At 43.0% G+C, this 144,179-nt stretch overlaps 5 protein-coding genes across 7 annotated transcripts; 1 reads left to right on the plus strand and 4 right to left on the minus strand.

Moving 5' to 3' along the window:
* Positions 1-16,769: 16,769 nt before the first annotated feature.
* Positions 16,770-39,814, minus strand: LOC129810644 (zinc finger and BTB domain-containing protein 7A-like). Of its 2 annotated transcripts, none has more exons than XM_055861372.1 (4): positions 39,340-39,814; positions 27,219-27,755; positions 25,630-26,546; positions 16,770-19,611 (listed from the first exon to the last, which is right to left on the minus strand). In XM_055861372.1, the coding sequence occupies exons 2-4, from the start codon at positions 27,675-27,677 to the stop codon at positions 19,203-19,205; spliced, it is 1,785 nt and encodes a 594-aa protein (XP_055717347.1). In that variant the 5' UTR covers positions 27,678-27,755; positions 39,340-39,814; the 3' UTR covers positions 16,770-19,202. The 2 variants fall into 2 exon arrangements, with proteins under 2 accessions (XP_055717347.1, XP_055717348.1); XM_055861373.1 differs by lacking the exon at positions 39,340-39,814 and adding an exon at positions 38,209-39,030.
* Positions 39,815-41,206: 1,392 nt separating this feature from the next.
* Positions 41,207-49,100, minus strand: map2k2a (mitogen-activated protein kinase kinase 2a). The gene is made up of 11 exons (XM_055861376.1): positions 48,428-49,100; positions 47,948-48,158; positions 47,573-47,719; positions 47,151-47,228; positions 45,045-45,096; positions 44,115-44,239; positions 43,690-43,909; positions 43,444-43,508; positions 43,266-43,327; positions 42,884-42,929; positions 41,207-42,499 (listed from the first exon to the last, which is right to left on the minus strand). The coding sequence occupies exons 1-11, from the start codon at positions 48,514-48,516 to the stop codon at positions 42,389-42,391; spliced, it is 1,206 nt and encodes a 401-aa protein (XP_055717351.1). The 5' UTR covers positions 48,517-49,100; the 3' UTR covers positions 41,207-42,388.
* A 252-nt stretch (positions 49,101-49,352) lies between these two features.
* On the minus strand, positions 49,353-80,573 carry LOC129810645 (E3 SUMO-protein ligase PIAS4-A). 2 transcript variants are annotated; one of them, XM_055861374.1, is made up of 11 exons: positions 80,442-80,573; positions 73,742-74,120; positions 71,601-71,685; positions 71,454-71,495; positions 67,157-67,247; positions 66,911-67,039; positions 66,544-66,649; positions 66,367-66,440; positions 66,011-66,171; positions 55,334-55,473; positions 49,353-53,190 (listed from the first exon to the last, which is right to left on the minus strand). In XM_055861374.1, the coding sequence occupies exons 1-11, from the start codon at positions 80,466-80,468 to the stop codon at positions 52,943-52,945; spliced, it is 1,482 nt and encodes a 493-aa protein (XP_055717349.1). In that variant the 5' UTR covers positions 80,469-80,573; the 3' UTR covers positions 49,353-52,942. The 2 variants fall into 2 exon arrangements, with proteins under 2 accessions (XP_055717349.1, XP_055717350.1); XM_055861375.1 differs by having other exon boundaries at positions 80,384-80,463.
* Positions 80,574-92,154: 11,581 nt separating this feature from the next.
* On the minus strand, positions 92,155-100,065 carry LOC129810649 (uncharacterized). The gene is made up of 2 exons (XM_055861379.1): positions 92,567-100,065; positions 92,155-92,337 (listed from the first exon to the last, which is right to left on the minus strand). Exon 1 carries the CDS (start codon positions 99,088-99,090, stop codon positions 93,043-93,045), a length of 6,048 nt encoding a protein of 2,015 aa, XP_055717354.1. The 5' UTR covers positions 99,091-100,065; the 3' UTR covers positions 92,155-92,337; positions 92,567-93,042.
* Positions 100,066-104,138: 4,073 nt separating this feature from the next.
* Positions 104,139-106,066, plus strand: LOC129869278 (forkhead box protein unc-130-like). Its single transcript, XM_055943636.1, has 3 exons — positions 104,139-104,322; positions 104,362-104,573; positions 105,531-106,066. The coding sequence occupies exons 1-3, from the start codon at positions 104,139-104,141 to the stop codon at positions 105,885-105,887; spliced, it is 753 nt and encodes a 250-aa protein (XP_055799611.1). The 3' UTR covers positions 105,888-106,066.
* Positions 106,067-144,179: the final 38,113 nt, after the last annotated feature.

Below are 144,179 nucleotides of genomic sequence, written 5' to 3' on the forward strand. Positions count from 1 at the left end.
TGGGAGCGAGTGGGGGAGGGAGACAGAGATTGTTGGTGTCGTGGGAGCACAGGAACAACAATAACAGCAGTGTGTGTGTGTCTGTGTGAGTGCCTATGTGAGTGCCTATGTGTGTGTGTGTGTGTGTGTGTGTGTGTGTGTGTGTGTGTGTGTGTGTGTGTGTGTGTGTGTGTGTGTGTGTGTGTGTGTGTGTGTATGTGTGTGTGTGTGTGTGTGTGTGTTAAAGCGAGAAAGTGGAAGTGGGGGGTATTATTGCTCACAAAAGTGATGAAATGACATCTCCTCTACTCCACAACACAGCTGCTGCAGCAGTAGAACACATTCTGACAAGATACCTGACCTTTTTTTGTTTTCTCCCTGACACACGTCAGGTCATAACTGTGTTTGCCAGTGTATTCGGATCCGCTTAACTATGTCTATTGTTCTCCCATTACAAACACACCATACTGATACTCTATTGTTGAACACAACCTTTTCAGTTCAAAACATGACCTTTGTTTAGGTTAAAATTACATCAGCAAAATATAACAAAAATGCTTAGGGCTATATTTAGTCTATCACTGAAGAGTTACAGATTGCACAATAGAAATGTAAAGGTAATTTTCGATCGAGCCAACATATTCAGCGTTTACTGTGAATCCAGTCTCCGCTAACATGGGAACATTGCCTTTAAATTTCAATTACGCTGTAATGCTGAACTTTTGCGATACGGATTGAATAGAGCCCTTAGTTTATCTTTCTTTGATCAAGTACATTTTGCTATTCTCCCAAAAATGTTGTAACCTCTATGTACCATTTTGTTATTGGATAAAATATCAGAAATAATTCTCAAGTGTATGACCCCAGGTAATAACTGATTTATAAAGTTAAATGAATGTAAGTAATTCAGGTATTGGGCCCTCTTTTCGTTGGTTCATACTTTTTGTATCCCCTCCCCCCTTTCTTTGCAGATTAGAATTAATTAGCAATCAAAGAGCCTCCAGAGAGCTCAGGCTCTTAATTACCTCCTCATTTGCATTTTTGCATATTAATGACTGCAGAGTTTTGGTGGGGTTTTTGCCGCAGTGGTTTAAAGGCACCTCAGTCCTCTCCTCTAGGGAAGGGAATGGCCAGAGGCGAGGCTCCAAGCCTCTCCCGTCCCCCAGAATGCTTCCTGGTGGGAGTTGGGCAGAGTGGGGGTGGACGTGGAGCTGGGCGGCAGGGTGCAGGGGTTAAGGATCAATGTCCCTGATCAACATAAGAAAGAACATATGTCTTCTGCAGCGCCTAATTATTGTTATATTGAGGAGTTAGGCACCTGATCTGAAAAAAGTATACCCTGAGAGGAAAACTGTCTGGGCATGTATATCACAGAGATACATATCTGAAAGAACTTAGAACAGTGCTGACTGTATCATGTTCAACCACATGTAAAGGACGGGGAATTTGTATGGCCACAGAACAAAGTGTCTATGAGGAAAATGAAGATAGCAGGTTTCCCTGTTTCTCTGTAAATGAACAACATTTCTAAGTGTTCATTGTAAAAACACCAGGGAGCCCAACTACCTCGGGTCATAACGAAGACGAAACACAAACGCACACCAGCGCACACACACATATGCACGTACACGTGCGCACACTCAAAGTGGTGTCACCAGAGACGCTAGACATCAGCTCCCAGGCATTTCTTACCCCCCAGTGTTGCTGTGCCTCTTATCCAATATGTTTAGACTATAACACATGGGCCTGAACATGGAAAATAACACCATATCCTTTTGTGTCGGAGATACCTTACTCATTTCTTAATCGTGTCAAGCCTAAAGACATTCTAAACTTCGTTGTAGTCATGAATTGGTTTTAGTATAGTGTACTGTAAGTGTACTCCATTCATTTTTTGTTATTTTAATATAGATTATGTAAGCTTCAAGTATTCCTGAAAAATACTAGATTCATTATGTGGCGGCAGGTAGCCTAGTGGTTAGAGCGTTGGTGTAACGGAAGTCTAAGTCGTCCTCCTCCTCAGACGAGGAGAGGCGAGAAGGATCGGAGGACCAATGTTCAGCGTGGTAAGTTTCCATGATTTAATAACATAAAAACAAATACACAATACAAAATAACAAAAGAACTAACCGTCACAGTCCCGTGTGGCACAAACACTGACACAGAAAACAACCACCCACAAATCCCCAACACAAAACAAGCCACCTATATATGATTCTCAATCAGGGACAACGATTGACAGCTGCCTCTGATTGAGAACCATATTAGGCTGAACACAGAAACAGACAAACAACATAGAATGCCCACCCAGCTCACGTCCTGACCAACACTAAAACAAGCAAAACACATAAGCACTAAGGTCAGGACGTGACAGTTGGACTAGTTACCGGAAGGTTGCAAGATCGAATCCCCGAGCTGACAAGGTAAAGATCTGTCGTTCTGCCCCTGAACAAGGCAGTTAACCCACTGTTCCTAGGCCTTCATTGAAAATAAGAATGTGTTCTTAACTGACTTGCCTAGTTAAATAAAGGTAAAATAAAAAAAATGTAACCTAAAAAATCTCAGATACTGTTGATGTTATCAAAAATCTTTTACAAATCAGAAGAAATTGTTCTTGTCCCCTAAGACCATGAACTTCTACAAATGCACCATTGAGTGCATTCTGTCGGGCTGTATCACCGCCTGGTACGGCAATTGCACCGCCCACAACCGCAGGGCTCTCCACAGATATGAGGTAGAGCTCGGTTTGTGATTTGGAAAGTATTGAAAGTCTCAATAGAACACTCTAAAAGTGTTCCATTGACAATGTTTAGTTACTAGCTAACTTATTAGCTTTTACATTTGGATCCCATGACACGGTTAGCATCAGTTGCTGGGATCGCTACGATCTGTCCAGGGTTCCTGCAACCCAAAAGTCTGAAGATCTGCTTGGCATAGCAGCTAGCCTAGCTGCTAACTAGCTATCAAGCTAGCAAGGTTTTCTTGAAAGCTTGAACACAGCCCACAATGCGATTAGCCCTTGTGACTGGTACTGCTAATTGTCCTGTGCTTGTGACTGTTTAAATCCCTGCTGTTTGTTGCTGTTTCCATCTGCGCTGCGACCTGCCCTGTCTGGAACTGCATGGAGTAAAATGAAATCAAATTCTATTCGTCACATGCTTCATAAACAACAGGTCTGGACTAACAGTGAAATGCTTACTACCAGTGTTAGCCTACATTGCTACCATGTAATCCAAAGCCAAAGCCGGTGGGAGTAATGTGTTTCTCTATCACAGGTGAAGGATCTTTTAAATGAACAAAAAGGGTTGTACAACAAGTTGTTACAACAACAGCTAAATAGCTTCAAGAGCTTTGTCCAAATACCGATGGACTAAACTAATAAAAGAACGGACAATCTGACCAGATCTAATGTGTTATATTCTCCTACATTAATTTCACATTTACACAAACTTCAGTGTTTCCTTTCAAATGGTACCAAGAATATGCATATCCTTGCTTCAGGTCCTGAGCTACAGACAGTTAGATTCGGGTATGTCATTTTAGGCGGAAATGGAAAAAAAGGGGCTGATCCTTAAGAGGTTGTTAAGAACAATTTGCAGTTCTCACAGAGGGAGGTGGATGTCCTGAAAGAGACCTGCAGCAAAATGACAAGAAACTATAAGTCCACGTGAGATGACAGCACTATCTGTGAATTATTATTACAGATTACTGGGAAAACAGACTATCTAGAGGGGCAATGCAGAAGGAATAACATCATTGTGGATTGCATACCAGAGTCCTCACATGAGAACTGAGCAAGTCTGAGTGACAGACTCAGGCTGATAGGGGTCAAGTTCCAAAAGTTTAAGGACAAGATTGCTGTTCTGGAGAGAGCCAAGAACTTCAGAGGAACCATCTTCCTTATTAAAACCTGTTATGGACAGGGGGCAGTGTTTCCACTTTGAACGAATTGCGTACCCAAACGGAATTTCCTCCTACTCTGCACCAGAAGGTAATACATGCATATTATTATTCCTATTGTATAGAAAACACTCTGAAGTTTCTAAAACTGTTTGAATTATGTCTGTAAGTAGAACAGAACTCATTTGGCTCATAGGAGCTATTTTAGTGAGTGGTCATCAGAAATCTCAGTCTCGTTTTGCGCGCGAGAGAGAGTGCTTTCGTTCCAATGCTCTTTCTTCAGACAATGAAATTCTCCGGTTGGATCCTTATTGATGATTAATGTTAAACACATCCTACATATGGATTGCATACATCATTTGACTTGTTTTTACGACCTGTAACGGAACTTTTTGAGTTTTTGTCTGGAGGGATTGCTCGTGCATCATGAAAATGGATTCGTGGGCTGAACATGCTAACAACAAGTGGCTAAATGATGGGCTTTATGGAACTTTTCAGTCATTTCTGTCGAACTGGGAATCCTGGGAGTGCCTTCTGATGAAGTTATTCGAAGGTAAGTGCATATTTATAGTGTTTTTGTAGCTTCTGTTGACGCCAAAATGGCGACTATTTCTTTGGCTGGATTGTGCTCTGAGCGCCGTTCTCAGATAATTATTTTTCCGTTAAGTTTATTTTGAAATCTGACACAGCGGTTGCATAGAGGATAAGTTTATCTTTAATTTTGTGAACAACAGTTGCATCTTTTATCAATGTTTATTATGAGTATTTCTGCAAAATCACCGGATGTTTGGAATCAAAACATTACTGCACGTAACGCGCCAATGTAAACTGAGATTTGTTTTAATATATATATGCACGTTATCGAACAAAACACACAGTACATGTATAACATGATGTCCTATGACTGTCATCTGATGAAGATAATCGAAGGTTAGTGATTCATTTTAACTATATTTCTGCTTTTTCTAACCCCTATTGTTGGCTGAAAAAATGGCTGTGTGTGTTTTTGACTTGGCTCTGACCTAACATAATCATATGTTGTGCTTTCACTGTAAATCATTTTTGAAATCGGACACCATGGGTAGATTAACAAGATGTTTATCTTTCATTTGCTGTATTGGACTTGTTAATGTGTGAAAGTTAAATATTTCAAAAAAAAAATATTTTTGAATTTTGCGCGCTGCCTTTTCAGTGGAATGTTGTGGGTGTTCCGCTAGCGGAACCCCGGGGCTAGAAAGGTTAAAGAAGACTACTGTGAATCAGAAGAGGAAATAACTTATCCCAGCCATAAAGGCTGTCAGAGAGAGTGGGGACATTGCTTACATCCACTAAGACAGGCTCATTGTCCACCCTCCCTCACAAAAGACAGGGAGGAGTGAAGGAGCCTAGCTTCCAGGTCAGTAGCTTCAGCCCCACATCACACACATACACCAACTGACACTCACAAGTGCCTGATTGACTATTACCTGGAAAATGTTCTTGTCATGCTTTGTGTGTTTTTTATTATTTTTTCCCATATTATATTTTTTATTATTTTTTCCCATATTATGTCTATCTCCAATAAGTTACCCAGGAAAGGGCTAAAAATATCCCATATTAATATATGTAACCTCAGAAATTAGGTTTAAGAAATCAGTAACTTCCTAACATCAGATAACATTGATATACTGTATTTGCCATCTCAGAGACTCACTTAGATTGCCAGAGAGAGTGGGGACATGGCCAACAGTATGTGGACATCCCTTCAAATAAGTGGATTCGGATATTTCAGCCACACCCGTTGCTGACAGGTGTATACAATTGAGAACACAGCCATGCAATCTCCATAAACAAATATTGGCAGTAGAATGACCTGTAATGAAGAGCTCAGTGACTTTCAACATGGTACCGTCATAGGATGCCACATTTCCAACAAGTCAGTTCGTCACAGCCCTGCTAGAGCTGTCTCCTGGCATCCGCCAAATCTGGGTTTGGTGGATGCCAGGAGAACGCTACCTGCCCAAATGCATAGTGCCAACTGTAATGTTTGGTGGAGGAGGAATAATGGTCTGGGGCTGTTTTCCATAGTTCGGGCTAGGCCCCTTAGCTCCAGTGAAAGGAAATCTCAAAGCTACAGAATCCAATGACATTCTAAACGATTCTTTGCTTCCAACTTTGTGGCAAAAGTTTGGGGAAGGCCCTTTCCTGTTTCAGCATGACAATGCCCTTGTGCACAAAGCGAGGTCCATACAGAAATGGTTTGTTGAGATTGGTGTGGAAGAACTTGACTGGTCTGCACAGAGCCCTGACCTCAACCCCATCGAACACCTTTGGGATGAATTGTAATGCCTACTGCGAGCCAGGCCTAATCGCCCAACATCAGCGCCCAACCTCACTAATGCTCTTGTGGCTGAAAGAAAGCAAGTCCCCGCACCAATGTTCCAACATCTAGTGGAAAGCCTTCCCAGAAGAGTGGAGGCTGTTATAGCAGCAAAAGGGGTACCAACTCTATATATAACATCTACAGAAGAAACAGGAATGCCTATGGTGGAGGTGTTGCTGTACATGTTCAGAGCCATATTCCTTTACAGTTTAGAGAGAATCTCATGCCTAATGCTGTTGAAGTGTTATGGTTGCAGGTTCACCTACCTCATCTAAAGCCTCTTCTTTGGGGGTGCTGCTATAGGCCACCAAGTGCTAACATTCATTATCTGGATAATATGTATGCAATGCTTGATAATGTGTGTGATGTTAACAGAGAGGTCTATTTTCTAGGTGACTGGTTTTCATCAAGCTGTCCACTCAAGAGGAAGCTGCTCACTGTAACCAGTGCCTGTAATCTGGTTCAGGTTATTAATCAACCTATCAGGGTGCTTACAAACAGTACAGGAAGTATATCATCCACATGTATTGATCACAATTTAACCAATGCTGCAGAATTCTGCTCTGAGTTGTATCCATACCCATTGGATGTACTAACCATAATATAGTTCCAAAGGCTGGGCCTAAAATAGAGTTTAAGAGATAATACAAAACTTTTGGTACTAATTGTTATGTTGAAGATACAAAAAATATTTGTTGGTCTAATGTGAATAATATAGAGCATCCAGACCGTGCACTTGATCAAATCAATTTTTATTTGTCACATGCGCCGAATAAAACAGGTGTAGAACTTACTGTGAAATGCTTAATTACAAGCCCTTAACCAGTAATGCAGTTAAGAAAATAGAGTTAAGAAAATGTTTACTAAATGAACTAAAGTCAAAAAACGTAATAAAAAAAGTATAATATAAAGTAACCACCTTCGAAGGTGGTTTGAATTCTAATACATATCTGATTTCTGGCCATGCGACTTGTGTCTGAACGGTCAAATCTGATTTATTTGCTCTGAAGTGGTTTTTAGACTGTTACTTGGTATATCTTGTTGCTTGCTACTCTGTTGACAGTTTGACAAGAACATGTGGTAGCTAAACTAGCTTGATAATTGTTTACAAACAAATGAGCGAATGTCCTAGAAAGCTGAACAGCTACCTACCCAGTTGACTGCTGAGGCTAGCCAAAAAATGACTCAATTTGAAATTCACCTTATCCTTTAAGGCTTTAAAAGGTGTTCTGACACTTTGATTTTGAACATTCAAAGCAACTGGGAAACATCCATGGCAGGTATTGTTGTCACCTTAGCTTGCTGCATAACTTCTGAGTGATAGGAACCATGAGCATCACCACCAATCAGCCTACACCACTGTCCACCCTTCGTAGCTATGACAACTTGTGAAGCCATGCCAGCAAATGACTGCTGTCTGAACACACACAAATCTGATTTGGTCACTTGTAACTTGCAGTTTGGACAGTCAGTATTCCAAAATGGATTTGAAAAACAAAACTGATTTGAGCAGTAAGGCCTGCAGTGTGAACAAGGTTTTAGTCTGCTTAACTGTCATTAATGGAATATTAGATGTGTGTTAGTGTGTGTGTGTGGTGGGCAGGGCCGGGTTTAGCTGGGCCTGGGGACTGGATTGGGGCTGTTAGGGTGGGGTTAATGAGCTGTCACGTAACCCGCTCACACCACAGGACAGCCTGAGGGAATCAGACACAGACAGACAGACACACAAAGACAGAGGACAGACAGCAGGACTGTGTAAGCGGACATGGCGGAGTCCAAGACATTAGCAAACAGGGAGGAATGAATGTTAAACAAGAGTCAAAGTGCACACACTTCAGAATGTAAGAATACAAAGCATCCAAAAACATAATGGTGGTGTGTTTATGTATTTGCTTAAGTGGGTAAAAATACAGTACTGTATTTGAATGTTCAGCATGGCTGGACCTCCTTCCGTTGTGGTGGATCCAGCAGAATGAAAAGCAGCATGTTCGTTTATGCAGTAGCAAGTACTGGGATCGAGCGAAAGTTTTGGTACTCATGTGTGTCATTATAGAAAGTATACTGCCATCTTGTGGTGGGACTGATGCCCTGAGTACTGCATTTGGAAACTAGTTGAGGTGAGAGCTTTTTTACACCAGAATAAAATATAGTAATAATTTCTCTGATACTACATTGATAGATTAGGTACATGTGTAATTTATAATAATCTGAATTATTTTAAATTCACAAACATGTTGGATGATTCTGTATTTTCTAGTGGGACGATTTTAAAGTGACTAAATTTAAATAACAGAAATATCTTATTTTTTTAAAACCCGGACACCAGACATTTTGGGATATATATATATAAAAAAAGAAAACAGAACAAAAACTGAAACAAATGGAATTATATGGTTTAGACTTTAAATTATTTGGATTTGTAGTGGTCTCATATACAATATATTTTTGTTGCCAAAGGTGCAAATCTCCAAAACCACCTATCCCCTTATAGCTTCTTCCAATAGACACTGACGGCCATTGTTAAGGAAAACAAGTTTTCAGGAATAAGACAGAGTTTTTAGCGTCCAACCTTGATAGACAGATTGAAATACTCGGATGTAAAATGTTGACTGTACCTCTCCCTCCACGTCTCCCTACGCCAAGACTCAAAAGTGGGAATTAGAATCGTGTCAAGCCTAAAGACATTCTGCACTTCATTGTATTCATGCATGGGTTTTAGTGTAATTTACTATGAGTGTTCTCCATTCATCATGTTTTGTTTTAATATAGATTATTTTAGCCTCAAGCATTCCTGAATAACACTATTATCATTATACTCAAAAATCCCAAATAGATGTTATCTCAATGAAGATGAAGAATAAGTGGACATTTGGACATGTTCCTACAGTATTAAATCACGAGCTGAGGCTAGGATGCATACAATGCATTCGCCAAGTATTCAGACCACTTGACTTTTTCCAAATTTTGTTACATTACAGCCTTATTCTAAAAATGGATTAAATAAAAACAATTCCTCATCAATCTACAAATAATACCCCATAATGACGAAGTGAAAACAGTTATATATATATATATATATTTTTGCAAATGTATTAAAAATACACAAGTATTCAGACCCTTTGCTATGAGACTCGAAATTGAGCTCAAGTGCATCCTGTTTCCATTGATCATCCTTGAGATGTTCCTACAACTTGATTGGAGCCCACCTGTGGTACATTCAATTTATTGGACTTTTTTATTTAACTAAACAAGCCAGTTAAGGACACATTCTTATTTACAATGACGGCCTACCCCGGACGATGCTGGGGCAAATTTTTCGCCGCCCTATGGGACTCCCAATCACGACCGGATGTGATACAGCCTGGATATAATTTGGAAAGGCACACACCTGTCTATGTAAGGTCCCACAGTTCACAGTGCATGTCCTAGAGCTGGCCTCCCGGCCAAACTGAGCAATCGGGGGAGAAGGGTATTGGTCAGGGAGGTGACCAAAAACCCAATGGTTGCTCTGACAGAGCTCTAGAGTTCCTCTGTGGAGATGTGAGAATTTTCCAGAAAGACAACCATCTCTGCAGCACTCCACCAATCAGGCCTTTATGGTAGTGGCCAGATCATTTTACATTTACATTTTTAGTCATTTAGCAGACGCTCTTATCCAGAGCGACTTACAGTAGAGTGCATACATTTTATTACATTTTTTTTTACATACTGAGACAAGGATATCCCTACCGACCAAACCGCTCCCTAACCCGGACAACGCAATACCAATTGTGCATCGCCCCACGGACCTCCCGGTTGCTGGGCGCGAACCCAGCCCAGCCTGGGCGCGAACCCAGAGACTCTGGTGGCGCAGCTAGCACTGCGATGCAGTGCCCTAGACCACTGCGCCACCCGGGAGGCCCGGGTAAAAGTAAAAGTCATGACAGCCCGCTTGGAGTTTGCCAAAAGGCACATAAAAAATTATCTGGTCTGATTAAACCAAGATAAAACTCTTTGGCCTGAATGTCAAGCGTCACGTCTGGGGGAATCCTGGGACCATCCCTACAGCATTGGGGCAGGTAGCGTTCTCCTGACATCCACCAAATCCAGATTTGTCTGTCGGAATGCCAGATGGTGAAGCGTGATTCATCACTCCAGAGAACGTGTTTCCACTGCTCCAGAATCCAATGGCGGCGAGCTTTACACCACTTCAGCCGACGCTTGGCATTGAGCATGGTGATCTTCGGCTTGTGTGCAGCTGCTCGGCCATGGAAACCTATTTCATGAAGCTCCCAACAAAGAGTTGTGCTGACGTTGCTTTCAAAGGCATTTTGATACTCAGTAGTGAGTGTTGCAACCAAGGACATACGTTTTTTACGTTCTGCACGCTTCAGCACTCGGCTGTCCCGTTCGGTGAGCTTGTGTGGCCAACCACTTCTCAGCTGAGCTGTTGTTGCTCCTAGAAGTTTCCACTTCACAATAACAGCACTTACAGGTGACCTGGCAGGCTCAAGCGGGTCACAAATTTGCTGAACTGACTTGCTGGAAAGGTGGCGTCCTATAACGGTGACACGTTGAAAGTCACTAAGCTCTTCATTACAGGACATTCTACTGCAAATGCTTGTCTATGGAGATTGCATGGATGTGTGTTCAATTTTATACACGTGTCAGCAACAGGTGTGGCTGAAATAGCCAAATACACTAATTGAAGGGATGTTAACATACTTTTGTATATATAGTGTATATAGCCACATGGGCCTTTAATCTAATACATTGCTCACCTCCGTCATCTCTCCTCGTCCTCAGTCAGCGAGGAGAGTGAACGTGGATGGAAATGCGCTTGCTTGAAATGAGAAGGTCCTTCTCCACTCAAGCGTCATTAGGCAAATTATGTTTACATGGGTGGATTCCAAATAGATGTGTAAAGTACTCAAAACAAAGTTAGTTGTGCAATACATTTTATAGATAAAACAATAAGTTGCATATTGTTTTTAACGTGTGCATGTTTTTCCTCCTCTGACAAAACAAAAGCTGATTCAAAGAGGGTGTGGCAGATTTCAAAACACTTCCGCAGTAGGATAAACAGGAGTATGCTCGATAAAAGGTGGCTATCGAGGTGGGTATCCCTCCGTTTGGATACTAACGAATTGACATACTCTTCGACCACTTAGCCCTTTCCGGGTCACAGAGGAGAGAGGACCGTCTTTTTCCTAACGAGAATTTCCTCAAGTGTACCCTAGCGGGGCCGTTTGGGTCGGGATAACGACCTGTCACGTGACCCCGCTCACTCACCACAGGAAACCCCGAGGGAATCAGGCACGGAAAGACAAGAGAAGTGTTAGTGGACACTGCAGGGTCCAAGACCATAGCAAACAGGGAGGAATTCATGTTAAGAGTCAAAGTACACACTTCACTTAAGAATATGTTAGGAAGTATCAAAAAACGTAATGGTGGTGTGTTTCTTTCTTTGCTTTAAGTAGCTAAATACGGTAAATTATTTGAATGTTCAGCATGGCTGGGTCTGCTTCCGCGGTGGTGGATCCAGCAGAATGAAAAGCAGCAGTTTGTGTGTGTAGTACAGGTGCAGTAGCAAGTTACTAAAGGTATCGAGTTTTAGTACTCGTGTGTCATTTTAGAAAGTATACTGCCATCTTGTGGGGGGACTGATGTCCTAAGTACTGCATGTGGAAAAAAGTTGTGGGAGTCCTTCATACCAGAATAAAATATTGTAATAATTTATCTGATACTACATTGATAGATTAAGTACATGTGTAGTTTATAATATTCTTAATTATTTGAAATTCACAAACAGGTTGGATGATTGTGTATTTGTCAGTAGGACCGTTTTAAAGTGAAGCAGATTTAAACTAAATATTGACATGTAAGACATTGTAAATGTACACATGCATGTAAACTATTACAGTACTTTGAACTGTTTTTAGATCATATATGATGAGAAATTAATAATTATGAAGGCTAATTGATGTGGTTTTAGTGTGTGGGCATAACAAAAGAAACAATTTGCCTGACATTTGACGTGACAATAGCCAGAGACTTGCACTTGAATGCATTCTCTGTCTTTTCTTAGTTAGAAACAAACACGAGCATGCACACAAAGTCGCAACCATTGTTTTTTTTAATAGAAAGATCTTATTTTCTTTAAACCAGGACAACAGACATTTTTGGATATATTAAAAAAGAAAAACAAAAACCGAAACAAATTAAGTTATATGGTTTAGATGGTATGGATTTAGTGGTCTCATATACAACACAATTTATTTTCGTAGCCAAAAGTGCAAATCTCCAAAACCACCTATCCCGCATAACTTCCAACAGACACTAACAGCCAATGTTAAAGGAAAATGACTTTTCTGAAGAGGACAGGGTTTTTAGCATCCAAGCCTGACAGACAGGAAATAATCTGCCTCCCCCAAATGTGCAGCAGCGTTCTAAACTAGTATGGATGATTATTGTCATTTTTTAGTCAGAAATCATTCTACAATGATAACTCTTCTCCCTCACACCTGCTATATGTCTGCATACTATATTTTTGCTGAAACTAATTTTGATTTGACAGAAAACAAATCTAGCAAGGCCAATCAATTAATCGATTCTGTAAAAAACCTTAACTCCAAAGGTGACAAAAATGGCATAATCATTTGGTTGTGTCTATTTTATACCAGATCCAGCAATTTACTTTAACTACACAAGGATCACCAGTGTAGGGCATAGACACCACATATATTAATGAACCAGAAGCAATATGTGGCTACTACAGTATGTGTAAATGATGCGAGGGATACAAAATAAAACAGCTTTAAATCTGCATGTTTGACATTAAGTAGTACAGCACAGTTCGCCTTCTCAGAAAGCTTATGTTATGGATGTTTCTGTGCAATGCAACTCCCAATGAGATTATATGACTTGTTTTCCAAATATATTTGAGATTGTATGTGGAGATAGGGAGACCTTGCCTTTACCCTTCCACTCTGAGTATCTATCTATCAGCTGAGACGGTGTGTGTGCCAGAACTGTATGTATGGCCTAGTGGGGCGGCAGCTCGAATGGACCTAAACCCAAATATTCAAGTTTTCATTTTTTCATGTAGCTTTTGCATTTAAATAATCATCCATAATGAGAACAAAAATATAAACAATAATAATAACAATAGTAATAACCAAAAAACAACAGCACACAATATTCTGGATGGCCTTTTGCAAAGTGCTTTGTTACAATAGCAGAAGCTGAGACAGACAGGCAGTTGGATGGCCAAGTCTGGAGAGGCCCAACTCACTGCCTGTCTGTCAGACTGGGGGTGGTAGAAGGGGGGACGGACAGATTGAAACACTCGGCTGTAAAACGCTGACTGTTCCTCTCCTTCCACCCCCTCCGTCTCCCCACGCCAAGACTCAAAAGTGGAAATTACAGTATGAATTTATGGAATGTATCCTCTATTGGTTGGTGACTTTAAACCACAAGTCTCTCTCCCTCTCCCACCTAACTTCCCCTGCTGAGGGCCTGTGATCTGTAATCAAAGGCCAGTCAGTAGAGAAGTGGACACCAAGGTCTGGAGAGAGAACCCCCCCCCCGTGCTTCTTATACCCAGCTACTTTTATACATTTCAACCTGATTAACACACTTCTCAGCACTCTCCCTCCCACTGACAAGCTATTGAATCAACATTAACAATAGTAACAGGGGGGGGGGGTCACAGTCACATGGCAATGGGGAACCAACCGTTTCCGCACGCCGTGTTTTGAAAACCATTTCTTTAAACATTGGTACAATTTGCCAATTGTACATGGAAGGCAAAGAAAGAGATGTTAACTCTGAATCAAACCACAAACTGAACAGAAACAGGAACACAATGTATTTCAGTGTCGTTTTCCAACTTAGAAGCACAGACAAATAGATCAACATTCCCCATCACCAGTTCTGTGACTCCCCTATGTCATCCACAATTTTGCTACATCATATCATTCCCAGTGAAACACAACAAGATGGGGCAACCTGAACCATTGCACCGCAACCCTGATCTAGTCTCTCCCATGTCGTCGCTGCTGACCAATTTGGTCCCGTCCTGCCCCAATCCTGACACTCCCACGTTGTGCAAACCATTGTAGCCCACTGACATAGAGAGACTCCTAAACTGGCCAACCAACAGCCTCTCTGGCCCCAGGGATGGCTGTGTAAGTGCCAGTGCCACGCTGTGCATTATGCCATACTACATATGTCATCCTCAGCTTGCTGTGCTTCACCAGCCTGGACATTCAGGTGTGCAGCACCACTAACAAAACACACTCCTCCAACCACCACCCACTCCTGTACCATGATTATTACAATTATCATTGTTATCAAATGTTTTGTGTCGTTTTTAATGCTTTCAGACATTTTATTTTGTGTCATAGTGAATTAGGAACAAAACATCTGGTGGATTCTGGATTAACCCCAACGATACGTCTTCTCTTTAAGGAGCTGTGAGACATCTTCTCAGCGTAACGTGTTGGAGTAACAGTGGTCTGGGGCGGAGGCTGGGAGGTCTCAGCAGGAATTGGAGCATAGGGCCACGAAGGAGGAGAGCTACACCACCCAGTTGTACGTTTCTCTCACAGGGACACTTCTCACAATAACCAATTCATTCAAGTAAGTCATAGTAGTTTGGTCAAACACTACAGTGGGAGTTGGATTGAAAGTGTGGCTCACTAGAGATCAGCTTCCAGACAGTTTAGTATATATTGTCTTTTGATTCTGTCCCCCACTTGCCAATCATTCCAATGTTCAGTATGGAAAGGTTTACAGCCACATTTTAAACTCTAACTATGTGGAAGTTAGAGTAAGGCGCTCTAAAATTGGAATGAGGGAGAGAAAGGTTCTTCCATTCCTTCCATTTTAAGTCACGTTCTTGCCCATGACCCATGTCCACCTGGGAGCTAGACGGAGGCCCAGCCTCAGACTTCTACTGGACCCATTAAACAAAGCTTAGTCCTTAGACAAGGCCAGAGAGTCCCAGGGACACTCACTCTAACTGAAGGACACCTGAATACATCTAGACCCTGAACACACTGCTCAGAGGGTTGTCATACCACCTCCCAGAGGCAGCATATATATATATATATATATATATATATATATATATATATATATATAGCCTGAATGTGTACAACAATAGTTTAGTCTCCTCTGTGTGTACCATCCTAAAACTTTCAAAGCACCTTCAGGTTTTGATGTATTCAAATCCCATACATCCAACATGTTGTGACGACTTATCAAAGTCTTTTTCTCTTTTGGTTTGGTTAAGTAATGTTGGTACACTTCTCAGAAGAACCTGTACATGATTAAGTCTGTTGGTTAGGGGAATGGATGGACTGTGTTGGACAGTTGAGTGTATAACACCCTGTGCCCACAGAAACTCAAGGGCCTTGCTGAGGTCTCACGCCCTCCTTCCTTTAGTAGTAGGACAAGGACTTTAGTGCAAACTCTTGCTGTCTCAGCTAAAGCACTATTTCCAGTGCTATCAGGCTTTATATCCCGGACCAAAACACCCCTTTAATCGAACTCAGAAAATATCCTACCCTCCCTCCCTAAACCAAATCCTAAACCCCGACCCACACACAAAACAGCCATAAAGTTGATTAGAAAAAAGTGAAGCTGTAGGGACACCTTTTTAAGAAGATTTGAACATAAAGACATAAAAGAGAAGCTATTCCATCTACACAATTGATTTTAGAGTCCACGGAAATAAAGAGAATGTGAACTGATTCTACACAATTTCCTGCATACATATCGAGGGGGTGGGTTTTGTTGGCGTGTGGCTTGGTCAGAGGTGGTCTCATTCTGGATATGTTTACAATTACTTTCATACCTTTATATCATATACAAGACATGAATAGCAATTCAGGGAGAACTCTATAAGAGTGTACTATGTACAATCAGGGTAACTTTGGCTTAACCAAGATGAAAGAAATAAAATAGGAATACAACTTGAAATCACAATATTAAGGCCCAAGAACATACGTTTTGATGGCTACATATACTTGAGTGATAACTTAGAACCCCTAACAGATCACCTGACTACGGCTTCTTTCATCAGACCTATTCATATACATGACTATACCCTGAGCTCCTAGCTGTCAGGCTATACATATCAACCCCTCTCATCTACCTCCTTGTCTTTTACTTGATCTGTGTATATCAATACTGACAGACTATTGATTTGCATTCTTCTAAGAGAAGGAGTCAACATCCCAGGGAAATAAAGATTTCAACAGAATACAAAGCAGTGAAAAGCTATGGAAAAGATGGTTGAGGGTGTGTGGAAGTTTCAAGTATACTCACACACACACCGTTAGTTAGCCACTACTTGGAAAAGGGACTATCTGTGTATGATTGAACTGCCGTGCAGTTGGTCTGAAAGCGTCTGACTGTCTCTTCTCTGTGATAATATGTGGAGCTATGAAGGGAGCTGGTGAACAGATGGGTGAAGATAGAGTTTGTTTATCCAGGCTTGCCCTGAGACCCTCCAGCCATGCGCACACACTCACACCCCCCCCCCCCCCCCCCCGCTCTGCATTAAGACATGAACATAGACAACTCACTAGAGCTTGTTTTACCAAACCTAACTTCAAGTGCAATCAGTTACATGGGGTTATTTTGTCTTTAAAAAAAATGTTTTTAAGGTCACAAAACATGTTCGTTTTTTGAACCCGCCTGACTTCTCTTAAGAGACCCGAAACACGCATACATCTTTCTTTTTTGGCAGCTTGTCGTCAAAAACTGAACAAAACCAGAGAACAAGCTTAACGGAACCACTTGCGATGGGGATATTAAGCTAATTCGCCTTAGTTTGTTTCAAAGTACCCGTTTCTTTGACAAAAGTGCCTTTCTCAGTAACAAAGTGCATTCAGAACCTGCTTCTTTCCCATTAAGGTGCAAAGGACTGATACTCAGGACACAGCATTGCAGCAATGGCAGGGGAATTCAATCTACAGTCACCGGCACGGCACACTCTCCTTTGCCCCAAAACCAGTGTACAAGTATGGTTAAAAACACAGAGTTGACTAGCCAAGCGACTCAAAACACAAAGACAAACATGTTCAGATCTATGTGAACCAGTGGCCGTTTCCAAACACACGTCATAAGTCTGTGGAGCAACACCTCAAGATCTCTGGTGGCTGCACTCATGTTTTTTACCCACTATAAAGGCTGCCTGGCTTTTAGTGCACTGGCAGTTTGGGGAGCATGTTTCAACGTGTCCACAACTGGAGGAGCTGCTGACACTCCCAGCCCAAGTCTAGTGAGTGAGTCAAAGAAGACCCTGGCTGCCACACACCAACACCTAGCAGCAGTCCGGTCAGCCACCGACCAGACCTCCTCTACCCAGGGCTCTATAATACCCTGCACTCCACAGGCTGGTTTTGGGGCATTGGAGAACTAAAGTGAGAGAGATAAAACGTCTGATTTGAACCCGTTCTGCCTGGAAAAGTGGCTGTGCCGGGGAGATTATATTTTGGAATGCAACAGACATTGTGAAATCCCCCTCCCCTCAACCTGCCTCACCCTGCAGCTGTGTGCTTATTTGGCCTCCCAACTTGGACAGGTATTTATTGCTCTCTTCATCACACAGGTTGCCTCATGGTTTTGTGGTCCCTAGGGCAAAAAAGATTGGAATAAGCACTAATACACACCTTTTCTCAACAACCTCCTTTAAATATACCTCTCTCTGTTGGATATCTTTAGTGAAGCTGTGCAAACGTATATATCTCGGTCTATCCCTGCTTTTCGCCGTACAACCTGCTGTTGGTTAGAGGGCAGATCCTGTCAGAACTGCACAAAGTTAACCACATAGTATCGCTTCTACCTTCAGGCAGGAACTCTATATACATCTCAATCAAGTGTTAAGTTTAGGACAAATGGGTTTCTAAATTCAATATATTCTAACATTCATATAGATTCTTTTCTCTTTTACCCACAAGCTTCACTCTGTGAGAAATCTGACGTCAAGCCGAAGGAAACCCCGATTGGTAAGCTAATATACCTCAGCATTAAATCATCACCACGCATGTATACAAATGTAAAGTGTCAAGTACCCAAAGCAGTCACTCAAAAAGGGACAAACAACAATAAAGACAAATCAAAAATAAAATAGAAATGAAATGTCAGGGTTGTGAGGGCTAAGAGTCAACGACGTGGTCAAGCCGAACGGCACCATGGTAGTGCTTCAGAAACACACCCCTCCTCCCCTCGCGTTCCCTACCCCTGCAATGGAAGAGCCCCCCAAACGTGGATTCGACTCGACATTTAAAAAAGATGATCCATAGATTAAAATATATTTTATCGAGTAAGTAACACTTAAATCAAACCCTTGTCTGATTCTTTCTGAAGCCTTTAGAAAAAAGGATGCTGCATCAGAGGTGTGGGTAAGTTAATCTTGCATATATTGCCATATTCTGACAATACTGTTTTTATGGTAACTGTACATTTTAGAACTGCAAAAGAATAGAAAAAGATTGGTTGCTTTCCATCTGAATATGAGAGATTACACTCAGTTCACCCCTGCAGCAGCCGGTAGGTGTGGGACACCTCATCGTTTGGCTCTGAACTCAAAACCTATTTTAACTGCATAGTTTGCTCAGGGTTTTCTGTTGTTTTGTTATGCATATAAAGCATTTTTGCCAAATGTATAAAAACCCAGATCAGACAGAAATGACCCAGAAAGGAGACATCATGGGTGTGTGATTTGAAGCGTTCCTTGCTCTTTAACAGAACACTGACTCATGTTTGTCTGTTGTGTCTACTGTTTCCTAAAGCAAAGGGATAAAATAAACTGAATATTAGATTTGCGACACCCTGATTTGGTTTAGAGAGAAATAGTTAGTTGTGGTTTTTTTTTTTTTTTTTTTTTCTCCTCTTGTTGTTTCGGCAGCGGCCCCTTCAGGGGCCAAGTATGACTATGGCGTCCAGCGTCCCTCCCTGTCTCCCTGCCTCAGTGCCCCGGCTCCTCTGGGCTCTCCTGGGGTTGGGGACTGTGTGCATGGACCCTGGAGGCCCCCTCTGCCGAGGCTGCCTCCATGCGCCGTCTCTCCCTGCCACTGCGAGGGCCGGGGCCCACCAGCCCCATGGAGGCCTCCAGGAGCCCGGGGTCCCGTACCCGAGGCTTGCGGCCCCGGCGGGAGGGGATACCGTTGCAGCCGTCCTTCTTGAGATGGCGGTGCAGGTGGTCTGAACGCACAAAAGTCTTAAAGCAGCTGGAGCACTGGTAGGGCCGCAGGCCTGTGTGCACGCGCATGTGGTTCTTCAGGTCGTAGTTGTGGGCAAACGCAGCACCACACTGCGTACACAGGTAAGGCTTCTCTCCCGTATGCTTACGCATGTGAACCTTGAGCTTGTCCTGCCTGCGGAGGAAGAACACAGAGGCTCAGTCCAAGACAACAGAGAATTGATTAGTACAGTAGGAACTCTGATAGCAACAAAGGTAGTTAAAGTACTAAGCAAACTACTACTATTAACCAAACAATAAGAATCACAATCTTATACACATTTTCATAGCCATTTCTGTCTATTATATTTCAGAAAAACAACCATTTCAACCATGTCTGTGTTGACATTGATAAAAAAGTATAAAATGTTCCAAAACGTAGCTATTTATCTTTGCAATATATGACACAGTACACATTGTTATATTGAGGAACGTGTGATCCTAAAGTAAGGTGTTTGCCTTGGGCAGGGTTCCCCAACTGGCGGCCCGCGGGTCATTTTATTTCTTTATTTCTGAGTCCATTTAAAAAAAAAAAACTTTGTTTATCGTTGGACATAAAAGACTAAAAACACCAGCAAATCAGCTCCAAATGATTTTCATTTTTGGAAATCTGTTCCAAAGTATTCCAAAGAGAATCTATGTGATCGTATACAAATGTAAGCAAGGTTTGAAATTATTATGTTTTAGTCAAATATTATATCTGTTTGGGCTTCTTGCGGTCAATTTGCAGTCTACAAATGACTTGCCATTATGTTCCGGCCCCCTGACCCTCCGCTCAATAACAAATTGGCCCGTGGCTGAATCTAGTTGATGGTCCCTGGCCTTTGGAGGTAGTTTGTCTCCCTGTGTCTATCTCCTTCACTATAACAGCTGATGGACCACTCCCAGGTATTTATTTTTTACTGCACTAGGGATATTATCGCTTGGATAACCTTACCTACTATTATGCATTGGGCACCCGAGTGGTACAAGGCACTGCATTTCAGTGCTAGAGGCGCCACTACAGACCCTGGTTCGATCCCGGGCTGTATCGCAACCGGCCGTGATCGCGAGTCCCATAGGGACTCCCATAGGGGAGGGTTTGGCCGGGGTAGGCCGTCATTGTAAAATAAGAATTTGTTCTTAACTGAATTTCCTTGTTAAATAAAGGTTAAATAAAAATTGTGATTATTGTTTCTTTTTCATTCTTTATGCAGAGTGCACTGCACAGAACACTGGAATAATTATCACTGTGAAATATGACTGAATTAATGTAATGCTTGTCTGTGTCAATTAATCCCCTAAGGGGTGGGTTGCCAAATGGCGAGATTGACACAGATTTTTGTATTTATTCATTCAGTCATTCATTCCAGGTTGTTTACTCTGCCATGGCAGCCAGGTCATCTGAGGATAGACCATAAACTTCACATCTTTATCTACACCATTTCTCAATGCACACGTAGAGACCCGGCCCAGAGCTCAACGTTCAGTGTGGCTAGGTTCAGGGGAAATCTATTTCTGGAGCAGATACCTTCACACACTAATACCTGGAAAGTGGAAATCCAATAAATAAAAAATGCTGGTGAACGAAGCACGTATAGGCAGATGCACTCACTGACCCTAAACTACACACCACACAGGCCACCCACCCACCCCACCTCAACACACACAGTGACACAAAGTAGCACAATGACAGAGGTGGATTATTTAAAGGGCAGGAGGAGTGATTTATTAGTGCGAGAGCAGCACACTCTTAACCCTGATCAAACAGGATTAAGATTACAATACCACCTTCCCTTCTCAGTGCACTGCCGACCGGCTGAATTTAGACGCCACATTTAGATCAGGCCCGCCCACCCGCCCGCCTGCGCAAAGGGTCCTGGATATATCCAGTGTGCATCTATTTCCAATGCAAGTCCCTTGATTAATTAATTAAGGGGATGGTTTCAAGGAAAAGATGGTGCTCTTAAATACGGGAAAACTACCCTAAACCCCTCCCCTCTATCTCTGAAGACCATCCAGTTTGATTTCTATTTGCCATATATTTTTAACTGTGCTGTTTCACAAAAGGATGGGAATAAAAACAAAAAATAACTATTGAAAAAAAGATATAGTATGTATAAACTGGAAGTAGAAACCTACTTCCTTGTTGTTAAGTAGTTACCTCAAATTAGGGCAGGGGTGAAAGGGTTAGAGGAAAATAGAGGAACATATATTTACAAAAAAATGTATATACAGTTGAGGTCGGAAGTTTACATACACTTAGGTTGGAGTCATTCAAAATCGTTTTTCAACCAAACCACAAATTTCTTGTTAACAAACTAGTTTTGGCAAGTCGGTTAGGACATCTACTTTGCGCATGACAGAAGTCATTTCTCCAACAATTATTTACAGACATATAATTCACTGTATCACAATTCCAGTGGGTCAGAGGTTTACATACACTAAGTTGACTGTGCCTTTAAACAGCTTGGAAAATTCCAGAAAATTATGTCATGGCTTTAGAAGCGTCTGATAGGCTAATTGACATCATTTGAGTCAATTGGAGGTGTACCTGTGGATGGATTTTAAGGCCTACCTTCAAACTCAGTGCCTATTTGCTTGACATCATGGCAAAATCAAAATAAATCAGTCTGGTTCATCCTTGGGAGAAATTTCCAAACGCATGAAGGTACCACGTTCATCTGTACAAACAATAGTACGCAAGTATAAACACCATGGGACCACGAAGCCGTCATACCGCTCAGGAAGGAGACACCTTCTGTCTCCTAGATATGAACATACTTTGGTGCGAAAAGTGCAAATCAATCCCAGAACAACAGCAAAGGACCTTGTGAAGATACTGGAGGAAACAGGTAAACATATCTATATCCACAGTAAAACGAGTCCTATATCGACATAACCTGAAAGGCCGCTCAGCAAGGAAGAAGCCACTGCTCCAAAACCGCCATAAAAAAAAGCCAGACTATGGTTTGCAACTGCACATGAGGACAAAGATCGTACTTTTAGGAGAAATGTCCTCTGGTCTGATGAAAAAATAAATTAAACTGTCTGGCCATAATGACCATTGTTATGTTTGGAGGGAAAAAGGGGGAGGCTTGCAAGCCGAAGAACACCATACCAACCATGAAGCACGGGGGTGGCAGCATCATGTTGTGGGGGTGCTTTGCTGCAGAAGAGACTGGTGCACTTAACAAAATAGATGGGATCATGAGGGGAAAAAATTATGTGGATATATTGAAGCAACATCTCAAGACATCAGTCAGGAAGTTAAAGCTTGGTCGCAAATGGGTCTTCCAAATGGACAATAACCCCAAGCATACTTCCAAAGATGTGGCAAGATGGCTTAAGGAAAACAAAGTCAAGGTATTGGAGTGGCCATCACAAAGCCCTGACCTCAATCCCATAGAAAATGTGTGGGAAGAACTGAAAAAGCGTGTGCGAGCAAGGAGGCCTACAAACCTGACTCAGTTACACCAGCTCTGTCAGGAGGAATAGGCCAAAATTCACCCAACTTATTGTGGGAAGCTTGTGGAAGGCTACCCAAAACGTTTGACCCAAGTTAAACAATTGAAAGGCAATGCTACCAAATACTAATTGAGTCTATGTAAACTTCTGACCCACTGGGAATGTGATGAAAGAAATAAAAGCTGAAATAAATCATTCTCTCTACTATTATTCTGACATTTCACATTCTTAAAATAAAGTGGTAATCCTAACTGACCTAAGACAGGCAATTTTTACTAGGATTGAATGTCAAGAATTGTATTTGTATTTGGCTAAGGTGTATGTAAACTTCCGACTTCAACTGTACATACAGTACCAGTCAAAAGTTTGGACACACCTACTCATTCCAGGGTTTAATTTATTTGTACTATTTTCTACATTGTAAAATAATAGTGAAGACATCAAAACTATGAAATAACATATGGAATCATGTAGTAACCAAAAAAGTGTTAAATCAAAATATATTTTACGTTCTTCAAAGTAGCCACCCTTTGCCTTGATGACAGGTTTGCACACTCTTGGCATTCTTTCAACCAGCTTCACCTGGAATGCTTTTCCAACCGTCTTGAAGGAGTTCCCACATATGCTGAGCACTTGTTGGCTGCTTTTCCTTCACTCTGCGGTCCAACTCATCCCAAACCATCTCAATTGGGTTGAGGTCGGGTGATTTTTGAGGCAAAGTCATCTGATGCAGCACTCCATCACTCTCCTTCTTGGTCAAATAGCCCTTACACAGCCTGGAGGTGTGTTTTGGGTCATTGTCCTGTTGAAAAACAAATGATAGTCCCACTAAGCACAAACCAGATGGGATGGTGTATTGCTGCTGAATGCTGTGGTAGCCATGCTGGTTAAGTGTGCATTGAATTCTAAATGAATCACAGACAGTGTTAACAGCAAAGCACCCCCACACCATCACACCTCCTCCTCCATGCTTCATGGTGGGAACCACACATGCGGTGATCATCCTTTCACCTACTCTACGTCTCACAAAGACATGGTGGTTGGAACCAAAAATATCAAATTTGGAAATCTGACCAAAGGAAAAATTTCCACAGGTCTAATGTCTATTTCTCGTGTTTGTTGGCCCAAGCAAGTCTCTTATTATTATTGGTGTCCTTTAGTAGTGGTTTCTTTGCCGCAATTCGACCATGAAGGCTTGATTCATGCAGTCTCCTCTGAACACTTGATGTTGAGATGTGTCAGTTACTTGAACTCTGAAGCATTTATTTGGGCTGCAATTTCTGAGGCTGGTAACTCTAATGAACTTATCCTCTGCAGCAGGGGTAACTCTGGGACTTCCTTTCCTGTGGCAGTCCTCATGAGCCAGTTTCATCACAGCACTTGAGGGATTTTGCGACTGCACTAGAAGAAACTTTCAAATTTCTTGAAATGTTCCGTATTGACTGACCGTGTCTTAAAGTAATTATGGACTGTCATCTGTCTGATTATTTGAGCTGTTCTTGCCATAATATTGACTTCGTCTTTTACCAAATAAGGCTATCTTCTGTATACCACACCTGCCTTGTCAAAACACAACTGATTGGCTCAAACGCATTAACAAGGAAAGAAATTCCACAAATTAACTTAAGGCACACCTTTTAATTGAAATGCATTCCAGGTGACTACCTCATGAAGCTGGTTGAGAGAATGCCAAGCGTGTGCAAAGCTGTCAAGGCAAAGGGTGGTTACTATGAAGAATCTCAAATAGAAAATATATTTAGATTTGTTTAACACTTTTTTGGTTACTACATGATTCCATATGTGTTATTTCATATGTTTGGTGTCTTCACTATTATTCTACAATGCAGAAAACAGTACAGATAAATGAGTAGGTATGTCAATTTTGGACTGGTACTGTATATATTTACCCAAAAATATATGGGGGACTGGAAATGATGCAGACAGTTACATGGATGGAAGCTACAATCCATTTGCAATATTAAAGCTGATCTACCCCCTACATTTTTTTTTATAATTATCATACGGGGAAACCAGTAACACAGCACTCTGGTCTAGTAGTCCACACTGGCCTGTAGCTAGCTGGGCTGTCTGAGCAGGGGCAGATTTCATTAACTGGCTAGGGACTGGGAGAGAGAGAAGGCCGGTCGGTTCTGCCGTAGGCAATAATCAACAAACTCAGGGATCAGTAAGTTCAAAACAAATTACGGCATTGGCACAGATAGGGCACCACTCTGCTTTTAACCCCACTGCCTGTATCAGAACAGAACATTTTATAGCAGCCTCCTCCTAGATAGCCTGTTATACCATCCCCTGTTAACATTCCAGGACTTTGCCATGAGCCCCGTCTCTATAAAACACATCTTTATGACACTCTGTCCCCATTCACTAGATGAAATATGAAACATGTTCATCTCTGACTAAAGTTTTCCAGAAAGGTCTTGACAAAATGATCCATATTTTTTACATGGGGCAGGGGAGGGACATCTAGGAGATAATTTGTTTCCTATGCTATCAACAACGTTTCTCACTTTGTTTTCAGGATAGTGAATTAATTAATTGACATATAGCAAACATTTGGCTAACGTAGCTATTGCTAAGCAGGAGTGTCCTTGGCTGTGGGACAACAGTGGTCTTGTTTTTCCTCCAGCCCTCTTCCTGACCATGAGTAGGTGTGACAAGGGTGGTCAGTGCATTAATTGTGGTATACCTGGTGAAGCGCACTTTGCAGATGGCACACTCGTAGGGCTTCTCTCCCGTGTGCGTGCGGATGTGGCGGGGTAGCTTGCCTGCACCCTGGATGACCTTGGAGCAGATGGGGCACTTCTGGAAGGCCTTGGAGCGCATCTTCCTCTCCCCTCCGCCCCCTCCTCTCTCTTCTCCTCCTCTTCCTCCCCTCCCTCCTCCCCCTCTATCTTGGCTGGAGCCTCCCCGTGTCGCCCAGAGGGGCAGCAGTCCCTGTGAGACGGCGGCGTCCTCATGCTGCGTGCTGTTAAAGTAATTCAAGTAAAACTCCACGTCCGGGTCCTCCCCCTCCCCTGGGTCCTCCCCGGCCGCGGCCCGCTCCTTCTGCCTCTCGATGGAGTCCATCATCTGCTGCAGGAGGGCGCTGGCCGAGCCTCTCTCCCCATCCCGCATGCCATCTTCCTCCTCTTCCTCCTCCGGCTCCAGTTTGGGCTCCGTGGGGAGGTAGAAGTGGCCGTTCTGGGCTGGGGCGTAGAAAGAGGCCCCTGGCCCCCCTCCGTTCCCCCTGGCCCAGGTCAGCATGTCCCTGTGATTCTCAGAGTGCTCCACCTTCACTTCGTCCTCCTCGTCCTCCTCCTCATCCTCATCATCTGGGTCCTGTGTGGGGGCCTGGGCAAGGTCCAGGGGAGAGCAGTACTCGCTGGGGCCCCCGGGGGCCCCGTTGCTGTGGGCCCCATTGCCATGGTTAAAGTGCAGGTGTGTGGGCATGTCCCTGAGCTCTGGCGTGCTGCAGCTGCTGCTCCAGTGGGCCCCTCTCTGGAAATATTCTAGATACTCCCGGGCCCGCAGTCGATTCCCCTGCTGCCCCCATCCTCCTCCACCCTTCCCTCCCTCCCCCTCATCATCATCATCCTCCTCTTCCTCTCCTCGCTCACTGCCCGCCTACGAAAAAACAAAAACAGGATTTCATAACTCAGACACACACAATCCTACTCAGACACACACAAAACAGAAAGACACATGAATATGACCACACTACTTCTACATTTTGAAGCGTAGTATTTAACTGCAATATGCTTTGTCTGTATAATGCAGCTTGTGAAAGAGCACGCTGTCCTGAGACTCAGAGACTGGTGTTGGCCCAGCATGGGTAAGTGTTAAAAGTTCAGTGTTATTGTGACCCCAGGGTGTGGATATGTGTTTGGCAGTGTGAGAGTGAGAGGGAGAGATTAATGAAGAGCATGATGTAAGCGTGCTGACTATGTGATGGCCAAAGACTGATGATGGAGTGTTTGTTTGGTAGAGTGACGCGATGACAGAGGTTGTGTGGTACGTGGTCTGTGGCGGCGCAGTTGGATGAAAATCAATGGCATTTTCAACACAATAGTTATAACTCAAAACAAGAGAGGTTTGACTGATTTCCACATAGGCCATACTGAATACATGTATTTTAACTGTAAGTCTTTGGATAAAATCGTTTGCTAAGTGACTATATTTCGATGCAGATCTACCCGCAGGGAGACATACTAGTAAAGGCCATGTGATGGGACGTAATGATAGGACAGAGACTGTTGACGGAATGTTAAGATAGTGTTGTCATGATGACCAGCCTACCGGCGGGGAGAGCACTTTGGTGTCCAGCAGGTGAGTGCAGACTTCCTGGACGGGCGGGATCTCCAGCAGGCGGGCGGCAGCCAGGATGTCTCCCACGGAGCTGTGACTGACTGTTAGCGTGGCTGTATAGGCAAAGTCCAGCAGGGCGCCCAGGGCCTCGGCCGCCACAAAGTCTATGGTGTAGACGTTCTGCTGGCTGGCGGTTGGGCCCGAGGTGAACAACTTGTGGAAGTAGGAGCTGCAGGAGGCCAGGACCGAACGGTGGGCAGTGAACTCCCTCTCCTGGGTGATCAGGAGCACATCGCACAGCAGGCCGCTGAGGCGCTGCTTGTTCAGACTGCCCAGGATGTCTGCGCTGTGCTCGGGGAAGGGGATGCCCACTGGACCTTCCTCCGCCGCCTCCCCTCCCCCCCCACCCCTGAGCCGCCGCCCACCCCTCCCACCGGCTCCCGACGACATCTTCCACCAGCCTGCCGCCGAGCCGCCAATCACAGCCGCCGCCCGCGTGTCCGTCCTGCCGTCTGTCCGTCTGCCTGTCTGAGGGAGGAAGAGAAGGAGAGGATCAGTTCTCCTTGGGATTGGGTAGGCACAGTATTACAGTAGCAATGCTAAGTGCCTCAGGGTAAGGGCTGGGGGTTATTTTGAAATTACAGTAATTTCAATGTGCTCCGACAGGCGACAATGTGCTCCGACTGGAGACAACACATGAAAATAATATTGTCAAGAGTTGCATGTGGGCAATTTCACAGTAACAGAATTAGTCTGACTCCAATTTTATACTTTAAAAAGTTAAACAAACTGTAAAACTCTATGCGCAAGGACTACTTTGAACAATGTACATAGAACATTTCACAAAAACATATTTACTGGAAGAATTGAACCTTTACAAAACGTTCCGTTTCTATTGGATAAATTCTTGTAGGTTCCTCCCCGTTTCGTTTGCTTCCATTTAAGAAATATTTTGCAACAGAATCGGCATTATGACTACACCCCTGATCACCCTCATACACAGTTGACTTTCATAGAGCCACATGATCACTTTGCTTGCTGTAAAATTCCTTCTAGCATCTACGCACTCTTTTCCTCTGACCATTTCACTCCGCTTGTGTACTCTACTTTTCTGTACTGTTCTCTGTATTGGTTGGTTCAGATTTGGTCTGGCCAGAGCGGACCGACCAAATTTCAACTACTTTTCAACGTCCATGGACTTCCGGGATCGGTCGGTGCTCAGTGGTTGAGGATGCTTGTTACGGAAAATGGAAAGAGGGTAGGTGGTAGCTGTAATGGTAGCTGTCAGTAAGAGCTGGGAGAGGTGACATTAACTGGAGAGAGAAGAGGCAGAGAGAGGTTGTCCAGACTGTTTTCACAGTCTGGCTTTGACCACCAGACGACAGTAAGAAAACAGTTATGAGCTGAACATAACAGTATGCCAGTGGAAGGGAGGACAGTAGCAGGTGGTTTTTTGGCAACTATGATTTCCCATTGTAGCCAATTCAATTGCAGTAATTCCGTTACTGATTTATTATTAGTAAAAAAACAATTGGTAGGTCTACCTTTCCTTGTTACTTCTGTGAACTTTCATTGTCCTCCCTCATGAGGGAGAGAAATGACAAAATATCTTAAAGAAATGTAGGTTTGTGGTAACGGAATTACAAGACTCAAGGCAATGTTTTTTAAGGTAAATGATTTCTCCAAAATGAAATATACAGTAAGTGTTGATATTCGTTGGCAGGGGTCTTTTCGTCAACATTGTGTTTTAATGTAGAGTTGAAGTCGGAAGTTTACATACACTTTAGTTTTTCAAACACTACACACATTTTTTGTTAACAAACTATAGTTTTGGCAAGTCAGTTAGGACATCTACTTTGTGCATGACACAAGTAATTTCTCCAACAATTGTTTACAGATTATTTCACTGTATCACAATTCCAGTGGGTCAGAAGTTTACATACACTAAATTGACTGTGCCTTTAAACAGCTTGGAAAATTCCAGAAAATATGTCATGGCTTTAGAAGCTTCTGATAGGCTAATTGAAATAATTTGATTCAATTGGAGGTGTACCTGTGGATGTATTTCAAGGCCTACCTCCAAATGCAGTGCCTCTTTGCTTGACATCGTGGGAAAATCAAAAGAAGTCAGACAAAAATTGTTGACCTCCACAAATCTGGTTCATCCTTGGGAGCAATTTCCAAACGCCTGAAGGTACCACGTTCATCTGTACAAACAATAGTACACAAGTATAAACACCATGGGACCACGCAGCCGTCATACCGCTCAGGAAGGAGACACTTTCTGTCTCCTAGATATGAACGTACTTTGATGCGAAAAGCACAAATCAATCCCAGAACAACAGCAAAGGACCTTGTCTTCACAAGGAAACAGGTACAAAAGTATCTATATCCACAGTAAAACAAGTCCTATATCGACATAACCGGAAAGGTCACTCAGCAAGGAAGAAGACACTGCTCCAAAACTGCCATAAAAAAGCCAGACTACAGTTTGCAACTGCACATGGGGACAAATATTGTACTTTTAGGAGAAATGACAAAAAATAACTGTTTGGCCATAATGACCATCGCTATGTTTGGAGGAAAAAGGGGGATGCTTGCAAGCCGAAGAACACCATCCCAACCGTGAAGCACGGGGGTGGCAGCATCATGTTGTGGGGGTGCTTTGCTGCAGGAGGGACTGGTGCACTTCACGGAATAGATGGCATCATTGAGGAAGGAAAATTGTGGATATATTGAAGCAACATCTCAAGACATCAGTCAGGAAGTTAAAGCTTGGTCGCAAATTGGTCTTCCAAATGGACAATGACACCAAGCATACTTCCAAAGTTGTGGCAAAATGGCTTAAGGACAACAAAGTCAAGGTATTGGAGTGGCCATCACAAAGCCCTGACCTCAATCCCATAGAAAATGTGTGGGCAGAACTGAAAAAGCGTGTGCGAGCAAGGAGGCCTACAAACCTGACTCAGTTACACCAGCTCTGTCAGGAGGAATGGGCCAAAATTCACCCAACTTATTGTGGGAGGCTTGTGGAAGGCTACCTGAAACATTTGACCGAAGTTAAACAATTTAAAGGCAATGCTACCAAATACTAATTAAGTGTAAGTAAACTTCTGACCAACTGGGAATGTGATGAAAGAAATAAAAGCTGAAATAAATAATTCTCTACTATTATTCTGACATTTCACATTCTTAAAATAAAGTGGTGATCCTAACTGACCTAAGACAATTTTTACCAGGATTAAATGTCAGGAATTGTGAAAAACTGAGTTTAAATGTATTTGGCTAAGGTGTATGTAAACTTCCAACTTCAACTATGCCTTAATTTCTCAAAAATATACTCAGCTCTAATAAACTTCCCGTCAGTGCTCATCGGTCCTTATAGATGGAAATACCCAAGTGTTGAAATGTTGCTCACTAATATCACAATAAAGTGGCTTGTCATTGCAAGTAATGGACCGTTTGACTCTGCTCACCAGCTCTATGGGCTGGTTACTGTTTTATTTATTTATTCATTTTTATTTTACCGTTATTTTACCAGGTAAGTTGACTGAGAACACGTTCTCATTTGCAGCAACGACCTGGGGAATAGTTACAGGGGAGAGGGGGATGAATGAGCCAATTGTAAACTGGGGATTATTAGGTGACCATGATGGTTTGAGGGCCAGATTGGAAATTTAGCCAGGACACCGGGGTTAACACCCCTACTCTTACGATAAGTGCCATGGGATCTTTAATGACCTCAGAGAGTCAGGACACCCGTTTAACGTCCCATCCGAAAGACGGCACCCTACACAGGGCAGTGTCCCCAATCACTCCTACTGGCCCTCCAACACCACTTCCAGCAGCATCTGGTCTCCCATCCAGGGACTGACCAGGACCAACCCTGCTTAGCTTCAGAAGCAAGCCAGTAGTGGTATGCAGGGTGGTATGCTGCTGCCAAAGTTCTTCACAGTATGACACACTGTTTTTTATGAACTCAATCCGGCTTTCAACTTACTCTTGAAAGTTGTAATAGTAGAATGCCATTTCAAAGTTGGGTATAATCAGCTTACCTCATGTCTGTCACTTTATACCTTAAACACCAGGCCCCAAAGTCCACTAAAGAGCCTGGAGGTGAGACATGTTGAAACATCAACGTACAACACTACAGTTACCATGATTTCACTGACGAACAGCTATTGGCAGACTTAATGTATTTACAGACCAATCTAATAGAAAAAAACAGTATAGCTATGGCATACATCCTTCAGTGTTGAATTAGCTGTATCTGGAATGCTGGATATATTGGCCCACTGCTGAACCTATTACCATGAGAGAGAGTGGGGCAGTTTAAGGGAGAGCAGGGAGGATCAGTGTATGCTGGGAGGAGGAGCAGAGGCGGGACTGTGCAGCAGCGTGTGCATCGCTCTGTCAGTTAGGGTAGGGGGAGGCTGCCGGTTACAGACCCCGTGGAAAACCCCCACTGGAGGACGACACGCACAAGCTGCAAGGGATCGCTATTAAAAAGGGAGGTTGTCAATCCAGTCTGAGCCGGTTACCCCACCCTGTATACTGTGTGCCAAGTTTCAGGAAAGGCTGTCCCCTCGCTCACGTGTGCAGGGGGGATTAAAATTATAGACTGCAGCTTGCCTGCGTGGGGGAGGCGGGGGGCTCAGCAACGCAAGCCCTCCCTGATTTGTCCATTTACACACACACACAAAAGCCAGCCCCTCCATTCTCCATCTGCCAGGGAGACCCAGCAGGGGGTGAGGCCAGGGGGGATTATTCTCTATAAGAGCAATGCATTTAAATGACATTCCTTCAGATCAAGCCTCTTGGTATGTACACTAGACCTGCTCAACCTGGCTGCCTCTCCTCTCCCCTGCTTGGCTCTTTCCCACACCTCCTCACAAAGCTCCACCTCTCTCCACACCTAGATCTCTGGCACTGTGTCAGCACTAACCACAGGTCATACTTAGGTAATTGCCTTCTGAGAAGTCAACTCTGGGTAGTGCTACGAACATAACTGCCCTTACTCTGCTATTAACTCCACTCCAACACGGTTGACAAAGGTTCAAATCCTTAAAACAGACCTGTCAGTCATGTCAACTCATGTGTGACATACATGCAGTGGCCAGTTTATTAGGTACACCACCATGTTTAAGAAAATGGTTTGCTCCTACAGTGAGTCACGTGGCCATGGCTTGCAATATTAAGCAGGCAGAAATGTGGGGAGGAATTCAGTTACTGTTCGATTGAATGTTAGAATGGGCAAAACGAGTGACCTAAGCAACTGAGCGTGGTATGATCGTCGGTGCCAGGCATGTCGGATCCAGTGTCTCAGAAATGTCCGGCCTCCTGGGCTTTTCACACACAACAGTGTCTAAGGTTTTCAGAGAATGGTGTGACAAAAAACATCCAGTCAGCAGCAGTCCTGTGGGCGAAAACAGCTCCTTGATGAGAGAGGTCGAAGGAGACAAGCAAGAATAGCGGAAGCTAAAAGGTGGGCCACAAACAGGCAAATAACGGAGCAGTACAACAGTAGTGTGCAGAACAGCATGTTGGAACGCACAACTCGTCGGCCCTTGTTATGGATGGGCTATTGCAGACCACACAAGGTTCCACTCCTTTCAGCTAAAAACAAGAAGTGGCTCCAGTGGGCACAACATCACCCACACTGGACAATTGAGGAGTGGAAAAACCATTGCCTGGTCCGACGAATCCCAGATCCTGTTGCGTCATGCTGATAGTAGTCAGGATTTGGCGTAACAGCAAGTCCATGGCCCCATCCTGCCTGGTGTCAATGGTACAGGCTGGTGCCGGTGGTGTAATGGTGTGGGGAATGTTTTCCTGGCACATGTTCGATTCCTTGATACCAATTGAGCAAAGGTTCAGTGTCCCAAAGAATTCAGTCTGTTCTGGAGGCAAAGAGGGGTGTGACCCGGTACTAGATGGGTGAACCTAATAAACTGGCCATTGAGTGTATAAACCCTTTTCTAAGTATGGAAAACCGGTCCATCTGTCTCGTGGTAATCTTAAAACAACAAGCTTGCAGCCTTGCACATGCAAATAATACTGTCCCACTTGGTCCCATTCAGAGTAGTGTGTGTCTTTTATTCATGACACAATGGCCTTTCATTTTGGCTCAAACCCAGTTAGCCTACTCTTTCTCCTTTAACCCTCTACCATTTTGATATGCAACTGACCACACCGCCACTACAACCTCTCCCATTGTCTTCCTGATAAAATTGCCCTGTCTGACATGGGCAAATGTTATTATCCTCCAGCTCTCATCTGAATATGCTGTGGGAGGGGAGTGAGAGAGGGATAGGGAGAGTCAGAGAGGGCAACGACAGGGATAACGGTCACGTCCTTCACAGTGTGGAAATAGATCCTGGGTGAGCCTACAGAGACTCAAGCCGAGTCAACCTGCTCTCACTGATGCTGCTGTTTACTGCACCAGGCTGCTGGGCTGGTCCCTGGTGCAAACCTGCTTACACATTATCCCCGGGACATGTATGCCTGACCCTGGTCACACACAGCTCTGTGGAGGGGAGAGGAGGCTGAAAGGAGTTAACAGCCCAGCATACAGTCCACTGAGGCATCCAGCTGCTCTGTCATGTCCTTTAACACAGGAGCTATAGGGAGAGTAAAGGCCCAGTTCAGGAATAACCCACAAAGATGACCCAAGAAAGAAAGAGGAAAAACTGTGCAAACAAACCTGATCCTGACACCTTCTCATGGCTTGAAACATTCCTTATCACTTATTCATGGCTGAGGGTGAGAGGCTGCAGCAGCACACCATCTCAGTTCCCAGGGCCGCCACCGACCAAGAGCTGCCTGCCTAGTTCACTGGGTCCCACTCCGCACGCACAGAGCGCTGCTTTGCAAGTCAAACCACTACTTACTGCTGCAGATCCCACTCCTCCCCCACCATCACTCAACACTAACCCTTGCGCCAAGTAAACGTTGAGAGCCGATATCAAGATTAGATTTCGGGGATGATCCAACGCAAGACTAGGACAGGGATCATCAACTAGATTCAGCTGTGGGACGATTTTTTCTTGAATGGTTGGTCGGGGCCCGGAACATAATTACAAAATATTTGCAGACTGCAAACTGACCGCAAGAAGCACAAATCGATATATTTGACTAAAACAATAATTTAGAACCTTATGATCATATACAAATTTAAGCATCTCTCTATTCTGTGTGGGAATACTTTGGAACACATTTCCAAAATGTAAAATCACTTTGAGACAATTTCTTGGTGTTTTTACAGTCTTATGTTCAACAATGAAAATTCTCAAAAATATTAATTCTATATTTTTGCTTTTGCTCAGAACACTTGGTGGGCCAAATAAATCCACCGGGCCGCAAGTTGGGGAACCCTGGACCCGAACGTCAACTTTGTTTCAGTTCAATTGGGCTTTTCTTAAAACCTGTGAGAGATAGATGGGCTTCTCCCCTAGTTACAGTAGTTCCCTTCTTATTTAATGACCAATACAGTGAAATGTTATGGTTAAACCGGTAGTTATAAACGTGGTTATAAACTGGATGGTGAGTTTCACTGGAAATATCATCTCAGGTCAACTGAAACCCGTATCAAAGGATCTACAGTCTGTCCTACACATACCATTCAACCTGGAGTACAATGCCTATCAACCTTACCCAGATCAACCTCAGGTGTTCCTTACATGACAAAAATGTATGTCACTTAAACTAAGTTCTTTACTATGATGCTTTAAAAGAGTAGTCAACACCACAATACTTTGTTGCTCTGCTGAAGGGAGTAACATAGAGCCCAGAAAACAAGCATCTTTAGCAGTGCAAGTGTGTGGGGGATAAGTAGCATATCTGTGAATAACCAAACCAGAGTGAAACAACGACAGCAGAAGCCAGGGTCTAACTCCTAGAAGCATAGATTGAGTAATATAGATGGACAACAGAGTTCAAGCAGGCTGTCTCTCCCTGGCTACCTGTCAGGGGATAAGCAGAGCCCCCTGATGATTAGTGACAGGAGTGCATGCAGCCCAGAGAAAGGGAATCACTGGATCGGGTCACAAGGGTTCAAGGTCAAGTCACAGAGGATATTACAGGATAATCGGAAAAGCTATGTGGAGAGGTGGGGGGGGGGGGCTGGACAGTTCCAAGAAGAATGAGATTCTGACTGAGGTTGAGCCTGCCTGGTCTAGTGCTAGTGTGGCTGTGTGAGTCATTACTGCCATGCTTGCTAGGATAGGAAGCTTGATTGGTCGTATTGGGAGCAAGCAGGAAGAGGGTGAGCAACTGATAAAACTGGAGTTGTGGGGCTGGGCTACTCGACTTGAAACACGTCCGACGTCTGCCAAAAATCAGACAATGCCGATGACTGAAAGGTATTGGGTGAGGCAGTCTTAAAAACTCACAACCTTGACATCAGACCACGGAATACTGTAAATTGAATGTGTTTCAAAAGTGTCTCAGACTTGAGAAACCTTAGCCACTGTAAGAAACTAACCCCTCACTGCAGGAAGGGTTTGACACCATTATCTTAAATCTTTATATCATGTTTGTCAATAAAAGTTTAGTGCAAGGGGAAGTGGGAGATTTTTATGATTTAATTTCAAAGGTCTAAGTTCCTTTAAGGGTACCATTACCCCAGAGATCACGAGATAGCTGGTGGAGAGCCACTGTCGGGAATCACTGACTACTGTATGGGTTTACTGTACCATCCCCCTCCTCCTTGCAAAGTAAAGTAAACCAAAGTGAAGGCTCTACTTGGCTTTCCTTGCCTCCCTCCTCCAGCCTGACTTAGCTGGTCCAGAAACAGCCGTGCACATCTGGCAGCAGTGTTACAGAGACACAACTTCTGCTGCTGGAGCTAGACTTTCCTAACGCTGCCATGCTGTCAGTCAGGAAGTAGCGGATCCAAACTCCCACGTGGCACCAGAAACAGAACCCCTAGTAGGCCGTAAGCTACACCCATAGTGCCAAGTCCAGCAGCAGCTCCTCCCCTGAGCCCTGTGCCAATCTGTGAGTGCTACCGTGCATTGTGAGCAGAGGACTTCCTGTGTGTCTGTGACAGGCGTGTAACAGAACCTGCTCTGTTATCAGATGACCATCCCTCCTTCTCCCTCTCGCTAGCTCTCTCAGACATCAGCCCACCACATTGCCCACTTCCCCCTTCAGCTTGCTGAGGAAGCTGAAACACTCACCCACCAGCCCACGTCTAGAGATGATGGGAACTCACCAACCATGAGATTGTCATATGGTACCCTCCCATGATCACAGGAGAGTTTGGCTAACTCTCTTTGATCCCTACGTAGTGCCTTAGGTCAACGTGGGAGTACTCACTCAAACATCTGTTTTTTCTGACAACTATTGTCTAAGGTTGTCTAGAGTCTAATGTATGAAAACAACGACAGCATCCAGCAAAGCCAGAAAAAGGTGTGACATCTTGGAGACAACCCACCACCATGAAAGTAAACCATGTAAGTGAAGTCAGACTCACAACACAACGGCCTAGTCTAACCCAGGGCTGCATCTCAGCCTCTAATTTGATCAGGTTGTGTGAACTGCTTGCTTCATAAACCAGCAGGCCCAGAACAGCCCCTATGACTCCCCAAGACAACAACACAACACACAGAGCCCTGTCTGTCTGTTTGTCAGCTTGGGCCAGGAGCAGTGGGACATTTAACTGCTGACAAGGGGAGTTCACCCTTAATAACGGGGTAGCTTATAGTTTAGCGCACCACCCAAAAGCAACACAACCCCAAAACTAGTCCTTCCAAGGCCTGGCAGTGTAATAGCACGCAACCTGTCTCCTCCTGTCGCTGTGGACCTGCTAGTTTGGGGCATTATGGTGCATAACATACAGGAATATCAAACTGTATTCAACATGCTCACCGCCAAATTGATGGGTGGTGTCTAAGGCCTACCCACAGCCACTGAAGTCCCCTACAATTCCCCTTGAGTCTATTGTGAGTAGCATGGAGTGTCCCAACTTAACCTCTTAGTGGAATTTACTCAGGCTGAAAGTACAGCCTTCTGCAATTGGCACTCAGGAGTGGCACGAGTAACATAATGACATCAACACTGACATTTGACAGAATGAATAATGTTTCAAACTCTGCATCTGAAAGCTAACCAAACACTTCCCTGAGTCTGGGCGTCTGACAATAAAATAGTCCCATCCCTCTCTCGCTGTACCCGCACGCTTCAAACCAGTCCAACAAGTATGTGTTGCCAGGAATACGCATCTGTCAATTAGAAAAATAACTTACGCTCCTTTAACGTCTTTTGACAAACCACCAACGTACGGACAGATACCGTAGACTAAATGATGTTGTGACACAAATCACACAGCGCCATAGGGGCTACTTGAGGCAAGAGGGATGTAGAGAACGACAAAAAGGGTGTGGGCAGCCGTGGAGAAGAACTGAAAGTTAATAAACGAATAAAGGAGTTCCCGAGGGCAGAGGGTAAAGTTTCCAGTTGCTCAAGATTCCATGTGCTATGATTGTGTTATGGCAGCTCGTTTACTACACCTCACTAACGAGGTGAAATTGTCCACAAGAGGTGTCACATTTTCTTCTATCCAGTCACAGTCGAGCATTGGGGGTAAGGATATATAAAGGATCTGCAGTTGGCTCATTTATTCCTAGTTTCATATATTAATAACAATAACTAACATTACACACTAACAACAATTCAGATGATTAGATTAACAACTGTACTAATTTTAAATCAAACCAGTAAGTAAAGGGTTAAAAGGGCACAGTGTGTATAGCCAAAACTTTAAGACAACAGTTTCTCTAAACATGATGTGCTCAACCTGCTCTGAGCAGTGACCCATTTGCCATCTATTTTTTATATGCAAGTGGGTCAGGAACTCTGAACTCTACCAAGCCCCATCTCCCTCGCTCTCTTACACACGCAGGTCCTGGTATTTATTTCCTAAGCTCTCCCCTCTTTCACTCTCCTCAGTGTCAGGAGAGAGTGCAGTTTGAGCTCTTACCAGCTGGGCAGAAGCGTGTCCCTTCCCCAGGCCCTATCTGGCTCTCCTGCCTGCTCTCCTGTCTTCGTGTCTGAGCAGGGCCCTGCCTGGTGCCTCAGTACTGGAGCTTTGCAGACAGGAAACTTCCGAGTGGCCCTAGTCATACAGGCAAGCCCTTGCCTGATCCCAAACAAGCAGACACCTACCACCCCCCTCTATTTTCAGCCCACTGCTCCGCTCTGGCATCTCTTCCCCTTCTGTGATTGGCTTGACAGCTGCTCACTCACCACACCTCCTTGCTGGGATAGGCTGGTAGGTGTTCCCTTTCCTGTATGGCCAAGGGCAAGGCACTCTGGGATGTGGAGTCCTTAAATGCTATTTGACCTGCTTCACAGCCCCTGCTGCGAACTACGAGTCCCAGCTTTCCGTCCCTCACCACCCCCACTTCTCCAAGCCTGTTCCAACGTAAGCACTCAGGGCAGAATTATACACTTCAGTATGTTGCTAGCAGAATGCCAGGTATTAAAAGTACAGACCAGCCATCAAACAGGGTTGTGCTGCACACGAAAAAGGGTCTCGACCAAAACTGTCTAAGCCACAGCCAAACACTGGGGTAGCATTCTGTGACAACCCCTCTGTCTATGTTTTAAACCCACTTCAAGACTCCTGACCTAAATTAAGACATTCTTATTCTGATAAATTCCAAACCAGTAGGAAAGAATGAACAATGCAAGTGGGTCAGGAACTTTTCCCTCCAAGCATGATTTCTTAGTGAATGACACCATCCCAAAAAGTAATTCGCTTGTCATCATACCTTGTCCTATAAAATTAGTTTTGGTTCCTCCTTCCTCTTCTTCAGAACCCACACCCCCCCGAACGCCCCCATCCTCCTCCCCTAAGTTCTTCCACCTGCCCGTAAAGTTAATGCCTCAAACACGGCAAATAAAACAATCATAGCAAGCACAAAAGGTAAAAGCAGGAATCAGAGAAGTAGTTTAGCAGGAATAAAAACAGAACCCATTTCACCCCCCCCCCCCCGCCAAGTATATCTCTGTCCCCTTCCCTCATTCTCCTCTCCTCCTATGCTTGCTCCCTCTTGTCGACAGGCCCTGGGTGGACAGTGGGGGGTATGCGGGGGTGCCTTTAGCTCACCTGCGATGGCCGTGATGGTGCTTGTTGTGGGTTAGCTCAGCCCTCCTCCTCTCTGGAGCTCTCTCTCTCTAACTGTCGTGCTGCTCAAAGCCCCATATGCGCTAACCAAGCAGCAGCAGATCAACTCAATTCCCTTCCTGGTTTCTGGAGGGCAAAGAGGTCCCTCCCTTTCTCTTGCTCTCCCTCCCTCTCTCTTAAAGAAACAGCATTCCCCTCGATGTTTCTCTTCCTCTCCTCTCTGGGGGAGCAAAGTAAAAGAGATATTCACCTGCGATCAAGAGTGGACATTCATCATATCGATCACATAAAAAAATGACAAATGAGTACTTGACTTCATCCTCTTGCTTTTGAAAGTATATGTTGATACAGTTATAAACAGCATTCAGATGAATTGGTTATGATCTGCTTATAGTTGTTACTCTCGTCTTTTCTCTTCTCTCCTACTGTATCTCTCTCTCGTGCCTTGAGATGAGTCGCACCCACCCATCCCATAGCCTGAGGTCCTAGTGTCCCACCCCAAAAACAAGCCTTGGCACATTCCAGGACACAGGGGCTGCCAGCAACCCCCTCGACACCCATACATTCATCTCTCCCCCTTCTCACGTTGTACAGCAACACCTTTACCACATGCCTCACCTCTTCATTCATACCAAGCCCACTTTTACCAATGTTTCTTCAGCGGCGTGTAAGACACCAGTCAAAATCAATCAGCTTTATAACGCTTATAAGACCTCATTTTGACTGATTTCTAACACGCCTACGCACTTTACATTTTCTACACTGTACACCTGGACCGTCACGCTGCAGTGGACTGGGGTGGAGATCTTCCATACTCTAAACGATCTTTAACAGGCCTACACACAGAGTAGGAATGCATGTATCATATATGTAGTGAAACGGCTTACCTTGGTGTAATGTGATGAAACAGCTAGCCATGAAAGGTGTCTCTTCGGTCTGACTGGAAGCACCCCACTGTGTGGCATGGCTTGGCACTGTGGGGAGAACTAGGCTAGGCATGCTCTGACAGCATGGGGAGAGGCAGTAACACACACCCAGCCTAGAGGGCAGTGTCAGCACTTCAGTAGGTACCAGAGGTAGTTTACGATCAGAAAAAACAGATACTATAAAAACATTTTAACTGCAGGATCATTTTGGTTGATCAGGATCTAAGCAGTACATGTTCCACACTTATTAGAAACAATTTTCACGGCAAAAAAACATTGTTTCAATAAACAAATAAATACAATTCTACTTTGCTTAAAAAGACAGCTAAAATACATCGTTTTCATACAAATTTGAAATAATTAACAAACCATCAAACTGGTTAATTTTCCTTTCTGGTAGCTCTCCAGAGGATGTCAGCCATGTTTATTACAAGTCTCAGTCCAATATAAATGGGACTCCCTCCACCAGACACCCACCAACTACTCTGCTTTTGTAACTCTGCTTTTGTAATTTGTGGCTGAGCCATGGTTTTGATTTAATACAGGCCCAAGGCGAGAGAAACTTCAGTCAAACTATACTGAAGAACAATGCTGAGATAAATATCCTAGAAGAGGTTGGTTTTAATAGAAGTATCCAAAGCAGTTATCTGGGTGAAAGCTATTGTAATAGTACGTAGATCGACTTGGGAAATATGTAGACATGCCGCATAGATCTGCCTTAGAGGATGTGTAGCATGTTTTAACCTGAGTAAAGTACATCCTCTGGCACTTGTTGCCTCCAGTCTTTCCTCGGTAAGCCTCAGGTAGGGTCCTCGGAGTGCTTGCTACACGTCTCTTCTAAAGGAACGCTCCTGCAAGAGGGCAACGCCATTCAGTTCTCCCAATAACCACAAAATCCTCCAACATAAAAACAAATTGCCATATACATTCAAAGTTTTATTTTTAACCGTATCCAACACATTTTCTTAAAATAAAATGACATCTTCCACTTCCCCCCAAACGAGTCAAAAACATGTTTTTCTTAAGACTGCTAAATAGTACTTGCGTACTGTTTATATAGCTTTATACACATACAGGCGACAATGCATCCACTTTGTTACCAACAAATGCAAGTCTGTTGAGAATGATCAAATCAGCCAGAAGCAGAGAATACATACAGTACATAGGCTCTTATAGTCGACAGGCTAATACATGTTACAACCACCGCCTGCTCAAAGCCAGTCACCACGCTGGGGCTTCACAAAGAGAACGCTTGAGTGTAGGTTACACTTACTCACGCAAAGCAAAACAGTGGAGCAGAACCGAAAAACACTCTGGGGAATAAATTGAGTAGACTGGCAAAAATCGGAACCTTTCAGAGCATCTGTAGTCACGGTTTGAGCGATTCTAACTTGACACTTGAGTTTCAGGCAGTTGATACAAATACAAGTAAAAAAAAAAAAAAAAAAATGAATCCATGTGTCTGGTAAATCATTCCATTTTGTAAAATGAGCACATTTGATGTTCATTTTACAGTGTTTAATGACTATTAAAATCAAATCAAAATGTCAACATTGAAAGTACTCCTCTCTCAAAAATGTACTGGTCATGAATGTACAAAACTAAGTACTTTGCTCAGGCATGATATCCAAAACATTAGTAGTCACGATGAGAACCTTCTTTGGTTTGCAGTCCTCCTGTACCTTCAAAGCACTTAACTTGATTTCTGTCATGGACACTTTCATTGTCAAAGATAGCTCCTCTACAGCCTACACCAATATGCTGTTGCACAAACCATGAACATAATACAGAACGTATCAATACAAGTGGTAAGTTGATTTCAATGGCAATTCATGAAATGATAAACTGGCAGTCCTTCCATACTTTGTACCTTATCTTTAATATGATAGGAGAAAATAGCATGTGTGTGACTCTACCATGACACTGGTATGGGAAACCTGTGGTCATAAAGAGTAAATGGGCCCTGTTGATGATAAGTATACTTAAGAGCTGAAACCTCTTAAGAGCAAGACGAAAGGGGAGCCAAGGTGTGTGTGTGTGTGTGTGAGAGAGAGACAGTGAGGCACTGGGGATCCTCGTGTGGGAAGCAGCTGGCGTTGGGTTTCTCATTCAGTGCCACGGGTGGGGGTGCTGGGTTGGTTGAGGCCCATTGTTTTACACATCCAGCCAGCAAAGTCCACCTCCTCCACCTCAGCACGCTTGATAAACGTGTGGTTCTAAACAATAACAAACCGTAAACGCAAGTTAGTAAACACATCAATATTAGTCCATGGCTGATATTGAAAGGGCATGTACAGTAGGGAACATAGCCAATTTGCAAACTACAAAATGTGTTTACAAACCTCAATAATAATAAATATAGTATAATACGTCATCTAGGAGGCGCTTTGATTCAAAGTGACTTAGTCATTTATGGATGCATACGGGTGGTCCCGCGAATATAACCAAATTATCCTGACGTTGCAAGCGCTGTGCTCTACCAACTGAGCTAGAGGAAGATGAGCTACAGAGGACCAATGAACAATCAGAGCTGAACTGTCCAACTACATAGATGCACTTCAAATAACAGTCAACAGCGATAAAAGTTAATAGCTACTCACCATCAGCATCTTCAGGTCAGCTCGCTCTGCTGGATTCTTGATCAGACTATTAACACAAACAGAAACATTTGATAATCTCCATGACTCCAGAGAAATCATTAGACCCCCCCCCACCCCAAAGAAGAATAGAAAGGAAAGCCTTGATTAGGCTGCACAAGAAATCTCATTCTGCTGACGTGGCCATCATTCTCAAGGGATGAGAAAATTACCTTTAAAATATACGTTTGCTCCACATTGCTCTACGCTGTGCCTATTGCCTACAATAATTCACAAGACGTGTGTTGAGTCCACACACAGCCAAAAAACAGAAAAGTCATGGTAAAACAACAAAAGTTGCTGAGGTAATGGGCACTATTCTTATATGATGAATGCTTGGGCTCACCATTTTGTCACAAACTCGTTGAAATCGTTGGTGAAGACACCAAGTGGCAGCCTGGGAGGAGGCTGGGAATGAGTAAAAAGGTGTGTAAGACAAATGTTATTTCAAAATCCCCAGAGCACACAGACAATGAGAATTGGTAATAAGGAGAATAATATGTGGAGTCAGCAGTTCATCTGACCTCATTGACAATGTAGTCCAGCAACTCAAATATCGCCATGGCTGGTCGACTGTCCATCCCATGTCCTGAGGAAGAAGAGAATATGGAGAGATATTTAGATATCATAAATAAAATACTTACATTTTTTATTCTTTTTGATTCCAGTTACTTTTTTATTGAGAAGCAAAGGGAAATCTGTTTGAAAAGCACTAATATCATCTATATTGTATTATGTGTGAGGAGGAGGGGATTCAGGTCAGTTCTCACCGCTGACTGGTCGCCCTCCTGGTGGTCTGGGGAGGCGGTTGGAGATGGTGTGTGGTTCCCCCTCGGCTCCGTCCTGTACGGGCCGGCCAAAGATGGCCTCCAGCTCCTTGGCATCAGGCGGGGGGATGGGGTAGCGGCCGATGGCCAGCTCCACCAGGGACAGGCCCATGCTCCACACGTCCGACTGCACAGAGTAGTGTGTGCCCTGCAGTCTCTCCGGCTGTTGAGGAACACACACGTACGTCACACCCAGGCAGAGCTGGCCAAGTGGGCGGGCGTCTCTGTGCACTGCACCCTCCAGGTGTCTGAGGGGAGGGGGCAGGCCTGGCAGAGCCTGCCTCCGTGCCACACGGCCCTCTACTGGGCACGGCCTCAGCTCTTGGCAGGGCGTCCTGGGCAGGGAGGGAGAAGGAGAGCTGACTCACCGACATGTAGGAGCGCGTTCCCACGAAGGAGTTGGCCATGGAGTCGATGAGTTGGCCACTCACGCCGAAGTCACACAGCTTGATCTCCCCGCGCGAGTTCACCAGGATGTTGGAGGGCTTGACGTCTGCGTGGCAGAGCAGGGAGGACAGGTGAGGTCCCAGAGAGAAAGAAGGCCGAGGTCCCAGACCCAGCAGCACCAGCTGCCCCTTCCCCACGTCCCTGTCCAAGCCCCTCTACCATGCCAGACACCTCAACACTGACACATTTCACAAAGCTACTCTGTGGTAGATAGAGCTGAACACTAGTTACAGTTGAGACCATACAAACAAGCCAAATCCTCCTCAATCCCCCTAGTCACAAACAGTCTGGAAAATTGAAACTGAATAATGGGGTTGTAGACCTGACATCCATCCTCTATGGTGACCCCCTCCCACTTCAGAGGAGACACAGGGGCGAGTATGAGAGAGGGAGACAGGGGCGAGAATGAGGGAGAGACGGAGGGGGCTGCAGGGCGCGGCTGCCATGTAATCACATCTGAGAGCCTGTAATTACCGCCTGGGCTCCCGGACAGCTCTGCCTCAGCCCTGCCACAACACACCACAGCCCAAAACACTGTACCATGGACCTCAGCTCCAGAACAACACTATACCACGACACACCAGAGCCCACCCATCGGCTCCACATACAACCACCACACACCAGGGCCATCAATTCAAAACACTGTAAACCATCACCCTCAGCTCCAGAACACTATTATACACCAAACGTTAAACATTACATGCCCTCAACTCAAGATACACCCAAACACACTATTTTACTATGTCCAAATAAAACACTACATCCGTGGTCTTAAATCATATTGTTTATGTGCACAAAAACACAGTACAATCTATATGGAAAACAATAGTCCATATGGAGAGCTGTCTTACCTCTGTGCATGATCTGGTGCTTTTCCCGCAGATAGGCAAGTCCTCGGAGTACCTTTAAGAGTGATATGCAAACATTTTATTTAACACAACATACTTTGACAGCGTATCATCCACACATCCTGGACCTGAAATCCTACACAAAGACCAGCTCTGAGATGTTTTACCCTGCCTGGGTCCATAGTTACATCCATACAAGATATCACACCAAAACACGCACTGACGCCCACAGTGTTAATGGTGAGAACAGTGAGAAGGCCTTGCATGTTGAGCTTCCTGTGACTCATGATTATCACAATGACAGGAGAAAAAGCAGTCCATTGAGAAACAAAAAATAACTCCTTAACCACAAGGGCAAGGAACAGAGTGCACTTGATCACAGTTGTGACAAACTGCCAAGTTGCGTTTAGATCAACAATATCAAATCAAATATTATTTGTCACACGCACCAAATACTACAGGTGTTTCAAGACTAGTCATTCAACTGAGACTGCTCTTCTCTGTGTCACGGAGGCGCTCCGCACTGCTAAAGCTAACTCTCTCTCCTCTGCTCTCATCCTTGTAGACCTACCGGCTGCCTTTGATACTGTGAACCATCAGATCCTCCTCTCCACCCTCTCCGAGCTGGGCATCTCCGGCGCAGCCCACGCTTGGATTGCGTCCTACCTGACAGGTCGCTCCTACCAGGTGGCGTGGCGAGAATCTGTCTCCGCACCACGTGCTCTCACCACTGGTGTCCCCCAGGGCTCTGTTCTAGGCCCTCTCCTATTCTCGCTATACACCAAGTCACTTGGCTCTGTCATATCCTCACATGGTCTCTCCTATCATTGCTATGCAGACGACACACAATTATTCTTCTCCTTTCCCCCCTCTGATAACCAGGTGGTGAATCGCATCTCTGCATGTCTGGCAGACATATCAGTGTGGATGACGGATCATCACCTCAAGCTGAACCTCGGCAAGACGGAGCTGCTCTTCCTCCCGGGGAAGGACTGCCCGTTCCATGATCTCGCCATCACGGTTGACAACTCCATTGTGTCCTCCTCCCAGAGTGCTAAGAACCTTGGCGTGATCCTGGACAACACCCTGTCGTTCTCAACTAACATCAAGGCGGTGACCCGTTCCTGTAGGTTCATGCTCTACAACATTCGCAGAGTACGACCCTGCCTCACGCAGGAAGCGGCGCAGGTCCTAATCCAGGCACTTGTCATCTCCCGTCTGGATTACTGCAACTCGCTGTTGGCTGGGCTCCCTGCCTGTGCCATTAAACCCCTACAACTCATCCAGAACGCCGCAGCCCGTCTGGTGTTCAACTTTCCCAAGTTCTCTCACGTCACCCCGCTCCTCCGCTCTCTCCACTGGCTTCCAGTTGAAGCTCGCATCCGCTACAAGACCATGGTGCTTGCCTACGGAGCTGTGAGGGGAACGGCACCTCCAGGCTCTGATCAGGCCCTACTCCCAAACAAGGGCACTGCGTTCATCCACCTCTGGCCTGCTCGCCTCCCTACCTCTGAGGAAGTACAGTTCCCGCTCAGCCCAGTCAAAACTGTTCGCTGCTCTGGCACCCCAATGGTGGAACAAACTCCCTCACGACGCCAGGTCAGCGGAGTCAATCACCACCTTCCGGAGACACCTGAAACCCCACCTCTTTAAGGAATACCTAGGATAGGATAAAGTAATCCTTCTAACCCCCCCCCCCCCCCCCTTAAAAGAGTTAGATGCACTATTGTAAAGTGGTTGTTCCACTGGATATCATAAGGTGAATGCACCAATTTGTAAGTCGCTCTGGATAAGAGCGTCTGCTAAATGACTTAAATGTAATGTAAAGGTGTAGGTAGACCTTACAGTGAAATGCTTACTTACAAGCCATTAACCAACAATACAAGCCCTTAACCAACAATACAGCTAAGAAAATACCTAAAAAAGTGAGATAAAAGTAACAAATAATTCAAGAGCATTTTATTGTATAATATATATATATTTATATTTTTAACTCATCTAGTCATAATAAACTTACCTTGGGTATTTATGAAAAAAATACCAACTGAATGCAAACACCAACAATTAAGCACAAACAATTAATTGAAATCTTAATTGAGTAATACTTACTGCTATGCTGACTTTGCCCAAGATCTCCTCAGGGATTCTCCTGGCTTCCTTCAGCACCTGATCCAGAGAGCCTCCATCCTGTACCCAACAGGCAACGGTTTAATGTCTGTACATTGTACGCATTTTGTAATGCACAATTGCTCCAGGTGCATGACATGACTAATATATCATAACCACTGCAACATTTTAACTTGTTAAAACAAAGTTACAACTGGTTTGTTAGTGTTACGCCACAGGTCCTTTAATAAGCACCATCGCAGTCTCAAAACCACAAACAAATATTCCTACTCCCAGACAAAACTAAAATTCACACATCAGCTTTTTTGCCACTGACCCCCAATGTCTTCCGATATTCCAGCACAATGCTAGTCCTACGACTGATCCACCCCCTCAACTCAAACCGGTCTCTATCAGAAGCTCACCATGTGCTCCATGCAGATACTGATCTCTCCGTCGCTGTAGAAGGCCCCATAGAAGCCCACGATGTAGGGAGAGTTGCACTCATGCAGCACCTGCAGCTCTCTGATGATCTGGTTCCTGATGGCAGGCTTAATCTCCAGGTGGATGAGCTGAGGGGGATCAGATGATAACAACATAAGAATAATCAAGTGCTCATCTAGAATAACAGTTTGAGCCATAAACCAGAATTAAAACAGACTTGTTTGTGTGGACCTGGTTTCCTTCAACGGCTATATGTCTCAGCCTAGAAGCCTGGCACCTAAGGATAGTAGTGTAGCGTGGATCTACAACTGAGTTAAGGGAGAAATATTAAAAAATTGATACAAGGGTAGACTCACCTTTCGGGCCATGACCAGTCTGGAGGGTTTGTGGCGGACCTTGTTGACCACTCCACCGTTGCCAGCGCCCAGCTCACATATGGGGTGGAAATCATCATCTTTCAGCTCGCCCACTTGGGCTTTCTGGGTGAGGAAAGCCTCCAGACGTTTCCTCTGCTGTTCGTCCAAATCTAGCTCTCCTAGCTTCTTTTGTAAGGCTTCCAGATTGGCTCTGAGAAGTGGAGATGCATTGAGGGAGCTTGCCATAGATCAATATTAAACAAACATACTTTCAATCCTGGTCCTGGGGACATATGGGTGCACATGGATACGACTAATCACTGAGCCCATGATTGGTTTGAATCAGGCGAGTTAGGCTAGTGTTATATAGGTAAGTGTTCGACTGGAACAAAATTGTGCATCTAGTCCCCAGAACCATAATTTACCGGATAGCAGTACAGTACACAATATACATGCTCTCGGCCCTCCCGAGTTACTCACTCGGACGCAGCATCGATGGTTGTGGAGATGGACTGCCCCTCTCCAATGGGCGTGATATTTAGGGGAACGGGTCTTCTCTTCGGAGCCATATCGAAATATTTTACAGTGCCCTGGACGACTTTCCGAAGCAAATCAGTACAAGGAACTGATAATTCAAAGTTGTTCTAAAACAGCAACAGGGGTAAATGTTGCTGGCTGTTAGTGGCTTAGCCAGTTACTTACTTTGCGAGCATGACAGATAGATGTTTGTAAGGACAATCACACGTCACCATCAGGTCAGGTGCATTTGACTATTTTAGATATCTAACGAGTAAGGTATATATATATTTTTAAAACTAGCTATAATAGTACACTAGATTTGTACACATTACTGTTCCTTTCGCTTCTTGTCCAGCTAGCACCACCTCCCCTACGGAAATCGTGTACTGCGTTCCTCAAATCAGAGCGGCCCTCGCCACAAGGACAACGGCTGTGGTTGACAGGACTGACTGGTCACTGACCGAGGATTGTTAGCGTTCGAAGGTTAAAGGGATACACTTGTAGACCTTCCCCTGTATGGAGCCGGGGTGTGAAGCTTGGTTGCAGACTGCGGAGACGGAATTCGGTGTTTCAGTACAGGAAGCAGCAACATGGGGAGTCTTCCAAAAATCGCGAGTCTGAGCCATCATGCCATGGCAATTGAACTATCGCGGGATTTTAAAACAGCCATGTTTAATGGTAGCGACCTCCAATGGCACATTGTAGAAATTACTATCAAGCAGATTTCTACAACTAGGCCTAGCTACTCAACTACTACGTAAATTACTCTCCTAAATTTACAAACATCACTTTAAGAGGTTTGACTTGATTAATGTTTAATTTTAGTATTTAAACTTGAAGGAAATCTACCCATGGGGAAAAACTGGCAAAAGTAATTTGATCATGATTTCTGTTTTGAATAACTTTATTTTTCCAGAAGGAACTTGTTACTTTTCAAGCTAACATGACTTAGCAGACAATTCGATAAAAAAAAAAGAAAAAAAAAAAGGTTTAATTAATTCCACAAGTCAATAACAGGTGTTAGAATATGATTTTGAATTGTACAGTTCTTTTTGAAAAGGAGACAAATGTGTCCCTGAGGCCCCAGCATCAGGTAAAGGATGTCACACCAATCTACACCTCAACCATCTGGTTGTCACTAGTTACCACAGCCAAAGTCAAATGGCTATACAGTAAAAACTCATGAAAACAAACATTTGCTTTTTGGTCTTAAGGTTAGGCATAAGGTTAAAGTCAGATTTTAATAAGTTAAATTGTAGAAATAGGCGATGATTAGCCATAATTGACTTTGTGGCTGTGGTAACTAGTGACGACCCAACCACCTCTTACCCCTAAAGTGGCATCAGTTCCAATACTGGTATTTGTGATTTTATTGTGTCTGACTTTTGTAACAACTGGAGGCGATTCGAAGCTTAATAAAATATTTTAATTGTATTGTCTTTTAATATGAAGATATAAAAGACAAACAAAACATTTACATAATGGATTGCAAGCCCTGCCCATGCTACCTTAAGCATTGTTATAATAAGGAATGCCACCATCAAGACCTGATCCACCATTTGCTTAAAACCCACTCTGGACCCTAACCCAGGTTTCACCATCTGGCTCAGTTCCTCAGAAACAACCTGTACTTCAACTCTCTCTCGCAATATGAAAAAGCTTGAGGAAATCTATCTGCGCAGTGATGTTCTACACTTATAAATTAAAACAACGTGATTCAAATCTGTGGAGTAATTTGTTGGATAGATTGGCTTAGTTGAAGATGGAATTCTGCTAGACGTAATAAGATGTTGCTTAAAATACATGAATCATACAACTATGGTCATATTCAGGGACACCGCTACAGTTTGGGGTTCTTTGACAGAAAGTGCCATCAAACAATGCGGGTTACCTATAATTGTTTCAGAACTCACCTAAATCGGTATAACATCCGCAAGCTAGAAATATATGGAAATGTCATGAGTACTGCAGAAAAGTGGAAGAGAAGATCCCATACGTTTCCCCAGTCAATATCATCTCATTATTAGATTAGGTATACTACTACATCTTCCACAAAATGGCTTACTCATACAGTACTGAGTGTCTATGCAAGTCTGAATTCAGGATGATCACAAAATGTCAATATGCTTACGCTATAGTCAAATGCATGTATTACCAATACCATTTGAGAGATTCTAGGAATTTACAACAGACTCTGTTCTATAAAATCCTGAAAGTAGACAAATGCCATAAACAGCACAAATTTAAAAAATGGGGACTATCGCTGGGGTGAGGAATCTAATGACCAGGAACGAAAATATTAAAACGTTTGTAAGTCTCAGCAACTGTTGTAACCCAAAAGATGAACAATGTTTACTACAATTTAAACTGTGCCTGTGGAAAAAGCTAATCTGAAGCAGTCATTACTGATGTCTTGTTTAAACTACCTGTAGAGAAGACATTCATCTAGGGCCTATGTAATAATAAAGGCTAATTTGAGTGTAATATCGTTGAACTGGGAAGAGGCAGAATGTGTTATTGGTTAGAACTCAGTTTACTCAGATGGAAAGGGACATGTCTAACGATGGCAGTGAGCCTGGATCATTCAGTTTGCCACGTATTCATTCACAAAAAAGTTCCAGCTTCGTAAGTGTTCTGCTACCCCTTACTGGGAACTTGTGCACAGTACAAAGCCATATATAAATGGCTCTGGTACAGCACTCTTGATTGCCACATATGTACAATTTAATACACACTGCCTTTCAAATAAAACAAAGTTGTGACGCAATCAATTATCAATAAATACTATACTTTAGACAAAGACAATTAAGTCAAAAGGATGTCGACACTCACAAATCGATATCATTCCACATCTGGAGATACATCCCTCCTTAAGTCCCCCACTCTGTAAAATAAAAGAAAAAAGTAAATAATGACAAATCGTCTTAAATAATGTATTTTCTTACTGGGACTTCCTGTGTAGACCAGGTCAAATAGCCAAACAACTGTGGGCTCTAGCCTCCACCAATCTAAACTCAAAACAAAAAAAGGCACCCAAATCTGACCTTGCAACAAGAGATAATTGACACAAATCTGCTTTGGCACAATTGCCTCAACATGGTTTTGACCAGTTTTGTGTAGATACTAATATTTGTGACATTCTTTAGTCAAGTGCCTTGTTCAATAAAAAAAAATATCAACAAATTTAAGAAACTGAAAGAAAAACAAATCTGGTTCAAAACACTGAAGCGCTCATGATTTAAGGGGAAGAAGGTTGAATGCAGCAGTGTTTAGTCTCAGACTATCCAACTGTTAAACTGACAATAAATGGGCAGGTGAAAATAATCCATGCTGTATTAGTTTCCTTGATCAATCTGAACAACACTGGCAACACAGAACATTGGGCAGAATCTGAAAAGATTATGTTCCAAAACCTCAAATGATAACTGCTGGTCTCTGCTTACCCGCCACTATGACAATTGCTTGTCATACTGTGTAGCTATTCAGACACCAACTGAAATCATATATTTCAATGCAGTGGGGAGTACTTACAAGAACTTCTCAAAGATACAGCACCCCTGGGTCATATTCAGCACAAAACAAAAACACTCAAACGGAGTGAAACAGGGAAGTACTCGTTTTCCATTACAAACCATAAAATAAAATAAACATGTTGCTATTGTGCCCTAATGAACACGACCCTGCTTCCCATAACCTATTCCCTAATTGGGCCGTACAAGTTGTATAAAATGTTTAATGGATTTCTTTATTCTTTTAAGTGACGCGAGCAAAAAAAAAAAAAAAAAAAAAAGTAGACCCTCTAGCCACCATAGTTCAGGTGCTACTCTCTCTGGTCAAGCAAGTTCGCTATGTATGACTGAGGTAGGTTGTCATCATCTAAGGACAAAATTAAATGGGGGAGGTATCAAACCAATAATTTTTAGGGATTTTCTGACTTAAACAATTTGAAATACTAAGAGCCCATTTTCTTTGTCTTCATTGTCTGAATGAATTAGAAAGAAAGTTGGGGTGTTCAATTTCATCATATTACAGAAAAATCTAGTCTGTGGCTCAAGTCACAAATTCTTCATATAGGTTATCTTGACCTCTTACTACTGAACAACGATGATGCTCCATATTGCCTCCGATCACAAAAAGTGGCGAAACACCAAATGCTTGTGGCTTTGAGAGCCTTAAATTCAAGTCAAATACAAAGTACAAGGAGATGGAGGGGGAATAGTTTGAGAGGAGGTTACCATTTTAAATTGTCTCTAAGGAGGCAGGATACAGAATGCTGGGAGGGGTGAGCCACAAGTGTTAGGGAGTTGTTGTTTCCAGTGGTGTATAGATGAAGCCTAACCACTCCAGAGGTTGACAGTGCATGTATGAGAGTGTGCCTGTGTGTGGATAAACGCCAGAGAAGTGGGGGCAGGTGGGCGGGCAGGGGATGCAATCAAGCCCAACCCTCTCTCTCAGTTTGTGGGGTCAGTCCGCCAGTCAGTAGGCAGTGACCAGGTCCTTGTCATAGTCGTATCGGCCCCTCTTGGGGGCGGGGCTGTCCTGGCTGTCCTCGGTGTCGTCGCTGTCTCCTCTAGCCCCTCCCCCCTCCTCCTCCTCCTCAGAGTCCAGAGTCAGATCTACCACCACTCCTCCGCCCGTTCCCCCCGCCGTGGACCCTGCTCCTGACTTCCCTGTCTGGCTGGTGCTGCTGTGGGCTGGGGAGTGGCCGTTCGCCTCAGGAACACCTGGGAGGGGGATGGTGGGGACAAGTGAACACTATTACAAACCAATGCTATAAAAAAATATATCTAAAATAAATGACCTACAAAGCATGGCGTCTAAATTACAGAGCATTATGAAAGTATTCAGAAACCCTTGACTTTTTCCACTTAAAAGTTACACCCTTATTCTAAATAGTCTTCCCCCCCCCCCCCCACCAATCTACACACAATATCCCATAATGACGAAGCAAAAACAGGTTTAGAAATTGAAATATCAAAAATAAAAAACGGAAATATCCTTCAGGTGCCTTTTGGCAAATTCCAAGCGGGCTGTCATGTGCCTCTGAGGAGTGACTTCCGTCTGGCCACTCTACCATAAACGCCTGATTGGTAGAGTGCTGCAGAGATGGGAGAACCTTCCATAAGGACAACAATCTCCACAGAGGAATTCTAGGTCGACCATTGGGTTCTTGGTCACCTCCCTGACCAAGGCCCTTCTCCCCGATTGCGCAGTTTGGCCGGGCGGCCAGCTCTAGTAAGAGTCTTGGTGGTTCCAAACTTCTTCCATCTAAGAATGATGGAGTCCACTGTGTTCTTGGGGACCTTCAATACTGCAGAATAGTTTTGGTACCCTTCCCCAGATCTGTGCCTCGACACAATCCTGTCTCGGCGCTCTACGGACAATTCCTTCAACCTCATGGCTTGGTTTTTGCTCTGACATGCACTGTCAACTGTGGGACCTTATATAGACAGGTGTGTGCCTTTCCAAATCATGTCCAATCAATTGAATTTACCACAGGTGGACTCCAATCAAGTTGTAGAAACATCAAGGATGATCAATGGAAACAGGATGGACCTGAGCTCAAGTCTCATAGCAAAGGGTCTGAATGCTTATGTAAATAGGGTATTTTTATTTCTTATACATTTGCACTTTGTCATTATAGGGTATTGTGTGTAGTTTGCTGAAGATTATTATGTTTATTTAATCCATTTTAGAATAAGGCTGTAACAAAATGTGGGAAAAGTCAAGGGGTCTGAATACTTTCCGAAAGCACTAAGTATCAAAATCAGTCTGCAAGAGCTAAAATGGAAATATTTGACATTAGGGCTGGGCGGAATACCATATTTTACTATATACACCGGTACTGATGCACGGACTGGGTTCTTACTTTACCTTCTATAACGGTATTTCAATGTTTGGTTTGTTAAATGTGATACGCCACCAGTTTTTATAGTTTACTCCATTTGCTACTTGAGTCGTTTCTCACCCTACTCCTGTTGCACGTACACACCAAGCCCTTCCCAGCCACTCGAGACACGTTTTTGCTCGACCACAGTCACGAGCACTTGCTGCATGGTCAGATGTTGGTGACAACGATACGGCGTTACACTTCGCTTCTTAAAATATAAATCCACAAGCGTTCTATAATTACAAACTGATAATGTATCGTACTGTCTGCAAATAGCTAGTTTGTCTTTTCTTCGTCTTTTCAGTGTCAGAGCAAACGTAGCTAACTAAAACAAACGGATAGCAGTGCTGGTGTAGGCCTAGATCAGCATTTTTGTGCAACAGTATCTAGCTACATGAAGTAAGAGAAACCATGTAAAGTAACATCTAAATTAGGGTCTCCTGGGAAACACTGAGCCTAACTTGGTTACTACCCTGTCAAAATAATTCCTCCCTGGCTTTATCATTTTTCATTTCATTCGTTGTCATTTCAAACACTGTATTCAAAGTACTGCCCACTATAACATTAGCATAATTATTTTATGGCCATGATTCCAACAGTTCACTCAAGTGTTTTGATCTAAATTGCAAAGTCAAATCGCAATATAAGGGCTTGATTTTTTTGCCAATATCATGCAGCCCTACGTGGCACAGTGTGGAAATGATAACAAATGAGTGCAGGCAATGTAGAAATTGATGAAAATGCAGACATTGTTGGCGGTTGAAGTTAAATTGAACAGTATAAAACAAATCAGAATGGAGAAAGACCCATTGAAATCACTTAGAATGTATGTGTTGCCCCCCTAGGGTCATGGACTACTCAAATAATATTTAGAACTTTTATAATTCAAAAACAAAATGCAGACATACCTTTTTTTCCTACAAATATTGTGTTGATATTTTGCCCATACCACCCAGCCCCATTTGACATGCACTTACATATATCCACTACGGGATAGTCAGGAGTGTTGCTCCGTTCCCTCTCCCTCTCATCTCGAATGGGTCTCCATGAACCGTCAGTCAGATATTCAATCTCCTCAATATCCTCATGGGTCTCCTTTAAGATCTCAGATGCCAGCCTGGACACACGGAGACAAAGAGTCAGTCAAATAAGTACATATCATATCAGGACACACACGCAGGGATTGGATGTGTCAAATAACACACAACTCTCAAATATTAGATATACATTTTAAGGAAGTTTGTGGAAATAAGCTATATATAGTTTCTATTTGTACTGGACATTGACTCAACAAATCAAAAACAACAGTATCAAAAGAGATGCTCTATTGATTGTTTCCTCGTGGCAGAGTCTGCACAGGGCTGACTGTTCAATGCCCCATATATTGAGCATTACTTTGTGGCGAGAAATGTATATAATAGTTTAAATTGAAAAGAACGGATGAGTCAAATACATTTGAAAAATCTGATAAACCCGATGCCATGGTATTGGGACATCAAATCGGTTCCTAACTATCTTGAATTTGATGCAGTATAGTTGTCAAACCTGTCGACTTTAAGTGGTACTGATACATTTTGCGATTTATATTAGTCATTTTTAGCCATGCAAGTTTTTGATTGGCGGCAGACAAACATTCATTATTTTCTCTTTTGAGTAAATGCCTCTTCCATGTTTGTGGCAGAGCTGTGATGAGTTGATTATACTTTTGTATTAAGTATACATCTCCATACCTGAGGCGTACAGCAACTCCCCAGCCCACAGCAGCACCAGCTAGAAGGGGAAGTCAGCAGGGTCCACGGCATGGGGACGGGATTGATTGTGTCTAAATGATGCATGTCTATGGTGTATGTATTATGTAGGAACGTGAGCTGAGCCATAAGGGAGCCTAGGCATTTACCACCCTACTACCAGATTAGGGAGGAGGGAATGTAGCATATGTTTTTGTCCTACCACTTTAGTTCTAGAATTTTTGCAGATTGTGTTTTAGCTACTAATGTATCAATATTTATCATTCCCAAAAATGACCTATGACCTAGCCAATGAAGACATAGCACAACTTTGGATTTCACCCCCTAATATCAAATGTTTTTTTACAGTTTGGAAGTTTTTACAGAAAACTTCTCTTGCTTCAGTAATTTGCAGTGCGCCTTGCAAAAGTGATTGCTGTCTTCAATATGAAATTATCAACTTTACCCTGTATATATAAAAATGACCATATAAACAGATTCTCTATAAACTGTCAAACCTATTGCTGAACCTGAACCACCAAAATAAAATCTATTGTAAGCCCTGTTTAGCAGCTATAGGCAGATGAGTTGTGTCTCCAGTATCTTACCGGAATAAAAGTAAAAACACATTTTCAACAGCGGATAGATAACATTAACCTAGCAAATTACACAGGTTGTTACTCAACTAATAAAGCCTAATATCATGCAAGCCATTTTAGCATTTGAATGCTGAAGGTACCGCGCAGATGTGCTAGATCAGGAACAGGCTGCCTACCGCACGTTGGTCAGTGCGCAAAGCTGGGCACAGTGCTCAGTTTGACTAGGCCTGGGGTTGTTCGGCATGCAAAATGACTTAAAGATCAATGACTGTCTACACAGTTGAATGGAGTTTGACACTGAATGAGAGAGGACGCATCAGTTGTCACAAAAGAGGAAGTATTTTCAGAAAGTAGAAATAATATGACATGAGCAAATAATTTTTTGGTGAACCGGTGATTCATAACGTTTGAATAGATCAGATTATTTTATTGGTTTTATTGGTTTGGGTCCGCGGATCGATGCACTTGTATCTTAACTTTCTCTAAATATAAAATCCCCCGTTTAGGTGACCTGCATGGTTCTGGTACTAGTTCCGTTGTGACACCGTAGATCGAAATGGCTTTCATTGAGCGGTAGCTCTGATTCTCACGGACACAGGAGTATATCTCATCCGCCTATGTGAAGTAGGATGTCAAATTTAACACCACTTGAAGCTGGGATGTCCCTCTTACCATTTAATTTGCTCTTCTGACTGTCCAACTCCTTGCTGAACCCTACGTCACATCGTAGCACAGCAGGAGAGTGTTTCGTCCCTCTAGCACATTCGATTTATAGCCAACTTTATCAAATGTAGAATTAATCGATTTTAAACAAAAACACTGTCATAGACGGACAAGATCAATATGAGATGAAAGGAGAGTTCCTAACGAGTTCAGGTACCCAAGCTAGAGCTATGTGTGACGTTCACAGCGATAGGGCCAGACATTTTGATCATGGGAGACCTTTAGAAAAGATGTACCTTCTAACACTAAACATACAAATATAAATAAGTATATTACAGTTATAAGGAAGGTGAACTCTTATAATTAGGTCGTTTTATAAATTTGATTATATTTAGAAAGCACAAGTCGTTTCAAGCCTTAATCAGTTGTTAAAAATGAAATATTTGATGTATTTCCTATTCATCACATTTGTACTGTGTACTTGAGCTTGTCCTCAAATGACTACACTACTTTTACCAGAAAGGTGAGATTTTAACCTTTCTTGGAGTATGCAGCATTACTAGTTATAGTTTATGGCCTTCTAAATAATTACCTTTGGGTATTACGTAGATTACATTTAACCAGTTAAACATTTGAATCGGGGACCAATGCTCATTGGTGATATTACATTAAAAAAATATATATAATTTTAACCAGTGTTGTAAACATTGTAATTAGGATAAAACTTCAATTTAAATACATTGACTTAAGTGTTTTCCATTAGCGCCGGCTAATCAGTGGGTTACATTTTCTACTTCATATTAATTAGGCTACATTTCATTTAAAAGTTTAATTCGCTAATCCGTCGAGCCCTTCCGCTGGAATGAATGATATGCATCTTCTAGCCATCTATTGATAGGATAGGCGCCTGTCAGTCACATAGCTAACGATGACAAAGAAACGCAGCAGAGAGGAAGAGGCGAAGCGAGAGATTTCACTCTCGCCAAAATCTTTCCAAAATAACCCTAATGTGTTTCTATTAGCTTTATTTTGGACCTAAACTTGTCGCCTGCCTTCGGGACAACGACTCCCATTGCTTGGGCAGAGAAATGAGTATCTCGTCATTATATACAGAGCTCTGGTTGCTAAAGTGAGTGACTCATTTTGTCAGTCAGTGTAGCCTACCAAATTGCATCGGTGAGTGTCGTTCATTTGGCAATCTAATTTGCATAGGCTACTGTTAGGCCTAGGCTTTAGTGGTGATTAGCTGCCGATAAATTATGAAAACATTTGACGAAGATGGTGAATCACTGCAGGAACAACAGAGCCTCATTCTGGTTCAAATACACTGCTCAAAAAAATAAAGGGAACACTTAAACAACACAATGTAACTCCAAGTCAATCACACTTCTGTGACATCAAACTGTCCACTTAGGAAGCAACACTGATTGACAATAAATTTCACATGCTGTTGTGCAAATGGAATAGACAAAAGGTGGAAATTATAGGCAATTAGTAAGACACCCCCAAAAAAGGAATGGTTCTGCAGGTGGTGACCACAGACCACTTCTCAGTTCCTATGCTTCCTGGCTGATGTTTTGGTCACTTTTGAATGCTGGCGGTGCTTTCACTCTAGTGGTAGCATGAGACGGAGTCTACAACCCACACAAATGGCTCAGGTAGTGCAGTTCAGCCAGGATGGCACATCAATGCGAGCTGTGGCAAAAAGGTTTGTTGTTTCTGTCAGTGTAGTGTCCAGAGCATGGAGGCGCTACCAGGAGACAGGCCAGTACATCAGGAGACGTGGAGGAGGCCGTAGGAGGGCAACAACCCAGCAGCAGGACCGCTACCTCCGCCTTTGTGCAAGGAGGTGCACTGCCAGAGCCCTGCAAAATGACCTCTAGCAGGCCACAAATGTGCATGTGTCAGCATATGGTCTCACAAGGGGTCTGAGGATCTCATCTCGGTACCTAATGGCAGTCAGGCTACCTCTGGCGAGCACATGGAGGGCTGTGCGGCCCCACAAAGAAATGCCACCCCACACCACCAACCCACCACCAAACCGGTCATGCTGGAGGATGTTGCAGGTAGCAGAACGTTCTCCACGGCGTCTCCAGACTCTGTCACGTCTGTCACATGTGCTCATGTGCTCAGTGTGAACCTGCTTTCATCTGTGAAGAGCACAGGGCGCCAGTGGCGAATTTGCCAATCTTGGTGTTCTCTGGCAAATGCCAAACGTCCTGCACGGTGTTGGGATGTAAGCACAACCCCCACCTGTGGACGTCAGGCCCTCATACCACCCTCATGGAGTCTGTTTCTGACCGTTTGAGCAGACACATGCACATTTGTGGCCTGCTGGAGGTCATTTTGCAGGGCTCTGGCATTGCACCTCCTTGCACAAAGGCGGAGGTAGCGGTCCTGCTGCTGGGTTGTTGCCCTCCTACGGCCTCCTCCACGTCTCCTGATGTACTGGCCTGTCTCCTGGTAGCGCCTCCATGCTCTGGACACTACACTGACAGAAACAAACCTTTTTGCCACAGCTCGCATTGATGTGCCATCCTGGATGAGCTGCACTACCTGAGCCACTTGTGTGGGTTGTAGACTCCGTCTCATGCTACCACTAGAGTGAAAGCACCGCCAGCATTCAAAAGTGACCAAAACATCAGCCAGGAAGCATAGGAACTGAGAAGTGGTCTGTGGTCACCACCTGCAGAACCATTCCCTTTTTGGGGGTGTCTTACTAATTGCCTATAATTTCCACCTTTTGTCTATTCCATTTGCACAACAGCATGTGAAATTTATTGTCAATCAGTGTTGCTTCCTAAGTGGACAGTTTGATTTCACAGAAGTGTGATTGACTTGGAGTTACATTGTGTTGTTTAAGTGTTCCCTTTATTTTTTTGAGCAGTGTATGATAATTAGCACACTCACGGAATCCAGGCATTAAAACGGAATTCGAGAATATATATATATTATTTTTTTTAGCAGGGATTCAACTAAATGTAGTATTAAATTACATTTGCCCAAGTTTATCATAATTAATGAACAGAATGCATTGCACTCAAATTATTTGAGACTCCTTGACTTCTTCCACATTTTGTTACAGCCTCATTCTAAAATGGATTAAATAGTTTTTCCCCCTTATCAATCTACACACAATACCCCATAATGACAAAGCAAAAAACGTTTTTATTGTTGAAATGTTTCAACATCACATTTACATAAATATTCAGACCCTTTATTCAGTATTTTGTTGAAGCACCTTTGGAAGTGATTACAGCCTGGAGTCTTCTTGGGTATGCAACTACAAGCTTGGCACACCTGTATTTGGGGAGTTTCTCCCATTCTTCTATGCAGATCCTCTCAAGAGCTGCCAGGTTGGATGGTGAGCGTTGCTGCACAGCTATTTTCAGGTCTCTCCAGAGATGTTGGAAAGGGTTCAAGTCCGGGCTCTGGCTGGGCCATTCAAGGACATTCAGAGACTTGTCCCGAAGCCACTCCTGAACTGTCTCGGCTGTGTGCTTAGGGTCGTTGTCCTGTTGGAAGGTGAACCTTCCCCCAGTCTGAGGTTCTGAGCACTTTGGAGTAGGTTCATTGAGGATCTCGCTATACTTTGTGCCGTTCATCTTTCCCTCGATCCTGACTAGTCTCTCAGTCCCTGCCGCTGACACACATCCCCACAGCATGATGCTGCCACCACCATGCTTCACCATAGGGATGGTGCCAGGTTTCATCCAGATGTGATGCTTGGCATTCAGGCCAAAGAGTTCAATCTTGGTTTCATCAGACCAGAGAATCTTGTTTCTCATGGTCTGATCAAATCTTATGTCACATGCTCTGAATACAAAGGGTGTAGACCTTACCGTGAAATGCTTACTTACAAGCCCTTAACCAACAATGCAGTTTTTGTACATGTAGGTAGGGGTAAAGTGATAAACAGTGAGTAGCAGCAGTGTAAAAACAATGTAAATAGTCCGGTGGCCATTTGATTAATTGTTCAGCATTCTTATGGCTTGGGGGTAGAAGCTGTTAAGGATCGCTTGCCAACAGTCTATGACTTGGGTGACTCGTGTCTGACAATTTTTGGGCCTTCCTCTGACACCGCCTAGTATATAGGTCCTGGATTGCAGGAAGCTTGGCCCCATTGATGTACTGGGCTGTTCGCACTACCCCCTGCAACTTGTCAGGATACTCTCGATGGTGTAGCTGTAGAACTTTGAGGATCTGGGGAGGTGTTGCCATGCCCTCTTCACAACTGTCTTGGTGTGTTTGGACCATGATAGTGTGTTGGTGATGTGGACACCAAGGAACTTGAAGCTCTCAACCCTCTCAACTACTGCCCGGTCGATGTGAATGGGGCATGTTCAGTCCTCTTTAAAAAGGTCTTGCTTACGAGAAAGTAATCACAGTCGTCTAGAACAGCTGGTGCTCTCATGCATGCTTAACTTCTCTAGGGTAGGGGGCAGCATTCGGAATTTTGGATGAAAAGCATGCCCAAATTAAACTGCCTGCTTCTCGGGCACAGAAGATATGATATGCATATAACTGGTTGATTTGGATAGAAAACACTCTAAAGTTTCCAAAACTGTTAAAATAGTGTCTGAGTATAACAACTGATTTGGCAGGCGAAAACCTGAGAAAAATCCAGTCGGATAAGTCGTTTTTTGGGGGGTTTTGTAGTTTTCTATTCAATGCCATTACAGTATCTATTGACTTAGGACTCAAATTGCAGTTCTTATGCCTTCCACTAGATGTCAACAGTCTTTAGAAATTGTTTCAGGCTTGTATTCTGAAAAATTAGGAAGTAAGAGCAGTCTGAATGAGTGGACCCTAAAGTGTCACAGAGCTTTTTCATGCGCGCGACCTTTTATATTGACGACGTTATAGTCCGGTTTAAATATTATTGATTATTTAGGCTAAAAACAACCTGAGGATTGAATATAAACATCGTTTGACATTTTTCAATGAACTTACAGATACACTTTGGATTTTTTGTCTGCGTTTGAGCCTGTGGATTACTGAAGAAAACGCGAACACAACTGAGGTTTTTGGATATAAAGAGACTTTATCGAACAAAAGGAACATTTATTGAGTAAATGAATATCTGCTGAGTGCAACCATATGAAGATCATCAAAGGTAAAAGATGAATTTTATCTCTATTTCTGACTTGTGTAACTCTTCTACTTGGCTGGTTACTGTTTGTAATGATTTGTCTGCTGGGCTATGTTCTCAAATAATTGCATGGTATGCTTTCGCCATGAAGCATTTTTAAAATCTGACATCGTGGTTGGATTCACAAGAAGTTAATCTTTAAACCTATGTAAAATATGTTTTGTTTTCTGAATCTTTATAATGAGTATTTCTGTATTTGAATTTAGCGCCCAGCAATTTCACTGGCTGTTGAAGAGGTGGGACGCTAACGTCTCACGCACCCAAGAGAGGTTAAGTGTTGCATGCCTCGAAGTGAGCATAAAAAGGCATTTAGAGTGGTACTAGTCCGTAATGGTTTGCAAGCCCTGCCACATCCGTCGAGTGTCAGAGCCAGTGTAGTAGGATTCAAATCTTAGTCCTGTATTGACGCTGTGCCTGTTTGATGGTTATTTTGAGGGCATAGCAGCATTTCTTATAAGTTTCCCGCTCCTTGAAAGCGACAGCTCTAGCCTTTAGCTGGGTGCGAATGTTGCCTGCAATCTATGGCTTCTGGTTAGGATATGTACGCATTGTCATTATGGGTACGACGTTGTCGATGCACTTATTGATGAAGCCAGTGACTGAGGTGGTATACTCCTCTATGCCATTAGATGAATCACAGAACATATTCCATTCTGTGCTAGCAAAACAGTCCTGTAGCGTAGCAGCCGCGTCATCTGATCACTTCCATATTGAGCGAGTCACTGCTACTTCCTCCTTTTGCTTGTAAGCAGGAATCAGGAGAATATAATTATGTTCAAATTTGCCAAATGGAGGGTGAGATTTGTATGCATCTCGGTGTGTGGAGTAAAGGTGGCCTAGAGTTTTTCTTCTTCCCCCCCTCTGGTTCCACATGACATGCTGGTAGAAATTAGGTTAAACAGATTTAAGTTTGCCTGCATTACAGTTCCCAGCCACTAGGAGCACCGCTTCTGGATGAGCATTTTCTTGTTTGCTTATAGCCTTATACAGCCCATTGAGTGCAGTCTTAGTGCCAGCATTGCTTTGTGGTGGTAAATAGACTGCTAAGAATAATACAAACTCTTGGTAGATAGTCTGGTCTACAGCTTATCATAGGGTACTCTACCTCAGGCAAGCAATACCTCGAGAATTCTTTAATATTAGATGACATCGCACACCAGCGGTTATTGACAAACAGACATCCCTACCCCTCGTCTTACCAGACTTAGCTGTTCTGTCCTGCCGATGCACGGAAAACCCAGCCAACTGTATTTTATCTGTATCGTCGTTCAGCCACGACTCAGTGAAACATAAGATTACAGTTAATGTCCAGTTGGTAGGATAATCTCTAATGAAGATCAGCCAGTTTATTTACCAGTGATTGCATGTTCGCGAATAGAACGAATGGTATAGGCCACTCGCCGACAAATTCTCACAAGGCACCCCGATCTCCTCCCCTTGTATTTCTGTCTTTTCTTGACGCGAATTACGGATTTGGGCCTGGTCTCGAGGAAGCAGTATATCCTTCACATCAGCTGCATCAGACAATTAAATAAATAAATATTTGCCAAGTTCGAGGTGAGTAATTGCTGTTCTGATATCCAGAAGCTCTTTTCGGTCATAAGAGATGGTAGAAGCAACATTACATACAAAATAAGTTACAATGCGAATAAAAACTAAATTGCAGTCGGTTAGGAGCCCGTATAACTGCAGCCATCACCTCCGGCGCCATTATCAGAGTGAGCCGGAGCCATTATCTGATAGTCCTTTAGTTGCCTTTTGGCAAACTCCAAGCGGGCTGTCATGTGTATTTTACTGAGGACTGGTTTCCTTCTGGCCACTCTACCATAAAGGCCTGATTAGTGGAGTGCTGCAGAGATGGTTGTCCTTCTTGAAGGTTCTATCTCCACAGAGGAACTCTGGAGCTCTGTTTGAGTGACCATCAGGTTCTTGGTCACCACCCTGACCAAGGCCTTTCTCCCCAAATTGCTCAGTTGGGCCGGGTGACATCAAACATCAAGGATGATCAATGGAAACAGGATGCACCGGAGTTCAATTTCGAGTCTCAAAGCAAAGGGTCTGAATGCTTACAGTACCAGTCAAAAGTTGACACACCTACTCATTCAAGGGTTTTTCTTTATTTTTACTATTTTCTACATTGTAGAATAGTGAAGAAAAACTACGAAAACACACATGGAATCATGTAGTCCCCAAAATAAGTGTTTAACAAAACAAAATATATTTTTATGTTTGAGATTCTTCAAAGTAGCCACCCTTTGCCTTGACAGCTTTGTACACTCTTGGCCTTTTCTCAACCAGCTTCACCTGGAATTCTTTTCCAACAGTATTGAAGGAGTTCCCACATATGCCGAGTACTTGATGGCTGTTTTTCCTTCACTCTGCAGTCCAACTCATCCCAAACCATCTCAATTGGGTTGAGGTCAGGTGATTGCCGGTCCTCATCATAGAGCTTGATGATTATTGCGACTGCACTTGAAGAAGCGTTCAAAGTTCTTGAAATGTTCCGGATTGACTGACCTTCATTTCTTAAAGAAAAGATGGACTGTCGTTTCTCTTTGCTTATTTGAGCTGTTCTTACTATAATATGGACTTGGTATTTAACCAAGTAGGGCTATCTTCTATATACCACCCCTACCATGTCAAAACACAACTGAATGGCTCTAACGCATTAAGGAAATAAATTCAACAAATTAACTTTTAACAAGGCACACCTGTTATTTGAAATACATTCTAGGTGACTGCGTTATGAAGTTGGTTGAGAGAATGCAAAGCTGTCATAAAGGCTAAGGGTGGCTACTATCTCAAATATAAACTATATTTTGATTTGTTTAACACTTTTTTGGTTACTACATGACTCCATGTGTTATTTTATAGTTGATGTTTTCACTATTATTCTACAATGTAGAAAATAGTAAAAATAAAGAAAAACCATTGAATGTATAGGTGTGTCCAAACTTTTTAGTGGTATTGTATGTAAATAAGGTATGTTTTTATTTTATTTTTAATACATTTGCAAACATTTCTGAAAACCTGTTTCTGCTTTGTCATTATGGGGTATTGTGTGTAGATTGAAAAAATGTAATTCATACAGTTTGTATCTTTTAGAGACTCCATCCGTAATATAGTACGCTTACCATAGTTGGGTTTTAGTCCAGAGAAACTGGAGAAATTATCCAGGTCCTCAATAAGGCTCTTCAAGGTTGGACTCAAGATAACTTAGCGTGCATTGATACTTTTGTCTCTAAATCATACATTTTTAGCCCCATAATATCCTTAATGAAAATGAATTGAGACCGACTTATTGAAACTGCAATAGCCTTATTGGGACAATAGCCTTATTGAAAATGTAGTCCAGTGTAGGTAGGCCATTGTAAGTTTTAGGAGTCAAAGAAATTGCTCCAAAAAATTCTACCCCATGCAAAGACCCGTAAAAGGAAGAGTGGTTCTCAAATTCCTGGAGTGAGTAGTAGTGGTGCTGTTGGTAAGTGACAAGCCTCAGCATGCCTTACTTACCCATCGATGGTGAGCAGCTCAAAGGGAGCCTGTTTGTCACACACAGGGCAGGTCCACGTGGGCTTCTTTTCATTCATTTGCAGGAAGTAGATGGCATCGAAACACTGCAAGTGGGCACAGGTGAGCACCCGACACGGCACTCCTATCCGCATCTTCACTAGCTGAGAGGAGGAAGAGGAAAGGGAGGTATGTTATTAGCATTAGGCTGTAGACAAATGGTGGGTGGTAGCCTGTTCCTCGTGTTGTGGTTTTCTTTGTTTTGGTCAGTAACAACTGAAAGGTTTGAGACTTGCTCTTTAATAAGAAATTAAAGCATGACTGGGTGGATATGGCTTGTGGTGAGTGCAGATCCTCACAGGACAGATGAGGGACACCCGTAGCCCTGTGGTGGCGATCTCGTTCTCTGGATCAAAGCGTAGCTTGTCCTGGACTGGACACAGCAGAAAGAAACTAGTTCAACGTCACACAGCACAGGTGTAAAAATTAGTAAAATGCAATAAAGCATGAAAGACAAAAATGCTGAGGCCACTTACTGCGTTCACGACAGCGTTCTGCACTCTCCACTGAGCAGTGTTTAAGTTGGCTGAAAAGCTCTGCTGATGTGAAGACCCGCACTAAATACACTGCAACCGAGTAGCGCTGCACACAGGACAAGAGGACATGAGTGAGCACTGAACAGAATGAACACACTGGAAATAGCAGCAGATATCATCTGAAGCTGTCAACATTTAGACAGCTGCCAAAAACAACCAAACCATTTCAAATACTTGTCATGAAAATTAATCAAAACAGCATGCAATTACATTGCGTACATCACAGAGTTTACTTTAGATGTGCAAAAGGTGTCGCCTCTTGGCAAGGTTCTAAAATAACAGTGTAAAGTTTCAACCAGAGACTGACCTTGCCGAAGTTGCCCCATGTGACAGTGGCCCGGTTGGTGGCAGTGGAAAGGTGTAACCAGGGTGTGATGTTGACTGGGCGACAGGGACGACGCGGTTCCACACCTGGCTTATTAGACGGGTAGTAACCCTGTACAGAACAAATATAGACATGTTTAGCAACAAAGATATAGGCATTTTCTTCTGATTTGTTGGTTGGTTGGTTTGTTTGCCTGAGGGCATGGGATTCCCCAGCTTGACTACTTACTGGTACATGACAGTAGGACTGGTTGACTTTGACAGCAATATTGGGAGGGTACTGATCTTCCTGGACACCGATGGAGTCTGTATAACAGATTCTGTAAAGGATCATAGCAACAGCACAGGAGGTTATCAATGGTTATCAGTGTTAGATGGCAACATATGTAATCCTCTTAAACACAGACATTCTCAATGAATGGTTGTGGTGGTCAGATTTGTCATTCAATACACACACAAAATGTACACTGTTTTGTTGGGACTTGATAAAGTTGATAAAGAACACAGTAGAGGAAACTTTCCAAATGTTGACAGAACAAACTACAATAGACGAGTGAATAATTTTTCTAATCTGTGAAATAGACCATGTGACAAATGCAGTAGAAATGCTTTGATGCACATTTTTTGATAGAATAACCATGTTGCAGTCAAGAAATGCTACACTATATATACACACAAAGGTATCTGGACACCCCTTCAAATGAGTGGATTTGGCAATTTCAGCCAAAATTGTTGCTGACAAGTGAATATGGCAGAGTAGCCACACAAGCCTAAGATCACTATGCGCAATGCCAAGCATTGGCTGGAGTGGTCTAAAGCTCAACCACCATTGGTCTCTAGAGCAGTGGAAACGCGTTCTCTGGAGTGATGAATCACGCTTCACCATCTGGCAGTCCAATGGACGAATCTGGGTTTGGTGGATGCCAGGAGAACGCTACCTGCCCCAATGCATAGTGCCAACTGTAAAGTTTGGTGGAGTAATAATGGTCTGGGGCTGTTTTTCATGGTTCGGACTAGGTCCCTTAGTTCCAGTGAAGGAAAATCTTAATGCTACAGCATACAATTACATTCTAGACGATTCGGCGTGTACAACTTTGTGGCAATGCCCTCATGCACAAAGCGAGGTCCATACAGAAATGGCTTGCCAAGATCGGTGTGGAAGAACTTGACTGGCATGCACAGAGCCCTGACCTCAACCCCATTGAACACCTTTGGGATGAATTTGGAACGCCGATTGCGAGCCAGGCCTAATCGCCCAACCTCACTAATGCTCATGGCTGAATGGAACAAGTCCCCGCAGCAATTTTCCAACATCTAGTGGAAAGCCTTCCCAGAAGAGTGAAGGCTGTTATAGCAGCAAAGGGGGGAGCAACTCCATATTAATGCCCATGATTTTGGAATGAGATGTTGGAAAAGCATTCACAGTGCAGTGTATTCGGCTAAATATTTATAAAGCTATGATGAACTTCACAGAATTGTGAAAGTGCACGAGCTTGATGCTCTAGAGTGGCGCAGCAGTCTAAAACACTGCATCTCAGTGCTTGAGGCGTCACTAGAGGTGTACCGATAATGATTATTGGAGGACCAAAAAAGCAATTACAACAATATTGAATTACCTTAATATAATACATCAATAAAATCAATTTAGCCTCAAATAAATAATGAAACATGTTCAATTTGGTTTAAATAATACAAAAACAAAGTGTTGGAGAAGAAAGTAAGTGCAATATGTGACATGTAAAAAAGCTAACGTTTAAGTTCCTTGCTCAGAACATGAGAACATATGAAAAACTGTTGTGGTTCCTTTTAACATGAGTCTTCAATATTCCCAGGTAAGAAGTTTTAGGTTGTAGTTATTATAGGAATTATAGGACTATTTCTCTATATACCATTTGTATTTCATATACCTTTGACTATTGGATGTTCTTATAGGCACTTTAGTATTGCCAGTGTAACAGTATAGCTTCCGTCCCTCTCCTCACCCCTACCTGGGCTCGAACCTGGAACACGTCGACAACAGCCACCCTCGAAGCATCGTTACCCATCGCTCCACAAAAGCCGCGGCCCTTGAAGAGCAAGGGGAACAACTACTCCAAGTCTGAGCGAGTGACGTCACCGATTGAAACGCTATTAGAAGAGCTGCTGGCAAACTGTGACGGCCCTGAATATTTCTGAACCGTCTCAGTGCTTCTCCTTCTAATAGGGCGCTTCCCCTTTAATTCCCCATTAAATAGTCAGCATCAGCTGCGCAAAGGTGAAGTTGTGATTGAGACATGAATGAGGATGTGTACTACCTTCAGTTCATGAAGCTTCGCTATTCCGTTTGTTTTGTTGCCTTACAGTGTGTTTTGTAGCCTTAAAGCGAGTTTACCCAGGATTGGATCCACTCTGTGCGTCTGTGGACTACAACTCTCCGTTGGTTTTCGTGGCCTTTTCTCCGCTGAAGATCTGTTGGCGGATTGTATGACTGACTACAACTTTTTGTACACGGTATTTCATTTGTTTGGGGTGATGTATACTGTGATTTATGTAGTTGTGAGGACGTATTATTCTTTGATTAGTCTTTGATACGCTTTATAGTTGTGTTGCAAAATAAGTGTTATTTGAGTGTATGAATATACTGGGTTTACGCTACGGACAAACGTTGCGTGACTAAGGTCACTGAACTTATTTACCGGGTTGGACTCTTTTTATGCCCAAGGTACAGGACATTTCTAATTGAACATAAGTGCATTAATTGTTATATTGTTGTGTGTGTGTGTGATCATTTATGTTGTTAATACAACCACGCAAAAGAATACACTTGTTTGAAGTTCTTTCCAATGTTTTAAGGGGTTTATGAAAAGTATATTTCCATCCTGACTTTTACATAAGTCCTTTGTATTGGTGTGACTTGACGGACCAGATGGGACTCATTCCCTCCCAAACTAAAAGGAGAAACCAATGCTTTCTCTGGTAGGCACAACCTACCTGGCACCCCTATAAATAACCTCAAGTCAAAACCGTTACATAAAAAACGCACGAAAGTGCTGTTTGAATGAATGCTTACGAGCCTGCTGCTGCCTACCATCGCTCATTCAGACTGCTCTATCAAATCATAGACTTAATTATAACATAATAACACAGAAATACGAGCCTTTGGTTATTGATATGGTCGAATCCGGTAACTATCATTTTCAAAACAAAACGTTTATTCTTTCAGTGAAATACGGAACCGTTCCGTATTTCGGCATTAGGCATTGATGTTTATGGTTAGGTTTGGTGCAACGACAGTGCTAAATCATCACCCGTTTGGCGAAGTACGTTGTGATTCGATGAGAAATTAACAGGCACCGCATCGATTATATGCAACGCAGGACACGCTAGATAAACTAGTAATATCAACCATGTGTAGTTAACTAGTGATTATGTTAAGATTGATTGTTTTTTATAAGATAAGTTTAATGCTAGCTAGCAACTTACATTGGCTTCTTGCTGCCCTCGAGTAACAGGTAGTCAGCCTGCCATGCAGGCTCCTCGTGGAGTGCAATGTAAGGCAGGTGGTTAGAGCGTTGGACTAGTAACCAGAAGGTTGCAAAAACGAATCCCCAAGCTGACAAGGTACAAATCTGTCATTCTGCCCCTGAACAAGGCAGTTAACCCACCGTTCCTAGGCCTTCATTGAAAATAAGAATGTGTTCTTACCTGACTAGCCTAGTTAAATAAAAGGTACACTATTTTTTAAATGCTCCTTTCCAATAAAGAGGGCCTTAAATGTTATGCTGTTGGCATGATGATTGATGCTTGACTATCAATTGACAAATAAAAACATTTAAACTCACTGTTCCATAATCTCATAATGAAGCCAACCCTCTGTGCTGTATCTGCAAGCTGTTGGCTAGAGCGCATGTACCAAGACCAAAGTGGGCACACTTGCTGTGTATTGCAGACTTTTGTGCCAAAACCATCTAAAGTGTTAAAAATGGGATGGAAACACATCATACTTCTGTTTTTTAATTCTCTAAATGAACTTACAGCGTAATTACGCACAGCTTTGAACAAGAAGTTTTTTTTGGGGGGGGGGTTATAATTGTCCTGCTACACATTTGTATAAATGTGTAATGAAAATGTGTTCTTGCATATTCCAACTCCCACAGACACGCGTAGGGAATGGGATCATGCCACAGTCGCGATTGTCCACCGCTCCTGGAACAATTGGGGTTAAGTGCATTGCTCAAGGGCACAGCAACAGATTTTTCACCTTGTGGGCTCTGGGATTCAAACCAGCGACCTTTCAGTGACTGGTCCAACGCTCTAATCTCAAGGCTACCAAGAAGACAATTTGATGGAAAACCCCTACTGCAGGTAAAATGTGCATATTTTTTGTTTGAATGTTACAATATTCACCTGAATATCAGTGAACAAATTGATGGAAGCCTAGCTACTGATCTAGAAAAGGCTTCAACTGTATGTACCGGAAATTACCTATGCAATTGTGGGATTAGTGTGCTGTTATGTGTAGAACAGTTGAACTCTTGTAAACTCACCTAAGAACCACCTGGATTGCCTTCATTCCTGGTCGAAGCTCACTAAAACAACAAGGGAGGGAATGTTATGGTACCCCTCAGTGTCCATTCAAAGTCACAAGCAGTAGAATAAACAAAGTTAACTTTGAATAAAAGTGTTATGCTCACGTTGCGTTTCTGACTTGGTCCGCTTGGCTCTGTGTTAATTCAAATATGCATTGACTGTCCTGCAGTTTCTCACTGTTCTGGGCAACTACAAGGACAGATGCAGAAGAAAAAAATACATACATACACATACCACAACTTCCCTATGCTTCGCAATGTCCAAAATGTCCTTAGCACTTAATTGTAATGTCATGTTTCTGTCATTAATATAGTGTCATCAGAATGTATTCAGACCCCTTAACTTTCTTAACCTTTTGTTAGGTTACAGACATTTCTCTCATCAATCTACACATAATACCGATAAGGACAAAGCAAATACAGTATTTTAGAAATGTTTGCCAATTTATAAAAAATGTCAAGTGTAAATATTACATTTACATAAGTATTCAGACCCTTTACTCAGTATTTTGTTGAAGCACCTTTGGCAACGATTACCGCCTCGAGACTTCTTGTTTATGACGCTACAAGCTTGGCACACCTGTATTTGGGGAGTTTCTCCCATTCTTCTCTGCAAATCCTCTCAAACTCTGTCAGGTTGGATGGAGAGTGTTGCTGCACTGCTATTTTCAGGTCTCTCCAGAGATGTTCGATCGGGTTCAAGTCCAGGCTCTGGCTGGGCCACTCAAGGACATTCAGAGACTTGTCACAAAGCCACTCCTGCGTTGACTTGGCTGTGTGCTTAAGGTCGTTGTCCTGTTTGCAAGGTGAACCTTCGCCCCAGTCTGAGGTCCTGAGTGCTCTGGAGCAGGCTCATTGAGGATCTCTGTACTTTGCTCTGTTCATCTTTCCCTCGATCCTGACTAGTCTCCCAGTCCCTGCCGCTGACAAACATCCCCACAGTATGATGCTGCCACATTTACATTACATTTAAGTCATTTAGCAGACGCTCTTATCCAGAGCGACTTACAAATTGGACCACCGTGCTTCACCGTAGAGATGGTGGCAGGTTCCCTCTAGAAGTGACGCTTCATATTTAGGCCAAAGAGTTCAATCTTGGTTTCATTCAGACCAGAGAATCTTGTTTCTCATGGTGTGAGAGTCTTCAGGTGCCTTTTGGCAAACTCCAAGTGGGCTGTCATATGTCTTTTACTGAGGAGTGTCCCCTGTCTGGCCACTACCATAAAGGCCTGATTGGTTGAGTGCTGCAGAGATGAGAGAAACTTCCATAAGGACAACCATCTCCACAGAGGAACTCTAGAGCTCTGTCAGAGTGACCATCAGGTTCTTGGTCACCTCCCTGACCAAGGCCCTTCTCCCCCGATTGCTCAGTTTGGCCAGGTGGCTAGCTCTAGGAAGAATCTGGTGGTTCCAAACTTCTTCCATTTAAGAATGATGGAGGCCACTGTTCTCAGGGACCTTCAATACATCAGAATTGTTTTGGTACCCTTCCCCAGATCTGTGCCTCAACACAATCCTGTTCGATTGGGTTCCTTCGACCTCATGTCTTGGTTTTTGCTCTGATATGCACTGTCAACTGTGGGACATTATATAGCCAGGTGTGTGCCTTTCCAGATCATGTCCAATCAATTGAATTTACCACAGGTGGGCTCCAATCAAGTTGTAGAAACATCAAGGATGAACAATGGAAACAAGATGAACCTGAGCTCAATTGAGTCTCATAGCAGTGTCTGAATACATATGTAAATAAAAAGGTATGTTTTTCATTTTTAATACATTTGCAACAACTTCTAAACCTGTTTTCACTTGTCATTATGGGGTATTGTGTGTAGATTGCTGGGGATTTTGTATGTATTTAACACATTTTAGAATAAGGCTGTAACACACAGGTGTCAAACTCATTCCACGGGGGGCCGAGTGTCTGCGGGTTTTCGTTCCTCCCTTATACTTGATTGATGAATTAACATCACTAATTAGTTAGGAACTCCCCACACCTGGTTGTCTAGGGCTTTATTGAAAGGAAAAAACAAAAACCTGCAGACACTAGGCCCTCCGTGGAATGAGTTTGACACCCCTGCTGTAACATAACAAAATGTGGGAAAAGTCATGGGGTCTGAATACTTTCCAAAGGCATGCCAGGTTTTTTTTACTGACCATAAGAGCTGACCAGGAACTTTTTGGCCTCTTTTTACAAGAACTTGACTAGACCGAAAGCTCTCTACATCTCACTGACAAAAATCACTCACTTAGCTCTGTTGGCGGCAACAGAGTCTCCAGAGTTTGGTAGAAGGGCAGCGACACCAGCTTGACCTCAGCCGCAGGTGTGGAGGACAGCTTGGGGATGCCATTGAGGTAGTCTGCGCCCTGAGTGCCTGTGGGGGACGAGCTGAGGGAGGAGTAGGCCACCGGAACACCCTCCGGGCGCCGAGCAGCCAGCCAACCCGACGCCTTGGGGAAGCGTGACTCGTACAGCTGCCGCACGTTCTTCAGCAGCTCTGGGCTGTACTCTGTCTGCACCAGCCTCAGCGCCCGTCCCACCAGGTCATGCTTTAGACCACTCTTACTGCGGCCCATGGAGGCCAGCAGCGTCTGCAGGTCAGATACCCGGAAACTCTTCACCATGTTCTGAAGGGAAGACACAAAGGAGAGAGTGATAGGAAGAGGGGAAGTTTTGGATTACCATCTGGATTCCTTGAGCTAGGCAAGTGCCAATAACTTAAAAAAGGTAGCCTACACTAGTTACTCAACCCTGCACGTTAAGAGGCTGCTGCCCTATATACATGAAATCACTGATCACTTTAATAATATTTTACTCATTTCATATGTACAGTTGAAGTTGGAAGTTTACATACACGTTAGCCAAATACATTTAAACTCAGTTTCACAATTCCTGACATTTAATCAAAGTAAAAATTCCCTATCTTAGGTCAGTTAGGATCACCACTTTATTTTAAGAATGTGAAATGTCAGAATAATAGTGAGAATTATTTATTTTAGCTTTTATTTCTTTCATCACATTCCCAGTGGGTCAGAAATTTACATACACTCAAATAGTATTTGGTAGCATTGCCTTTAAATTGTTTAACTTGGGTCAAACGTTTTGGGTAGCCTTCCACAAGCTTCCCACAATAAGTTGGGTGAATTTTGGCCCATTCCTCCTGACAGAGCTGGTGTAACGGAGTCAGGTCTGTAGGCCTCCTGGCTCAAACAAGCTTTTTCAGTTCTGCCCACAAATTTTCTATAGGATTGAGGTCAAGGCTTTGTGATGGCCACTCCAATACCTTGACTTTGTTGTCCTTAAGCCATTTTGCCACAACTTTGGAAGTATGCTTAGGGTTATTGTCTTGAGATGTTGCTTCAATATATCCACATCATTTTCTTTCCTCATGATGCCATCTATTTTGTGAAGTGCACCAGGCCCTCCTGCAGCAAAGCACCCCCACAACATGATGCTGCCACCCCCATGCTTCAGGGTTGGGATGGTGTTCTTCGGCTTGCAAGCATCCCCCTTTTTCCCTCCAAACATAACGATGGTCATTATGGCCAAACAGTTCTATTTGTTTCATCAGACCAGAGGACATTTCTCCAAAAAGTACGATTTTTGTCCCCATGTGCAGTTGCAAACCGTAGGCTGGCTCTTTTTTTTAATGGCGGTTTTTGAACAGTGGCTTCTTCCATGCTGAGCGGCCTTTCAGGTTGTCGATATTGGACTCGTTTTACTGTGGATATAGATACTTTTGTACCCGTTTTCTCCAGCATCTTCACAAGGCCCTTTGCTGTTGTACTGGGATTGATTTGCATTTTTAGCACCAAAGTACATTCATCTCTAGGAGACAACGCATCTCCTTCCTGAGCAGTATGACAGTTGCGTGGTCCCATGGTGTTGATACTTGCGTACTATTGTTTGTACAGATGAACGTGGTACCTTCAGGTGTTTGGAAATTGCTCCCAAGGATGAACCAGACTTGTGGAGGTCTCCAATTTTTTTCTACGGTATTGGCTGATTTCTTTTGATTTTCCCATGATGTCAAGCAAAGAGGCACTGAGTTTGAAGGTAGGCATTGAAATACATCCACAGGTACACCTCCAATTGACTCAAATCATGTCAATTCGCCTATCAGAAGCTTCTAAAGCCATGACAATTTTCTGGAATTTTCCAAGCTGTTTAAAGGCACAGTCAACTTAGCGTATGTAAACTTGTGACCCACTGGAATTGTGATAGTGAATTATAAGTGAAATAATCTGTCTGTAAACACGAGAATTTCGCTATACCCGCAATAACATTAGCTAAATATGTGTATTTGACCAATAACATTTGATTTGAAGTGCTGTGCACAGACTTATCTATATAATTACCTGGTATAAATGAACTTAAACACTCAGCATGTCAACTCAAATGATTTAAATTGGAATACACTACATGACCAAAAGTATGTAGACACCTGCTCGTCAAACATCTCATTCCAAAATCATGGGCATTAATATGGAGTTGGTCCCCCCCTTTGCTGCTATAAACAGCCTCCACTCTTCTGGGAATGCTTTCCACTAGATGTTGGAACATTGCTGCTGCAGGCACTTGATTCCATTAAGCTAAAAGAGCATTAGTGAGGTTGTGCGATTAGGCCTGGTTCACAGTCGGCATTCCAATTCATACCAAAGGTGTTCGATGGGGTTGAGGTCAGGGTTCTGTGCAGGCCAGTCAAATTCTTCCACACCGATCGACAATCCATTTCTGTATGGACCTCACTTTGTGCATGGGGGCATTGTCATGCTGAAATAGGAAAGGGCCTTCCCCAAAACTGTTGCCACAAGGTTGGAAGCACAGAATTATCTAGAATGTCATTGTACGCCGTAGAGTTAAGATTTCCCTTCACTGGAACTAAGGGGCCTAGCCTGATCACACCAGAGAACATGTTTCCACTGCTCCAGAGTCCAATGGCGGCGAGCTTTACACCACTCCAGCCAACGCTTGGCATTGCACATGTTGATCTTAGGCTTGTGTGCAGCTGCTTGGCCATGGAAACCCATTTCATTAAGCTCCCGACGAACAGTTCTTGTGCAGACGTTTCTTCCAGAGGCAAACAAGGACTGACAATTTTTACGCTCTACAGCACTCGGCGGTCCCGTTCTGTGAGCTTGTGTGGCCTACCACTTCGCGGCTGAGCCGTTGTTGCTTCTAGACGTTTCCACTTCACAATGACACCCATCAGTTGACCGGGCAGAAATTTTACATACTGACTAGTTGGAAAGTGTGCCATTCTAATGCAAATGTTTGTCTATAGAGATTGCATGGCTGTGTGCTTGATTTTATACACCTGGCACCAATGGGTGTGCCTGAAATAATAGCTGAATCCACTCATTTGAAGGTGTCCACACACTATATTTACACAAAAGTATCTGTGCACTTGCTTCAAGTAATATTTTCCTCCCTCCCCTCTAGAATTCAGTAGCATGACCTATGAGCCCCTTCTGTTCCTAACACCATGCATAGAATATTTTTCCTGCAAACATAACCTAGACTGGTCCCTCCTTTAAGTAGTGTAGGACACAACACCATCAGTGAATTTGAAGACCCAGCAATGCATGTAGCTAGCTAGTCACTATCTACACTGAAGTGTTGGTCCCATGTTTCATGAGCTGAAATAAAAGATCCCAGAAGTGTTCCATACACAGAATATACTTATTTCTCTCATTTTGTGCACATCTCTGTTAGTGAGCATTTCTCCTTTGCCAAGATAATCCATCCACCTGACAGGTGTGCATATCAAGAAGCTGATTAAACAGCATGATTACACAGGTGCACCTTGTCCTGGGGACAATTAAAGGACAATAAAAATATGCAGTTTTGTCAAACACCACAGATGTCTCATGTTGAGGGAGCATGCAATTGGAATGTTCACCAGAGCTGTTGCCAGAGAATTTAATGTTTATTTCTCGGAGAGAAAAAAAATAAACCCACACACTGCTCTTGACAGCATCAGTGCTCTTTAATAAGCTAGCTTTTGTGATTTTTTTCAATCTTTTTTTTTAAATTAGCACCCTTATGTAGACATAGCTTTACCCACATCCATTCCATGCGTCAAATGTGGTTCGAGTCGAGGGAAAATAAGTAAGTGTTACCAAATATAACATTGTGAATTTCATAAATATTCTAATAAAAGGGTGTACATAAAACATATTAAACACGTCTGTAAAACCACAATGAGGACATCAACACACCAAGCAAGTTCATAAACCATTGGTTACAGCGCAATAAAAAGAGTAATCTGAAATGGGAGCATTCATTCATGTTCAAAACGGTTCCCAATAAATGACATTAATACGTGCTCCACCACCCATGTTATCTACATGATTAAATGTCCATGTGGATTGTGTTATGTAGGTAAAACCTCTCGTTCTCTCAAACAGAGAATTTGTGAACATATAAATAAAAAACCAGGACAAACTACAGGGATTATCCAGTCTCAGTAGATTTTAAATGACCAAAAATATGACATTACTACCTTTAGATTTTGTGGCATTGAGAAAGTCAAGATATCAGACAGGGGAGGTGACATAAATAATACTCTGAGCAAAAGAGAATGTTTTGGGATTTTCACCCTCCAGACATAATTTCCAAGGTGTCTTAATGATGAAATGCCAATGTATGTTACGTTGTAAATTTGATCAATTAATGCACACATTTCAGATTACTCTGACGTCACACTATTTTAATATTTATCAAATGCACATTGTTATTTTTGGTAATGCTTACTTATTTTCCCTCAACTCTAACCCCATTTGATGCATGGAACAGATGTGGGTGGAGCCATGTCTACATAATTATTATTATTTTTTTTTTAACTCAAAAGCTCTGATGTAGGCCTTGAGGCCGATACGTAAAGCCTATTAAAGAGAAGTGATACTATCAAGAGAAATGTGCGGGTTTCTTATTTTTTCCCTCATCTTATTCAACTGTTACCATGCACCTTAAAAAAAAAGACAGCTCAGATGTGCGAGTGCCCTTTGAATTTTGAATGTTAATTTCTCTATCATAAGTCGCATCCAATGGTGGTACATCTAACCTGGGTTGCTCCTCTTTTCAGTTCGCTGCAGCTAGCGGCTTGGACGAGCTGCAAAAAACCCCACTCAAACTCCACCGTTTTATCTCCATCTCTTCATTCAAAGACTCAATCATGGACACTTACTGTTGTGGCTGCTTCGCGTAATGTATTGTTGTCGCTACCTTCTTGCCCTTTGTGCTGTTGTCTGTGCGCAATAATGTTTGTACCATGTTTTGTGCTGCTGCCATGTTGTTATGTGTTGCTACCATGCTGTGTTTTCATGTGTTGCTGCCATGCTAGGTTGTTGTCTTAGGTCTCTCTATGTAGTGTTGTGTGACTTGCCTAGTTAAATAGAAGGTTAAATAAAAAATAACCATCCTCACAACCACATGTAACCACGCCAGCCCAGAACCTCTACATCTGGCTTCTTCACCTGCAGGATCATCTAAGACACGCCACCAGACAGCTGATGAAACTGTGGGTTTGCACAACTGAAGAATTTCGGCACAAATTGTCAGAAACAGTCTCAGGAAAGCTCATCTCCGTGCTTGTCGTCCTCACCTGGGTCTTGACATAACTGAATTTTGGTGTTGTAACAGAGTGGGCAAACGCTCACCTTCGACAGCCACTGGCACGCTGGAGAAGTATTCACTTCACGGATGAATACAAGGTTCAACTTTCCCTGACAGATGGCAGACAGAGTGTATGGCATCATGTGGGTGAGCGGTTTGCTGATGGACACTCTGTTCACAATGTTGACATGGTGGCGGTGGAGTTATGGTATGGGCTGGCATAAGACAGACAACGAACAATTGCGTTTTATCAATGGCTATTTGAATCCACAGAGATACCCTGATGAGATCCTGAGGCCCATTGTCGTGCAATTCATCTGCCGCCATCACCTCGTTTCAGCACGAAATGCACAGGCCCATGTCGCAACGATCTGTACATAATTCCCTGAAACTGAAAAACGTACCAGAATTTCAATGGCCTGCATACTCACCAGACATGTCACCCATTGTGCATGTTTGGAATGCTCTGAATCGACAGCGTGTTCCAATTCCCCCCAATATCCAGCAACTTCGCAGAGCCATTGAAGAGGAGTGGGACAACTTTCCACAGCCTGAACAACTATATGTGAAGATGTGTCGCTCTGTATGAGGCAAATGGTTGTCACACCAGACACTGACAGGTTCTGATCCACGACCCTACCTTTTTTTTAAGGTATCTGTGACTGACAGATTAATCTGTATTCCCAGTCATGTGAAATCCATAGATTAGGCTTTATTAATTGATTTCAATTGACTGATTTCCTATATGAACTGTAACTCAGTCAAATATGTTGCGTCTATATTTTTGTTCAGTGTAGTTAGAAAAGTCTTGCAAACTAATTACATCAGTCAATCTCATCAATTCAGGTTCATTTCTACAACTCGTGTATCAGGCTTATAGCGTGTAGAGGTGGACAGCGGCATTGCCAATTGCCTTGTCTGACAAGAAGCTAGGCTAGTGGGTAAGCTAACGTTAACTCCACTTGCTTTGTTGTTATCCCAACAGTGAAAATACGTCCATTTGACAAGTCAAAGTGCCAGTGGATGGACCGAATGTGTAATGCAATCTCCCGCTTAAACATTGAATGATACAATTTCGCACTGACTCCCTGCTGGCGAGTGGTTTTATGGCCTCATCATTCATTTTCCATGTCCCTGCTAGCTAACGTTAGCTAGACGCACTTAGCGACGAAGAGAAACCAGTTTCAATATAGCTACCAATGAATCAACCATCACTAAATTAAACACTTTTATACAGTATTCATGGGAAACATTTACAGTTTCCCATACTAACCGGCCATCTCCCACGCAGGCCCTTTCCTATCAAACCGGTCGAGCGGATCTCTGCTTACCATCGCTTCCACCAGTTCGCCCGCCATCTTTGTACAGCAGCCCCGCGAGAGGCAGAGCCGAAAGGTAGTCCTTCACCAGTGAGAAGCAGACGGGTCGCTCGCTGCTCGACGCTTCTCTGCTTCCAATCACAGCGCAACCACACTACGAGCTTCAAGGAGTACGTTGAAAGTAGGCGTGTCATCATTGTTTTAAAGTGACAGTACAACTTTTTTTAAACACTCAGAGACAGGCCTCCCATCTATGTAAGGCCTCACTTATAAGAAAACATAACCAGCCACTAAGTAGCTGAACGCTTGAGTTTGCTGAGTTTTATACTATCGAATCAAAGAGCATATGCATTGTGAAAATAATTCAAATTCAAAACAAGAGGAACGCATGACCTGTTAAATGGGGAGGAGCGCATGGCCCAATCAACTCCTGTCCGAGTGAAATATTCCGCTTCGGGAAATGCAACGAACCATTGGATATCGAATAAACTCTTTATCTATTTTGAACAATAATCTAAATATTCACAGGGAGCCAAGTCAAAATGCAGTACACAGATGTAGTGCACTGAAGTCACATTGGAAGAGAGGATATACATGCTTCAAGATTTTAAAATACAGTCCAATGAATAAGAGCAATCCTGTGTTAATTATTTTCTCTTAATTTCACACCATCCCCTGGTCATCCATTTCTGGATTTCCAAACTTCTTGATTTGAGCTGAAGAACAGAGATCGTAAACCAAAACCATTTATGTTTAAAATCAAATGAAAGGATAATATAAACTCTAATATATAATCTTTGCATGATTTGACTTTCACCTCAAGTTTGCATATTAACTGTGATAAGTAACAGATAATTGGAACAATATATATTGTCCCAGCTCTGCTCTATGTTGGCCTACTTTAATACCATTCCTGTGTGCTTTATCATAAGTTGTTTGCTTGCACACATACAAATTTGAGCAAAAATTACATTCACAGGACAGTCAGTGTCTTACAAAACTTCCAGTTCTGTAAAATATCAGCTCCATATTATAATCAAACAGTGTTGGCTTAAGGTTGACAGGCTACTACATGATGTTGGTATTGTAAATTAAAATAGAGGTGTATGTTCTCTTGACAATGACATAATTATCTTCAGTATTTTTTTATCATGGAATAATTTCTATTTAATTATACATTTTACCACATGTCTCATTCAGGCTACTTGGATGGTGTAGGCAGGCTGTAGTAGTAGTTCTTCAATTTGGACAGACGAGGGCAATATAGTCCACCGGGGTTCATTCCTCTCATTCTTGAACAGCCCCAATTCGTCTGGACATGGACTCTACAAGGTGTCGAAAGTGTTCCACAGGGAAGCTGGTCCATGTTGACTCCAATGCTTCCCACTGTTGTGTCAAGTTGGCTGGATGTCCTTTGGCACTCACGAGAAACTGTTGAGTGTGAAAAACTCTGCAGCGTTTTTTATTTCACCTTTATTTAGCCAGGTAGGCAAGTTGAGAACAAGTTCTCATTTACAACTGCGACCTGGTCAAGAATAAAGCAAAGCAGTTCGACACATACAACAACACAGAGTTACACATGGAATAAACAAAACATACAGTCAATAATACAGTTGAAGAAAGTCTATATACAGTGTGTGCAAATGAGGTAAGAAAAGGGAGGTAAGGCAATAAATAGGCCATGGTGGTGAAGTAATTACAATATACCATTTAGACACTAGAGTGATTGATGTGCAGAAGATGAATGTGCTAGTAGAGATACAGGGGTGCAAAGGAGCAAGATAAATAAATAAATACAGTATGGGGATGAGGTAGTTGGATGGGCTATTTACAGATGGGCTATGTACAGGTGCAGTGATCTGTGAGTTGCTCAGACAGCTTGTCCTTAAAGCTAGTGAGGGAGGTAAGAGTCTCCAGCTTCAGTGATTTTTGCAATTCATTCCAGTCATTGGCAGCAGAGAACTGAAAGGAAAGGCGTCCAAAGGAGTAATTTGCTTTGGGGGTGACTAGAGAGATATACCTGCTGGAGCGCGTGCTACGGGTGGGTGCTGCTATGGTGACCAGTGAGCTGAGATAAGGCGGGCCTTTACCTATCCGAGACTTGTAGATGACCTGAAGCCAGTGGGTTTGGCGACGAGTGTGAAGCGAGGGCCAGCCAACGAGAGCGTACAGGTCGCAGGGGTGGGTAGTTTATGGGGCTTTGGTGACAAAACGGATGGCACTGTGATAGACTGCATCCAATTTGTTGAGTAGAGTGTTGCGGGCTATTTTGTAAATGACATCGCTGAAATCGAGTATGGGTAGGATGGTCAGTTCTTGACACAAACCACTGAGCCAGGCACCTACTACCATATTCAGTTCAAAGGCACTTAAATATTTTGTCTTGCCCATTTCGACTTTGAATGGCACACATACACAATCCATGTCTCAATTGTCTCAAGGCTTAAAAATAATTATTTAAATACTGATTGAAGTGGATTTGACAAGTGACATCAATAAGGGATCATAGCTTTCACCTGGATTCACCAGGTCAGTCTAGTTAATAGAAAGAGCAGGTGTTCTTAATGTTTTGTATACTCAGTGTAAACATTGTACACATCATTGGTGTAAAACGGTTTGCATGCCCCACCTTGTTCTATTACAGTAACTACAACCAGAGAGACAGAGGCGAGAGGGTCGACTCCGCTCCAAATCTGTCCTAGTTAAAATAAGCGCTAAGCAGACCGAGGGAGAGTTTTTGTATGGGGGGATAGAGAGTGTCAAATGTGATGAAGATAAAAGGGAATTGCTATTTTGATAGATTAGACGTATTTGATCAAATAGAAGTTTCATAATGCTTAAGTTGTTACAAGTGTACTGATCTGTGCATGTGACATTCCTGAATCTTTGAGATTTTGTTTTTTTATCGGAAATGTGCCTGTTGTTCACTGTTATGTCTCGAAGATTTCATAACCACATCTTTAATCAATTCAACAATGACGAGACGGGAGACAGGAAACAGGAATTCAGTTCAACCATTTGTCTGGAACGTGCTCAACTCAACAAACAGTACCAGTCAAAAGTTTGGACACACCTACTCATTCAAGGGTTTTTCTATATTTTTTTATATTTTCTACATTGTAGAATAATAGTGAAGACATCAAAACTATGAAATAACGCATATGGAATCATCTAGTAATCAAAAAGTGTTAAACAAATCAAAAAATATTTTAGATTTGAGATGCTTCAAAGTAGCCAGCCACCCTTTGCTTTGATGACGGCTTTGCACACCCTTGGCATTCTCTCAACCAGCTTCATGACGCAGTCACCTGGAATGCATTTAAATTAACAGGTGTGCCTTGTTAAAAGTTTATTTGTGGAATTTGTTTCTTCTTAATGCATTTGAGCCAATCAGTTGTGTTGTGACAAGGTAGGGGTGGTATATAGAAGATAGCCCTATTTGGAAAAAGACCAAGTCCACATTATGGCAAGAACAACTCAAATAAGCAAAGAGAAACCACAGTCCTCCATTATTTTAAGACATGAAGGTCAGTCAATCTGGAACATTTCAAGAACTTTGCAAGTTTCTTCAAGTGCAGTCGTGAAAACCATCAAGCACTATGAGGAAAGGACCACCAAAAAGCATTTCGCTACACTCGCAATAACATCTGCTAACCATGTGTATGTGACCAAGAAAATTTGATTTGATTTGAAAGGAAGACAGACAGAGTTACCTCTGCTGCAGAGGATAACTTCATTAGAGTTACCAGCCTCAGAAATCGGCAATTAACTACACCTCAGATTGCACCTCACAGAGTTCAAGTAGCAGACACATCTCAACATCAATTGTTCAGAGGAGATTGCGTGAATTAGGCCTTTATAGTCGAATTGCTGCAAGGAAACCATTACTAAAAGACATCAATAACAAGAAGAGACTTTCCTGGGCCAAGAGACACGAGCAATGGACATTAGACAGTGGAAATCTGTCCTTTGGTCTGATGAGTCCAAATCGGGTTCCCACCATAAAGCATGGAGGAGGAGGTGTGATGGTGTGGGATTGCTTGCTGATGACACTGTCAGTGATTTATTTAGTATTCAAGGCACACTTAACCAGCATGGATACCATAGTATTCTTCAGTGATATACCATCCCAACTGGTTTTCACTTAGTGGGACTATCATTTATTTTTCAACAGGACAATGACCCAACACACCTCCAAGCTGTGTAAGGGCTATTTGACCAAGGAGAGTGATGGAGTGCTGCATCAGATGACTTGGCCTCCACAATCACCTGACCTTAATAAATCTTCTTCAGGATCAGTGTTCCGTCTGCGGGACGGTTGAGCTAATGTAGGCTAATGTGATTAGCATGAGGTTGTAAGAAAAAAAAAAAAAAACAGAACATAGACATATCTGATATGGGCAGAAAGCTTACATTCGTGTTAATCTAACTGCACTATCCAATTTACAGTAGCTATTAGAGTGAAAGAATATAATGCTATTTTTTGAGGAGAGTGCACAATTATGAACTTGAAAATATATGAATAAACCAATTAGGCACATTTGGGCAGAATTGATACAACATTTTGAATAGATACGCAAGATCTCGCTGGATCACTCTAAAACGTTGCACATACAGGGCTGCCATCTAGTAGCCAAAGTCTAAATTGCGCCTGGGCTAGAATAATTCATTATGCCCTTTCTCTTACATTTCAAAGATGATTGTACAAAATAAATACAAAAAAGGTAGTTTTTTCTTTGTATTATCTTTTACCAGATCTAATGTGTTATATTATCCTGCATTCCTTTCACATTTCCACAAACTTTAAAGTGTTTCCTTTCAAATGTTATCAAGAATATGCATATCCTTGCTTCAGGGCCTGAGCTACAGGCAGTTAGATTTGGGTATGTCATTTTAGGCGAATTGAGGTGGATCCTTAACCCAATTGAGATGGTTTGTAAATGCAGAGTGGACCGCAGGGTGAAGAAAAAGCAGCCAACAAGTGCTCATCATATGTGTGAACTCCTTCAAGACTGTTGGAAAAGCATTCTTCATTAAACTGGTTGAGAGAATGCCAAGAGTTTGCAAAGCTGTCATCGAGGCAAAGGGTGGCTTTGAATAATCTGAAATATCAAATATATTTAGATTTGTTTAACACTTTTTTGGTTACTACATGATTCCATATGTGTTATTTCATAGTTTTGATGTCTTCACTATTATTCTACGATGTAGAAAATAGTACAAATAAAGAAAAACCCTTGAATGAGTAGTAGTGTCCAAACTTTTGGCTGGCACTGTAATTTAGCCAACAAAAGTCTCAACAAAATGAAACAAAATGCTTGTTGCATAGGCTATTTCAAGAACTGGTTCAGATGATTAAATAGGCCTACAATAATAATAATAATAATAACAATTTACAATAATAATAATGACTACACATTTTCTAATAAATACAAAAATAAATAAATGAAAGTTTGAAAATTGCATCAAATCTGAATAACGATTTACACACAGTCCATTTGGCCACAACAACGTTATTTTCATCTTTGTTTACTAAAATATTAAAACTTTTCCCAGAGGACATTCCCCTTGTCGGCTTCTTTTCACTATACTTTTTACTATACTGTTTCTTTACTAAATTTCATCACTTAGATGAAAGTAGCCAAGGCCAAGGCTAATTTTACTCGCTCTCTCTCTTCTCAGCAGCAGGCGCACGGGAGGTAGCAGCCAGAACCAGTTTCAGCTGGACACAAGCTATACGTTTTATTAAGTTGCAATTAGCTGTCACAGATAACAAGCTCACATAGTTCTCATCACACAAACACTAAATTAACAGAGGACAGGTCCAATCGTTTCCAGTCGGTAAATCAATTTTAATTGCACATACCCGAGACCGTGGAAATTATATCAGACCTGACCAGGTCCGAGACAAAAGTATGAATTCATGGCCCAGACCTGTTCGGGTCCCGGTTCGGATCTCGGAATTGTGTGTCTGTTGAAACCGTGAAAACCTCTAGTGCCTGCCTATCTTTCATACGGTAATGACAGTCAACGTGACTCTTAACAACAATGTCTTTAGACTGTGGCGTTGACACAGCTGTGGGCATGTGAGTAGCCTGTGTCACAGTCTTGTTTGGGTACGGCTCAGTCAGTGTCCTGAGAAAGTGACTGTGAGCCTCAACTGTAGGTCAGTGTTTCCCAGTCCTGGTCCTTGAGTACCCCCAACAGTACACGTTTGTATTGTAACCCTGGACAAGCACACCTGATTCAACTTGTCAACTACTCATCAAATCAAATCAAATAAATGTTATTATTCAGATGTGCCAAATACGACAGACCTTACATTGAAATGCTTACTTACAAGCCCTTTACCAACAATGTAGTTTTAAGAAAAATAAGTGTTAAGTAAAATATATATATATAATAAAATAAATATTACAAAAAAATATATATAAAATAATTAAAGAGCAGCAGTAACATAATAGTAGTGAGGCTATATACAGGGAGGACCGGTACAGAGTCAATGTGTGAGGGCACAGGTTAGTTGAGGTCATTGAGGTAATATGTACATGTAGGTAGAGTTAAAGTGACTATGCATAGATAATAAACAGAGAGTAACAGCAGCGTAAAGGGGGGGGGGCAATGCAAAGAGTCTGGGTAGCCATTTGATCAGCTGTTCAGGAGTCTTATGACTTGGGGGTAGAAGCTGTCAAAAAGCCTTTTGGTCCTAGACTTGACGCTCCGGTACCGCTTGCCGTGCGGTAGCAGAGAGAACAGTCTATGACAATGGCAACTGGAGTCTTTGACAATTTTTAGGGCCTTCCTCTGACACTGCCTGGTATAGAAGTCCGGGATGGGAGGAAGCTTGGCCCCAGTGATGTATTGGGCCGTACGCACTACCCTCTACAGTGCCTTGCGGTTGGAGGCCGGGCAGTTGCCATACCAGGCAATGATGCAACCAATCAGGATGCTCTCGATGGTACAGAGGTAGAAATTTTTGAGTATCTGAGGACCCATGCCAAATCTTTTTAGTCTCCTGAGGGGGAATAGGTTTTGTCGTGCCCTCTTCACAACTGTCTTGGTGTGTTTGGACCATGATAGTTTGTTGGTGATCTAGGCACCAAGGAACTTGAAGCTCTCAACCTGCTTCACTATAGCCCTGTCGATGAGAATGGGGGCTTGCTCCATCCTCTTTTTCCTGTAGTCCACAATCATCTCCTTTGTCTTGATTTTGTTGAGGGAGAGGTTGTTGTCCTGGTACCACACGGCCAGGTCTCTGACCTCCTCCCTATAAGCTGTCTTATCGTTGTCGGTGATCACTCCTACCACTGTTGTGTCATCGGCAAACTTAATGATGGTGTTGAAGTTGTGCCTGGCCATGCAGTCATGAGTGAACAGGGAGTACAGGAGGGGATTGAGCATGCACCCCTGAGGGGGCCCAGTTTTGAGGATCAGCGTGGTGGATTTGTTGTTGCCTGCCCTTACCACCTGGGGGCGGCCCGTCAGGAAGTCCAAGATCCAGTTGCAGAGGGACGTGTTTAGTCCCAGGGTCCTTAGCTTAATGATGAGCTTTGAGGGCACTATGTTGTTGAACACTGAGCTGTAGTCAATGAACAGCATTCTCACATAGGTGTTCCTTTTGTACAGGTGTAAAAGGGCAGTGTGGAGTGCAATAGAAAATGCATCATCTGTGGATCTGTTGGGGAGGTATGCAAATTGGAGTGGGTCTAGGGTTTCTGGGACTATGGTGTTGATGTGAGCCATTACCAGCCATTCGAAGCACTTCATGGCTACAGACGTGAGTGCTACGGGTCGGTAGTCATTTAGACAGGTTACCTTAGTGTTCTTGGGCACAGGGACTATGGTGGTCTGCTTGAAAAATGTTGGTATTACAGACTTAGTCAGGGACAGGTTGTCAGTGAAGACACTTGCCTCTTGGTCAGCGCATGCTCGGAGTACACATCCTGGTAATCTGTCTTGCGAATGTTGACCTGTTTAAAGGTTTTACTCTCATCCGCTACGGAGAGCGTAATCACACTGTCATCCGGAACATTTGATGCTCTCATCAGTGTTGCTTGCCTCAAAGCGAGCGTAGAAGTTATTTCTATCATCTGGTAGGCTCGTGTCACTGGGCAGCTCACGGCTGTGCTTCCCTTTGTAGTCTGTAATAGTTTGCAAGCCCTGCCACATCCGACGAGCGTCGGCGCTGGTGTAGTACGATTCAATCTTAGTCCTGTATTGATGCTTTGCCTGTTTGATAGTTTGTCTGAGGGCATAGTGGGATTTATTTTAAGCTTCCGGGTTAGAGTCCTGCTCCTTGAAAGCGTTAGCTCTAGCCTTTAGCTCAGTGCGGATGTTGCCTGTATTCCTTGGCTTCTGGTTGGGGTACATACAGTCACTGTGGGGACGATGTCATCGATGATGAAGCCAGTGACTGATGTGGTGTACTCCTCAATGCCATCGGAAGAATCCCTGGAACATATTCCAGTCTGTAATAGCAAAGCAGTCCCGTAGCTTAGCATCTGCTTCATCTGACCACTTCTTCATTGACTGAGTTACTGGTGCTTCCTGCTTTAGCTTTAGCTCGTAAGCAGGAATCAGGAGGATAGAATTATGGTCAGATTTGCCAAATGGAGGCCTAGGGAAAGCTTTGTACGCGTCTCTGTGTGTGGAGTAAAGGTGGACTATAGTTTTTTCCCTCTGGTTGCACATTTAACATAGATAGAAATTAGGTAAAATGGAATAAAGTTTCTGGCCACTAGGAGTGCCGCCTTTGGGTGAGTGTTTTCCTGTTTGGTTTTGGCCATATACAGCTCATTGAATGCAGTCTTAGTGCCAGCATCGGTTAGTGGTGGTAAATAGACACCTACGAAGAATGTAGATGAAAACTCTCTTGGTAAATAGTGTTGTCCACAGCTTATCATGAGATACTCTACCTCAGGAGAGCAAAACCTTGAGACTTCCACACTATTAGATTTTGTGCACCAGCTGTTTTCTTTTTACAAACGTACACAGACCGCCACCCCTTGTCTTACCAGAGGCGGCTGTTCTATCTCGCCGATGCAACGTAAAAGCCGCAAGCTTTATGTTATTCATGTCGTTGTTCAGCCACGACTCAGTGAAACATAAGATAATACCGTTTTTAATGGCCCGTTGGTAGGATATACGTGATCATAGTTTGTCTGTTTTGTTATCCAATGATTGTACGTTAGCTAATAGGACTGATGGTAAAGGCAGATTACCCACTCGCCTTCGGATCCTTACAAGGCACCCCGACCTACGTCCAAATATCTCTGTCTCTTTCTCCTGAGAATGACAGGGATAAGGGCCTTGTCGGGTGTCTGAAGTAAATCCTTTGCGTTCGACTCGTTAAAGAAAAATCTTCTTCCAATACAAGGTGAGTAATTGTTGTCCTGATATCTAGATGCTCTTTTCAGTCATAAGAGACGGTGGCAGAAACATTATGTACAAATTAAGTTACAAATAATGCGAAAAAACACACACAATAGCACAATTGGTTAGGGGACCGTAAAACGGCAGCCATCTCCTCCGGCGCCATTATCATTATCAAGCCCTTGATGAGTTTGTCCAGGGTTACAACGAAAATGTGTTTCTGTTCGGGGTACTCGAGGACTGGAGTTGGGAAACACTGCCCTAGGTGACGACTGCTGGGTCAGGGTGTCACCCAGTAACAGTTATGGACCACTGGTGATTCTGTCGGTGTGGCTTTACTCAACAGTAACTGATCTGTGTGCCTTTTCCAGATGACGTCCTCTGCAGTCTGAACAGTGTACAGTAGGACACAGAACCAGTCTGAGCAATGACTGTAGCAGGAACCCACATTGGTCCTCTGAGGTAGTTCCTAGCTAAGACAGTTTCTCCAGAATTGAAAGCGATGTCCTTTGCTCTCAGTTCAGAACGTTTGACTTGGCTCTCCTGTCAACGTCGCACTGTTTCCTTTGCATTCCCAAGGTTTGAGTAGGTCAAAGCTTGTGTGTAGCTCTCTCTTCAGGAGAAGCGATGCAAGCGAAGCCTTGGTGGGTGAATGTGGCGTGTTCCTGTAGGATAGCAGGAAGCTGTGCAGACATTGGTGCTGTGTCCCTTGGCCCTGAGATGCTTTTAAGGCATGTTTCATGGTCTGTACAAGCCTCTCTGCCAGCTTGTTGGTAGATAGATGACACAGTGCAGACCTGATGTGCTGTCTGCCATTCACCTGTAGGAACGTGGCCAATTTGTGGGACACTGTCTGCGGTCCGTTGTCGCTAATAAGTTGGAGTGGCGATCCAAACCGATGAAACACTTCTCCTAGCTTCTCGATGGTCTTCTCTGCAGAAATAGACTTCATGATGGCTATGAGCATCCACTACTACAAGAAACATTCTTTCTTCGAATGGACTTGTGAAGTCGACGTGTATGCGTTGCCACGCCTCCTCCAGCCAATCCCACTAATGAAGAGGTGCAAGTTGAGGTACGTTGTGAACCTTTTAACATGAGGAGCATGTTCTTGCTTTCTCCTCAATGCTTCCATCCAATCCTGGCTGCTCACTTTGTGAGATCTCCTTCATGTGAATCACTCCACATTGACCTGAGTGTAGCTGTTGCAACACTGGTTTCCTCAGCGAAGGCAGAATGGTAACACAATGCAAAGCCCACCTTTGCATTGTGCTTGCATCAAGTGACGGAATGCCAGTATTCGGTCCAAAGATGCTCGTTAGCGGACGATGATCTGTAAGAAGGGTGAACTTCTTCCCGTACAGATACTGGTGAAACTTACACACTCCAAAAACGATGCCTAGGGCTTCTCATTCTATCTGTGCGTAATTACTTTCTGCTTTTTTCAATGTCCTCAATGCGAAAGGGACTAAAGGCATGACTAAAGTTCAGGAGTAAAAATTTGCTTAACAAGTCACATAAGCTGCATGGACTCACTCTGTGTACAATCATAGTGTTTAAAACAATATTTTTTTAATGACTACCTCATCTCTGTACTCCACACATACAATTATATGTAAGGTCCCTCAGCCGAGCAGTGAATTTCAAACACAGATTCAACCACAAAAAACAGAGAGGTTTTCCACTGCCTCGCAAAGAAGGGCACCTATTGGTAGATGGGTAAAAAAAAGCAGACGTTACAAAACCTCTTTGAGGATGGTGAAATTATTAATTACACTTCGATGGTGTACCAATACACCCAGTCATACAAAGATACAGGTGTACTTCCTAACTCATTTGCCAGAGAGGAAGGAAAGCGCTCAGGGATTTAACCATGAGGTCAATGGTGACTTTAAAACAGTTACAGAGTTGTGGTAGGATAAAACTGAGGATGGATCAACAAAAATGTAGTTACTACACAATACTAACCTAATAGATGTAGTTTATCACGGGGCTGTAGTGGAGCAGGCTGAGAGCTTCAAGTTCCTTGGTGTCCACATCAACAACAAACTAGAATGGTCCAAACACACCAAGACACTCGTGAAGAGGGCACGACAAAGCCTATTCCCCCTCAGGAAACCTAAAAGATTTGGCATGGGTCCTCAGATCCTCAAAAGGTTCTACAGCTGCAACATCGAGAGCATCCTGACTGGTTGCATCACTGCCTGGTACGGCAACTGCTCGGCCTCTGACCGCAAGGCACTACAGAGGGTAGTGTGTACGGCCCAGTACATCACTGGGGCTAAGCTGCCTGCCATCCAGGACTTCTACACCAGGCGGTGTCGGAGGAAGGCCCTAAGAATTGTCAAAGACCCCAGCCACCACAGTCATTTGTAACAGATGTATAGTGTACTCTCCATGCGTTGTGTTTTCTCATAATAAATCACTTCGGCCAGTGGTCCCAGTTGAGCATCATTTATTTCTGCTGTTGTTAAATGGGAAACAGCACGTTAGTTGTGCAGGGCTTAACAGTGTTGATGGCTGTCGATGACAAAATCTGTAGCATGAAGACAACTGTGTTAGCTGTGGCTTATGTGACCATGACATCGGTGTATGCTAGCTAACACAATTATTTACAGCAATCATATGCCAAAGCACATCCCAGAAAGCCCCTCAGTCCCTAACAGGTACCATATACCCACACATGTATAAGATCAGTAACGTACAGCAAACTTGTACACATTGTAAAATAGAAAATAGAAAACAGTATTCAGAACGTGACCTACCCCTTGCATCACATTTTCATACTGGGAAGACCTGACGTTCGCGATCTCCCCCTATCTGCAAGTGGGGCCAATCACAACACCCCTTATTGTCATCAGAATTGAACTAACCAATAAGAATGCTTGATCATCAAATACACATTTCTTTAGAGGCAAGTGGAAACATAACCAACCCTGTTACATTCTCCCCTGCTGAATTACACTTGCAAACTACAAAGAAACAAAATGAGGTATGCAATACCTTGCAATACATATGTCACCAAATATTCCAGTGCAAAGACTATTCTCTAAAGAGAATTAGGGGAATTCAAAGACCCCGTAGGAAAACATGCCTGTTACATGTTCAGTACACTCAGTGACAATAAGAACCTCAGACAGAAAAACCTTGGCCTACATGACCCCTGACCCATTACCTCTATAGGGTCTCTTGAACGTTAAAAGTAAAAAAAAAATTGTGGCTACAGACTTGGATTCTAATCCTACACCCACACAGGTACTCTAATGAATTCTGTATGAAAAACCCTCTGTGTCTGCATAGTCTCAATGAGTCTCACTGGGCGTTTCCTAACTCGACCAGCCCCTGACCTGACAGTCCTAACAGAGTTATCATTACGTTTAACCTGTTCAACTACAACCACCATTGGTGGGTCACTATCCACAGTCGATGGGTAGTCAAGGTCAAGGGTTCTGTGACTGTTGCTGGAACTTGTGCCACCAGTAGCATCTTCAGAATGTCTTTCTTCCTCAGAGGGTTCGGACATTTCTTCTCCAAAGGTTAGCTCTGACATGCTTGTGCCACCAGTGGCACCCTCAGAATGTGGTGAGTTCTGAGGGTCCCTCGCCAGTGGCCCATCTTCCAGCACATCTGGGGTCTCTTTTTCAGAGGGCTCCGACTGTGTTTCCTCCAAGGTCTGTTCTGATACCCACACAGTAGTCCTCTCACCGATGTCCATTTCTGGTATATCATTCATGGATGAGTCCTCCATCTCCTCACTCAGATCCTCACGGTCTCCCGTATTAGGTGTCTCTAAGGCAGTGTCAGGGAGAGGCAAGAAGTTTACAGGCATTATCAGATTACGGTGGACCGTTTTCTCCTGGCCAGTCGACATGTTCTGTATCTTGAAGATGTGGATGTCACTATTCTTCTCCGTAACAATATAGAGGTTGTTCTCCCAGCGATCCGCCAGCTTCCTCTTTCCACGTTCACCCTTATTCGCCAGCAGAACCCGATCACCGACCTCCACTGGAGCTCCTCTGATCTTCCTGTTGTAGAGGCCCGCATGCCTCTTCAGCTGTTTGGTTGCCGACACCTGTACCGTCTCCATGGCCTCCCTCAGGTCTCTCGTCAGGGACTTGACGTACTCATCATAGTCTACAACATTTGAGTCTTGTAGCACCGTACCAAACATCATGTCGACAGGCAGACGTGGGGTTCTCCCAAACATCAACTGGAAAGGGGCGTGGCCCGTGGTTTCATGGACTGTACAGTTGTAGGCGAAGGTCAACGACTTCAGCTTCTGGGGCCACCTGTGCTTCGCTCTCGTAGGTAAAGCCCTGGTCATGTTTCCCAGCGTTCTATTGAACCTTTCGACTCCCCCGTTCCCCATTGGATGGTAGGGAGTTGTGTGCGACTTCTGGACTCCTGCAGCACTCAACAACTCAGCAATCAATTTACTTTCAAAGTTGGCCCCTTGGTCGGAATGGATACGACGAGGAAAACCATACACACAGAAGATGTTGTTCCACAGCTGAAGGGCCACTGCTTTAGCTGATTGGTTCGGACACAAGAAGGCATGGGCCATCTTAGTAAAATGATCAGTGACGACCAGAACATCCAAGGACTTGTTGTTGGAGTCTTCAGCAGACCAGAAGTCCACACACACCAACTCGAGGGGCTCAGTTGTGATGATGTTCTCCAGTGGAGCTCTGGCCTCTGGCTCGGGGGCCTTACTGAACACACACCTCTTGCAGGTCTTGACATACTCTCTCACATCCGACTCCAGACCATGCCAGAAGAACCTCTGTCTCGTCAAGTACAACGTCCGCTGTTGCCCCTGATGACCGGCTTCATCGTGGACACCCTTCAAAACTGTCGCCCGCATTGAGGTGGGTACTACATACTGGTACGTCTTCCTCTTTGACAGCAAACTTTTGGTAACGCGATATAGTACACCCATTTTCAGAGTGAGCTTCTCCCAGGTCTTCAGAATCCGCAGAGCCTCGATTGGTTCATGGCCACGTTCCCTCCTAGAAGGTCTACGGCCCCTGTCCACGTAGAAGGCAACTCTGGCGAGTGCATCATCCTGGCACTGCTTTGATATCAGGTCATCACGGGACAGCACTCTCACATCTGACATCTCAGGTGGCACCAGTGACTGAGTGAGCTGAGGCAGTAGCAGCGCACAGTTCTGTAGACCAGCCTCCTCTTGCGACCTCAGGATTGCTGACACCGCTTCCTTTGACAGAGAACCAGGAGAAGGATAGGAGGTAGTTTGGCAGTCCATGACAATTTCACAGGCATCTGCCTCAATTGACGGTGAGCAGCTTTCGAGGTCGAATGGGTGGTTCGACCAGCGGAACACATCTTGCACCTTCTCAGCATGTACTCCCGCAGCTTCTTCCAGCAAGGCCTTGCATGGAACCCTTGTGATGCGGTGGAGAGCGCTCGGCTGCACAAATGGCTGTCTACTGAGTGCATCAGCAATTACATTTTTGGGACCGGGGATGTACTTTATGTCAAACTCGAATGGAGCGAGTTTAGCAACCCATCTCTGTTCACAGGCGTCCAATTTGGGCTTGGACAGGATGTATGTTAATGGGTTGTTGTCTGTCCATACAGTAAAAGGCTTGCCCCTTAGCCAATGACTAAACTTCTCACAGACTGCCCAGCGTAAAGCAAAAAACTCTAACCTATGGGCAGGATACTTTGACTGTGCATAAGTAAGAGATTTGCTAGCGAATGCTACGGGCCTGGCTGCAGACCCATCCTCTGGCACTTGGGAGAGGACAGCACCTAATCCATTACTAGATGCGTCTACAGACAGCAAGAAAGGTCTACTAAAATCAGGGTGGGCTAGCATGACCTGATCGAGGAGAGCTTGTTTCAACTGACTAAAGGCCTGTTTGCACTCACCAGTCCAGTCTGCTGCTGTGAGTTTCCTATTTATTCTTCTTTTCCTCTTTCCTTTCCCATGGCGTGGTGCCTTCGTCCCAGTTATCAGCCCATGCAGCGGCTTAGCGATGGTGGAGCACCCCTCAATGAACTGCTGGTAATAGACTATCATTCCGAGAAAGGACCGAATCTTCCCCTGGGAGGGCACGTCCGTGTTATCCTCCATGAGATCCTTCTCTGTCATCCCTGCAAAAGCCTTCACTTTTTCCGGGTCTGTGGCCACACCTCCTTCACTGATGACATGCCCCAAGAACCGCACTGACCTCTTCATGAAATGGCATTTCTTTGGAGCCAATTTCAGATTATGGGCCTTGAGACGCTCAAAAACTGACTCCAAGCGTTGCAATCCAAGTTCTTCAGTCGGGGCAAAAACCAGCACATCGTCCAGGTAGCATAGAAGGCTAGAAAAATTTTGATCCCCAAAAATGCTCAACATCATCCTCATGAATGTAGCTGGGCTGTTGCACAGTCCTTGTGGAAGACGGTTATATTCGTATAACCCAAAAGGAGAAGTGAAGGCTGTAAACTTCTTGTCGTCTTCATGCACCTCCACATTGTAGTAGCCTGAGGTCAAATCCATTGTAGAGAAGAAGGCATTGCCACCCAGGGCCGCCAGAGCATCAGCTTGGTGAGGTAGAGGGTGAGCATCCTTTACGGTGCGAGCATTGAGCCATCGGAAGTCTGTACACAGTCTCAGATCGCCAGACTTCTTCCAGACCAGCACGAGCGGGGAGGCATACTCACTGCTGGATTTCCTGATTACCTCTCGCTCTTCCATCTCATCCAAGGCCTGCCTGAGCTTGTCATAATGGTTAGGGGAGAGCCTACGGTAAGGTAGCCTAAAAGGCTTAGTGTCACTGAGTCTGACGCGATGGACATATCCAGTAGCCTTCCCGCAATCTAGTTTGTTCCGGGAGAAGATACACTCGTAGCGGGCTATTAGCTGAACTAGCCGGGCCTTACACTGTTGCGACAACTGAGTGGACTCAATGTCAATGTCACCTAGACCTAAATCGTGCAACACCTCACTTGTCACTCTGTGCGGTTTTACGGCACTGTCAACGGTCAAGCTATCTCCACTACCATTGTCAAAGTCTTGATTGGCATCCATTTTGTGTACCTGCTGCACCAGGGGGACCGGTTCAACAGTGGGCCCATCTATGTAGTCAGTGTCAAAGTCCTCTAATGCCATGCAAGGAAAAACATCCGCTATCTTGGCATTGCGTCTCACTGTTACTGGCTTTGGTGAGGGATTGATAACTTTGACAGGGACCCAGCCATCGCTCCACAATGTCGCTACTGTTCTCCCCACTAGAATGTTTTTCGGTCTTGAGCGTGTCCTCGTAGGCTCAATAACGACAGCACTGCCCGCAGATACATTTTGAGGCGTACACAACCGGCCCCAGACTAAATGTTCCTGCATGGGCTCCAATGTGACCGTCCGCTTCAGCCTTACTGTGCCCACTCTTTCCGGCACTTCTGTCCCTTTCCATCTCTCTACATTAGCCAGCAGACGGAACAGTTTGTCATCTCCATTGTGTTCAGATGATGACATCTTCTCCCAGAAGTCACCGGTCGTCTTCAGCTCCCTGATGAGGTGTTTTATCACGTTGCTGCCTAGGATGAGCTCATCACGTTGGCCATCCACTACTAGAACAGGGACAGAGACACTGCTGCCATACACAGACAGATTCAATTCACACACACCTACAGGCTTGGTCTTCAACCCCCCGCAGCCAACCAACACCACTTCAGTCGGACTGAGGGAGCCACTCTTGAGCACACCTGCTTTCTCCAGGCGTGGCACCACTGTAGAGCTCAATGTGCATGCCATAGAACCGCTGTCAATCATAGCGCTCACCTCTATAACATCCCCCAGTAACACACTAGTATAGAAGAGTTCATCGTTGTGGAGCACTCTCTGTGTATTTTGCATAATGACTTTTTCGTTCGACTTGACTTCATCACAAACACTTGAATATATTGACTCTAAATCTACAACACTATCGAATTGGGGCACCTCACAAGGCCCAGCACTTCCCCCCACCCAGTGCGGGCCCGCTAGTTTTTCCTGCCGCTGTGTCGTGTTGCTGTTTGATGGAGCGACGGGAGTTACCGATGAAGTGCGAGGACATTCCCGACGTGTGTGCTCAGCTGCATAACAGAGGAAGCATAGGTGGTTAGAATAACAATGATCCATTGTGCTGTGGTTCGCATCCCCACACACTTTGCATTGCAAAGGCGGGTTCTCCCTTCTGGGCTTCCTCTGGAAACGGTTATTATAGCCGCCTACAGGTTGCTGAGGCCTCTGCTCCAAGACCCGTTCAACCATGCCCATCACACGATCCAATGCCTCGGATGAGCCATTTGTGGGCTGCTGCAAGGGGTCCGGGCAGTTTGCAACAGCCGACACTGGCCTACTTACTTCGTGCGTCAGTGTGGTGACCAGTGGGGCCAGCCGCAAGGGACTTGGAGCATTACACTTCCTCTGGTACTCCTCCAGCCTGCCATGGACCTCCGCAGCCGTCCACTCATGCAATGGTTTGCACATGAATATCAATGACAGCTCTGGGTTCGGACAGTGCTTGATGAACATGACAGTCAGAACACGTGATGGATTGTCTAGCTCCTTGTTCTGCCTCTTCAAACAGTCCTCTGCCACCTCTATGGCTCTGTTCAGTCTGATCCAGTAATCAAATGGAGTCTCCCCTTCCACTGGCAACGTAGAATAAACATCAGCTAGGGGCATGTCAGAGTTGATTGTGTCGCTAAAGTGATGCTTCAGAATGTCAAAAACCGGTCTAGGGCCCTGGCTTAAGTCAACTGGGTTACTGCGTAGGCTTACTCTTACCACGTCACGTGCCCGCCCTTTCAGCTTACCCAAAACTTCATCTGACCTCTCCTGCCCACCATAGCCCTTCTTCTGCATGTACACTAACATGGTCTCCTCCCACTCATGCACTGTGCATTCCTCTGAACCATCCCCCCTGAAACACACTGGTTCCCTGACATCATTTTTCACCACTACATTTAGACTAGAGCTGGCCCCAACCTTGGTACCACCAACATAATAAACCTTCTGTCCCACCCCATCTCCCATAGCCTTTGATTCCAAACAAGAGGCAATATTTTCACCTATGGAGTAATCTATCTGCTTAACAATGTCCGCCAGGAAATCCATAGACACATCCTCCTTCCTAGGATTAGGTGAAACTGGCTCGAATGCACTGAGTTGAGGTAGCTCTAAATCATGTGGAAGGTGCACACTTGCCTGCGTAGTTGGCCTGGCCAGAGGTGTGGAAGTAACTGGAGAAATAGCTGCCCCCCTACCCACTGGCAGTGAAGGGTTAAACATGAAAACTCCCCTACCTCTCACAAAACTTTCAATTTTTTAAATAAATTAAAAAATAATAATAATTTGTTTTGTTGTTGTTGTAAATATTAAGTTCCCCCCCCCAAAAATATGAAAATTATCACAATCAATATTAACACTTCTATAAAATCAGCTTGAACATAATGCACTCAAAACAAAAGTTCAGTAGTAGTTGTCTAACAAGACCAAGAATCAACACAGAAAAGTAACAAGAAACGCCTTAATAGTTGTCGCCACAGTGTGGTAGAAAATGGCATCACCCTCACGTTAATTGGCTTACGAAGGTCACTAGCGTAACAGCCCAATTACATCACTAAATAATCATAACATCAACACATACAACTAATAAACAGTATATCACATTCCCCACTCACTCATGCTACCAAGAGCTCCCTGAGAACTCCACTTGCGCAGAATGCAAAACCTAGGCCTTAGGCGTGTATCAGCAACCACAGTACTTCTTGAAGCCGGGTCTCCGATCCCTCCACGTGACGTCCGGCGAAGACAAGAAGACGAGTCACGGCACCAGTGTAACAGATGTATAGTGTACTCTCCATGCGTTGTGTTTTCTCATAATAAATCACTTCGGCCAGTAGTCCCAGTTGAGCATCATTTATTTCTGCTGTTGTTAAATGGGAAACAGCACGTTAGTTGTGCAGGGCTTAACAGTGTTGATGGCTGTCGATGACAAAATCCCTTGCATCACATTTTCATACTGGGCGAACAAAATACAAAAATACAATACAAAATATAACATGTGTAAATACCTGTTGTTAAATGGGAAACAGCACGTTAGTTGTGCAGGGCTTAACAGTGTTGATGGCTGTCGATGACAAAATCTGTAGCATGAAGACAACTGTGTTAGCCGTGGCTTATGTGACCATGACATCGGTGTATGCTAGCTAACACAATTATTTACAGCAATCATATGCCAAAGCATATCCCAGAAAGCCCCTCAATCCCTAACAGGTACCATATACCCACACATGTATAAGATCAGTAACGTACAGCAAACTTGTACACATTGTAAAATAGAAAATAGAAAACAGTATTCAGAACGTGACCTACCCCTTGCATCACATTTTCATACTGGGAAGACCTGACGTTCGCGATCTCCCCCTCTCTGCAAGTGGGGCCAATCACAACACCCCTTATTGTCATCAGAATTTAACTAACCAATAAGAATGCTTGAACATCAAATACACATTTCTTTAGAGGCAAGTGGAAACATAACCAACCCTGTTACACATAGACTGTTCTCTCTACTATTGCATGGCAAGCGGTACTGGAGTGCAGAGTCTAGGACAAAAAGGCTTCGCAACAGTCTTTACCCCCAAGCCATGAGACTCCAGAACCGGTAATCAAATGGCTACCCAGACTATTTGCATTGTGTGCCCCCCCAACCCCTCTTTTTACGCTGCTACTACTCTCTGTTTATTATATATGCATAGCCACTTTAACTATACATTCATGTACATACTACCTCAATTGGGCCGACCAACCAGTGCTCCCGCACATTGGCTAACCGGGCTATCTGCATTGTGTCCCACCCACCACCCACCAACCCCTCTTTTATGCTACTGCTACTCTCTGTTCATCATATATGCATAGTCACTTTAACCATATCTACATGTACATACTACCTCAATCAGCCTGACTAACCGGTGTCTGTATGTAGCCTCGCTACTTTTATAGCCTCGCTACTGTATATAGCCTGTCTTTTTACTGTTGTTTTATTTCTTTACCGACCTATTGTTCACCTAATACCTTTTTTGCACTATTGGTTAGAGCCTGTAAGTAAGCATTTCACTGTAAGGTCTACCTGTTGTATTCAGCGCACTTGACAAATAAACGTTGATTTGATTATCACGGTGCCATCCGTTTTGTCACCAAAGCCCCATATACTACCCACCACTGTGACCTGTATGCTCTCGTTGGCTGGGCCTCGCTTCATATTCGTCGCCAAACCCACTGGCTCCAGGTCATATATAAGTCTTTGCTAGGTAAAGCCCCGCCTTATCTCAGCTCACTGGTCACCATAGTAACACCTACCCGTAGCACGCAATCCAGCAGGTATATTTCACTGGTCACCCCCAAAGCCAACTCCTCTTTGGCTGCCTTTCCTTCCATTTCTCTGTTGCCAATGACTGGAACGAATTGCAAAAATCACTGAAGCTGGAGACTTATATCTCCCTCACTAACTTTAAGCATCAGCTGTCAGAGCAGCTCACCAATCACTGCACCTGTACACAGCACATCTGTAAATAGCCCATCCAACTACCTCATTCCACAAATTGTTGTTTATTTTTGCTCTTTTGCACCCCAGTATCTCTACTTGCACATCATCATCTGCACATCTATCACTCCAGTGTTAATGCTAAATTGTAATTATTTCGCCACTATGGACTATTTATTGCCTTACCTCCCTAATCTTACTTAGATTTTTCTATTGTGTTTTTGACTGTACGTTTGTTCATCCCATGTGTAACTCTGTGTTGTTGTTTTTGTTGCACTGCTTCGCTTTATCTTGGCCAGGTCGCAGTCTCAACCGGCCTACCTGGTTAAAAAAAGGTGAAATATATATATTTTTTTTAATTGACACGGAGTGAAAAGAAGGAGGCCTGTATAGAATAAAATTATTACAAACCATGCATCCTGTTTGCAACAAGGCACTAAAGTAATACTGCAAAAAAAGTGGTAAAGCAAAATCCTGAATACAAAGTGTTATGTTTAGGAAAAATCCAATACAACATATTACTGAGTACCACTCTCCATACTTTCAAGTTTAAGGATGGCTGCATCATCTTATGGGTATGCATGTAATTGATAAGGACTGTGGAGTTTTTCAGGATGAAAAATAAATGGAATGAAGCTATGGACAGGCAAAATCCTATAGGAAAACCTGGTTCAGTCTGCTTTCCACCAGACACTTGGAGATTAATTCACCTTTCAGCAGGACAATAACCTAAAACACAAGGCCAAATCTACAGTGGAGTTGCTTACCAAGAAGACAGTGAATGTTCCTGATTGGCCGAGTTACAGTTTTGACTTAAATCTGCTTGAAAATCTATTCCAAGATCTGAAAATGGTTGTCTATTAATGACCAACAACCAATTTGAAAGATCTTGAAGAATTTTGAAAAGAATAATGGGCAAATGTTCCACAATCCACATCTGGAAAGTTATTAGAGACTTACACAGAAAGACTCGAAACTGTAACTGCTACCAAAGGAGTTTCTACAAAGTATTAACTCAGGGGTGTGAATATGTAAATAACATATTTATTTATTTCATTTGTCTAAAAACATGTTTCCAATTTGTCATTATGAATGCATTTTCATCCATTTTGAATTCAGGCTGTAAGACAACAAAATGTGGAATAAGTAAAGGGGTATGAATACTTTCTGAAGACACTGTAGTTGTAGAATATTCTAACTCTGGAAAGGGTACAGTATGTGTCAACGTGCTGACATATCTAAGCCTTTATACTTAGGCATGAACGAATCCACATCTTTTCACATAGCCGCTGGAATTAGGGGTGCTGATGGTGCTGCAGCACCCCCAGAAAAAATATAAATAATACAGGCCAGCACCCAACCCTAACCCGTTAACAGGCTATAGAAAATGCCAAACAATTTTTTGACAGGGGGTGCAGGATTTTTTGGTCTGATTTAGATACGTTTCTGCTTATAATTTCCAACATTTTGGTTGGCTGTTCGTCACTCAACTTGTCTATAGTTACATACATGCAGCTTCTCTTCTGTCATTAGCCTATACAGTGCATTTGGAAAGTATTCCACATTTTGTTACGTTACAGCCTTATTCTAAATTAGATTCAATTATTTTTTTCCCTCATCAATCCCATTAATGACAAAGTGAAAACAGATTTTTAGAAAGGTTTGCTAATTTATAACAAATAAAATACAGAAATACATTATTTACATAAGTATTCAGAGCAATCAGGGGAGAAGGGCCTTGGTCAGGGAGGTGACCAAGAACCCGATGGCTCTCTGACAGAGCTCCAGATTTCCTCTGTGGAGATGGGAGAACCTTCCAGAAGGACAACCATTTCAGCAGCACTCCACCAATCAGGCCTTTATGGTAGAGTGGCCAGTCGGAAGCCACTCCTCAGTAATAGGCACATGACAGCCCACTTCTTTGGTTTGATGAAAACAAGGCCTGAATGCCAAGCTTCACTTCTGGAGGAAACCTTGCCCCATCCTTACGGTAAAGCATGGAGGTGGCAGCATCATGCTGTGGGGATGTTTTTTGATTGTAGCACATAATTTATGATAAAGGTATTACTGTTTTATAACAGAATCTCTTACAGTAACTCTGATAATGTGCACTGTACGGAGCATCCTCTGTCCAAACCCATTTAAGTAGGGATAATGCTGTTTAAATGCCTTTTGGTGCTGCTGAAGCACCCTCTGAACACCATGTCCTACTAAATCAGTGTTTAATCTCCCGTAATTACAAAGATTTGCTGTGGTTTAATAAAATTAATCCGCCTTGATTAGACCCCCTACCTGTGCTTCTCCTGCCTCTATTGCCCCTCACTGTGAGGGATACATTTACGGACGTTTAAATAGTGGTACCATCACAACTCTGATCCATTCTGATCTAGTATTCACAAAATACATTTGAGCAAGGAAATAACACTGCATGAATAATTTTTTTCTTCTTCTATCAGATCAATGTGATATAACACGTTTGATTGTCCTTAAGCTATACAGGCTTTGGCATCACATTGAGTTGAGTTACCAAACAATCAGGGTAAATTGGGACTATCCCATTTAATTGTCCTAACTTGATCTTGTGACCAAAGAGACTGCAGTCATTAACTTACTTAGCCCAAAGGACATTGAAGAGAGTCATCTTACTTGATGCACAGCAGTGTCATAGACCATTACTGGGAAACTGAGAAACAAAAACATCTGTGAAGAATCTGAGGATTGCCTATTGTGGTGGAAATAGGTCATCTACATTTAAAGTGTTTTAAGCAACTGCCTTAGAAGTCCAATAAGGCCCATGGAGGACAGAAGCAGCTGCAACACTGGCCGGGAGCGCTTGGGACTACGCTTCACCATAGACTACCTGCTGTACAACAAGGACAGTAAGAGCATGAGAGAGGAGGCAAAGAGTCCCCCAGCAGAGCAGACCCCTCATAGTCCAGTGGAGGAGCGGAGTCCTGACATCCTCTCAGAGAGGGAAAGTATCGAACTTGGGAGCCCTGAGAAGGGGCCAGAAGGAGACGAGGGGTCAGAGGAGGAGGATGAAGAGGAGGAAGGGGTCAAAGTGGAAGAAGATCAAGAGGCGACCACTACAGACAGTCCACGGGACAAGCCCACCCAGTCCTACATTGCCCTTATCTCTATGGCCATACTTGCTTCAGAGGAGAAGAAGCTGTTGTTGTGTGACATCTATCACTGGATCATGGATAGCTACCCCTACTTCAAGAACAAGGTATGTCCAAGTGATTCAATTCAGAGTTCATTCCAAGTTGAATATTTGTCTGAACTAGTGTTGGGATCAGTTTAATTTAAATTCAGGAGATACATTCCAATTCCAATTCAAGAATTGAAAAAAGTGCCATTAATTTTCAAAGCAGATTGTTTTTGATTCTTGAAATTCAATTTCAATTCACTTCAAACACGGACTGAATTGAATTGGAATTGACATTGCCAACTCCCTGTATTGGCAATAGTCTGTAATTCTAATCAATTTAACTAGATTACATTAGATACTCATGAGAAAAACCTTTGAAAAGCTGTTTGATCAAGAAATGACTAGTGCGTGGAAAGTTTCCAAAACCTAAAGTACTATTCTGGGACATTACGCACATCCTCCACTGTAGTCAAAAGACAGCATCTTAAAATAAAGAGCATGAAAAAAGTATATCTGGCGTTTTCTCTTTTCACTATATTCCCATTGTGAACTGTTGAAAAAGGGTGCTCTGGCACGGTAATGGGTAGAATTACTGCATGCATGAACCTGGCTCAGCTGATTCTGTTGTTGCATGGAAGGTTTAACTGAGTAACCTAAAGGCTGTAGGTAATTCTGTTGATAGCTGCAACAGGTTAAGAACTAAAACTAGGTCTTTAACAGGTGTAACAACAGGTTTACCTCATGGAATTAGGGGAATTAAACAAGGTGAACGTGGTGGTTTCGTCTGTCAAACGTCACTATGGCCCTTTTACATGGCCTGGCACCAATGAAATAAATGCAAGGGAAAATTGTTCATATTCTCTGTACAATGTATACGATGGATTCAGGCATGAGGGAATACCATTTTTGGTTTCTAATAATTGAGTACAAGGATGATGTTGGATCATTTTTGTTCCAGGGCCACATACAACACTTAATTCATGAATCACCTTTATTCTTCATGTCTCATATGTAAACATTATTGTTGTCCTATAGGATAAGAACTGGAGGAACAGCGTCAGACACAACCTGTCCCTGAACGAATGCTTTGTGAAGGCTGGTCGGAGTGACAATGGTAAAGGCCATTTCTGGGCCATCCACCCCGCTAACTTCCAAGACTTCTCCAATGGGGACTACCATCGCCGCCGAGCTCGCCGCAGGATCCGCAGGCTGACAGGACAGCTCCCATATGCCCTGCACGCACCCTATTACCCCCTCAACAGGCCCAGGGGGGTGCCGTGCTGGTGCTGCCCCCTAGCCCACCCTCTGTCCTGCCTCTCAGCCAGGATGTATTGGAGCTGGGCTAGCCAGTATGCCAGACGACACCCATCCCTCCACGCTCCGGTTCAATAGCTCCACATAGAATTGGATGCATGTTTGATGTTGAACTAATCTTTGTATGACAGGTGGCTGAGAGAGATGTATTGAGTATGATTGTGAAATCTGTGGCTGGCTGGCACAAATACGAGTACCAAAGCACCAAAGTACTATATTGCACTATTTATTGTTTGAAACGTGATACACCAGATTTGTACTGTAATATTATGTATATTGTATTTGATGAGTACTGTATATGAAGAAATGGAATTGTAAATATATTGATGAACATATTGCATTATTTTATATATCTTCAACAATTTCAAATAAACTAAACAAAAAAAACAAACCAATCAATGTGTCAATGATTTCTGTCAAACATGAGAAAATGCTTACACAGAATAAGAATATTTTAAATCTATAAATAAAGCACTTTACAGAAAGGGTTGGAACTGGTTGACCAAAAACAGGAAACTAACAAAATGATTTGAAGAACAGAACACTCCCCGAAAAAAAGTGATCTATACTGTTCTGGAACAGAACCGTTATTTTAAAAGCATGGGAACCGGTTAATAACATTCTGGGCATTTTTTCCAGTCCCACACAACAAACAAAGTGCGAAATGGATGATGTTGGAAGATAGATGGGAAAGGTTGAGTGGAGTTGAAGGGTGGGACTAATAAAAAAGATAAACAATGTAGGGCATACGGGATCTGTGAAATGTGTATAGGTGCGGAGCTTTTGTGAAATAGCACAGTTACAAGTGGAAATCAAACTGGATGGACAACAGAAATAGAGGAAGGACTAAGAACAAACAAGAGAGAACCATTATAAAGTAGACTGTGTCTGTAAAATGTGTATAAGATGTATAAATTGAAGGTAAAAACAGAAATGTTTATCAGTTTACTCCAATTGGGGGATCGGTGGTAGGGTTTGCGGGGAATAATAATAAAGGTATACTCTTTAAAAAAAGTATGTATGTCTATGTAGGTATGTGTATGTATATATGTGTATATGTATGCATACGTGAATGGATATATATATTTACCCAAAAAATATGGGGGATTGGAAATGATGCAGACAATTACATTGGAAGCAACATTCTTTCCGCAATATTAAGCTGATCCACCCCCCAAAAAAAATAAATAAATAAATAAATAAAAATAAAATAAAAAAATAAAACAAAAACAAAGTGCCAACAAATCCCCTATGTAAAACCTTCACTCTGTTACTCAGAAACGTATTCCAGCGTCTGCCTGACAACTAGAAATCTTTTCTAGTAGGTGTGCGTGTGTGTGTAGGCTACCTGCCCCTCCCCTCTGAAACATAGGTTACTGAAGCCTTTTTTTTTAATTTTTATTTAACCTTTATTTAACCAGGTAGGCAAATTGAGAACACGTTCTCATTTACAATTGCGACCTGGCCAAGATAAAGCAAAGCAGTTCGATACATACAACAACACATAGTTACACATGGAGTAGAACAAACAAACATACAGTCAATAATACAGTGAAAAATAAGTCTATATACAATGTGAGCAAGTGAGGTGAGATAAGGGAGGTGAAGGCAAACAAAATATATATAAAAATAAGTAAAAATATAAAAAGGCCATGGTGGCGAAGTAAATACAATATAGCAAGTAAAAAAAAAAAACACTGGAATGGTTGGTTTGCAGTGGAAGGAAGTGCAAAGTAGAGATAGAAATAATGGGGTGCAAAGGAGCAAAAATAAATAAATGAATACAGTAGGTAAAGAGGTAGTTGTTTGGGCTAAATTATAGATGGGCTATGTACAGGTGCAGTAATCTATGAGCTGCTCTGACAGCTGGTGCTTAAAGCTAGTGAGGGAGATAAGTATTTCCAGTTTCAGAGATTTTTGTAGTTCGTTCCAGTCATTGGCAGCAGAGAACTGGAAGGAGAGGCGGGCAAAGGAAGAATTGGTTTTGGGGGTGACCAGAGAGATATACCTGCTGGAGCGCGTGCTACAGGTAGGTGCTGCTATGGTGACCAGCGAGCTGAGATAAGGGGGGACTTTACCTAGCAGGGTCTTGTAGATGACCTGGAGCCAGTGAGTTTGGCGACGAGTATGAAGCGAGGGCCAGCCAACGAGAGTGTACAGGTCGCAGTGGTGGGTAGTGTAAGGGGCTTTGGTGACAAAACGGATGGCACTGTGATAGACTGCATCCAATTTATTGAGTAGGGTATTGGAGGCTATTTTGTAAATGACATCACCGAAGTCGAGGATTGGTAGGATGGTCAGTTTTACAAGGGTATGTTTGGCAGCATGAGTGAAGGATGCTTTGTTGCGGAATAGGAAGCCAATTCTAGATTTAACTTTGGATTGGAGATGTTTGATGTGAGTCTGGAAGGAGAGTTTACAGTCTAACCAGACACCTAGGTATTTGTAGTTGTCCACATATTCTAAGTCAAAGCCGTCTAGAGTAGTGATGTTGGACAGGCGGGCAGGTGCAGGCAGCGATCGGTTGAAGAGCATGCATTTAGTTTTACTTGTATTTAAGAGCAATTGGAGGCCACGGAAGGAGAGTTGTATGGCATTGAAGCTCGCCTGGAGGGTTGTTAAACCTGTTAGGGGGGCAGCCCGACACCGGTACACTTATGACAACATCCAGCTCAAAGTGCAGGGCGTGAAATTCAAAAGATATTTTTTTTAAATATTTAACTTTCACACATTAAAAAGTCCAAGACACCAGATGAAAGGTGCACATCTTGTGAATCAAGCCAACATGTCCGATTTTTAAAAAGTTTTACAGGGAAGACAAAATATGTAAATCTATTAGCTAACCACGTTAGGAAAAGACACCACTTTTCTAACTCCATCACTTTCTTACTCCATCAGGTGCTATCACAAATTCGACCAAATAAAGATATAAATAGCCACTAACCAAGAAACAAATTCATCAGATGACAGTCTGATAACATATTTATTGTATAGCATATGTTTTGTTTGAAAAATGTGCATATTTCATGTATAAACCATAGTTTACATTTCAGCTACAATCCGAAATTGCACCGAAAGCCGCCATAATATTTACAGACACCAACGTCAAATAGCTAATTACTCATCATAAAACATTTCTGAAAAATACATAGTCTGCAGCAATTGAAAGACAGGCATCTTGTGATTCCAAACAATATTTCCGATTTATTAAATGTTTTACAGCGAAAACAAAATGTATCGCTATATTAGCGTAGCCACAATAGACAGAAACAATTGGGCGCCCACGGCCAGTTCACATGCACGACAGATATATGAAATAACATCATAAAATGGGTCTTACTTTTGCTGATCTTTCATCAGAATGTTGAACAAGGTGTCCTCTGTCCAGATGAGTCGTTGTTTGGATTCAGAATGGCAAATTTCCCTCTTCAATTAGCATTGGCACTAGCCGAGTGGCGCAAATTTCTCCGACGTAAACACAGTCAGAGGACGGAACACGGCAAAACTCCCGAAAAAATTTCAATAATCTGATTAAACTATATTGAAAAAACATACATTACGATGATATGGTCACATGTATCAAAAAAAAATTGAGCCGGAGATGTTAGTCGTTCGTTACGGCAGCAAAACAGAAGTCAATCCCACTTCCTTCAGAGTACCGGAAGTGGATGGTCACGTCAAAGAAATAGTTTTTTTTCCATAACAGACCAAGATGAGCACAAAATTTCTTCTCTCACATCCTCTTTACACCAATAGGAAGGCGTATGGAGTGTAAGTAGACTCCTAAGTGTCAAGACCATGTATAGGCATCAAGTTGAAAAGAGCATCGATTTCTGACATTTCACTTCCTGGTCAGGAAAAGTGCTGCAGAAGGACTTCTGTTTCACTCAGAGAAATAATTCCAACTGTTTTAGAAACTAGAAAGTGTTTTCTATCCAAAAAGAAGAATAATATCCATATTGTACGAGCAAGATTTGAGTAGGAGGCCGTTTGAAATGGGCACGATTTCACTGGCTACTCAACACTTTGCCTTGCAGCCATATTAACACAGCGTCAAAAGAAGGGCCAGAAGTATACAGAATAGTGTCGTCTGCGTAGAGGTGGATCAGAGACTCACCAGCAGCAAGAGCGACATCATTGTTGTATACAGAGAAGAGAGTCGGTCCAAGAATTGAACCCTGTGGCACCCCCATAGAGACTGCCAGAGGCCCGGACAACAGACCCTCCGATTTGACACACTGAACTCGATCAGAGAAGTAGTTGGTGAACCAGGCGAGGCAATCATTAGAGAAACCAAGGCTGTCTAGTCTGTCGATGAGGATGTGGTGATTGACAGAGTCAAAAGCCTTGGCCAGGTCAATGAATACGGCTGCACAGTATTGTTTCCTATCGATGGCGGTTAAGATATCGTTTATGACCTTGAGCGTGGCTGAGGTGCACCCATGACCAGCTCTGAAACCAGATTGCATAGTGGAGAAGGTATGGTGGGATTCGAAATGGTCGGTAATCTGTTTGTTAACTTGGCTTTCGAAGACCTTAGAAAGGCAGGGTAGGATAGATATGGGTCTGCTGACAACGGTGCAAGCGTAATTCAGAAATTAGGGAGAGATGTTAAATTAGAGAAGAATAGGTTGACTTTTTCAATGCTAGTTAAGGATGCTATAGTTATCACGTTTCACATTGGATTTATTAACTACTAAAAGGTAAGATGTGTTTTTATTTCTAGTGCCGCTCTGCACAAACAAGCTAGCTAGCTAACGCTTGCTCTGGTCCACCTTTAAACCAACTCGGAAGTTCAAAGACATTTGAAGTTCCTCTATAGAAGCCGCTCCTCCGTAGGTATAATTCTGTGGGCCTAATTCAGGTAACAAGATGCCCAGCGCTTCAAGGGAAGCTTCCTCCATCCTCTCTCGCTCTCTCCTCACCCTCAACATTTCAGTTGCATCTCGTGCCCTACACTGTGACTGGTAGCACAGTGTGTGTGTTTGTCTTTCATTGTGATTAAACTATGCTGTTACGGCAAAATACAATTTGCTCTTAACGACTTTCGTGTACAGATTCAATCGCTTACCCATTCTACAGCAAGCTGCTCTATCCACACTGATTGGTGAAGAAATGTAATTTTGAGCTAAATGTTAAGAAAACGAACAGAAAGGAACGATAAACACTGGTTCAGAACTTTATTTCGCTGGTCGGAACAGTGGAATGAAACAAAAACAATGATGGTTCTGTTCAGAATGAAACGATTGGAAAATATTTTTGGTTCTAACCCCTGCTTTACAGTAACTTATATGTACAGAATATTGTACCGTACAGATGACTGTACTGACATATTACTGTACAGATGACTGTTCTGACATATTACTGTACAGATGACTGTTCTGAGAAGATATTTGGTACTCCAGGTGGTACAGTTCATTAACTGTGCATGTGCATGCTTGAATACGTGCATGCTATCTTCTACCTTTGTGTGTCTGTGTGTATTTTTGTGGTTGTGTGTTCCTGTGTGTTCCAATGTGTGGTTGTGTGTGAATTCAGGGTGTTAAAAGTGAGCCCACTCCTGAAGCCCGGCCTAGTTTAGATGCTAATTAGTCAGAGATGCTGGGATGCCAAATCTTGTGCCCTAAGAGACTAAAGCAGGCTTCCCAAAGTCGACTCAGGGGATAAGCACCCGGATAATCCCAGAGATCCCAAGGAGTTTCGAAAAATAGGAAGCTTATCACACAGTGTAATCTGTTACCGTTCCTGTGGTGAGGAGACACTGCAGGAGGTGAGGTGAGGGGGAAGGGAGGGTAGGGAAGGGAAGGGGGAGGGAGGTAAAGGGAAGGAGGTGGCAGAAGGGTCGGGGGAGTGGGTGGCGCGGAGAAGTGAATGTGCAGGTGTGAGCGTGTAAAGGGGACCATTGTCATAGTCTTCACTGGCAACAACAAGTAAAAGATATAAAGGGACGAGTCCAATCAGAAACAACAGTTCAACTGGAAATGTGAAAGGTATATTATACAGTATACAATAATACTGATCTTTATACCGGTCTGAGAATGTATAGAGAACTGGCTCCATATTTCCTTATCAAAGGGCAAAACGTGTTAAAATATGCAGTAGCATGGTCAGATAATTATATCTGGAGAATACAACAAGATTATCATAAAAAAAGAAAAGTCAATCATCAGCTGTCAGTTATTCCATCGATAGGAAATTCAGATGTAATTTCCAGAGGTTGGCATTTAAATTCACAATACTTGAGCATGTTTTTTGTTGTTGAGTGGATTAGGTCAGAGATCGACTTTTTATACTGCTTGTTTATGTCAATTCATGTGCGGTTTTTGTCTACCAATTATTGAATATTTGGATAAGGCAATACATCTGAAAGGTAGATTAGAGTACATTCTAAAAAGAAAAGAGAATGTATTTATTTATGGGAAAAGACAAAAATACAGTAGACTAACATGTCAGAACCCCATTTTCTTCTTTGTTTATTAGAGCGATGACAAATCCATCTAATTAATTTTTGTTCACCAAATCTCTCTGTTCATTGTGGACAAGCTAATTGGACCACTAATTTGTTTAATTCCCATGAATTGCACTCCGCATTAAATCCTCTTCAATTCGCAAGCTTTAGGGCTTTAATTCTGTTGCATATGTTTTCTGCATGCTGGCAGGAAACAAGGCTTTGAACAGGTTGCATCCATCACACAAACACACACACACACTGTAAAGGGGTAACCATTAATTTGACAGTAATATACTGGCAGCTTGGTGGCAAGTACAATTCTGTATTTAATATTAAAGTACACCTACTGTAATATAAATATGGTATCAAAGCAAGTACTGTGACTGTATTGTATTGACTGTATTGTATTGACTGTATTATACTGTAAAAGTAAATGCAACCGTAATCGGAATGAATGAATGAATGGATGAATGACATTTACTGAGGGGAGAGGCTTGTGTTTCACAGTATTTTTTTGAAATTATATGGGATTGGTGCAAGCAGGTTGGCTGTTACACTCAAAAATGAGGGGTTCAACAAGCGTTCTTCTAAGATCCTCAAAAGTCTTAGAAGAACCTTAGGGTTCTTGCCACTGAACATTCCCCCAAAAAGGTTATTCAAAAGGTTATTTGAGGATCCATTAAAAAGGGTTCTTTGAAGAAAACTTTAAAAAGGTTCTTTGAAGAACTTATAGGGGTTCCCCCACAGTTTCAATTTGAAGAACCCCTAAAGGACACTCCAGGAACCTTTTTTTTTAGAATGTAGGTAAAGTGCTTACGCATTATAGCATATTAATGAATATTTGGTGTTTTATATCACTTGCACTTCTAGAGGCCTTAACAAATGGTTTCCAAACTTGCAGCGACTAAAGGAGAAACAGACCAAAATGATATGGAAAAATGCTTAACCATTTAAGGTTTAAGACTAGCTCCCACTCCAATCTGTCCCCTATACAATTTAAATTGATGGGGCACTGTAACCACATAGGAGTTAATTTTCTAAAGCATTCTCACTGCAACAAATATAGTCTCTTACAAGGCACACCTCAAAATATGTCAATAGGCCAGAAACAACAATACCATGCACCCACTAGTGGTCAAAATGATTTGGGCAGTCTGGTACGGTACTGTATTCTGTCGGGTGGAATTACAGTATCATTCAAAATACAGCAGTTTTCCCACAATGTATTATAATTTACAGTATGATGCAGTAAAACGTTTCAGAGTTTTTTTTACTGTTAATAATACTTAAAATTACTGTATAAATTACACTTTTCCATTACAGCGCACGCACGCACACACACACACACACACACACACACACACACACACACACACACACACACACACACACACACACACACACACACACACACACACACACACACACACACACACACAGTTGCCAAAAATGTGTCATGGTGTAAGCACTCCTTATCGAGTGTAATGTATAAAATGAACAATGGGAAAACTACTGGGCTACTGTATGGTGATCCACTTTTTTTTTTTTTTTTAATCTCTACACAAAACACAAGTTGACAAGTTGTTACAGTGTTAGTAATGATGTACACCCAAATTGAGGGTTGCATTCAAGCATTTCTCTCATTATCATTCTTTCAGCTGTTTCATAATTCATTGTGGCACACAACTAGATGCCATACATGTTAGGAATATGTGAACGTCCATCAACATCAGATTTTTCAGTTTACCAAAGAATGTCTCCATTCAACGCATTATGGCCACAAGTTATGTGTTTAAGTTGACCAAGGCTATCAGTGTAGCCACAGCATGTAGGGCCATGGCAGAGGGAGGCGTGGTAGGTTGTGTGCTTTATCTTCTTAATCTAATAGGATAGGCGGAAGGGTGCAGGGGCCTGGGATTACTGTCCACGATTTGCCCCTGATTAACAAATCTGAGAGTGAGGTAAGAAGATGAGTCCTGCTGTGATGATGATGAAGACTTATGGCCATGTTATGGCTACATTATAGCATTCCAAAGCTGCTTTTATTGCTCTGTTGTAGTGTCTCTTGGATTGATTATGGATTAACAAGAGACATTATTGATGAATGTTGACAAAACACTGGTTGATGTCTGACTCCACAGAGCGTCAAAAAGGACATTCAAACTGTGGATGTGACTGATAAGACAGGAAGCACAACTTCACCACCAAAAAAATATAAACATATGCTTTTAATAAACATGTCAAAACTGTTAGATTATTTGAATTAGTCAACATTTACATTACCCACATTTAGTCACGGTTTAACTTGGCTGAATTGTGCACGACCTATAGAACGAATTCTACACAGAATTACGCAATTTTGAGGACTCTTGAATAGTTATAGACCAAAAATGACTTCAGCCTCTTGTATTACAAACGTTGAAAAGAAAATGATATGGCAGATGTGCCTGCAAGAACATGGAGTTTTGGAAAAGGTCGAAACAACGTTTTGTAAAGCTGTTGAATAGATAGAAACAGGTAGATTAGACGTCAGCATTATGCTGAACCTCTATCTCTATGGTGTAGGAATAATAGCCCAGGCTGCCTGAGCATCAAAGGCCCCATAATAGTCAATCGATCATCATGAATGCAAGGCGCTATTCTACACATTACTGTTAACAATAATTTGCTTCCCAGTGCACCGTTGCCATCTTTGAAGCAATGTTTTATTGCCTTTCTTTTCATCTGCATCTGTCATCCCTGAGGTACACTGTTTGATCTCTCCCAACAACCCTCCCTCTCTCCCCGAGGTCGCGTTGACCTGTTGATTGGCAGCTGGGCTCAGACATATGGTAGGACGAGGCATCGACCGGCGCTCCCGGGAGACTGAGGCAGACCGAATTATTTCTTTCTGCGGGAGGAGCAGTGAGGAGAGCGGAGACGGTGAAGGGCCAATTGTGCCGCGCTGCGTAAAGAGCAATACGGTATTTCGCCTCTAGATGACGCAAGATGCCAGTAAACCTCAACATTGTTTTGATCATTTGGAACAAATATTTCAGTGGGCCTCATATTCATCACACTTAGGCTATATTGAAATCCTACATGCACAGTATTTAGACTTGCATGTCATTTTCTGGGTATAAAATATAAGTGACATAACAAGACATCTTAGTAAGACAAGGAAAATAATACTTCACAGAACAAGATACAAATGTCCAATTTGTCAGATGAGAATCTCAAGAGATCAGCCCTTTCTCTCTGGGAGAGTATCAGATTGCTTGAGAGTGTCACTCCCAATCCTCATTTGATTGGAAATAGATCATGATAATGGTCACTTACTAGATGCCTTGTGTCTACTTTTCCTACTGTAAGCCTAAGCGATACAACTCTCTGCCAGTCCAATGTGTGCCATAGGGGCAGCTGAAATCTCTAAAAGCAGCACAGATGTGATGGAGCCTCTGGTTGGGGGAGATGGTAGATGTTAGAGCAGTCCAGTGCCCTTTCCCTTTCTTCCTCCCCAGGGACAGGGTTGCTATGGTGATGGTTCTCCAGCCAGGCCAGCAGTGATCCTCTTGTTGGTGACCCTTAACCTTTAGGCCATGGCCAGGGTCAAGAGGTTAGTGGTGGCCGGAGGGCAATGAGAGCGCTTCCATGATTTGCACTCTGACATGCTCACTGCCCCCTCATCTGCAGTCGTCACCTTTCTCCCAGATTTCAACTCCAATTGGCATTGATAATGGGAACATCTGCTGAATAACATTCCATGTTTTAACATGTTTGTTTCTGTAGGTATTCAGAATACGGGCTCAATAGTGTACAATTTGCATTTGGTTCTATACATCCTCATACATATATTGCACATACTGTATGAACAACGATGCACATACTGTATGTATTCTGTGAGTGTATAGATAGGCTAATACCAATAGTAATGCACAATATTCAGCTCTAAACCATGTAAGATGACATGATGAATATGACAGCAATAATGATCATCAGTATTCCCCACAGCCCCCTGTAATCCACTGTACGTGTGGATGTTTATAGACCAATGTGTGAATGTATGGATGGGGGGATGGGTTATGCACTAGCATACTCGCAGGGAATAATTACAGAATCCTGGGTACTAAAAGTCATATGACCCAGGCCTTCTGCTCCCAAATAATTTATCCCCCGGCTGATAGCTCGTCAATATCAATTTATTAATTTAACAGCTCTGGACTGATAAAAGGTACAGCACACGGTTAGCCTGCTGAAGCAGGGAATAAGGACAAATTTTACAGTGAGGCTAGAGGATGGAGGGAGGTTAGAGGTGTGAAGAGAAAGATAGCCGAGGGAGAGAGAGACTGGGGATGTGGAGTGATCAATGATGATGTGGAGAGAGTGATGGAGATTTGTGATGTAAAAGTGGGATATCATCGCTCATGATACAAGGCTATTGAGCAAAGCATATGAAAATGAATATGGTTATTACCATGAGATTAAGGATAAAGATGAAAGAAGACCATCATTTCATGACATTCAATGACATTAAAATGTCTGGAAGTTCCAAGTATGATACTTAAAGACACATCCTCTTTAGGTAAAACAGAATGATAATAATACTTCCCCAAAAAATATATAAACATTGACCCTGACCCTCTTGACCTCTGTGCACTCACTTTGAATCCAAATAAAAAAAGAGTAATAAATATGCATCTGGCAAAGTGCATGTACATTCTCCTAGCTAGCACCCCTTCACCCTGCTAGCCGAACTAGTCCCCGAGCCATTACATAACATCCCTGAAGGAGGCTAAAAGGTATTTTAACAAGACCCACTGCTCGGTGACCTTTCACCTTCCTCCACTGACCGTCACCCCCTGACCCCACTTACACTGGCCAGTGACAGTACTGACACCCCTCTCTCTTCCGTTGGGCAGCTGTACAGGAGAAGGACACATTTGAATAAACAAATTTGCATTGTTTCTGGGGTAATACAGATGGATGCTGTTTTTCACTTCATCACTGGCCCTTCAATCCATCTTTTTATCATCCATCCATCTATCTGTCCATCTATCCATCCATCCATTTGCACGATAAATGAATAATAAGAGTGAAGGTGACAGGCATGCAGAGAATGGTCATGGGAGTTGAAAGTCATTATACTTCATTTTCATCTTTTATAATCTATATTTTTACAGAACGAATCAGCGTCTCCTAATTTTCTTTGATCTTTTTGAATTCATTACAATGTAATATCCCGGGGGGTTCTGATACAATACAGGGCCTTCGGAAAGTATTCAGACCTCTTTACTTTTTCCACATTTTGTTACGTTACAGCTTTATTCTAAAATGCATTAAAATGTACTCCTCATCAATATACACAAAGTACCCCATAATGACAAAGCAAAAACAGGTTTCTAGAAATGTTAGCAATTTTTTGTTTTATAACAACTGAAATATCACATTTACATAAGTATTCAGACCCTTTACTCAGTATTTTGTTGAAGCACCTTTGGCAGCGATTACAGCCTTGAGTCTTCTTTGGTATGACGCTACAAGCTTGGCACACCTGTATTTGGGGAGTTTATCCTATTCTTCTCTGCACATCCTCTCAAGCTCTGTCAGGTTTGATGGGGAGCATTGCTGCACAGTTATTTTCAGGTCTCTCCAGAGATGTTCGATTGGGTTCAAGTCCGGTCTCTGGCTGGGCCACTCAAGAACATTCAGAGACTTGTCCCAAAGGCACTCCTGCGTTGTCTTGGCTGTGTGCTTAGGGTCGTTGTCCTGTTGGAAGGTAAACCTTCGCCACAATCTGAGGTCCTGAGCACTCTGGAGCAGGTTTTCATCAAGAATCTCTCTGTACTTTGCTCTGTTCATATTTGCCTTGATCCTGACTAGTCTCCCAGTCCCTGCTGCTGAAAAACAACAGCCCCACAGCATGATGCTGCATCCCTAAGGTGAAGCATGGTGGCAGGTTTCCTCCAGATGTGACACTTGGCATTCAGGCCAAACAATTAAATCTTGGATTCATCAGACCAGAGAATCTTGTTTCTCATGGTCTGAGAGTCTTTAGGTGACTTTTGGGAAACTCCAAGCGGGCTGTCATGTGCCTTTTACTGAGGAGTGGCTTCCGTCTGGCCAGTCTACCATAAAGGCCTGATTGGTGGAGTGCTGCAGAGATGGTTGTCCTTCTGGAAGGTTCTCCCATCTCCACAGAGGAACTCTAGAGCTCTGTCAGAGTGACCATTGGGTTCTTGGTCACCTCCCTGACCAAGGCCCTTCTCCCACGATTTCTCAGTTTGACTGGGCGGTCAGGTTTAGGAAGAGTCTTGGTGGTTCCAAACTTCTTCCATTTAAGAATGATGGAGGCCACTGTGTTCTTGGGGGCCTTCAATGCTGTAGACATTTGTTGGTACCCTTCCCCAGATCTGTGCCTCGACACAATCCTGTCTCGAAGCTCTACAGACAATTCCTTCGACCTCATTGCTTGGTTTTTGCTCTGACATGCACTGTCAACTGTGGGACCTTATATAGACAGGTGTGTGCCTTTCCAAATCATGTCCAATCAATTGAATTTACCTCAGGTGAACTCCAATCAAGTTGTAGAAACATCTCAAGGATAATCAATGGTAACAGGATGCACCTGAGCTCAATTTCGAGTCTCATAGCAAAGAGTCTTAAGGTATTTCCATTTTTAAAATTTGCAAACATTTCTTTAAAACCTGTTTTCACTTGTCATTATGGGGTATTGTGTGTAGATTGCTGAGATTTTTATTTATTTAATCCGTTTTAGAATAAGGCTGTAATGTAACAAAATGTGGAAAAAGGCAAGGGGTCTGGAGACTTTCTGAAGGCCCTGTACAGTTCATACCATGCACATGCTTTACTGTTCTGAACACTGTCTTACGCTAACAACCCCTGTAGTGGACTCTCAGCCTTTGGAGAGGGTACGTTGTACGGGGGTGGCAAGTGTCAATGGAGAGGCCGTGTCAGTGTGATAGATGATAGACTGGGGTTAAGAGGTGTCAACGCCCAGTGAGAGGGCTTGAGGACACTTCAACTGAGCTGCCTGACACTCTCCAGGCCTCTCCTCTGATTAACTCACTAAAGACAGCCATTCAGACACACACTCCACACACTTACTCAGAGCCGCTCTCTCTCTCTCTCTCTCCCTCTCTCTCCCTCTCTCCCTCTCTCTCTCTCTCTCTCTCTCTCTCTCTCTCTCTCTCTCTCTCTCTCTCTCTCTCTCTCTCTCTCTCTCTCTCTCTCTCTCTCTCTCTCTCTCTCTCTCTCTCTTTCTCTCAGTTCACACACACACACATCCTCTTGTGAGAGTCGAACACATCACACTGCAGTGGGTTGCCTGTGTGTGTGGCTGACATACAGGAGTTGAGGGTGTGTTCACAGAGGCCCTCTGAAAGGTTCTTACAGACCACAATGGATTTCTCTCACATCCAATGTGAGGTATATGTCCAGTGGAGTGCGAAATACAATACGCTCAATTCTACAGGGCTTTGCTCCTGTCAGACTGTGTCGAGCAACATAAAACGTCTCGAACGCACACACACACACACTCTATTCCTCTGTTGCTCACGCTCATACATACAGAAGAAAATAATGCACTTTAAAAGTGCTTCAAACTCATTTAACTTATTTTAGTTTTTGTTGGTCACTAGAATATTTGAAAGTAAGTAAGACTCTTTACCAATAAGTTGTACCATTCCAATCATTTGGCCAATAAATGTACCTAAGTTGTGTGAAACTGGGCCCTCTTATATATCCCTTTGCATTTCCTAAACGCTCACTTTGAATATCTCTTGCGTCATTTGGGGTCTATTGCTTTCTTTTCAGGTTGCTGAGGAAACCACTCCTTATTTGTTCCTGCCATGACCTCTGACCTCAGACACGTGTGGTTGGACTCTGCTCTGAAAAGATGATGGTAGACCACTCTCTATGTGGTAGGCCTCTCTCCATGCTTCTACATCTGTATTGCTTTCTGTTTGGTGGTTTTAGGCTGGGTTTCTGTATAAGCTCTTTGTGACATCTGCTGATGTAAAAAAGGGCTTTATAAATACATTGATTTGATTCACCTTCTAGGTCGCCCTAAACAGCTGCTGAGGAGTGGGATGGAGGGAGATAAAGAGTGGTAGATGGAGTAGGTAAGCATCATAGAGAATGGTCCCTATATGCTTTTCTTGACCTACTCTCTCAAATGTTATTTTATTAGCCCTGTCAGATTGTAATTTTCCCAACTGTAAACACACAGAACGGGCTTAATTAAGAATTTTTGAAAGGGGATACAGTAAAGTCCGGAAACATTAGGTAGATGCAACCGGGTGTCGTAAAGATTGATTAAGACAAAGAGGATGGAAGGTCAGGGAGAAACAGTTTGTGGAAGGAGGGGGGTCAGGAGTGGTATATGATACAATGGAGGCATATTCTTGTGTTGCTCCGGGCAGGGCTCAGAAATGGGTTTGGAAAGATAGGGAGAAACGATTTTTAATGCATTAACAGCCTGCTTGTGTAGGGCAATAACAAGGACAAGATCCGTGCTAAAATGTTTGACATCCTGCACAGAGATCAATGGATCCTGGCTCTGCGCATTAACAGGGCACACACACCTAGGCCCATGTATCCGCCTCGGATACCGGTCTAGATAACACACACACATGAACCCCAACCAGGGCAAGAAACATGTGGGCGCACAAGTTTATTGTATGCAAACCTGAGGGCAAAATGGAAAAATAAGACTACATGTATTTATAGGCCTTACCTGTGGATATGGATTTGGATAGACTGCTGAAATTATAATGGAGAATGAAGCTGGAAACCAATCAGTCTGAACCTTCACTGCATAAATAAGCAACCAGAAATAATAATAAGCACATCCATTGTTCCCTCTGGACCTTAAGGTTCCATTCAATACATTATTTACAGCTGCATTTTTACTGAGGTATGGGCCCTCTCTCTCAGGGAGACTTACTTATAGACCAGGGCTCTAACCACTTACCAATGCCTTACCAATGGCTCCCGTGGACCTGGGTTACCAGCTGGTCCTGTCCACCACAGCCAGTATACCCACTGAAACTGAGGAGGTAGCCTACATTCCCCCTCAATGTAATCCATTTGTATGGTAAAGATATACTCTTTCTTTCCACACAAAATGAATTGATCATCAATGCCCCCTTTTTGGTGTGCCTCTGCTATCCACTCCTCCAGTGTCGGGTGCACGGTTATAGGACCTGGTCAATGTGTTCTGTGTGTGTGGAACTATTCCCTAAGTGTGTCTGTGTATCCCCTGGGGTTCCAGGCACTCTTGCACCCTGGACATCAGTACAAATCCCTAGACTATATGTGCTTGCAGTGCTTTAAAACACTGCTGGATGGATCTGAAAGCCTTTAAACAGAGATCCCCACACACAAGCTGCTGTGGCCTTAAAAGCCTGCATCGCTTTGTAGTAGATTCAGCTCAGATCCAAGAGACAACTTCTGGGAAACCCAGTCTGTCTGATCTCTGTTCAGACAGAGTGCATACTGGAAGGAGAGGCTTCAGCTCTGCCATTCTCCACTCGTTTCAAACAGACTATTTGTCATCTCTGAAATAGAGCATTTGAAAAGATTCAACCTGCAGCCAGCCCCCACCCCGACTCCCTCCTATTTTCACTCTCAATTCCCCTGACTATGGCCAGCTACGATCAATAGCCTATTGATCAGCTCTCTCCATTTCCATTACACACAAGTGCCAAAAGAGCCAGCCATTCACAGCACTAAAACGTATTTGGTGAGCATTTGCCATTGTAAGGCCTGTCAAATGTTCTTTCATATCACAAAATGTATGTAGACAGTAGGCTATAATGGTACATATTTATACATGCATACATATTGTACATGTTCACTCCCTGTGCTGTTGGACAGTGCAATGGAGAAAAATTTAACCAACTTAGTGGGATTACTATTATGTTGTAATGTACAGTACCATGATGTTTCAACAGGCTAAAGTACAGCATACAAAAGGTGGGAGCATCACCAGGCACAGACTAATCCTTTCCCCTTTTTCCCTGCTAGTTAATTTATCTCCCCCTCCCACTCTCCTTCTCTCTTTCTCCTCTCCCTCTCTATAGACAATGCTACGGGCAAAATCAATACTCTCCAGAAAAAAAGGCATATTTTTAGCCCCTTATTATATGAGCTGTAAGACGAAAACATGTTTGTGGGAAAGGCAGAAACAGCATGTCGGCTTATAAGGGAGAGGAGGAGGGTGAGGAGAGAGACAAAAGAAGGTGAAGAAGAGTGAGAGTGATGGTGAGGATGGAAGCGATAGTCTAATGGAGATGAATCAAACGAAGGTGGAGATAACAGGATGTGACTGTGAGAAAATGGCCGATGCCCCGAGCAGAGACTTGGCTGCATGGGAGGAGGAGAGGGTGGGCTATCTGGGCGGAGCAAGCAGAAACGGTGACCATATGATACTTGATGATATTGTCAAATGTTTCCAGTAACTCGTGTGCTTTGTGATATCAATGGACTCAACAAACATGTTCATTCCTATTAGATGTATCTGAATATTTTGTCAACTAGATATTGTTCTCTGACCATAGATAGCTTCTTATGCAGTCGTTTCCCACTCCAACTTTGCCAGTACTACACAGGGCACTCTGTAGCTCTGTGTATTTAGCGCTCACTCTATTCCATCCAGCTCAGTAACAATTCTCCTGCCAATGGCTTTCTGATTGACTCTCCCCTGGCCGTAGTAGGGTTAACCTCTATGCTGCTGTCTGTCAGTCTCCCTCCCACCTGCCTCCCTATTGGCCAGGGAGCCTCTGTTGATCAAACGATAAGTCCTCCAATTGGACAGATGAGCTCCAGGGGAAGGCAGGAATTGATTTATCGGTGGTATTAGGGGATCAATTAATCCCCATTGTGTGTGCCAGCACAGATAGTCGGCCGTGTCTTATTTGGTATGGCTTGTTTTCTGCTCAGCCAAGATAAGAGTCTGCCATCACTTCCTTCTATGAACAACAAATCAAACCGAATGGAATGGTGGGGTGACGGCATGCAGCAGGTCCTCCCCAAGGCAACCAATGCTTAGCTAGTCACAATAAAGAAAGCCCATCAATAACAAAGACTTCCACAGAGAACAAATGCTTCCCATTTCCAGGCTGAAATGTCAGTGACACTAGGATGGAAATGACATGTACATATATATCAAGCTTGAATATTTATTATGGTATTATGCGCAAATCAGAAATCAGCAAATCACATACTACCAAAGGATGATTCTCAGGAGATGTTTGATGAGTTAGGTGCTAATTTTTGGTTATATCAGATACTATATGACTGAAACTCATATGATCTTTCTGTCGCTATTACTCTCTCTTTCTCTGTCACACAGACACACAAACAGCACCACAATCATTACCAGCACACTGAAAGACAAACCGGGTTGGTGGGGGGAGTAAGTTAAATGTGGATGGGCAGAAAGAGAAAGACAGAAAAGGAGGAATGGGGTTCAGTGATGTGTTGACTACCTGGAGAGGAGGGTGAAAAGGATGGCTAAGGGGGAGTGGGATGGGAGTGAGCGCTAATTCCTACTTTTCAGTTTAAATAAAGATTGGAGCTGGATAAAAGCCATTAAGGGAGAAATCAGACAGGGCATGCTATGTAGGACAAGAGCTGACTGCAGGGAGGTGAGTGGAGAGATCAATACTCAGTCGATGCGCTCAACACCAAGCTCTGCACAGACACACATACACTGGGGGAGATGTGCTACTGCTGGGCATGAGTAATTGTGTGTGTGTGTGTGTGTGTGTGTGTGTGTGTGTGTGTGTGTGTGTGTGTGTGTGTGTGTGTGTGTGTGTGTGTGTGTGTGTGTGTGTGTGTGTGTGTGTGTGTGTGTGTGTGTGTGTGTGTGTGTGTGTGTGTGTGTGTGTGTGTGTGTGTGTGTGTGTGTGTGATAGAAAGACTGAGAGAGTATAACATTTAAAATTATAAGCTCTCTCATGAATTGGTGAATATTCAACATAGGGTGGTTGAATAGATTACAATTTGTAGTGATAGTCGTATGAAAGTGGAATATTTGATAAGAGATTGCGAGGCGGACAGTTTTACAGATGGATTTATTTGCCAAGGCAAGATACTGTTAAGAAAGCTATATTTTTCAAAGGATCATCTCGAACCCTTCTCTGCAACTCAAAGCAGGAATATGACTGCAATCACTCTGCATTTTGTCTTTCTCTCCTCTCCCCCTCTCCTCTTTCTCTGGGTCACTCTCTCTCTCTCTCTCTCTCTCTCTCTCTGCTCTCACTCTCTCTCTGTAGAATTGATCGACTATGCCTTCTCAATCCATCTCTCCCTCTGTCGCTTAGCAACCAGTGCTCTATCGGGTGTGGAGGTTGGTAGTTTTAGAATGGGGGGGTGGGGGGTTAACAGCTTATTGTACATTGGTGAGCTTGTTGATATTGATGAATATTAGGATAACCTTTCCAATTTCTTTATTTCATGGAATAGCCTTACTTCTATAGTATTTTGCTTGACTGTTATGAGAGGTCTAGACATGATGCCATGTAACTCTACACAACTGCCATAACAGTACCAAATGTAGCCTATACTGTACATTACAGGGGAACAGTAAACACATAATGAGTGACAACTTTGACAGTGTGATTTTCTGTCCATTTTATGAGACTGTGAATCAACAACAAAATCCTATCTAGTCTGTGATGTCACTGCTCTTATTAAACATTGATATTGTTTATTTCATAAAGTGTTTAGGTGAAAGAACAAAAAACCTATGGATAATATTTAGAAATAAAGTGCAAGTTTGGAATCTCTTCATTCAATAATATCCATCAAGTATTTAGAATTTGGTAAATAAGAGAGTAATTAGGGGTCTATTCAATCCGCATTGCAGAAGTTCGACTTTACAACTTTAAAGGCAATGTTCCCACTTTAGCAGTGACTGCATTCACGGTAAACTCTGCATATGTCGGCTCAATCTGAAATTACCTTTACATTTCTATCATTTCTATGGTGGTACAGATTGAATAGAGCCCTTTAAGAGTGTGAAAAGTCTGTGTGGTGTGAGGGGGACTTAAGGATAGAGAGAATACTCTAGGGACATTCATATCTGGAGGGAGGTGCACGTTATCAGCTGACTATGACTGAGATAGACATGGCAACTGTAATTACATTTCAAGTCTAATTGGTAACAAACAAAGGTCTCAGTCGTCACTATCCCCCTGTGAGATAATAACCGTCATTATACACAACAAAAGTGTCCATTGGAAAATTGTTAGAAACTGGATCCAGTCTCCAGTTCATTTCCTTATCAGCTTAATAATGACATCATGTTCATACAAAACCACCTAAGTTCGTTGATGATTTATTTTTAAAAAGCAAGATGTTACAAAATAGTTTAATTTGTGAGTTATGCAGTAATTTTGAGTTTTAGTTTCAACCTGGAATATAAGATTACAGATGATGGGTTCCTCCATGGGTTCTTAAAACCTATTGCCTTCCTTAGTAAAGAATGGGACATTAATTGCACAATCCCGACAAATCCGATATCATATAAATGTAGCCTATCATGTGCAGGGAAATGGGATGTGTTGTTTTGGAACATAGCATCAACTTTATTTATTTGTTTACTCATCAGAAAAAGGGCCAAAATTAAGTTAGACCTGGGATGATTCAATCAATCCACCCAATAAGATCGATGCTCTAGATAAGGATGTCGATGATGACATGCTATAGGCCTATCCAAACAGGGCTGTGGTTACGTTATACAATTACACACAAAAAAAAAAACATTTTAAAATTTTTCATTTAGATCAAACACAAAACCACATTTAGACAAAATGTCTGTTTAAAAAAAAAGTATAGTCACAAATCAATGTGTATATCCTTATAGCCACAGTCCCGACTGATGGGAGTGCAATGAAAAAATGCATGTTCGATGTTCAGTGACTCAAGCAGACTCAAACTCACATGCATAGTAAAAGTACCAAAAAATTCAAAAATGCTATATTTTTCGAATTCGGCTGGCATAGCTCACATAGCAGAAGAAGAATATATCTGAAGTGTCGATAGGCGGCTAAATATTGGTTACATAATCATTCATTACAAGTAGTCAGTCGACTAATAGACAGTAAGACACATTCTGGATATCACAACTGTATTTGGAAAATAACATCCATGTTCATCTTACTATAGGCTTAGACTTCTCTTACATGCCCTTCACAAATTCGAAATAGTCAACAATCAGATTAACACACTTTGAGGATTTAAAAAGTATTCCGTTCGGGCCAATGAAATCATTATATGTAGGCTATTTCTATATGCGTATTATTATTTATGCTTATGTCGTATCTACATGATGTAATAAGCGACCCCGTTATACATTTCATTGTTAGGCAAAAGAAAAAAGAGTTGACATGTTTTATTATGCTGTTATAATGCCTTATTTTTGTTATTATAAAATGAACTATATTATTATTATTATTCAAAAATGTGCCATTATACAATTTACCATTAAATACGAATTAAGGTAGGAATACAAAAAAACAATGTTTTCAAAATAAAATATTTTATTTCCGGTTGTGTTTTATTTGTTAGGTGTAGCCCACAGTGGATGTTTATGTTTTCCCTCTAAGCATTTCATCTTAAAAATGAAACTCCTCTCTGATCTGGCTGATTAATACGATGCCAATAAACATCCCTGGCATGGCTAAATATATAGATTATCGATAGATTCACAGCTGTAAAGAATACTTTTCTTAATTTTCTTGTTGTTTTTGGGGCAACCGAAAACTTTTACTGTCCCACCTTACATTACTTAGTGTATATCGTAGGCTACGTCATATAAGTAAATGATGCATACATGTAAAATCCAAGTTACATAATTCGAGTAAAACCAACCATTGTGTCCCTACGCATTCTAGGCCCTATACTGCCTGCCAGTTGATCAGAATTGGGGATAGAGCGATATGGCACCAGTGCTATTGTTCACCGCAAATCCTCTATTGCAGGACGCTTTCAAATGCAAATGTACCTAAATAATAATCTACAGCAACACACTAATATTTCTTAACAAACTGAACGCAAACGCTTTACAAACACTGAAATTCAATGAGAGCAAGTGGAGCTTTCACACATGTACAAATTCAACTATTATGCAATGGTAGAAATGTAGAAAAACTAAATATTTTCAAGATATGATCCTTTAAGCCACATTATTTTACAAGTAAAAAACAACATTACTTTAAAAAAAACTTGAGCATGGACAATATAGATTACAAAACATAAGCCTATAATATTGATTACTTGAGTGTCCCTGCAGAGGGACAGGCCGGTTGTTTTGAAGGTAAAACATTAGCGTTGGTACAGGCCTATGTGCCGATGTGTGAAAAGAATAGATTGACAAAATAATAGAAAGAGAGAGTGAGAGAGACGGAGAGAAAATGGTTATCCGGGGAAGCAGTTGTCAATGTGTTTCATTTGTCGCACGTTGAGATATATGAGGACATTCCAGCACAATACAGAAATGCAAAACAGATAGCCAGTTTGAAATAATACAAAATAGCCAACTAAAATAAACTAGGCCTATTATAAACTATTATGAAATTTCAGAATCAGGACACGACATAATGCTTCACATACACTGAGTATAAAAACATTAAGAACACCTTCTCTTTCCATGACATAGACTAACTTATTGATGTCACTTGTTAAATCCACTTCAATCTGTGTAGATGAAGGAGAGAAGACAGTGAATCCCTTTCCTGCAGTCAAATTACCTAGTGGCCTCATGGGTGGAATGTTATTAATATTTTTCATAATTTCATAATTAATTTAAAATATATATGTTAAACAACCAAAAATCCGGTGTTTCTATGTCAAACGGTTTTGTTATATTTCAGTCTTCTGTGAAGTATTTAAAGTGTAATATTGGGATGCAAACTCAACATGTAATACATTTCAACTATATATCTGACGTGGTACGGTGTCTTCCTTTTTTAAGCCCATAACCATGTGTGTGAGGTGTACACTTTAGTTTCAAAGTAGATTTGTTCACAACTACCAAGAACACTGATTTAGCCAACTGCAGAAAAAGGTTAAAGAAGGATTTTTAAGCCTTGAGACATGGATTGTGTATGTGGCCATTCAGAGGGTGAATGGGCAAGACAATATTTAAGTGCCTTTGAACGGGGTATGGTAGTAGATGTTAGGCGCAGGACTGGCTTAATGCAGGGGTTTACCGGGGCTGAAGCCCCTGGGCCCAGGAGGCAGCAAAAATATATATAAATAAAGGAACTATATCCAGTATATATGTGCAATATATATTACATATATATATATATAGAGAGAGAGAGAGATAGAGATAGAGAGTTGAAGTCGGAAGTATACGTACACCTTAGCCAAATACATTTAAACTCAGTTTTTCACAATTCCTGACACTTAATCCTAGTAAAAATTCCCTATCTTAGGTCAATGAGGATCACCACTTTATTTTAAGAATGTGAAATGTCAGAATAATAGTAGAGAGAATGATTTATTTCAGCTTTTATTTATTTCATCACATTCCCAGTGGGTCAGAAGTTTACATACACTCAATTAGTATTTGGTAGCATTGACTTTAAATTGTTTAACTTGGGTCAAACATTTCAGGTAGTCTTCCACAAGCTTCCCACAATAAGTTGGGTGAATTTTGGCCCATTCCTACTAACAGAGCTGGTGTAACTGAGTCAGGTTTGTAGGCCTCCTTGCTCACACACACTTTTTCAGTTCTGCCAACACATTTTCTATAGGATTGAGGTCAAGGCTTTGTGATGGCCACTCCAATACCTTGACTTTGTTGTCCTTAAGCCATTTTGCCACAACTTTGGAAGTATGCTTGAGGTCATTGTCCATTTGGAAGACCCATTTGCGACCAAGCTTTAACTTCCTGATTGATGTCTTGAGATGTTGCAGCAATATATCCAAATAATTTTCTTTCCTCGTGATGCCATCTATTTTGTGAAGTGCACCAGGCCCTCCTATAGCAAGCACCAACACAACATGATGCTGCCACCCCCGTGCTTCACGGTTGGGATGGTGTTCTTCGGCATGCAAGCATCCCCCTTTTCCCTCCATACATAATGATGGTCATTATGGCCAAACAGTTCTATTTTTGTTTCATCAGACCAGAGGACATTTCTCCAAAATGTACGATCTTTGTCCCCATGTGCAGGTGCAAACCGTAGTCTGGCTTTTTAATGGTGGTTTTCGAGCAGTGGCTTCTTCCTTGCTGAGCGGCCTTTCATGTTATGTCGATATAGGACTTGTTTGAATGTGGATATAGATACTTTTATACCTGTTTCCTCCAGCATCTTCACAAGGTCCTTTGCTATTGTTCTGGGATTGATTTGCACTTTCGCACCAAAATATGTTCATCTCTAGGAGACAGAAGGTGTCTCCTTCCTGAGATGTATGATGGCTGCGTGGTCCGATGGTGTTTAAACTTGCGTACTATTGTTTGTACAGATGAACATATTACCTTCAGGCGTTTGGTAATTACTCCCAAGGATGAACCAAACATGTGGAGGTCTACAAAAATTTTTCTGAGGTCTTGGCTGATTTCTTTTGATTTTCCAATGATGTCAAGCTAAGAAGCACTGAGTTTGAAGGTAGGCCTTGAAATATATCCACAGGTACACCTCCAATTGACTCAAATTATGTCAATTCGCCTATCAGAAGCATTTTCTGGAATTTTCCAAGCTGTTTAAAGGTACAGTCAACTTAGTGTATGTAAACTTCTGACCGACTGGAATTGTGATGCGGTGAATTATAAGTGAAATAATCTGTCTGTAAATAATTGTTGGACAAATTACTTGTGTCATGCACGAAGTAGATGTCCTTACCGACTTGCCAAAACTATAGTTTGTTAACAAGAAATTTGTTGAGTTGTTGAAAAACGAGTTTTAATGACTCCAACCTAAGTGTATGTAAACTTCCGACTTCAACTGTATATATATATTATTTTTTTACTGCAACCACCAATAACAGGATGATTCAGGATCCCGCTCTCCTGCTGCTGCCTGCTGATGCTTTGCTAACTGCCAGATGGGGAGAGTAGAAGAGATAGGGTACACACATGGGTAACTGCCTTGATTGGGTAACTATTAATAAAAAATAAAAAATAAAATAAACAGCCTAATAAATACATGTGACTGGTCAATTGTGTGAGTTGGGGGCTGGGCTCAAGCCCATACGGGGACCAAGAGGCAAAACAAATATATATAAAATGTTTTCTCTAACCACAGAAGCAACAGGATTCCGCTCTCAATGTTCTAAATACACCAGAGAGCATAAGTGAGCCACAGAGGGTCAATAGATACCCCCCAAAATAACTGTGAATAGCATTTTATCACAAGCGCATACAGGTAACTGACAAAATAAAGGAAACACCAACATAGTGTTTTAAAGTGTGCTTGAGCACCATGAGCTGCCAGAACAGCTTCAATGCGCCTTGGCATAGATTCTACAAGTGGACCTAAACCATGCCAGGAAAATGCACCGCACACCCTAACATATTACTTGTATCCCTCATTTAACTCAAATGTTTCCTTTGTTTTGGCAGTTACCGGTTGCTTACGGTGGGGAAGTCCACAATTTGGCCAGCATGCGAGCCAAATATACAGCTTGTTGCATTGTGGCCATATACATATAATCCATAGAAGGGTTTTGGAACCTCTTGCCCTGGCAATTTCACTATTAAACTCATGGGAAAACTAGCCATGTCTGTCAGTCCTGATATGAATGGAAACTGCCATCTATGGATTAGGCTTACATTTCTGTGGTTAGTTGTGGGCTTGTCTTTTGCAAATTTCAAAATACAATCATTGGAAAACATACTGTTTGCAAAACAAATGCCTACAGCTGAAAAGAGAAGACTAATCTGTCTGAAGAACCAATATTTAAAAAAAAATCTTAACTCCCATTTATTTTAGAACAGAAACACTGTTTTTTAAAGTACCTCATCTTGAGATAGGTTATTGCCAAGACGGGCACATCTGCCATCACCATGAGTAGTCTATGGCTTCATCTTCATCATTAGGTGAGTCAGTGTGGCATTGGAAATTGTATTTAGTTGCCGACTGTAGTATATATATAATATGTGTGTTTTGTCATTGTCCTGTTGAAAAACAAATGATAGTGTCATGTTTTGGCTTTGATCATCATGTCTTGTCCCTGTGCTTCCCTCTGCTGGTCTTATTAGGTTCTTTCCCTCTTTCTATTCCTCTCTCTCCTCCTCCCTCTTTCCCTCTCCCGCTCTCTCTCTCTATCGTTCCGTTCTTGCTCCCAGCTGGTTCTCATTCTCCTAACGACCTTATTTACTCTTTCACACCTGTCCCCTATTTTGCCCTCTGATTTGAGTCCCTATTTCTCCCTCTGTTTTCCGCTTCTGTCTTTGTCGGATTCTTGTTTGATGTTTGCTGTTCTGTGTCCTGGTTCCGCCCTGTCGTGTTTTTGCCTTCATCAGATGCTGCGTGTGAGCAGGTGTCATCTAAGATATATCCTGGAGTACCGTTTTGTTTAAGACTGGAATAAAGACTCTGTTTTTGTTAAGTCGCTTTTGGGTCCTCATTCACCAGCATAACAGAAGAATCCGACCAAGAATGGACCCAGCGACTACGGATTCTCTCTACACTACCGTCAAGTTCCAGGGAGCAATGCTCGGCAGACACGAGCAGGAATTGTCTGCTGCTCGTCATGCCGTTGAGACCCTGGCCGCTCAGGTTTCCGATCTCTCAGGACAGTTTCAGAGTCTTCGTCTCGTACCACAAGTTACTTCCTGGTCTTCCGAGTCTCCGGAACCCAGGGTTAATAATCCACCATGTTACTCTGGACAGCCCACTGAGTGTCGCTCCTTTCTCACCCAGTGTGATATTGTGTTCTCTCTCCAGCCCAACACATACTCTGGAGAGAGAGCTCGGATCGCTTACGTCATATCACTCCTTACTGGGCGGGCTCGGGAGTGGGGCACAGCTATCTGGGAGGCAAGGGCTGAGTGTTCTGACGTTTATCAGAACTTTAAGGAGGAGATGATACGGGTCTTTGATCGTTCAGTTTTTGGGAAGGAGGCTTCCAGGGGTCTGGCTTCCCTATGTCAAGGTGATCGATCCATAACGGATTACTCTATAGAGTTTCGTACTCTTGCTGCATCCAGTGACTGGAACGAGCCGGCGTTGCTCGCTCGTTTTCTGGAGGGACTCCACGCTGAGGTTAAGGATGAGATTCTCTCCCGGGAGGTTCCTTCCAGCGTGGACTCGTTGATTGCACTCGCCATCCGCATAGAACGACGGGTAGATCTTCGTCACCGAGCTCGTGGAAGAGAGCTCGCGTTAGCGGGGCTTCCCTTCTCCGCATCTCGACCATCTCCTTCCATCGGCTCTGAGACTGAGCCCATGCAGCTGGGAGGTGTTCACATCTCGACTAAGGAGAGGGAACGGAGAATCACCAACCGCCTTTGCTTCTATTGCGGTTCTGCTGGACATTTTGTCATGTCATGTCCAGTTAAAGGTCAGAGATCATCAGTAAGCGGAGGGCTACTGGTGAGCGCTACTACTCAGGTCTCTCCATCAAGATCCTGTACTACCTTGTCGGTCCATCTACGCTGGACCGGGTCGGCTGCTTCCTGCAGTGCCTTGATAGACTCTGGGGCTGAGGGTTGTTTTATGGACGAAGCATGGGCTCGGAAACATGAGATTCCTCTCAGAGAGTTAGGGAGGATCACACCCATGTTCGCCTTAGATGGTAGTCCTCTCCCCAGTATCAGATATGAGACACTACCTTTAACCCTCACAGTATCTGGTAACCACAGTGAGACCATTTCTTTTTTGATTTTTTGTTCACCTGTTACACCTGTTTTGGGTCATCCCTGGCTAGTATGTCATAATCCTTCTATTAATTGGTCTAGTAATTCTATCCTATCCTGGAACGTTTCTTGTCATGTGAAGTGTTTAATGTCTGCTATTCCTCCTGTTTCTTCTGTCCCCTCTACTCAGGAGGAGCCTGGTGATGTGACAGGAGTACCGGAGGAACATCATGATCTACGCACGGTCTTCAGTCGGTCCAGAGCCAACTCTCTTCCTCCTCACCGGTCGTATGATTGTTGTATTGATCTCCTTCCGGGGACCACTTCTCCTCGGGGTAGATTATTCTCTCTGTCGGCTCCCGAACGTAAGGCTCTCGATGATTATCTGTCTGCTGAAGGCATTCAGATGGATCCCGCTAAGGTCCAGGATGTCAGCGATTGGCCCGTTCCTAAGTCACGTGTCGAGTTACTGCGCTTTCTCGGTTTCGCTAATTTCTATCGGCGTTTCATTCGTAATTACGGTCAAGTGGCTGCCCCTCTCACAGCTCTGACTTCTGTCAAGTCTTGCTTTAAGTGGTCCGGTTCCGCCCAGGGAGCTTTTGATCTCCTCAAGAAGCGTTTTACATCCGCCCCTATCCTTGTTACTCCTGACGTCACAAAACAATTCATTGTCGAGGTTGACGCTTCAGAGGTGGGCGTGGGAGCCATTCTGTCCCAGCGCTTCCAGTCTGACGATAAGGTCCATCCTTGCGCTTACTTTTCTCATCGCTTGTCGCCATCGGAACGCAACTATGATGTGGGTAACCGCGAACTGCTCGCCATCCGCTTAGCCTTAGGCGAATGGCGACAGTGGTTGGAGGGGGCGACCGTTCCTTTTGTCGTTTGGACTGACCATAAGAACCTTGAGTACATCCGTTCTGCCAAACGACTTAATGCACGTCAAGCTCGTTGGGCATTGTTTTTCGCTCGTTTCGAGTTCGAGATTTCCTATCGTCCGGGAAATAAGAACACCAAGCCTGATGCTTTATCCCGTCTCTTTAGTTCTCCTGTGGTTTCTACCGAACCCGAGGGGATTCTCCCTGAAGGGCGTGTTGTCGGGTTGACTGTCTGGGGAATTGAGAGACAGGTAGAGCAAGCACTCACTCACACTGCGTCGCCGCGCGCTTGTCCTAGTAACCTTCTGTTCGTTCCTGTCTCTACTCGTCTGGCTGTTCTTCAGTGGGCTCATTCTGCCAAGTTAGCTGGTCACCCCGGTGTTCGGGGTACGCTTGCTTCTATTCGCCAGCGGTTTTGGTGGCCTACTCAGGAGCGGGACACGCGCCGTTTCGTGGCTGCTTGTTCGGACTGCGCGCAGACTAAGTCAGGTAACTCTCCTCATGCCGGTCGTCTTAGACCGCTTCCCATTCCTTCTCGACCATGGTCTCAGATCGCCTTAGACTTTAGTACCGGTCTGCCTTCGTCTGCGGGGAGGACTGTGAGAGCCGCCAATAAACGTAGGATTAAGAGTCCTAGGTATTGTCGCGGTCAGAGAGTGTGGCTTTCCACTCGTAACCTTTCCCTTACGACAGCTTCTCGCAAGTTGACTCCGCGGTTCATTGGTCCGTTTCGTGTCTCTCAGGTCGTTAATCCTGTCGTTGTGCGACTGCTTCTTCCGCGACATCTTCGTCGCGTCCACCCTGTCTTCCATGTCTCTTGTGTCAAGCCTTTTCTTCGCGCCCCCGTTCGTCTTCCCTCCCCCCCTCCCGTCCTTGTCGAGGGCGCACCTATTTACAAGGAACGGAGGATCATGGACATGCGTTCTCAGGGACGTGGTCAACAGTACTTAGTGGATTGGGAGGGTTACGGTCCTGAGGAGTTGGGTTCCTTCTCGGGACGTGCTGGACCGTTCGTTGATTGATGATTTCCTTCGTCGCCGCCAGGGTTCCTCCTCGAGTGCGCCAGGAGGCGCTTGGTGAGTGGGGGGGGTACTGTCATGTTTTGGCTTTGATCATCATGTCTTGTCCCTGTGCTTCCCTCTGCTGGTCTTATTAGGTTCTTTCCCTCTTTCTATTCCTCTCTCTCCTCCTCCCTCTTTCCCTCTCCCGCTCTCTCTCTCTATCGTTCCGTTCTTGCTCCCAGCTGGTTCTCATTCTCCTAACGACCTTATTTACTCTTTCACACCTGTCCCCTATTTTGCCCTCTGATTTGAGTCCCTATTTCTCCCTCTGTTTTCCGCTTCTGTCTTTGTCGGATTCTTGTTTGATGTTTGCTGTTCTGTGTCCTGGTTCCGCCCTGTCGTGTTTTTGCCTTCATCAGATGCTGCGTGTGAGCAGGTGTCATCTAAGATATATCCTGGAGTACCGTTTTGTTTAAGACTGGAATAAAGACTCTGTTTTTGTTAAGTCGCTTTTGGGTCCTCATTCACCAGCATAACAGATAGTCCCACTAAGTCCAAACCAGATTGGATGGAGTATTGCTGCAGAATGATGTGGTAGCCATGCTGGTTAAAATGAAGTGTGTTTTGAATTCTAAATAAATCACAGACAGTGTCACCAGCAAAGCACCCACACACCATCACACCTCTTCCTCCATGCTTCACGGTGGGAACCACACTTTCGAAGATCATCCATTCACCTACTCTGTGTCTCACAAAGACAAGGCAGTTGGAACCAAAAATCTCAAATTTGGACTCATCAGACCAAAGGACAGATTTCCACAGGGTGGCAGGTAGCCTAATGTGTAGAGCATTGGGACAGTAACTGAAAGGTTGCAGGATTGAATCCCCAAGCTGACAACATAAAAATCAGCTGTTCTGCCCCTGAACAAGGCAGTTAATCCACTGTTCCCTGGTAGGCAGTCATTGTAAATAAGAATTTGTTCTTAACTGACTTAGCTAGTTAAATTAAGGTTAAATAATATTGCTCATGTTTCTTGGCCCAAGCAAGTCTCTTCTTGTTATTGGTGTCCTTTAGTACTGGTTTCCTTGCAGCAATTTGACCATGAAGGCCTGATTCATGCAGTCTCCTCTGAACAGTTGATGTTGAGATGTGTCTGTTACTTGAACTCTGTGAAGCATTTATTTGGGCTACAATTTCTGAGACTGGTAACTCTAATGAACTTATCCTCTGCAGCAGAGGTAACTCTGGGTCTTCCTTTCCTGTGGTGGTCCTCATGAGAGCCAGTTTCATCATACCATTTGATGGTTTTTACGACTGCACTTGAAGAAACTTTCAAAGTTCTTGAAATGTTCCGGATTGACTGACAGTCATGTCTTAAAGTAATGATGGACTGTTGTTTCTCTTTGCTTATTTGAGCAGTTCTTGCCATAATATGGACTTGGTATTTTACCCAGCAAGGCTATCTTCTGTATACCACCACTACCTTGTCACAACAACACTGATTGGCTCAAATGTATTAAGAAGAAAATAAATTTCACAAATGAACTTTTACAAGGCACGCCTGTTAATTGAAATGTATTCCAGGCGACTACCTCATGAAGCTGGTTGAGATAATACCAAGAGTGTGCAAAGCTGTCATCAAGGCAAAGGGTGGCTACTTTGAATAATCTCAAATATAAAATATATTTTTATTTGTTTAACACTTTTTTGGTTACTACATGAACCCATATGTGTTATTTCATAGTTTTGATGTCTTCACTATTATTCTACAATGAAGAAAATAGTTGAAAAAATAAAAACCCTGGAATGAGTAGGTGGGTCCAAAGTTTTGACTGGTACTGTATACATTGCCTACTAATATTGCACAATCTGTGTGTCGCTTCATTGACCTGGCTATTGTTTGTTTGAATTCAAGACCAGATTGATCTCAGTTTGTCAGTGTCAGAGTAGCCACTCATTTCTGTAATTTGTGTGGTATTAAAAAAAAGATTCAGCTAATGTCATATAGCATGTAATTGACGTTGAAATGCATGAAATCCGTTTTTTAAAAGGCAATTGTTTTCCTGATCCTGCTAACAAATGTTCCACATGTGTGGAAATCCTATATTTCCATGTGTGGAAATATATATAAAAAAACAAAGCCCTGGGGCCTATGATTTCTTAATCATCCGAAGGATATCCAGCCAACTTGACACAACTGTGGGAAGGATTGGAGTTAAAATTGGCCAGAATCCCAGTGGAACGCTTTCGACACCTTGTAGAGTCCATGTACCGACCGATTGAGACTGTTCTGAAGGGGGGGTGAAACTAAACGGTGTTCCTAATGTTCAGTGTATACGAGATCATTGATATGTGACACATATTGATGGTAGTGATACACACACACACACACACACACACACACACACACACACACACACACACACACACACACACACACACACACACAGACTTACTTAAAGTAGAGCTAGTCAAACAACCGAGTTTCTGAGTTTCTCACACCCAAGGCCACCAAGCGTCTGAGGCTCTGTGGCATTGCAGAGTGCTCCATCCCGCTGACTTGCTCAGAGGCCTGATCAATGCGACATTACTAAACACCGGTACTTAACTATTGCCAATAGCCAGATTCAAGTAAATATACTTTAGAATACATTAGTGTGATCAATCAGCGATGGAGTCTTTCAAGAAGCCATGAAAAGATTAGTCTGTCTCTATATCGAGTGATTTTTTTAAAGACCCGAAAAAAATAGAGTTTGTGTGAGGACTTGTACGAATTCTCTTTCATTGGTTTCAAACAGCTAATGTGGTCAGGAATTTTATGTAGGCCTAATACAGTACAATCAAGAAAACAAATGTTCAAATCTCTTTGAGGAAACAAGAACAAAAACCTATTTTAATATTAATTTTCGTACTATTTAATTGTGTATAAAAACACTATATTCCAATATTTTTCCAAACGACATGCAGACTTTGTAAACTAATTATTTTAACATGGTATTACAAAAACAGGTGCGCTAAATGTATCGTTTGTGAATACAGAAATCAACCATCCCTAGTCCTTAATATAATAATAATAATAATAATAATAAGACGATAGAATCCGTTAAAAAGTGTTCATATTAGCATTAGTGTATTAGTCTATTCCAAAAATAAAAACTGGTGGAGATGGTAACAACAAAAACCTCGACACATTATAGTCAATTCAAAGGTCACATAAAACGTTCTTTAGATAATATAGACTAATATTTATCATATTTGTGAAGGTCTAACAGAGAGCCAGAGAATAAGTCCTTATATTTTTTGATGACTAAACTCGTTTGGTAAGGCTGTTCTACTAAACAACAGGTGCTACAAAAAAAGAACAGTGTAAGGCACCCTGCATATCTCACAGAAGGGCATAAAAGTTGTTTATTTCCTACCAGTCTGCGTCTGTAAGTCTGTTATTAACCGGAGTATGTAGGCGGTAGCAGCACCAGCGTGGCTGAGTAAAGTCGATGCCAGTGTGGTGCTGAAGCCACCGACCTACCCGCTGTTAATAATGTGAAATAAATGTCTGGGCTCCGCGCATCGCCCCTCTCACACTGCATATATCGACAACGTTAATATTTCATATTGTATTTGCCATAGGATATGCTTATTTGGACATTCGAAAACCGTAGATTAAAATACAAATTAAAACCAAGCTCTAGGCCAATACATATAGATTTTGAAGAATGAGGGGGGCGAGGCATCGTTTGCATGCAAATATGAACTGTGCACACAAGCTGCAGGTGCATGAAATAACTTGGCCAACATTATTTAATATTATTTAACCAAAGCAAAATAGATGGACATGTCCTTAATAAAACCAAGTGTGCATGTGTGTCCAAAAGATCATTCGATTATATTATGTTATTAAATAAGCTACTATTGATGGCCCAGAACACAGTGTTTTTAACAGCTTTTGAAAATAAAACTAGAGTAACAACTAAGTTTAACGTCGATTTGAAACGAGAGGGTATAACGAACAAGAAACGGGATAGTGTTATTTCGACCATTAGCCTAACATCACATTTTGGTGATATAAAAACTATAAAACTATACACTATAAAAACTTTTAATCTTGAGTTTCGATGTGTATTACACCCGTGTGAATTACCAGCGAAGGAGGACGAAAGTTCACATATATCACAGAGCCGACCAATAAGGTTCACTGCGCGGAGCTGACGGATTCGCTGCAGGGTCGAGTAATTCATTTTCGATAAAAGTGGTTGCAGGGATCAATAGAGGGACATTAACCCACGCGCACACTGTTGTTTCCCTGATGCCACCGGTAGCATCATCGACTGTCGAACAGCAAGGCACTATTTTACAATCAGGGGACTCATAAAGTGGGGTTAGCTAGGGCTAGGCCTACCTAGCACCTAATCATAATTTACCTTAATTAAAGTACAGGCCTAACTTGGGTAGAACTATAATTTTTCACAACATTTTGTCCGTCCTGAAGTGTATGCAAAATAAATACATAATATCCTCATACAGCAGGCGTAATATCTGCAAAACAAGTCTAAAAGGTTTAGGCGGGCCAATAGACCTACTTATTATAACACGCACACGCGCGCACGCACATGCCCATACACACACACACACACACACACACACACACACACACACACACACACACACACACACACACACACATTTCGGGTCATATAAACGAATTTCTTAAATTTGGTGGGGATTTTCTGTGTGCTGTAGACCATAGGTTTTTATTTATAAAGCCTATTACACACGACTTCACGTTTCCATGTGTTGTGTATATGCAGAGATGCCATCTCATGATGCTGTCCTCGACAGCCCAAACTACTATTATAAATATAGGCCTACACATGCTGCGTTTACACAGGCAGCCCAATTCTGATGTTTGTTCCACTAATTGGTATTTTCACTAGTCACATCAGTTATTTTTACATCAGATATTTTCAGAGCTGATCTAGTTGGTCAAAGACCACTTACTGAAAAAAAGATCAGAATTGGGCGGCCTGTGTGAACGCAGCCATGTGTACAGGAAAGGCATATAGGACCTACAAACTAGAATGGACTCGCACACATTTTACGCATGTGTAACCCTGTGTTACTTTTGTAATATCATAGTGGAGTTGATAATAACAGCATAGCACTATAGTAAAATTGTGCGCTGCCCCTTTAAGGTTTCTATGTTTTCAATCAGAATTTGAGCGAGTCCTTAATTATTATATGGCTGCTGCTTTATCCAGACGTGTCCTGTATTACTCGCAGAAGTATTCACGTGGAATGTTTTGTGAACGTGTTTGGAGCTACTGTTTTAGTCATATGGAACTCTGTTACTAGGTGAATTGTGGATACCTGCACATCATACACCATTGCTGTTATATAGCACTATATTGGATTACTCCAAAATTGTATCCTTCCGCGTAGCAGAATACATTCCGAGTAATGATTTCAGATTAGTCCCGTACTTGGTAGTGCTGCGGCTGAGACTGACCCCCTTAAATATACACCACGCACTACTTCCACATATTTCTGTTCTCGGCTCATTCCAGAGAGTTTTCTGTTGGTAAGAGCTCTATGTTAGAGTGTACCCATAAGTATACCCGCAACTATTTAATAGCTTGGCAGCTAGCTAGCCTCCCCATCTGCGTGCAATGCTGTCCCCCATTCGGGTTGGCCTGAACTATCTGGTTTGGGTTTTGTCCCTGTTTTAATTATTTGTGATAGTGTACTAACCTGGGTTGTACTCGGTTTGGTCGACCAGTATTGTGGCGCTGAGGGTTTGTCATAGTTGTCTGTGTGACTTGTCTGTCCACCAGAACTGTTATTTTGCCTTCGGGCTCAGGGACCGCGCCTACCCCACAAGATCGGGAGACTGTGTAGTTCTGTGTATGTTTCGCTCTAGCGGACTTGCAGTTCTTTCCTGAGAGCAAGCTAGATGACCACGCAAGGCGCACCACGCTTTCATCTCTCACAGGGCACAGCAATCTTGCCTAGACTCTTGTATGTTCCACAGTGAACCTATGCAAAGTGAGAGTTGACCATTGCAGGACTAAGCGCAAAGTTATGAGCACACTTTCTCCTTAAGTCCTGCCTACCTGAACCCCCACGTATGAAGCAAGAAATAGCTATGAACGTGGCATGAGTTAAATCAAATCAAATCAAATTTATTAGTCACATACACATGGTTAGCAGATGTTAATGCGAGTGTAGCGAAATGCTTGTGCTTCTAGTTCCGACAATGCAGTAATAACAACAAGTAATCTAACCTAACAATTCCACAACTACTACCTTATACACGCAAGTGTAAAGGGATAAAGAATATGTACATAAAGATATATGAATGAGTGATGGTACAGAACGGCATAGGCAGATGCAGTACATGGTATAGAGTACGGTATATACCTATGAGATGAGTACTGTAGGGTATGTAAACATAAAGTGGCATAGTATAAAGTGGCTAGTGGTCCATGTATTACATAAGATGGCAAGATGCAGTAGATGATATAGAGTACAGTATATACATATACATAAGAGATGTGTAATGTAGGGTATGTAAACATTATATTAGGTGGCATTGTTTAAAGTGGCTGGTGGTACGTTTTTACATAATTTCCATCAATTCCCATTTTTAAAGTGGCTGGAGTTGAGTCAGTATGTTGGCAGCGGCCGCTAAATGTTAGTGGTGGCTGTTTAACAGTCTGATGGCCTTGAGATAGAAGCTGTTTTTCAGTCTCTCGGTCCCTGCATTGATGCACCTGTACTGACCTCGCCTTCTGGATGATAGCGGGGTGAACAGGCAGTGGCTTGGGTGGTTGTTGTCCTTGATGATCTTTATGGCCTTCCTGTGACATCGGGTGGTGTAGGTGTCCTGGAGGGCAGGTAGTTTGCCCCGGGTGATGCGTTCTGCAGACCTCACTACCCTCTGGAGAGCCTTACGGTTGTGGGCGGAGCAGTTGCCGTACCAGGCGGTGATACAGCCCGACAGGATGCTCTCGATTGTGCATCTGTAGAAGTTTGTGAGTGCTTTTGGTGACAAGCCGAATTTCTTCAGCCTCCTGAGGTTGAAGAGGCGCTGCTGCGCCTTCTTCACAACGCTGTCTGTGTGGGTGGACCAATTCAGTTTGTCCGTGATGTGTACACCGAGGAACTTAAAACTTTCCACCTTCTCCACTACTGACCCGTCGATGTGGATAGGGGGGTGCTCCCTCTGCTGTTTCCTGAAGTCCACAATCATCTCCTTTGTTTTGTTGACGTTGAGTGTGAGGTTATTTTCCTGACACCACACTCCGAGGGCCCTCACCTCCTCCCTGTAGGCCGTCTCGTCGTTGTTGGTAATCAAGCCTACCACTGTAGTGTCGTCCGCAAACTTGATGATTGAGTTGGAGGCGTGCATGGCCACGCAGTCGTGGGTGAACAGGGAGTACAGGAGAGGGCTCAGAACGCACCCTTGTGGGGCCCCAGTGTTGAGGATCAGCGGGGTGGAGATGTTGTTACCTACCCTCACCACCTGGGGGCGGCCCGTCAGGAAGTCCAGGACCCAGTTGCACAGGGCGGGGTCGAGACCCAGGGTCTCGAGCTTGATGACGAGTTTGGAGGGTACTATGGTGTTAAATGCTGAGCTGTAGTCGATGAACAGCATTCTCACATAGGTATTCCTCTTGTCCAGATGGGTTAGGGCAGTGTGCAGTGTGGTTGCGATTGCGTCGTCTGTGGACCTATTGGGTCGGTAAGCAAATTGGAGTGGGTCTAGGGTGTCCGGTAGGGTGGAGGTGATATGGTCCTTGACTAGTCTCTCAAAGCACTTCATGATGACGGAAGTGAGTGCTACGGGGCGGTAGTCGTTTAGCTCAGTTACCTTAGCTTTCTTGGGAACAGGAACAATGGTGGCCCTCTTGAAGCATGTGGGAACAGCAGACTGGGATAAGGATTGATTGAATATGTCCGTAAACACACCAGCCAGCTGGTCTGCGCATGCTCTGAGGACGCGGCTGGGAATGCCGTCTGGGCCTGCAGCCTTGCGAGGGTTAACACGTTTAAATGTTTTACTCACCTCGGCTGCAGTGAAGGAGAGGAGGAGTTACAGGCGACCTACATGTACAAAGCAAAACAAAGCAAGACATAAGCTATTTTAACACATAGCTTATATTTATCAGAGTTAGAGTGCAATTCCCCTTCGCGGTCAGGCAGTGCACATACCATTTACATCTCCTTCAGACAGTGTATGAGACAAAGGCTGATACTGTAGGTCAGTGGTAACTTGACTACTATACAGTATTACGCAGTGTTTCGTTCTCTGTTACACTATTTTACAGTACAGACAGTAACTATATTAGTTTCCTTTGGAAACACATCTCAGCTCTGTTACACTGAGAGTTTCAGTGTGTCGCTGGGTTTACTATAGTTCTGTTGGACTACTTTACAGTAAGGACAGTAACTATTCTGGTTTCCAGTTGCTCCTAGTTTTCCTTGGAAACATACTTTTCAGCTATTTTACTCTGCGGAATTGCACAGTGTGCATCTGTGTTTACTATAGATTTTCTGTTGCACTACTTTACAGTACAGATAGTACCTATATTATACTGACCAACAATATAAACGCAACATGCAGCAATTTCAAATATTTTATGACTTATATAAGAAAATCAGTCAATTAAAATAAATATATTAGGCCCTAATCTATGGATTTCACATGACTGAGAATACAGATATGCATCTGTTGGTCACAGATACCTTTAAAAATATGTGCCTCAGGATCTCATCACGTTATCTCTGTACATTCAAATTGCCATAGATTAAATGCAGTTGTGTTCGTTGTCCGTAGCTTATGCCTGCCCATACTATTACCCCACCTCCACCAAGGGGCACTCTGTTCACAACGGTGACATCAGCAAACTGCTCACACACACAATGCCATAAACGTGGTCTGCGGTTGTGAGGTCGGTTGGACGTACTGACAAATTCTCTAAAACGATGTTGGAGGCGGCTTATGGTAAAGAAATGAACATTTCAACTCTGGTGGACATTCCTAAAGTCAGCATGGCAATTGCACGCTCCCTCAAAACTTGAGACGGCTCTGGCATTGTGTTGTGTGACAAATCTGCACATTTTAGAGTGGCCGTTTATTGTCCCAAGCACAAAGTGCACCTGTGTAATGATCATGCTGTTTAATCAGCTTCTTGATGTGCCACACCTCTCAGGTGGATGGATTGTCTTGG

The sequence above is a fragment of the Salvelinus fontinalis genome, chromosome 14 (genome assembly GCF_029448725.1).
Source record: "Salvelinus fontinalis isolate EN_2023a chromosome 14, ASM2944872v1, whole genome shotgun sequence".
NCBI classification, from domain to species: domain Eukaryota; kingdom Metazoa; phylum Chordata; class Actinopteri; order Salmoniformes; family Salmonidae; genus Salvelinus; species Salvelinus fontinalis.

Coding starts and splice junctions, on each gene's coding strand:
- LOC129810644 (XM_055861372.1), bottom strand. CDS start 27,677: ATGTCGTCGGGAGCCGGTGGGAGGGGTGGGCGGCGGCTCAGGGGTGGG. Junction 26,547..27,218: donor CCAAAGTGCTCTCCCCGCCG/GTAGGCTGGTCA, acceptor GTTTTTTCGTAG/GCGGGCAGTGAGCGAGGAGA. Junction 19,612..25,629: donor TGCAAAGTGCGCTTCACCAG/GTATACCACAAT, acceptor CTTCCTCCGCAG/GCAGGACAAGCTCAAGGTTC.
- map2k2a (XM_055861376.1), bottom strand. CDS start 48,516: ATGGCTCCGAAGAGAAGACCCGTTCCCCTAAATATCACGCCCATTGGA. Junction 47,229..47,572: donor GTATCTGCATGGAGCACATG/GTGAGCTTCTGA, acceptor TGTTGGGTACAG/GATGGAGGCTCTCTGGATCA. Junction 42,500..42,883: donor CTGACCTGAAGATGCTGATG/GTGAGTAGCTAT, acceptor GTTATTGTTTAG/AACCACACGTTTATCAAGCG.
- LOC129869278 (XM_055943636.1), top strand. CDS start 104,139: ATGGAGGACAGAAGCAGCTGCAACACTGGCCGGGAGCGCTTGGGACTA. Junction 104,323..104,361: donor CATCCTCTCAGAGAGGGAAA/GTATCGAACTTG, acceptor GGCCAGAAGGAG/ACGAGGGGTCAGAGGAGGAG. Junction 104,574..105,530: donor ACCCCTACTTCAAGAACAAG/GTATGTCCAAGT, acceptor GTTGTCCTATAG/GATAAGAACTGGAGGAACAG.
- LOC129810649 (XM_055861379.1), bottom strand. CDS start 99,090: ATGTTTAACCCTTCACTGCCAGTGGGTAGGGGGGCAGCTATTTCTCCA.
- LOC129810645 (XM_055861374.1), bottom strand. CDS start 80,468: ATGGCGGGCGAACTGGTGGAAGCGATG. Junction 67,248..71,453: donor GCAATCCAGGTGGTTCTTAG/GTGAGTTTACAA, acceptor GATCCTTTACAG/AATCTGTTATACAGACTCCA. Junction 55,474..66,010: donor GAGCTGCTCACCATCGATGG/GTAAGTAAGGCA, acceptor CCGTGTGTCCAG/GCTGGCATCTGAGATCTTAA.